This window comes from Nyctereutes procyonoides, unplaced genomic scaffold, assembly GCF_905146905.1.
Source record: "Nyctereutes procyonoides isolate TBG_1078 unplaced genomic scaffold, NYPRO_anot_genome, whole genome shotgun sequence".
NCBI lineage: Eukaryota > Metazoa > Chordata > Mammalia > Carnivora > Canidae > Nyctereutes > Nyctereutes procyonoides.
Window position 1 is genome coordinate 23,258,608 of NW_026575043.1, and position 144,179 is coordinate 23,402,786.

Below are 144,179 nucleotides of genomic sequence, written 5' to 3' on the forward strand. Positions count from 1 at the left end.
GGGGGAAGCACGAGAGACCCCCTCATACAGGCACAAGCCCTTCCCACCGGGGATGGGAGGAGCAAAATCTGCAATCCCAATTAACCCCAATGAAATTTTGTTTTCTATATTTAAATTGGCCACTTGATCTAAATCTTACCTTATGCAACGAGGGCGACAGTCACCCAGTGAAACTGGAGGTGGACTTTTACTGTTTGCTTCTGTAGGAAAAGGTGGGGGAAATAATCCTTTTTTTCTTTCAAAGTTCCGGCATTTGAAACTTGATCTTAACATTTCTCTTCCTAATTTTGGATCTTCTCTCCAGGTCCAAATTCTCACTGGTCATTTTCTTCAAAAGTCAAGTATGTGAATGAGGGATGAGAACTTTGTTTCCTTTTTTTTTTTTTTTTTTTTTTTTACAGTCAAGAGGAAGGCACGCTCAAAGCTCATGATTGTGTCTTAATTTACAAATCAGAGACGGAGGGAGATGAAAACCACACTCCAGACAGTAACTTAATCGGACTTACCACCAGGATGTTAAAAGTGAAGAGGCTGGAAGAAATGAACACATGTTACAACAGTAACAAACTGGAGAAAATGGCCTTTTTCCACTGCATGGAAAAGGTTGAGAAAGTGAAATGTTTTCTAGAAGAAAATTCTAGCGAACAGGATTCAAGATCCGGAAAGAATGAGGTAACTATGGGCTAATTTAGTCTTGTGAAAAGTATCAGTTCTACTTTATCTATTCTTACATGAATCAGTGAATGTAGCCACTTAGCGGACTCATCAAAGTCTATTTTTGTCACTTGTGTGAAGAATTAAGGAATGTGTCTTACAGATAAGACATTTTTCATTGTGTTTCACTGAGGATTACGTGTTGTAGACTATACAAGTGAGTTTGGTAAGAAATTGAGAGGCCTTTGAATATGCATCTCTACCAGCAGCCTGCTCCTCACTGTGGTTAGCGGCTTAGGCGTTATGAGAGGGAACTTCCAGAGACACATTTCTTGAGAAGGATCATTCAAAAGGATGGATTTGGGTGTAAAACTCAGAGAAGCACTATCAGGGGTACAGTCGCTCTGCAGAAGAAGCTTCTCATTTCCTCAAGACTTGGAGCTCCTCATAGTGTAGGTGACATAGCTGTTGACGGTGACGGTCAGATAGGGGATCCCTTATGCCTGGATCCTCATCTGTGCACCACGAGGCCCTGAGCCTGATTCTGGCTCCTTGATCTTTGGCAACTTACTAAACTCAGCCAAGAGGTGGCCTCATCAGAATAATGGGACGATGGCCGTTGAGGAAGTTAGGCGTGATAATGTATATAAAGGACTTAGCACAGATCTGTCACCATGGTAAGCTTTCGAGAAATGTCATCCAGCAATGGTCTCCCCTCCTCTCTTGACTTTGTCAATTCCCACTCTTGGGTCCAGGGAAGCGCGGCTCCCGGCCCAGGGTCGGCCCCGCAGACCTTATTCCAGCACATGCGACTGTTTCGAATGTCTGTCACCTTTCTCTAGACAGTGCTCTCCAAGGTCAACGCCTTGAATCCCTCGTCCTTGGATCTCAGTTGCTGTCCTGGTAGCTGGTGCAGAGGGGGTTCCCCCAAAGGTCTGTGGACCGGACAGAGCCGTACAAGTGAATTCTGCATCCTGGCTGCAGGCGAGGAATGAGTATTTTAAAAGATCAGAGTCTTTTAAAGTGAGTTTTCTCAGGCGGGATGGGGAAACATCTCTCTTTGTCCGACCACTGTTCTGGAAAGCACAGCTTGGAGAGGAAGGGCATTTCTAACGGGGCCAGGCCGATGCCCCTGGGCCGCTGAGTAATCCAGGGCCGAAGAGTCTCTGCAGCGTCAGGGAGTATGGAGTGATAGAACATGCCAGAGAGAAGAGGAGTTGGGATGAAACTTAGGTTTTTTGGGACCTCTACTCTCCCTATGAGTTGATATCTTGTCCAGGATACACCAGAAAGAAATTTCCACAGGCCAAATGGAAGTCACGTATGAAGGACTTCCTTCCTAGGGCTGTTACAATGCAAATGAATTAACAGAAGGATTCCTTTTTCTGTTCATTAATTTCTGTAGGACAGAGAAGACAACTTTGGGTAACTTTGAAATAACCAGCTCCTGGTAATGGTTTATACGGATTTGATGATTTTTCCAGTACTCTTTTTCTCTGGCTTCTGTGAGACAGTTTTTAAAAATTTACTTATTCATTCATTTAATATTTTATAAAGATTGTATTTGTTTATCTATGAGGGACCCAGAGAGAGAGGCAGAGACCCAGGCAGAGGGAGAAGCAGGCTCCCTGCGGGGAGCCCGATGCGGGACTCGATCCCGGGACCCCGGGGTCACGCCCTGAGTCGAAGGCAGCGCTAACCACTGAGCACCCCAGGGGCCCCTGTGATAAACTTTTCAGAAGTAGGAATTGTCTTTGAAGAATGAGGTGGTGCTAAGCTGGAGCAAAAACATTTTAGGAAGAAGCGTTTTTGTGATAAACTGCTCCAGAATATTAGAAATCAAATGATTCGGAAATTAAATATCTTAGATACTTTTGAGGACAAGAATGTTGCTCCTCAGAAAGCCGGAGAGAACATCCTCCGGGCGTAGTCTGAGGTCCTGCAGGTCACGTGGGTCTCCTGGCCTCGCTCCTGTGGTCGCTGATGTGTGGAAGACGGAAGGGAGTGCCTGGTAGCTCCATGTGTCCCATTCAGCTTCTTCTTGGGAAATGGCCAAAGGCCCAGAAGTGTCAGCAATAAATTTCCCTGTCTCTGTCGCTTGCCCTCTGGAGGACGGATGGGACCCAAAGGGGAGACACGGAGCTGTTCTTTCTGTGGCTGCCAGGTGCTGGAGGGCCCAGCTGGCCGGGTCAGTGGGTGCCGGGGTAGGCCACAGGCCTTGGCGGGGGAGAAGGGCATCCCAGCAGCGCGGGTGGCGGCAGGCACGCTCACAGAGCTAGACGGACGGGACGTGTCTCCGTCTTCTTCTGGGGCCACAGGGAGTCTGGACAATATTAGTCCTTTGTCTCCAGGGAAGCATATAAAAAAATACTAGCCGTGATGTGCCCTAAGTGGAGAAAACGCATTCTCCTTTCTCCTCCTTTTATCCCTTCTCTCTTTGAGAAGATTGGCATCGCTGATCACACTAGAAAACTTCACTGTGGTGCCTGGGAAATAGTTTACTCTGCATTTCAGATACTCTAGTGACGTGGAAGCTTTGTTTTGAAGCTTTGAAGAGTAATTTCTTTCTAGAAGAGTCTTTACCCCCTTGTCCAGGCTGGTAAAGCTCAGACTCTTTTTCTTTTCACGCTCTTAACTGGGTTTTCCTATGTCACTCGTTTTTCTTCCGTTAGGTTAATTTTAGCTTTCTTTCTTTTCCTCTATTTTTTGTTGAATTTGTTAAATGCCACACATTCCACTTTTCTCCTCTGTTTTGTTCACCTCATTTTTCTACTTCCCTTTTTATTCTGTTTCCTAATGACTTTTCTCATTTTATTATAGTCTAAAGGGTGTTCAAATCCCCTAAATCGTGTAGAGTTCTAAAGCTTTTTAGCAGATATGCCATAATAAAACGGCCTAAACCCACATATTATGGTGTTGAAATAGACTAAAACACAAGAAAATTAATCTGCTACATACAAGTGATGAGCTTACTAAGTACTCATAAACGATCAATGACTCTCATAGCTATAATTAGTATCATTTTTATATAATCAAATCCAGGTTTTCCTCTTTCTTTTCTTTTCTTTTTTTTTTAAGATTTTATTTATTTATTCACAACACACACACACACACAGAGAGAGAGAGAGAGGGGCAGAGACACAGGCAGAGGGAGAAGCAGGCTCCATGCAGGGAGCCCGACGTGGGACTCCATCCCAGGTCTCCAGGATCAGGCCCTGGGCTGAAGGCGGCGCTAAACCGCTGAGCCACCCGGGCTGCCTTTCTTCTTTCTTTTTTAAAAATATTTAATTTATTTATTCCTGAGAGACACACGGAGAGAGGCAGAGACTCAGGCAGAGGGAGAAGCAGGTTCCCCAATGTGGGACTCGATCCCGGGACCCCGGGGTCACGACCTGAGCTGAAGGCAGATGCTCAATCACTGAGCCACCTGAGCGTCCCCCAGGTTTTCTTCTTTAGTTAGTTCTCCATTACCTGTATAAATAGCCCCCTGCCACACTTCTCTTAGATACAATTTACTGTTTAACACACACACACACACACACACTTTATTTGTTTAATAAAAGACAGAAGGGCCAGACAAGTGAAGTTCTACTCTCCCATTTGGTTGTTTTTCCTCCCCTTTGCCCCCCTTCACTGATTATACACATACCTACTTTTTAATACCCAACCTCCTTGTCCTTTGGCTTCTCCCCACCTCCCTATAGGACCCTGGTACCTAACCCCCACCTGAAAGGCATGGTCCCAACCAGGGGGTAAGGCGGTGCTGTCAGGGGAGAAATAAGGGCGGCCCCGACAGAGGCAGAATGTTGAAATGCCTGCTACCAATGCTCCAAAGACCAAACAAAACAAAATATTTATCGGCAGGATGTGAATAGGATAGAGTGGGTTGGAGCAAAGCGCGGCTCTCCCTGTTTTGATGGCAGTTGGCGTGCCTAACGGCAGATGGCATTTCCTGACTGACCGCCGTGACATCGTACATCAGTGGTGCTCCTGGTGAGTTGCTTAGAGATCAAAATAACGTGGCCAGGGGGGCAGTTCTGCAATGTTTAAAGTTGCATTTCGCACCCCCCGTCTCCGCTCCTCACCCGTAGGGCAGGAAAGAGCTCCCTGGCAGCGGCCCCCCTCTGGGCAGATGCCCCTTTCAGTGGTGCTAATCGTCCTTGAACCGGGGACAAGCGCATCTGAGTTGGTGTCAGTTGTCACCAGCGAGTGTCCCTCTGGCCCTACACCTGTTTCGGATCCGTCACACAGGCCCTCGGAGTTTTCCTTTAAAGAGGCCGAGGATCTGTTGATCGTGGAGCTGGAAGCCCGCACCACAGGGGCCTGCAGGGGCCTGTGCCGCTCCTCGGCCGGAGCGAGTTGGGCATGTGCCAGGCCCTGTGCTGGGTTGGGGGGCGAGGGGCACGTCAGCCCAGCCTCTTGCACAGCCGCTCCTGGAGATCACGCTGGCCAGAGTGTGTCACGAGCACGTGCCCGGCCCTGTGCTAGGTGTGTGTGTTTGGGGGGGAACAAGGGGCACATCATCCCAGCCTGTTGCACAGCCGCTCCTGGAGATCGCACTGGCTGGAGTGTATCAGGAGCATGTGCCAGGCCCTGTGCTGGGTCGGGGGGCAAGGGGCACGTCAGCCCAGCCTCTTGTACAGCCGCTCCTGGAGATCACGCTGCCTGGAGCGTGTCAAGCATGTGCCAGGCCCTGTGCTGGGTCGGGGGGCGAGGGGCACGTCAGCCCAGCCTCTTCTCCAGCTGAGATCGCACTTGGCGCTCAGAAGAAAAGGCACCTGGCCCGCAGGTAGCATGTGCCCCGCCTCGCCTCCCTTCCTCCCCTGGCGTGTGTGCCAGTGCGGGATGGCCCGGAGGTCACAGGCAGGCTGCTGTCCCAGAGGACACGCAGGTAGTGACCTCGCTGTTAACTAGGACATCCTCTAGCTGTGCTAGTTCCCCTTGCACACTCGGTTTCCAGCAGGGAGCGGTGCCTGCCAAGGGGAGGAAGGCGCGGCCTCTTAACCGGTGCCCAAGACTCCCTGCCGAGGAGCGGGTGGCCCGAGGGACATGTGGCACATCTCAACATTCCAAACACTTGCCCCAACCTTCGGGGAACCCAAAGCAGCCCCTCCTGGTGCATGCGAAAGGCGGCCGTCCACTTCTGTCCTGGGGGCTGAACAATGTCAGCCTCTTTCCAACCCCTTCCTGCGTATACGACCTAATTATGAAGATGAAATGACACAAAAGCAAAACTTCCGTGTCCCCCACCCCCCATCACGTCTATGGCAAAGGCAGAATCCGAGGAGGGGCCGCCTCCCCCGGGGAGCCCTCCGGCCTGTGCACCCCTCCCCTGGAGCCCTTGCCGGCTCAGCCTTTCACGTGATGCCGCAGCTATTCCAGGAATGGAATTCGGTGGGGACGATAGTACAATTCCAAAGGAAGAGAAATAATGCAGATTCTCGGGATTTTAGCCCTTCCCAAGAGAGGGTGTTCATGTCTGGGTGAACAGCTCTCCCCACGGATTTCATTCTTTTCCCAATTAGCATAAGATACGTTATTTTCAAGGCGGTATAAAACCTTCTGGAAGGTGCTACAGACACCAGCCTGAATCACATGAAGGGGATTTACAGCCATGTGCTGTGCTTCAGCTTTGTTTTATGACCATCTCCTCCCCTCGAGGGGCTTTTAGGCTTTTCTCCCCCTCCTGGAGCCCCTCTCTTGAAATCTTAACACCACGGATATACCATGTACCTGTGTACATATTACAGGTGTATCTGTGCTTTATATATAAAAAGAATGCACTGTTTTCACTCCCCCCCAAAGAACTAATTTTACCTCCTTGGGGGGTGATATTACCCTTATTGAGAACGTGCGCATTTCTCTAGGGGAGCTGGGCAGCATATCCGTGTCCCCGTAAGCAGATGCCTGCTTTATGTTTACTCAACAAGAAACCACCAGCTCAGCAGCAGCATCCTGGTGGTGCTGGAGGACGGAGAGCTCCAGGCTTTCACAATGGCCCTGAGCCTTTCCCTGGGACCCTGACTCAGTAAGTTAAGTCCACGTTCACAGGAGTCGCCAGACCTTGGGGTGGTTTATTATCTGATCTATCTTAGTTGAGGACAAGGTAAAAGAGATGGGAGAAAGACGGATAGACAGGAACGGACTTTTTTTTTTTTAAAGTAAGATCATAAAACATTCTAATCTCTTTAGGTCTGACCTCATGTCACCATTAGGTTTGTGTTTTCAGACTTGGTCACTGTTGTCCGAGCATTACTCATTTTTGGCTGCTTAACCGATCTCCTAGGGGAAATGCCACTAGGGCTTTCATCTTCTATATGGAAAAGAATGAGTTATTCACTCAAGCTCTCAGAACGTAGCCCTCTAGTGTTTCCCAGAGACAAGGTCAACAAGATATATGGGCTAATTGGGAGTGTTGTGGGTATGTATTTCAAAAAGTCTTTGCAACTTTTTAACTGTTAAGAAAACGTCTCTTAAGTTAGATTTTGTATCCTATTACTTTTTTCCCCCATTGTTGATGGTTATTTAGAAATGTGGGCAATCTATTGTCTTAGAAATTCCTGCAAGTGCAGAAGTTTTAGGAACTGGCTTTTATAGGAGCATCAGAGAGTCCTAATTGTCATATTAATGTACTCTGTACCCATAGAACATAAAAATGTTGTGTTTGTAATACAGGCATAGGGATATCCATGGAACATAAAACAACTGAAAGATTTTCCCCAATACATTGGGTATAAATGTATATAAAATGCTTTACTTGCCCATGTAAAGTTCTGGGTGTCCTAGATCAAACACACAGATAAGTCATGTTGTTTGTGTCATTTCAGGTCCTCAGGGTAAGTAAAGTTTTACAATATGTGTTATAATATGAGAAAAATATCTCATTTTCTCTAGAAGTTAAAGCAATGTAGTAAAAAACATATAAATACTGCAAACAAGTCTGTTTTCCTAAGTAGGAAAATGCTTAGCATACTTGATAGCGAAACTCACCAACAACATTATAGTTGTAAAAAGCATATTGAGCTATTAGTGTTTCCCAGAGTTGTTCACATACCACCTTCATGGCTTTTGCTGTATCTGCATGCTGCTTTAACCTCTTTAACCTCTATCAATATTTTCACGTATCAAGTCATTTAAAATTTTTTTGCAAAAGCAACAATAGAGTGAAATCATGGTTTTGATATGCCTATTATAGATTTTTCAAATACACAGTAAATACACTTACATACATACATTTTAAAAATGTTTTATTCATTTACAACCTAAAATCACCCCAAATCCCTAACACTGAGGTGATCCCACTTCAGTCTCTGGACACGTAGACTCAGGAAGCTCTTTCAGGCTTTTTGCCTGTGCCACTTGATACTTTTAACTCTATTTCTCATTTTCTGCTCACTGTGTAGTGACAATAACAAAGACTGGGGAAGCTGATGATAAGCAGACAGCAGTGGAGAGAAGAGAAATCCAAAGTCTTCCCTCTAGATAGCAGATACACGGAAAATTGATAGTAGGTAAAGTCTATGCAGCTCTTCTTACGTGCCTGGACCCGTGTTCTCCACTTTGTTGCTCTTGAAGTCCCATCAGAAGGCAGAACTGAGACAAAAGCGCACGTTTAGACCGTTTGTTTTTGGAACTGACTTCAGCAAATAGAAGTGGTGGCCTGAGGAGAGTGAAATAGAGAAGGAAAGAGACCCAGCACCTCACATTGCTAAGCTGACTACTGTCAGGTAGGATGACCTCAGAGCTGTCCACCCCTAGGACTGGGGGGCAGATAACACTGATTCACTGGCTCATCCCCACTGGTCAAGAGCTATCCTATCGGGTGACTGACCCCCTGGCACTTTCAGTTGCATGTAGGTGATCACTGGTTCCCAAGGGCGTCCCACATGCTTGAACCTCATTTACACCTTTGACCTCAGGAAGAGTGTCCGATTTGCTAGTCCATTGATTATGTAGGAATGATATGTGCTCATTTGGATACACCTGCACACACCTGCAGTATAATCCACGGCTCGTGGCTTCATCCACTCAGGGGTTCTGATGAGCCCAGGTAATTGTGGCATTTCCATAATGAATGGGACACTAAAGACCTGTGCCCTAGGAAGGAGGCTGTGACTCAAAGATTAGGAACCTAGAGACATAGTTCTTAAGGGGCCTTTGGTGGTCAGCTCATTCCAATCCTTCTTTGAAGGGAAGACTCAAAGTCCAAGAGAGGTAAACTGGACTTGCCCAAGATTCATTACATGGAGGGACTGATCTTTCCTAAGGTCAGAATTACCCTTCCAGCCCTGTTTTCCATATTGCTCTTTGCATATTTTGTTTTATTAGTGCCAGCCCTTTTGGGCGAGCAGGTGGGCAGCACTTTGCATGATTGCTGTTAAGGTTCCCTGTTGGCCATTTCCCAGCAGGCACAGCACCGCACAGCAGGTATCCCAGGTTGGCTCCACCAGGAGCAGGGCAGCTTTTCAGGTCCTGCAGGTCTGCCTCAAAGGATGGCTGGCCAACAGCCAGGCCCACTGGCATCTTGCCGTGGCACCATCTCTTTCTAGGCAGGAGCATCCTGTCTTCTTAACTTTCCTGCGCCTCAGGCTCTCCCTTTATGAACAATTCCCCCAAGGCTTCAGCTCCGGAGCTGGGAATCTGAGCTGCAAGGAGCCCAGTAAGAAGGCTCAGACTGTGACAGAGCAGGTTTAATGCTCCCGTCAGTGGCCAGGTGTCAGAAAATTCTAAAGCAAGGCAACCACTAGGCTGGAATGAAGGGTGTGTGAGCCCAACCTCTGATTTGTCTATTAGACCTTTAGCTTCTAGTGTTGGCATCCCAAATATAAGCAGTGAAAAAAAAATTTAGATTTCTTTTTTCTGTTTTACTTTTTATATGGTTTGAGGCTTATCGGAACTAATTGGGGTGAGGGGTAAGTACAGAAATGAATTATAGAGACAAGATTTTAATTCATAACTGTATTTTTCCTGTGTCCTTGAGAATGACTTTAACTTCTATGCAATATAAATGCTTTTATAATAGCATTTCCCCATATCCAGTCATCCAACTCTTTTTTAAAAAAGATATATATATATATATATATATATATATATATTTTAGAGAGGGAAAGTGCGAGCAGAAGGAGGGGCAAAGGGAAAGGGAGAGAGAGAGAGACCTTAAGCAATCTCCCCACGGAGTGGGAAGCCCCATGCAGGGCTCTACTTCATGACCCCGAGTCATGACCTGAGCTGAAATCAAGTTGGATGCTGAACCGACGGAGCCCCCCAGGCACCCCCAGCCATATGATTCTACGTAGAGTTTTGCTCTGTGGAGTGTGAAGGGGTATCCGTGGAGTTTTTAAGCTGCAGAGTTCTGAGGAAGCATAATAATCAACCTCTGCGAGCATTGTTCTATCACTCTAGTCCAGAGCATCTGTCATTCTAGGGTCCCACTTGTAGCTTGGACATCTTTGTCTCTAGCATATATTTGGTTTAGAGGATGGTTTCTGATTCTGAAAGGGGTTTTGAGCTCCCTTGGACACTGGAGGATAAGAGGGGAGGAACTAGCAGGAGCTGAATATTTTATTTGGAGCTTCTAAGTCTTCTAGAATCTGCCGGAGGCCTTTGCACTCATATTCCTTCAGTTCTCCAGAAAGTATCACAAGTGTGGCCTCAGAAAGTGCTCATCACCCATCCCAGCTGAAACCTTAAGGAAGGTCCCAGCAGCCCTGGGTGTTTTCCCAAACTGCCGGAGGAAGAGAAGCAAGGGGATGGAACAGGCAAGGGGAACACTTGATGAACCTACCCTGTTCAGCACTGTCTTTCATCGGAACATCAGCCACTAGGCCAGCAGTTCTCAAAGTGAAATCCTTGGAACCCCTAGGGGAACACTAAGACTCTTTCAGAGGTCTGCAAGTCCAAAACTATTTTCATAGTAATTTAAATTCTTGGCCTTTACACTGCATTGACATTTGCACTGATGATAAACAGGCAATGGTGGGCAAAACTGCTAGCACCTCAGCACAAAATAAGGCATTATTGTGTCCTGGTAATCATTGCATTTTTCACCAGCAGACAGTTGAAACTTTTGTTCTGTGTTTTTTCTTTTTAAAAGATTTTATTTATTTATTCATGAGAGACACACAGAGAGAGGCAGAGACACAGGCAGAGGGAGAAGCAGGCTCCATGCAGGGAGCCTGATTTGGGACACCATCCCGGGTCCCCAGGATCACGCCCTGGGCCAAAGGTGGTGCTAAACCACTGAGCCCCCCCCACCGGCTGCCCTGTTCTGTTTTGTTTTTAAAAGAGCCAGTCTTCCTTAAAAAAATGTACTTGATGAAACAGGAATGTATATGTATTTAATCAGCTTGTATCAAAGTTATTTAGACAGTTGTGCTTACGTTCTATATTAATCTACTCAATAAAGAATTACTGAGTTTCTATAGCAGGAGGACACTGGGACTGTCCCGTAGTTGTCGCAGACTACGACTCTGGTTTGGAGGGTAGATACTTGAAACCCAGGGACACAAGCAGTTTCACGCATTGATGTTCACCGATGTGTCGAAAAGAGGCAGAGTCAGAAGAAACATGATTCTTCATTTAAGGGTAAACACAGAATATGCATTTAGGTTGCAAATGGCTCTTTTCTGTTGAGTCTGAGCTCCACGTACTAGAGATGTTTTATGTTAGGATCTCCCTTTAGGCCACTTGGCAATCTGTAGTTATTTAGAAATTCAAAAATGCATAATGACCTGTGTTAGGTCCCAATCTTCAGGAATAAGTATGTTGAATTAATATGACAACATAGGTAGGTTTCTACATTCTTAAGGCTGTGTTTGCACTTACCTGTTTAGGATTTAGGCTTTAACTTGGGTCTATTTATTTATTTATTTATTGAACAAGCCCGTGAGTGGCCCTCACTGTGTGCCAGACCCCATTCTAAGCAATTTCCAAATAAGAATTCATTTAAACCTTGTAGGCAGCACCCTGATTGGGTCCACGGATACTAGTGATTGCTTAGTGGGCCCCACGCACTACGTTAAGAACTTTTCATCCAGCATCTCAGTTAATCCTCAATGGTTCAATGACTTTGTATAATTATTACCTCCATTTTATAGATGTGTAAACTGAGGTTTAATGACATCAGGTAGTTGTTCAGTTATAGTCATATAACTGAAGACCATGATATCTCTTCTGGGGTTAGCTTGCCCAATCACTTGAAAAAAGAGAATGGAATTTATTTGAAGAAAATGGAGCTGTATTTTAATTTTTTTTGCATGAGATGGGAAATATTCGAAAGCAAATCATCCTTGATGAGTTTTCTAGGGACAGTCTTTTTTTTTTTTAAGATTTTATTTATTTATTCATGAGAGACAGAGAGAGAGAGAGAGAGAGGCAGAGACACAGGCAGAGGGAGATGCAGGCTCCATGCAGGGAGCCCGATGTGGGACATGATCCTGGGTCTCCAGGATCACGCCCTGGGCTGAAGGCAGGCGCTAAACTGCTGAGCCACCTAGGGGTCCCCTCTAGGGACAGTTTGTATTCTCTCCACATTATCTGAAATATAATTTACATTCGGTGATTGTTTCGCTTGTTTGTTCTATTGCTCTGTGCAAACCCAGCCAGAGTGGTTGGATAAAAAGTCGGGTTTCCTCTGCTCGACACAGGCTGGCTCTTCTCTGGAAGTTCGATGCGACAGTGTCCTCTAGTGGGGAGAGCCTGCAAGCATCACTGCGGCAGTGCGGGGAGGTCACAGATCCTGCTCATTGTAGGAACCGTGTCTTGGGGCTGCAGTCCGGCATCTGCACGTGTAGGTCCATGCAACAGCAGAAGCCAGGAGAGAATATCCTGGAGCTAAAGATCCTCTGCAACATATAGTAAGGCTGGAAAATGATAAGCTAAAGTAACTTCATTGTAATGATACAGCACACTGCACCCAAAATATATGTTAATTGGCTGTTAGGTTATTGATAAGGCTTCTGGTCAACAGTAGGCTATTGGTAACTAAGTTTTGGGGGAGCCAAAAGTCATACGTGGATTTTTGACTGTGTCAGCGGCCCCGATCCCACGTTGTTCAAGGGTCAACTGTATCTGATGTGGAGAAGGATTTAATAAGATGGGCTTGATAGAACATGAGAGAAGGGAGAGGGCATTTATTTTATCAGACACATATTATTCAATATGCCACAGAGCCAGGCAATGTGTGGCTCAGTCGAACCTGGCACAGCTACAGTGGGCAAAGATTTACCAACTCTCAAATTATAGCAAGTACCACCAGTGATATGACAAAAGAGGAAGGAGGCGCCACTGGTGTCCTGTCCGGGACCTTCATCTCTTGATATTTCGAATAGCGAATGACTACCCCCGACTTGTCTAGCTGTTGGATGCCACCGGAGAAGCTGTGTTCCCTACCTCTCAATTCTCCGACCCTGTTCCCCGAGAACCATCCCTGGTGCCAAGCTCAGGGGGCCACACACAGTTGACCAACAGGGCTGTATCTCCCGGTGAAGTTAAAGTTACTGGAGGATGGAGGGAAGAATGGGAAGTCATCAGACATAATCCTTGACTCCGAAAGATAATGACCTCTAATTGAATCTTATTGGTCTATTTCCAATTATTCTACTTTAATCTCTGGGTTTGCATGATCATATCATCCTAAGTGGGATGATTAATGCTATTCCCCAACATCAGATTGGAAATTCTCAATGCATGTTACAACATTAAAAGCTCTGAGAGGTCCCCCGTTAACACAGCACAGCCATTTCAACCAGGCCCATGGGAAACATTCAATAAATGAATGAAACATTATCTGAAACATTATTAGCATTCTCATCTCTCCTAAGAGCTTTCAAAATTCATCTGGCCACTGAACTCTTCTGTTTCCTGACTCGTATTCACATCTCAGGGTGCCATAGGATGTACCTTGGGGAATGCTGGTTTAGAGAGGATCCATTATTGACTCTGGTATCAAATTGACCCAGATTCAGATCCTCATGGGACCCCTTACCAGCTGTGTGACCTTAGTCATTTAACCTGAATGTCTGTCCCTGGTTCAGCATCATGGGTCAGAATGCCTACGTTGCAGAATAATTGAGAGGATTACATTAGCTCATCCATCTGTTAGCAAGTAGCTTGGTGCCTGGCACATTCAATATCTGCTCCCACTTCTTTATGTTCACCATGCCTTCCCTCATTCTTCCTCCTCTTCTCTACCTTTAGAAATCCTTCCTGTCCTTCAAGGTCAGATTCAAATCCCACCATAGTTGATTCTAATCTGACATCCCACCTCCTCCCCGCCCCCACCAAGCTTGCCTTGACTACATCATCCTTTACACCATTTAAATAACAGGTGTGTGGCAATTTTCGTGTCCTTTCTGGTAATAATTGTCTTATAGGTTGGGCCTTTGCTCCTAAAAAACTTGGGCTCCTTCCCTATGGGGATTATTCCCTAGATTTCTTCATTTCCTTCTTAGCAACTGGGTTATGCATGTCCATTTCCATTTGTGCTCTAGTTATCACCAACACATTTTAGGAACAATTTCATATTTTAAGCCTTAGATGCGAAGATGATTATTAATATATGTATGTCAAACACTTAAACGAAGTAGTGAGTAGAATTCCACATAGAAGAATATTTGGAATGATATTGGTGTTTGACATTTTCCCTGAAATTTCCGAGAGGATGTGCTTGAATGAAACGTTAATCATTTCGAGGCTGGCAGAGTCAATTTTGAGAGATCAGTGTGATCTGATATACTCCAGCATTCTTCATTTACTCCCAGATCAGAGTGTCTGCAAAAAGAGAATACCAAGTTCTGGGTGCTCTCTGCCTCCTTCTGAAGAAGAACGCAGTCTGCTTCCTCCTTCTTTCAAGTCAAAATCTGTCCATCCGCTTGTACTCTGAAATGGCTCTAATAAAGTTGAGTGAAAGTTGTTTATAATTATATCCAAGGGACATTGCATAGATTCTGAAGCCTTTTTGGAGTTAATTATCCAATAAAAAGTAAGCCAATTTGAACACAGTTTTTATTTATTTTTTGTTGCTTTTATATAGTGTAATCCTTAATGGTTGCTGTTTATGTGCGATGAAGATGGTCATTTGCCAAAAACCAGAATCTTACTGTTCAAAGCGTCTGTGACTTGTCAGCATCTCCTGGGAACTTGTTAAGAGATACAGACTCTTAGGTCCCAACCAGACCTACTAAAAAGGAATGCATTTTAATAAGGTCCCTGGATGATTCACATGCATGTTGAAGTCTGAGATGCACTAGAATATTCGTCACCTCCCACAATTGAAAAGTGAAGGGTTAATTGGTTTATTGCAAAAAATTGCTGAAAGAAAAATAAACATTTATTATTGCCCTTATGAGTATATGCTTACCTAAGTAATATATATGTGTTTTACACGCATACACATGCATGTCTATTCAGGACATATACGTGTATGTATGTATCCTCCAAGGGGTCTCTCCGGCTGCTTCTTGGGAACCAGGCAATATCCTTTCTTGAACATTTTATGAGAATATTTTCCTTGATAAAATAAATATGTCTAATAATAGTTCTTTCCATTAGATTTCCCAGGCAGACAAAATATGAAGCTTGCATTCTGGCCAGTGAGATTAGCTGGGTGAGAGAGCATGTGAAGTGCCAGGAATGGCCTGCTTTCTCTGCGAAGGTCACTCTGGTCCTCTCAGAGACGGGCGTGGACATCAAGTTCCTTGCCCGTTCGGGAGGTTGTCGCCCTCTGATGGGACTCTGCGTCATGGAAATCCCTTGGTCTGTTCTCGTCGGCAAAGCAACAGGCGGTTTAACTGAAAGCCACATACGTGCTGAGTAAAGACTCCTCTGTGAGAGTCTATCTGGCAACGGGTTAGTTTTGCAGGTGCTTTCTAGCACGTAGACGCGCGTCCTTGTGGTGTGGAGCAGCCGGACCCAGGGTGTTGCACCGTCGCTGGTTTTAGGATGGCTTTCGGTTCAGAGGCTCTCAGGGTCACGTGGGAAGATCATTGGTGTCTGGAGTTAGTGGGTCCATCTGGCCTTTGCCACTCACGGTAGATGCGTGACCTTGACTCTGAGCACGTTATGTAACTCTCTGATGATTTGTTTATCTGGGATGAGAGATGCTGTTCGAAGGCAGTAGTTCCCAAACTGTCTTGAGGATGAGAATCACCTGGGGGGCTTGGTGAACGTCCAGATCCCCATCCCTTCGGAAGCCCCGGAGGCGGTATCTCCATGAGGGGAGCTTGGGAATCTGTGTTTCTAATAACCCTCCGAGGGACTCTGATGAGAGGTGTGGTTAGCGCCACTCTGGGGAAGTGCTCCCTTGCCTTCTTCTAACCCTAAACTTGTTCGTATCAGCAGGTGCCGGTTGGCAACTAAGAAGGTGATGTTGTGACTATAAAAATACACTGAACTCCGGCCTGAGTACTCATCATCTCTACCTCTTACAGCTTAGTCTCGTGACCACTTGAGTTTCCTTCTCTACACAATAAGGTGATAATAATACACACATATTAGATGATTTTTGTTCTGAGTCGATCTGCCTACCTGTCAGCTGATTCTATAGAGCTTCTTGGCCTTCCTAGTGTTTGTTTGGTCTCTGGGGATTATGAATTCATGGAAAATTGTGGGAAACTATAGTTTTTACATACATATTTCCATGTCCACCGTTTACTCTTCAATCTTTGTATCAGTTGCATCAAGACTAAGACAAGTAATGTTTTGCAGGATTAAAAATTTGATTCTTTTGTACCCAGTGAGAGAAGAGAGAGGGCTGGCTTCTTCACAGTTGGGTAGAAGACCTAATAGGTAGTTAGGGTCACAAAAGAGGATTCATCCGGGGTGAAACCAACAGATCAAAAATAATCTGAAAAGAAGATAAAATACAGGGATGCCTGGGTGGCTCAGTGGTTGAGCGTCTGCCTTTTGCTCAGGGTGTGACCCCGGGGTCCTGGGATCGAGTCCCACATTGGGCTCCTTGCAGGGAGCCTGCTTCTCCCTCCGCCTGTGTCTCTGCCTCTCTTTCTGTGTCTCTCATGACTAAATAAATAAAATCTTAAAAAATGAAGATATAATACAAAGGTTTTAAGGAAGGGTTGAGTTGAGAACCATTTTGCATGATGTGCAAGCAGGTAGGAGGGCCTGTCCCTGTCTAAATAATTATAATAAAGTAAGCCTTCCTTGAATGTATTTGAGACACTGAATGAAATCCAACTCCCGTGTTCTTAGCCCTAAACACATCCACAAATAGATTGAGAGAGCAGTTGAGGACAGAGGGTCAAGGAAGGTTGTAAATGAAAGAATGTTCGGGAGGAACAGCCAAGGTCAGGTGGAGTGAAGCCCAGACCTTCGGTGTGAGGTTACTCTCGGTAGAAATGAAGCACCAGTGCAGTCCCTTTGGCCATTCTTGCAAAACCCTCTAGATTTTCAGTTTTATGGCATTAGCAATAAAGATTCCACTGACCTCCCAGAATGTTGATTCCACCCTGTCCTGAGACTCCAGCAGCTTTCAGGGTTCACTCCGCATGGCCTGGCACAGAACGGCACTCCTAGGGTCACTGCGGAGCCGGCCAATAAACTCTGTCAAGACCAGGGTCCAGCTCAGATGGGTTCTGGCTGTGTGTGTGGGCCCAGGTGGGAATCACTGTCACCAGAAATGCAAGGAGTTGTACTGTTCTGCTCAGGCCAACTGGAAAAGATTTATGAAATGCTTTCTGAGTGCCCCAGTACCTGCTAGGATATTCAGAGGAGGCCAAAGAAATGGGATTTACGGTGCCCATCGTGATTAGCTGATGGACTTATGTCAATTCCGATAGCTTGCTGAGTAGGTATTTGAAATATGGGGTTAATAATATTGCTCTCATGCTGGCTGCTGTGCAGGATACGTACAGAATGTGTGTAAAACACTTAGCACTCCGCCTGATACACAGTGAACACTCCATAAATGGGAGCTCACATTAACATTATTGTTACTGTTACCCTAGAGGCTTATCATTTAGTCGAGGTTGAAATGTCTGATTATATGAATGAGGAAGCAAACGGAGCTTGGGCAAATTCAAGCGTGGTCTTGGGGACTATGATTCTGCAAGCGCAGCCGGCAGGCCGGTCCGGGCCGACCTCCTGCAGGACGGGCTTGCAGAGGAGTGTTTGGGGCTTTCTCTGCTCCCGCTTAGATCTACGCAACGGGGTAGTCACCTGCAGGCCTGTGGTCAGATTGCCCGTCGACAGCCTGCCCACTGTGTAGGAGGGACCCTGCCATGGCCATCCATCCTTATGACCCCTGTCTCCTTGCTGCCGCCTTCTCTTCTTTACCAAGCCCCTTAAAACTCGAACTCTGGAGCCGAATTGCCAAGTCCTTCTGGAATAAACGATAAACCAGATAAAACAGGCCTGTGACACTGGATTCACAGTTTAGTGTCAATTCATTTCGCCAGTCCTCCCTGGGCACCCCAGTCGGTGTGTGTCGGGTGGGTGGGGAGGGGTGTGGATGGAGCTGTGAGTAAGAGAAACCGTCTCCCCTCTGCCCCCCCAAGCTCACAGAGGAGTCAGGCCACCGAAGAGGGTGCTAGGGTTCGGAGAAGCACAGAGGCCAGGGCGTCTCACTAACCTGGAGTAAGTCATCCACGCAGGTCTCTGGGAGCATGTGGAGCTCCAGGCTCCTCCGCAAGATGAGCAAGAAGGCAGGGCAGGGCAGTATACAGGAGGTGCTCAATAAAGGCATGTCTCCTAAGTGAACTCAAGAAGGAGGCACAGCAGAGGGAGATGGAGCAGGGCAGAGGGCCCCTCCAGACCTGCCTACCCCAGGTCTGGAGAGAGGGGACCCTTGGAGTCGGCCCCGGTGTGGAGACACCGAAGGGCAGCCTGTTTCCATCCATTTGACAGGTCTGATTTCCTGCTAATATTCCTACCATTATTTTGTCACCCCTAAAAGTTAATTCTGGCAGTTTCAGGGCTCATTCCTGGGACTTCTTAGAAATGAAATTATACTTGGTGCCATTTCCCTTCCTTCTGAAATTACTATTGCTATATTTTTAGTATGTTTTAGGGGAGTAAAAAGCATTACTTACCTCTAGTTTTCCATATAACCACTTCTGATGACTACCCCTTTTAAATACTTTTTTTTTTCCAGGCTATCCAGCCTGAATTAACTTTTCTTTAAGAAAAGGTCTTTCGTGGTTTATAAATTTTAATGCAAGATGCTAACTGCCAGGATATTTTTGGACCACAACCAGGGATTTAACCAGCCTCCCTTAACAGATGAAACGAGGCGAGCCTGTACTGCACCTGGACACAGTGGCTCTTTCATCGTTCACTTTCAAAGTCATGACACCTCCCGGTTTTAACTTCAGGACGTCAAGAATTTTCTTTTAAAACCTGTTTCCTGGAAATAGGTCTTTGCTGTGCTAGTGGATAATTTTTCACTTCATATTTTTTTAAGGTGCATAAATTCTATTTTTTTCCTCTTGCAAATAATAAAAAAAAAAACCCACCAGGGTATGGAGGGGCATAGTAAGAGTCTCCTCTGTATTAAATAGTACAGGCCATCCCTGTCCTGGATTTTTAAATATTTCATTAGCAACAAGGGATTCTTACACTGCCCTATTCATTCCCTGTTCCTCCTCAGACACTGGACTGATTATTTTGATTAAAAGTGCTGAGTAAGAGAATGTGGACTGAAAATTAGCCTCTTAAGCAAACGCCTGAGCCTTTAACCACGTGAGGACCTGCTCCTGTGGCTATTTGGAGTTCTTGATTGAATGTTGCAATGAAGGAAAACTGGGTTTTTGAGAATTCTATCCACGTCTCCTCATCCTTTCTCCCTCTGTGCTGGGCTGTTCTCCTGGAACTGAGGGTCACTTTGAGCCAGGAGGGGACTTTTGTGCAACATTTTGAGAAGAGTTCCTTCTAGAACGGGTTTGCAGGGACATTCTTCTGTGTGCGCTGCGGGCTGACGTTTTGGTCAGCCGACATCAGTTATGGGAGAAGAAAGAGGGGACACACCCCGTTGCCTCCTAGGAGAACAGCCACACGCTGAATGTGGATGTGGACGTCTTGCTGGAGCGTAGCACTTGTTCTTGGTCTGCTCTTCGTTCATTCTGGTTTAGCTGCTAAGAGCTCATTCTTAAGAATGTTAATCATGCATTTGCGAGAGCCTCGTGTATTTCCTGGGAAGGCAGTGCTTTAGGGAGCAGGAGAGCTAGCATTTGCCAAAGGTATCTCCATCTGGATGGAGGTAAAAAGCTGTCTTGAGCCCAGTGGTCCTGCTGGGAGAAATTGCTGGAGTAACCCTTCTGGGTTATGTAAATAAGAAAATCACAGAAACCACTGCCTCCAGGATAGGTTTCAACGGGTTCCTTTGTAGTGTGTCAAAAACTCCTCTCCCAGTGGTCTTGGTGGGTGAATGCTGAAAAATGCCCCTGAGGAGGAGCCTCCTAGAAAGAAACAAAATGAGACCTTCGCTTTTCTCCCCAAAGTTATGAAAACACATCTGATGAACTGAAGTGTACAGTCTGGAAAGTATCCAAGGAGGCCTAAAGAGAAACTCCCCTTGGGGGCTGGGGGGGCTGGCCCACTGCTGTAGGCAGGGGCTAGGGTAGGGTAGCCAAATAAAGTTCAGGACCCCCAGTGAAATTTGAAATTCAGATAAACAGCGCATCATTTTCTGTGTATGTTTATGTAATATATGAGACATACCCTAAAGTTACTCATTGCTTATCTGAAATTCAGATTTCTCTGCGCTTCCTGCAGTTTTATTTGCACCATAATGGGGTGTGGCCCTAAGTAAGGCTACACAGGACGCGGGGTGTGACTGTGGCAGTGAACCAAAGCCCTGGGCCCTCGGGACCCCAGGTGTGAATGCAGTTGGTGAATTGGAACAGAGGAGGGAGTGGGAGCACCCAGCACCCACGGCTCGACACAGGGACCAACAGTTGTCGTGCAGTGCACTGCGACAGCCCAGTGGAGAGGCAGCAACAGAAGGTGGAGTTGCAGAAGCCGGAGCCCGTGGGCACTGCGGACGAATGTTCTCCAGCTCTCCCTTGTTGGTGTTGGGTGCGGATGGGTGGAGGAAGCCAGAGAGTCTGCTGACTGTGGGGGGGTGGGGGCTTGACGAATTGATTTGAAGATCAAGAAATGTGATGTGAAGCCTGAGAAGGCTGCCAGTACAGAGGACTTCGGGTCACAGTGATAACCAGGACGGAGGAGAAAGCCCCCTCGGCCCCCAGCCTCAGCCCCCGCCCCCGGCCCCGGAGCCCCAGCCTGGCCAGGCATGATGAGAACGGGCCAGGCTAGTGGGGTTGGGGCAGTGAGGACAGTCACAGGTGGAAGGAAACGCGTTCTTGAGCAGGGCCCAGCCAGCACGTAGGTTAGATGGGAAGTGGCAAAAGGTAAGATGGAAAGGCAGGTGGGCCAAGGCACCTGCTATGAGAGCCTGACCCTCCCAGAGGCTGGGCATTATCACACTCTTCTCTTTAAGCTCTTTCTTCAAACATCACATGAGTGGGTACATGAGAGAAGTGGCCCCTCCGAAGGGGTGAGGCACCAACCTCCCGTTGTGCAGGAAACAGGAAGTTTGCACTGTGCCAGCTGCATCTTACCTGTGAAAAATACCTTCAAAGGAATAGTGCGAAGCAAAGGATGCTGCACCAGGATTGCCCCTGCTGTCTGACGCTTCCCTTACGGCAGGGGCTTTGCAGTGCCTGGGTCACCTTTACAAGTCGAGGTGCCAGCTCCGCTAATTACCACCCACGTGGCCTTGGAGTCAGTTGTTACTTCACTCTTCTGGGCCTTGGCTTGCTTGCATGTGGAATGGAAGAAAAATGAGCATTTACCGGGTTCAGGTGGCTTACATCAATCAGAGCGGTATTAGGCCGTTGTGAAATCCTCGGTAAAGCTCGCTAATAATAGGAATCATTATAAGACGCAGAAGACAAAAAAAGGTACAAACCAACCAGGTGACTTTTTTTTTTTTTTTAAATTTCGGAGCTCTGTTCCAGACCCATGAAATCAAAATTTCTGATCTTTATGTTTAAGTACAACCCCTAGTGATTCTTAGGTATTCTAAACTTGGCAACATTGCCTTCTGTTTTCTATGAAAGAATGCCTGTCCTTAGGCAGCTTCCCACTCACCTATGGGGTAGGTTGTATCCCTGAGACTCTGGAGGAGAAGGAGAGCTTTCTAGTGCCTTCCTGTCACCAGCTCTGGGGCAGCCTCTTCCCCTGGCATGCTCCTCACCCCTCTCGATTTTCATTTTACCCCCAAAACCTTGTGGGTCTTTCCCCGTGTCTTGCTCCTACCTTATGTCCAGACTCTTAGAGTAGTAGAATCCAAAGTTTTTGTGTCTGAGGCAGAACAGTGGATCTACTGTATTTAGTTTTAAATGATTGTAGCAATTGATTTTGATTTAGTTGACGGAGCCAGTTCTTTAAGATTAATAAAGATTGCCAAGGAGACCAGAAACAGCCAATTCTCCCAGCCCTTGGGGTTCCACCCAACTGCATCTATACTCTCTGAAATTACACAGTGGACTTTACTAGGGCCACATTGTAGGTAACAGTATCTGACACATATTTATAATTCCAAAGTATTATATACCACAAAATTGGTCTTTCCTGCTGTAAGGTAATAATCCAGTTTTAAGATAATTTACGTAGAAATTTGTTTCAGCTTGAGTTATCATTTGGTTAATTATATAGTAAAGAAAAGCCACGGATGCGAGAGCTACTTTGGTCTGGGGTTCCTCTGGGCCACTCCTACTTTTCACGATGCTTTCTCATCTGTTATAATGGCCTTACAACTCTGGGCAGGGCTTTTGTGTCTTCTAAGTTGGAATGAGTAATTTTCTCAATGGCTAGGAGAGTGCACCAAGGATGGAATTTATTTAAGCAGACACCTAACACTGAGATCTGGTTTCACGAAAACCACTCACCTACAGTCTCCAAACACTTCAAACTATTTCCTGGCAAATGGCTATGGCTTTGTGTGCCCAGAGCTCCTTCCTTCCTCTCACCTCCTACAACTTCTCTGCTTTTTATTACATCTGTCTGTAACTTGAAACATGGTACCTTTTTTTTTTTTTGGGCAATTCTATAGTTGCAGAGTCTCAGCACCATTTTTGGACTTGAACAAGCATTATGCATTTCCTAAATACATCGGAGATGTGGATTATTTCTTAGCCTTTTAAAAAATGCTTTAATGCCCCTCAACTCCGTGAGACATCTGATAGTATGTACAACGGAAAAGGAGTGAGCCAAGAGAAAACAGCCCAGCATCAATGGCCCCTACTTGCTCCTTGGTAAACGCAGTGTCAGGGTCTTGGAGAGGAGACCAGGAACGCTGACCTTGGTATATAAGAATGGACCTTCCAAACACTGAGTTCATTCCATGTTGGAACATGATCATGAAGTCGTGAGCTTGTAGAGCTGGACCACTATTTGTCAAGGAGGTTATAAATGGGGTTTGAATGAGACACATTCACATGCTTCACCAAACTGTAGGAGTCTTTGATTTTTTACTATATTGAAGCCTGACATGTGTTGAATTTTGATTTATATTCCCCTCGTATACACGAGGTTATTTTAAAAAGTGCTCTGCCGGTCAAGATTTAATTCAAAAGATGCTAACATTTTACTTAGCTACACAATATATTCTTACTTTTATTTTTTTATTTTATTTTTAAAATTATTTATTTATTTATGATAGTCACATACACACACAGAGAGAGAGAGAGAGAGGCAGAGACACAGGCAGAGGGAGAAGCAGGCTCCAGGCACCGGGAGCCCGACGTGTGATTCGATCCAGGGTCTCCAGGATTGCGCCCTGGGCCAAAGGCAGGCGCTAAACCACTGCGCCACGCAGGAATCCCCTATTCTTACTTTTATAAATAGTTTTAGTAAGCTTGAGTTGTTTGTGTCGTGAATTTTAACTTGAAAAATTATGCTTCTTAATAGAATAAGAGGATTCTCCATGAGGATTTCCCTGTCAGTCTTAATCATCATCAAGATATAAACTGAATTTTCATTTGTCAGCTGCTATGCTACACATACAGTGCTTAGAAATTTGGACAGACCAGATTGTGTTCTCTGGGTTCACCCTATCATGATGAAATGGATTCCCTCAAGATCTCCAGTAAATAATGAACTGTAGAGCAGGTTCAAATGCCTTGGATTATTTAGCAACTGGCCATAAAGGCCTAAAGGACGAATTTCTGTAGTGTGAGTTTACTTGACAAAAGAAAACAACACTTTTTTCTTTTCTCCATGTTTTCTGTTATGGCTCTTAGTGACCCTTCTCACTTCCGTTTCTTAACACAGGGCGACTAAGACCTTTAGATGCCTTTCTGCTTGGTTTCTTCTCAGCTGGTTGAAAGTCAGAGCACCCTTTCACAGCTCCTATAGATCTGAACCTCTGAGATTCCTGTTGTTTTCTCTTAACAAGCCCGTAACCCAGAGCAAACACCCCTGGACCCTCAGGAGCAGCAACATCAGAATGATGATGACCGAGCAGCCATAGGAATGTCCTTTACGTGTCTAGTTCACCAGTCCAGGTGCTAGATGAGAAGGAGAAACATCATTCTTGGCTATAGGGGGACTAAAGGAGGACAAGGTAATCTTTAAAATCAGAGAGCTAGTGTAAAGAATATCAGAAACAGTCAAAATAACTTTGTGTAGAAGAGCCCAGAAATAGCCAGGCTCCCCTGAGAGCTAGCAACCTAATGAAAGGTGTCGGTCTAGCCAGATCTGCCTGGAGCCAGAGTTGCCCACAGCCCAACCACTTCCACCTGAGCCCTTCGTGAGGATACAAAACTTTATGAGGTGTTTTGACTAAGCCATGAATGAAGAGGAAATATGGAGAAGTGATTTTAAATGAAAGAACAAATGCAGACCCTAGGGTGTCAGTGAGAAAGAAAACCTTAAGATAGCCTAGTGTGAGGGCAGTAACCCAGTGTTATTGAGAGATCTTTGCATCTTTTGTACTTTCAAATATTTGAATGCTGAATTTCTTGAGCAAATTTATTTCACTGCAAGCTTTAAAATACACTCTCTTGGATGCTTCATGGGGATGAGAAAGCTTACATTGAAAATCTGGTCATCTTAATGATTATCAGACATCCCGTAACTTATTTTTTTTAATTAGAGAAGTAACAGTATGAGAAGTTGGTGTATCATTGAAAAAATGTAAATTATTAAATGTAAAAGTGAATTATTAAGGTGATGTAACAGGGTCTTAGATTGTCATGCTTAAATTGCAACAGCTCACTCATAATTAAGATATTTTACATGTAAGATACATAAAGGATTTCTATATAAAATCTTCATATTTTTATATGATTTTTAAAATATTCATTACACAGTCACATAATGTAAAGAGTCATAAAGTTCTATAAAGTTTTTGGTGAAAAACAGCAGTCCCTACCCTTATACCTCATATCCCCCTCATCAGAGGTAAGCACGTTCATTCGTTTTAGCTGGTTTTTTTGTTATTTACCTTCATATGTCTAAATAACATGTATATGTTGTTTTTCCATTTCATATTTAGCCTTCTTTAATTGAATGCTGTGGAAAGAAAAAGTCTCTTTCATCTCCCACTTCCACCACACACATACACACACACACCCACATACACACACACACACACACACACACACCTTTTATGTCCTGCCTACTCCCTTCAGTTTCCCAACATACTTATACTTTTTCATTAAATAAATTTTCAGTATTTCAATAATTATGATTTTGAAAATTCCATTCATAGCTGAGAGCAATGTAGAGCTTCATTGTGTATTTTCATTTCTTGCTCAACCTTTTGTTTTCTCCAGAGTTATTGGTTGCCTTGATTTTAAAAATTTGTCTATTCAAGAAAAGTTTGTCATGAATTCAGAACCAAACTATTAATTGTCTAAATCTTTTCTACAAAACTTCAGATATATTAGATATCCTATCAATTTTATATTCTTGAAGGAATTTCTCCTGGAGACGTCTAATCAATCTGAACTTTATTTCATTCTACACTGGTTGCCCTCTAGGCCTGAAGCACAGTTGGTATCCTAGGATTTCTGTTCCCCATCAGTGTAGAGAAACCCTGTCTCCTATATTGTGTATCCTCTGGTGGATATCCTTTGTTTCTCTTTCTTGTTCTACTACTTTGTTTAGATAGGACCCATCTTCTAGTAGTTTCCCTGAGAAGTGATGGAGGGATGTAATTTTTTGAGATCTTATGTGTCTGAAATGAGTATTTTACATATGCACTTGGATAATGGTTTATCTAGTGTATAATTCTAGATTGGAAATAATTTCTTTTCAGGATTTGGAAGGCATTGTAACTTGTCTTCTAGTTTTCATGTTGCTTTGGAAAAGTCCAAATAAGTTCAGAATTTGGATCCTTTGTATGTGGCATATATTTTCCTCTCTAGCAGCTGTGAGAGACCCTTTATTTGTCCCTAAAATTTGGAAATTTCATAATGATAGAACTTGTACATGTATTTCATCCATTGTGCATGATATTTGCAGGGATCTTACATCTTTCAAGCTGGGAAACTTCCTTGGACAATCTTATATTCCCTTGTTATGGAGCTCCTATTATTTGAATGATGGATCTTCTAGTGTAGTCTTCTAAGTTTCTTATCTTTTCTCTTCATTTTTATTTTCTGTATCTGGTTTCTCTGCTTTCAATGAGACTTCTTTATTATGGAAGTTTTCTTTAAATTTTCTTATCTACTATTATAGCCTTAATTTCTAAGAACTCTTTTAAATTCTCTGAGTGTTTCTTTTTTCATGAATCTTGTTTTTGTTACATAGATTTAATACGTTCTCTTATTTCCCTGAGGATAGTGATGAGTTTTTTTTTTAATTTTTTTTATTTATTTATGATAGTCACAAAGAGAGAGAGAGAGAGAGAGAGAGAGAGAGAGAGAGAGAGAGAGAGGCAGAGACACAGGCAGAGGGAGAAGCAGGCTCCATGCACCCGGAGCCTGACGTGGGATTCGATCCCGGGTCTCCAGGATCGCGCCCTGGGCCAAAGGCAGGCGCCAAACCGCTGCGCCACCCAGGGATCCCAGTGATGAGTTTTTTAAAAAGTTGTCTTTTCTCCACATAAGCTCTGTTTCCTCCAATTGCTTTGTTGCGTTAATTTTAAATCTGTGTTTTTCATGTTAGGGTAGGGATCTGAAAATTTGTCTGTATATTAGAATCACCTAGGAAATCTGAAAAAAATTCCAAACTCTAGGCCACATGCCAGACCAAATTACACTACAATTTTCAGGAATAGGACTTAGAGAACAGTATATTTGAAGGTTTCCAGGTGATGTTATGGGGTTTTGTAGACAATTTAAGTTACTTCTCAATGTTTTCCTTTGTCCTCTTAAAATTCAGCTCTCTTGCATATGCCCAATTGATTACCACTTATCCATCTGCCTCCAGCTTCCAAAATTCCATACTGTTATCTCCTTTCTTGTTTTCTTTTTTCACTGTGCGTTTGTGTTCTTGTCATTTCACCAACCCCTTTACTAATATTTTAATGGGGTTTAAAGAAGGAGCAGAGTGTGGAGTTAGGAAAGAACACATTGAGGAGGTAAGTTCTGAACTGGAAAGGTCCTATCGATACATGTACAAATATATCAGCTGCGATTTCACTTCACTTAAATTGTTCAAAAAAGGGCTACTAGCTCAAAAAACAACCCAAATTTTCATTAAATATGAAAGCACTGGCATCATAGTCAGTTACACAGTAAAACCTCATGTAGTCAAATTTGCTAACATCTAATTAGTGATAATGGACTTGGTTAAAGTTCACCTTTGTTCTACTTGGCAGGAGAGGATTTGATTAAAAAAATTATTGTAAACAAGACTGTAGATTAGCAACCTAGGTAAGAGAGAAAATATTCAAGGGTATTATTAGAACTTATATGTCAAAAGACAAACTAGTTCTGATTACAAATGCTGCTTGTTGATGTGGATCTGATATGGCATGTACCTGAACCGTACTTTATTAGCTATTACTTTGTATTACAGAACTAAAAGAACTGGATGAAATTTGCACTTCTTTTTAAACAAATGTCATACTTTTTTTTATAGACTTCTCAGGTACCTGAACTTGGAATTGTTAAGAACTTGTTCTAATGAAAATAACAGAAAGACAAACTGTGAAATATAACATGTCATTTATAATTAATAAATCACTAAACACAGGCAAGAAATTCAAGGGCTATAAAATGCCATGCATTTTCACAGTCAATTAATACTAAATTATTTGGCACATTCGATTCTGTAGCCGGGTAGGAAAAATTACTATATTTAATTGCTTTCAAATTCACAATTTTTCCTGTGAAACTGTGGTCTTCTTTTCACACTCTCAAGAACTATTATAAAAGTTGGGGAAGTTGAGTCTCAGCCCTCCAGTTCACAGTAGTGTTGCTTGTTTTGTTTCTTTTTAATACTATCCATTAGCCTTTGCTTCCCATCCTCTATTTTTTTCTTTCCTTTCTTTCCTCCTTTCCTTCTGCCGAAAGGAAACTCACTTCTTTTCCTTCCTTCCTTCCTTCCTTCCTTCCTTCCTTCCTTCCTTCCTTCCTTCCTTCCTTCTTTCCTTCCTTCCTCCATCATTCCTCACTGATAAACATTCAATGTGCTAATCTTTATGCATAAAATTGACTGGAGTGTTTTCTGCCATGTGAATGGATGTGACTCAAGGATATATAACCCAAGATCTAGCTGCATTTCCTGCTCTTTGAAGAGTCTTCTTTGTGAAGAGTGCTGGCTTTCCCTAAGAAGCCCCAAGACTTTTGTTCAAAATTAGCTTCCCATTTTTCCCTACTCCTTGCTAGAATGATCTGTCTGCATTAGCAGTCCGAAGTGATGCCAGTGGAATGGTAGAAAGAGAATGCCATCATGAATCTAGAGAACTGGCCTTACAAAGTCATGTAAGGATCTAATGAGATTAGTGACTTCCAACCTTATTAATGGAAAAGAAAAAAAAGTTCAGAGACTCCCTTATAATAGCAGCTATACTTCTGTTATTTCCTGTTGAGAAAATACATGACTGAAAGCTATTTTTATTCAGCAATTCTTTCAAGCAAGTCTGAATCTTACTAACCACACTAGTATAAACAAACATTGGATCAACAGCCACACATTCAGTTCGTGCTATTATTTAGCCACGATATCACTTAGGAATTGTATGTAGCTTCTAGACAAAGAGTTCTAGCTATCATGGATTAAATATATAAAGACTTAGACCCTCATAATATAAACCAAGCCCAGAGGTGTTGGTTTATAGCCAAGGTTTCTGAAATTCTCTGGCCTTTTTTTCATGGTCCCAGGGTGTTGCTGGACCTCCTGCCACAACATCTGCTTTTCTTAAGCTTGAAGAAGGAAGGGCAATGGAAGGGCAAAAAAAGTTTTTTCTTGACAGCTTTTTATTCCTTTATGCGTATATCTCCATGGCTACCCCATTTGCAAAGGAGGTTGAAGACTGTAGCACATTATATAATAGCACAGGTGTCTGTTAGAAGGGAAGATGGGAGGAGGATGTTGGATCGCAGTCTATGACAGTCAGGCTAAAGACAATGCTGAGGCTGCATCTGGAATCTTGGGCAACAAGAGGTTCTCAGTGTATGGGATGGAGACCACAGGGTAAATGTCCAGGAAGTCTTCCATCTCTAACGCTCTCTGACACTCTGAGGCTGACATCTTGACATGCCGAGTTTAAGGCATTTCTCAGAGGAGGCAACAGATAGTGAAAAAAGCATGAATGTGGAATGAGAAGACGTGGATATGAACCCTAACCATTGGCCAGGAACTTGGGCAAATTACTTAACTTTTCAGATTAAACTGCTCAATTCTTCCTCTACAAGAAGGAAATCAGAATGTTTTCCCAGAGGCTCCTTGTGAGGATTGACCAAGACTTAGCACGGTTTCAAACACGTAGGTGCCCACTCAACGTGACTTTGAGTCAAGGAGTGCAAGGTCATGGTCTAAACTCGGATTTGGAGGCAACCAGGGGAATGTGACGTGCTGGACTCTGCCCTGAATCCCACTTAAAGGATGCTGAGGCCGGCGCGTCACAAGGCCGCACCCCAATACCAAACAGTGTGTCGCAAATTACTTGACCCCAGAAGCAGGTGTCAATTGGATTGCAGAGGTGTGAGGCCTGTTCCATCCTGCATGTCTGTGCTCTGGAGGTCTGTGTAGGTATCTGCTTTATATTTCAGGATTTTCATTTTTTATACTAGTTCATTTATAGATGTTTGATCAGGTGTGAACTTCTACCAAGAAGACTATAAAAAAGCAATTTAACAAGTGAGTCTGAAATGCCATATGAAGGGTCAGACTTTACACAAATTACGTACTGGACTTTAAAAATGAACAAAGTTGCTCTTTCTTTTTCATTTCCTTGAGACGCTCCTGGAAAGAAAGTTCAGGAGTTCGCACTGGGCTGCTGTTTCGGGCTGCTGTCCAGGCAGCCACATCTCCCTGCCCTTTCTCACACTGCTCTCGCTCCCTGAAATGTCCTTTCCCTTCTGTTCCCTGGCAAAAACCTACTCATCTTTTAGGGCCTGGCCCAAGAGCATCTGCACTTCAAGGCCTCTGATAGCCCAAGACCCAGGCAGAAGAAAGCCCTCTTTGCCCTATGCTGGTATGTTCCCTGTCTTACGTGTTTCCCATAATAACATTAGGAGTTCACTGAGCGCTTCCTAAGTGCCCGGCATTGTCCAAGTGCTTTACAAATGTTTATTCATTTAATGCTCATAAAAACTTGATGAGGTAGGAACTATCATCCTATTGCAGATGAAAATTGAGGCACAGAAAGGTTAAGTACCTTGCCCCAAATCACCCAGCTAGAAAATAGCCAACTCAGAATTTGAACCCAGGTTTTTAAACAATTGCAGCACGTCTGTGATGATTGTTTAATAATGTACTTAACCAATTTCCCTTACTAGATTATAGGGAATTTTCTGTCAGGGGCTTTGTTCGAAATTTTATCTTGAATGAATGAATGTGTATATACACATATTAGCCTAGGGTCGCAAATTGTACAGTAAACTCTAAAGTGGACAGAGATTACTATGTGGCCCAAATTCAAGCTTCTCTCTCCACAGTAAGCACTGTGAATCATTTCTTGTGATTTCTTTTAGAAGACTTTTTTTCTTTTAGAAGATTTTTAGCACATATCAGCATATATATAAAGGCTTTGCAAGATTTATCCCAATAGGATTCACACTTAAACACATTCTGTTCCTTGCTAGTATGTACAACCTATTTTCAGCTTAAAAAAGCAAAACAAAACAAAACCAAAGAAGAGATGATTCATGGTATTTTGATTATGATGCCTTGAAGACTCCATTGACTTAGTGTCCATAAAAATCGCTGTCACTTAAAATAGTTGATCATAGCACCAAATCCAATTTTTAAAATGTTCTAACCATGTGTTAGTAACATCAAATCCTTTGGGGAAGAGGAAAAGAAATAAGGAAAGAGCTTAACCAGTGCACTTATCAACAGTGCACACTCAGAATCTTTCATTTTTCTTATTCTTCTGCATTTACCAAGAAGTATTTACTGGAGTGTTTTTTATTTTTATTTTTTTTTAAGAAAAAGAGCTGGGGAATGGAGAGCTTTGAGCACAGTGTGAAGGTTCTAAAATTCATGGTGGCAGCAATCTTGGGAGCCTGGGTGGTGGGTGTGTATAACAAACCATGGGCTCCTGCCTAGAACAGAAAAGGTTCCATAAATCTTGGATTTTCCAAAGAACTTTCGTTTCCCACACTCTTTGAAGTTTCCAAAGAAACTTTTGTTTCTTCTACTGTGCAAACATTTCATCTCCTTCTCTGGCAGGGAAAACACTTTCATTTTCCATATGGTGCAAATATGTACCTCTTTCAGAAATGGACAGAGAACAAGAATTTCTGTAAGGGTGAACCAGAGAAGAACAACATATTTATTTGTGATTTTGATTCTCACCTATGGACTGGACCCTCAAAGAGGGACTAGCTCCTTCTTGAAAGTCAGCAGGAAGCTTTTGACCCAGATGCCCTTTAGGGATGCACTCCTTTTCCTCTTAGCAGAGAAAATCTTCTGTGCCCAGACCTTTAATATAGCCAGGAAACCTTAACATGGCCTTTTTCTCTGTCCACAATTGTCAGCTTAGCCTACTTTCTCTCCAGAAAGTTCCCAAAAAGCAAAATATGTATTAGCTTTCATGACTTAAAAAAATTATGGTAAAATATGACATAAAATAGAGCATCTTAACTATCTTTAAGTATGCAGCTCTGTGGCTTCTAAGTGCGTTCACGCTGTTGTACAACCATCACCATCATCCATCTCCAGAACTTTTTCATCTTTGTACCCATTGCACACTAACTACCCCTTCCCTCCTCCTCCTGTCCATGGTAACCACCCTTCTGTTTTCTGTTTCTATGAATTTGACTCTTCTAGGTATCTTGTGTATATGGAATCATACACTCTTTGTCCTTTAGTGATGGGCTTATTTCACTGAGCATCTTTTCAGGGTTCATGCGTATTGTGACCTGTGTCAGAACTTCCTTCCTTTTTAAGGCTGTATGTATGTACTACATTTTGTTTATCTAATGGATCCTTGAATTACTTCTACCTCTTGGCTATAATGAATATGCTGTGAACATGAATATATAAATATCTTTTTTAGTCTTGGCTTTTAATTATTTTGGTATATACCCAGAAATGGAATTGCTTATGTTTATTTTTTGAGAACCTGCTATATTATTTTCTACAGTAGCTATACCATTTTACATTCCCACCAACAGTGCCCAAGCATTCCAATTTCTCTGCATCCACCCCAACACTGTCTTTTGTATTTTTTTGTTTGTTTGTTTTTGTTCTTGTTTTTGATAGTAGCCATCCTGAGGGGTGGTATCTCATGGTAGTTTTGGCTTTTATTACTTTTCACTCAAAAAAGAAATCATTCTTCATTCTTGGTTCAGGTGGGAGTGGCCCTGACTTATTTGTGTTTTGAAGAGGAATAAAAAACGCAAAGTTCTCTACTGAATAGTAGCTCAGGGCACATTAGCCAGCCTATCCTTGGGCCTAAATATGGAACACGACCTTTAAATGGTACTGGCTGGGAAACTCTGCACCACCTGGCTGTGCTGGTCCTTAGTGACCTCCTCAGGGGATTCCTGACAGTTAAAGCTTGTCCTGACTCTTGGGGTGGGGAACTCCCCTTCTCTAACATAATAGCAGTGGCAGCTTTGTGCTCTTATGTAAAAGGGAGAGTGTTCTTCCAAGTGTCAGGGTCATGCATGGACACTCCTTCTATTTCAGCAGTGGTGACAGTCTAGATTAGAGACAACACAGAAACTTCTCCTCTGGCAGCAGAGAGAGGATTCGGAGCAAACACTGTGCAGACACTTGAAACTGCTTGTTTGAGTTCGTGCTTTTGTTGCTTTTCTTTTTCCAAAAACACTTGTAACGGTATCTTAGCCTCTCAGTAATCTTTGGATCCAGTAATCTAGTAGAAAGTAAGCCCATCTGGCAGAGAAAAACATGGTCTTTGAGATATTAAATGCCTTCCTCAGGAGGATGCAGTTGGTAAGCAGAAATAGGACTAGAACCCAGCACCTGGGCTGTAGACAAATAATCAATTTTGATGGCCATGATCCCACCTAGGAGCTAACTTCTCATGAATTTGAGTAGACTGCTTTCTTTGGGGCTTTTTATGACTTGAAGCAAGGTACTCTGCTGAGCAGTGGCAGACAGCTTGTATCGGGTCCTTTCGGCAGCGTATAGTCTTGGTGTTCAAGGAGGAGGAGTCTGACTCCCTGCAGACAGGCATACCTCAGGGAGGCCTCCTTCACCTCAGTGGGTATCACTTCGTACTCGTGAAACCCATAGAAATTTGGTTTGGCGAATTCTATTTTAATTATTTTAATTTAGAATTTAGAAACCACTGCTTATGACTTTCATTGTCATTAATATCAACTTCTCAATATGAACGTCAGACTAATGAATATTCTAGGTTTTTGTTGTTACTCCGCTTAGCACAAGTCAGAAATTGCTTGAAATTGTATATCAATGATGATGTTCTTTGAATAATTGGTGGCTTCCCACTGGATTTTAAATGGCCTGAAGCAGACACACAGGCCTGGGCAGAGCTCATCAGGCTATTTGCAAATATGCAAGCCACTGCATAAATGGTCCATCCTCTGGAATTTGCTAACTCGAGACCTACGTGTCAGAGAGAGCACATGGGTACTTATGAACACAGCAGGTGAACACCATTGATAGACAAAAGGGAACCAGCTGAGACTTATGGCTTCTCTCCACAGAGGTTATTCATCAGCTCAGGTGGCCCCTAATGAACATGAGCCCCAGAACATGATGAAGCTGTTGTTACTGAAAGAGTAGTATCAGCGGCTCGAGGGTTTTAGATTACGGTGAGTATTAGTGGGAACGTGATGATGGTTTCTTTAAATAAACCAGTTAACAGCAGTCCCTCTTCTGCTTTAAAACAAAAGATGAGAAAAACTTACTTCAAGTGACAGACTCTGATACATATTCTGAAACGTATTCCCCTGCATCACTTAAAACTTTTATTTTTATTATTTGTATTGGTACAGAAGCACCTTTTGTCAAGGGTACTATGATTGGAGGGAAGAGTGTTAGTTACTGTGAGAAACAAGTATCACTCGTATCTTGCTCTCGAGTGAAATCTTCAGAGCCCACGTTAAAATTACATACTTAAAATATACCTTATTTTTTTAACCAAATATACCCAACTTTAAGCATTACTGAAAAGTGTTTTCAATTAGTGGATAATGTGACATACTGAATGCTTGTCTCAGGTGCCACTTCAAACCATCCTTGCGCCTCATAGCGTCTCAGATAATACCACGTGTTGAAGCTTACTCATGCACGATCATGTTCATCCCACAGGGCTGATGCCCCATAGAATAACTCATGCAGAACAACCAGAAGATTTTCTTGTGTCAACTAAAACACTTTTTTGAAACCAAAAAGGGACTCTCCTACTCCTTGTATCTCATCTGTACTGAGCCACTTGCAAGAGAACTTAGTGAAAGATGGAAGTGACTGGTAGTTGAGGATATTTAGTACAGAGTCCCATCTGGGAGTGAAGGTGGGGTTTTGCTAACATATGCAAACACTAACAAAAATCTGTAGCTCGCATTCATCAAGAACATGTCATGCTAAACTCATCCCTTTTTCTCCTGGGCTAGCGGATGTGGGAATGCCGCGATTTAGATTAACTTCTGCAACTGGGTTTCTTGCCGTGTCTCGTGGGAAATTCAGAGGCATGTAAAATGGGTAACAGAAGAGCTGGCCGCAGTTGCAGGTAGTTAAATAACAATACTCAATATGTGTTAATGAACGGATCGATAGGAACCAAGAACCATGGTCTTCAGCATGGGTGCTGCTGCGGTGTGCGGGGAGGATGACGCTTGCTAGTCCAGACTCGTGTGCCGGGTTGTGTGCAGGGCTGGGCAGAGTGCAGCAAACTGGCCACAAGTCCAGCTTATCTGCCCCACCCAAGAAAACACACCTGGAGATGAGTTAGTGCAAGATGCAGTATTATGAAAATAAACGTAACGCTCAGATTTGGGAAATAAAAGGCTTACAGATTTCCATACCTTGGACATTATTAGGAACAAATTATTTGTGATACCAGCTGTGATACTCTGGTACTCTAAAATACTCAGCCCTTTGACCCTTGATCTCATCCTGTTCAACATTTTAAACACCAACTTTAAAAAATGCTGAAAAGTGTGCTTTGAATATCCTAAGGAACCATTGGCTTGGGAGAGAGATATGCTAACCACCAAAGCTGAAAGTAGCCGGCAGGCGTGAGGCATCATTTGGCACTGGGATTGGCTTTCGTGCCAGAAAACCTATAGATGAAGAAGCTTTAAACCAGTACTTAAAAGTTCATTCTTTAGAATGTACTTTTGAGAACTCTTTGTAAAGTCGTTTTCCTGTAAGTCTTGCTCTAAATGGACTTTTCTTATAAATAGAAATGTCAACACAACCAATCGCTATTTAGGTAAATATTTTTTTAAAAAAAATTATTTCCTATTTTAATGGAATATATAATTCAAGTATGGAAAATTTTATTTTGCCTCTGGACTGTTCTTTGAGGACAGGGATAGTATCTTCTTTATTTCTATTGTCAAATCCTAGCACGTCTGCAGCACACACTGATGAAGTTTGGAGAATGCAATCCTGCTTAACCAAATCAGAAAGAGGAGTCTTGAATTTGGCAACAGAATTCACTTTCCACTAAGATGAACTTTGCAAATTTGAGGGTAGCACCCTAGCAAGCTAACCCTAGGGCAATTGTTTCCAACCCTGACTGCACATTAGAATCAGGGTTGTCAGAGAAAATATAGAGAATATAGGTTGTCAGAGAAAATATACAAGGCATCAGTTAAAATAGAATTTCAGGTAAACAATGATTTTTTTTTCTTTTTTTTAAGTATAAGAATATTGTATGGGCCATAGTTATATCAGAAAAAGTATTTGTTTCTTTTATCTGAAATTTAAATTTAACTGGGCATCCATGCTTTCATTTGCTAAATTTGACAACCGTGAGCCTTGGGAAAATACCAAAGTGTGGGCCTCACTCAGAGTTTTGAATACAATCGATCTGGAATGAAGACACCAGGATTGGTATTGTGCAGAGACCCCCCGGGTGATTCTATCATGCAGCTAGGGTCAGAGGGTCAGAGCTAGGGTCAGAGGGTCACTGCCTTAAAATGCATGTTTTGACCTTGAACCTTGTTCCCCTGACTGTCAAGTGTAGGTTTTGCCTCCTTTCAAAGGTATCATATGCTTTAGCTTCCCAGAGGCCACCCTTAGTGAGCTGTGGATCCACGGGCTTAGTGTAAAGTAAGAACCTCTAGGCAGTCTTGACCTTTTTGTCATTCCTTAGACAAGAGAGATTTTACTTTAGGGATTTCTCCTTGTTGAAATATTTGGGAAATGAAATGTCTCTGGGCAGATACTGGGATCCCTTTGGTATCTCAAACCATTGCATGAAACTTAAGCTGATCCTCGCTTCAATATAGTTCACAAATGTGTAGCTCACTCCTGTTGGCTCCCTGAATTCTCATAATGAGCCTCCTACACCTGAGTTCCTCCACCAAAGTACCCCATCTCCCAAGGATGTGCCAGATACTAGGATCAGGCTCTGTTGGTCCCTGTTTAAATCTTTGGTTGTGTGTGCAAGAGTTGAGTCTAGACCTCACACCTGGGCTATTTCCTAGAGGCTGGAGCTGCATCCTTGGACCTGAACTCAGTACCCAGGGCCTTAATAACCATGGGCAGACTTTTCAAAAGGTAGAGCCTTCTTGATTGGAATTCAAAGCAATGTTTCTCTGGATTCCTATTTGTTCTGCTGTGTTCACTTGTTGGATTCCTGTTGCATTCATGTGCCCAAACACTGGATCTTGCCATAACCTTGGATTCTAAGGTGGGTGCACCTACTTCATGAACTATGCCCAATGGGAGGATGGGGAATTCTAGTGCAAGGCCCAGATCTGGCCCTGTCTTGTATTGTTGTCCATGCTTCACTGGAAAATCTATGAATAAGACAAGTATCATTACACTATTGAAAGAAATTGGAACAACAGGAAGGCAAACCAATGTCGGGTATAAAATGTTGAGCTTTGTTTTAGATATTCAGAGTTCAAAATTCTTATGGCATGTCCAGATGTTAAAATCTAGTGATCATTGGGATAAAGACAATTTTGAGATCATTCGTGTAGAATTTAGTTGAAAGGATTGGTGAATTCTCCAAAAGGAATAGATCTTAGCTCAGTGTTCATAGATGTCAAATATATTAGCAGATGAGAAGACTGGTAGAGTGCTGTGATGACCAAAGCAGGAAGAAATGTCACACAGCTATCAGTTTCTGATTATGTATGAATAATGAGTACGACTAATGGGATAAGGTCTAAGCCCAAGAAACTAAAGGATCTTCTAAGAGAAGAGGAACCATCAGAAATCTGATAGTTACATGGCTTACCAAGAGATGTTAAAGTTTTAAGATATTTTTAAAAGTGCCATATGAGAGTTGCTCATTTAGAAAGAAAACAGATAGTGTTTTCAAGGTTATGTGCTTCATAGGAAAATATGAGGTGTAGAAACCAGAGGTGTTAGAAACCAGAAGAAGGTGAACCCAGGCCTTCCTATAATATAGACTTGAGCACTGAGGGAATCCATGCAGGGAGGAAACCAGAACTTGTAGTTATCTGCTGGAGTTCAAAGTAACCAGCCAAAAGATTAAGTGGACTGGAACATATAGTCCTGGGTATAAACAAAACAACAACCCTGGTGAGAAGCTGAGAGCTGGAGTCCGTAAGTGTGACAGGAGAAGCCAATTTACCCCTGGGCTCCTTAAGGCTAATGAGACTAATGGCTTAAATCAAAGCAAATATACTTTTTGAGATTGGATAATTCCTTCTGTTTTGTTAGCAGAGGAAATGGAAAGGTGAGCTATGATTTTTTTCCACAGCCAAGATTTATGACAATGAAACCTACATTATATGGCAAGTTCACGAAGTTGAACTTTGATAAGTAGAGGTCAAATCTTTCATATCCTCTGAAAAATGATCCAAAAAACCATTGAAGGGGAATGTACCAAAATATAATGTTTAAAGGCAAATTTTTAAAAATGGAGTTTTGTCAAAGAATATCCATCATAAGCACATGCTTTTGTTATTTCTAAACACAAGTATATAAATATACTCACTGTCAACTTTTTCAGGTTTTAGTTTGGAGCTGGTGTCCTTTGGTTAGAACTTGAACTTAGGGAACTTATTTTAACCTTACTAGTTATTAAAATAAACATTATTTAAGTATTAGATTGTGATTAATTCTATCAAAATTCTTAATTATAAATTTTAACACAGATATTAGATCATCTGTGAAAGGTTTTGTACAGTCTGCAGACATTAATTTGGTCAAATCAGTATTGATGGGGCAATATTTAATAAAAATATAGATGATTATGAAATGTGTTTGAATGGTATGCTATTTCATTAAAAAATGTATCCATATTATATAATAAACTAGCCTTAGTTATTTAACCACTTGATAAAAAAACACAGATTTTAGGATTTTGAGTTGAGGATTTTTTGCAGCTGGAGTCTCCATTTTATAGAATGTGGATTTTCATAGGAGTTGGAATTCTCATCTGGTTAATTCTCTTTAAAATTCAAAAGAAAAACTGCATTTGACTTTGACATTTATTGTAACAATTTTTAGTGGAGAAAATTTTGAGGTGATTCTAATTATAAGTAGAATTCATAAAATGTACATAACACTATTATAACATCTACCTGGAACTTACTTATTTTTAAATAACACTACTTCTCTATTAGATAGGAAAAGTTGGTGCCAATATGAGTAATTTTGTGGGAGTGAAGAGAAAATGAACAACAGCAAAGTAATAGCATGTGAAGAACTATTCATGTTCAGAATTGACCGATATTGCTAGTAAGTAATATATTTGTGTAAATGTATTCCACCAGTAATGAGGTCAGTTTGAGAAATATATTGCTTATAACTGAATTAAATCAAAATGAAAAATTTTACAGTGATTGTTAAATGCCAAATTGAACTGATCTCATTAAATGTGAAATTCAAGTATATTTAGACTATTGCCTAAATTTTAATACATGAACATAATGAGATATGACCAGAATAGTTGGAAAAAGTTACTTCTATTTTTTTTTCTTTTAGTAGTTTCTTGTTTCACAGTTTAGATTTATTTTCTGGAATTTGATGAGATAGCTTGGCATGTGAGTATGAAGTATATAGTATGTTTCAGTAAATGGAGGAGGAGGAGTACACCATATATTGGTCTATACTGTCTTATACTAGTATTTTGCTTGTTACTTTGAAAGAAGTGCAGCTGCATGTAGTAAACACAGATGGAGCACACTTTTATTGAAGTTCCTAACTGGAAACAGACTTTAATCCTGTTCTTGGAATACCCACAATCAAACTTTCCATCAGTGATTATGCCTTTTTTTTTTTTTTTTTTTTTTTTTGCTGCAGAGACCAGCTAACTGTCACCTCATCACAGGCATGCATTTATTTGTTGTTCTCTGGGTGTAGTTTATCATAGTCTCCTGGAAGGTAGAAGAGCAAGTCTGCAATTGTTTTCTGCTTCCTATGGAAATACAAGGCATGCGTGATAATGCTTGTCTGTCCCCTCATACAGAGTTCCAAGTGGGGCTCTTCACAAGTCAAGGGAAGTCAGCCAGCCACTCCCAAATCTCAGGGGATGTCTAGCCCAAGGCTACAGATTCTCTTCAGATAGTTACTGCAGATGTTAATAGACTTTTCTTAATCCTATCCATCATGATGTCTTATTTGAGAAGGATTTTTTTTTTCCCTCCAAGCAAAAATAGTCACTTCAAAGCTTACTTGACCTGATTATGTACTTCCCACAATAGTAACCCAGGACCAAAACATATTTAAATGCTCATACTTATACCAATACATAACATAATCTATAGCTCTCTACTTCTTTTAAACATCATAGAAAACTGATATCTAATAACAAATGAAATGCTGAGAACTACGTGTACATCCAAAAACTGTATCGTGGTGGGCGGATTTTTAGTGAGAGGAAATGAAGATTGAGAGTGTAAGCCACAATGTCCTATTACATTTTTAAGGTTGAAGATGAGGGAAACATCACCAGTAATAGCAACAGCCTTCCCTCTAGCAGGTACATTTTATTTATTTATTTATAAAATATTTTATTTATTTATTCATGAGAGACACAGAGGGAGAGAGAGGCAGAGATATAGGCAGAGGGAGAAGCAGGCTCCATGGAAGGAGCCCGATGTGGGACTCGATCCCAGGATTCCGGGATCACGCCCTGAGGCGAAGCCAGACTCTTAACCACTGAGCCAGCCACCCAGGCATCCCCAGCAGGTACATTTTAAATGTTATTAAAATCTCCTATAATTAGATGAAACTGGGAAGAATCTCACTTCTCATCTCCAGTTGGACTGATTGGGCTGCATGCTGTCAGTCTTTTAAAAGAGAAAGGTAAGTGATTCAGCCAGCAAAATCTGGTTTATTTGGGAAGAGCAGAGGAATTCCAATTCGGGACAGGCAAACTATGCAAATGACAGGCAAGTCTAGAAAACGAAGGAGGAAAGGACATTTCTAAAAAAGGACACTTTCCTTTTATAGAGAAAAGGAGGAAGTTGGGAGGGGTTGTTTTGAGCAAAAGTTCACTGGAGAAAGAGGAGTTTGAAGTGGTGGCAGCTTCTTATTGGCTGCAGGCATTTGAAGTCTTGGTGGTGTTTCATTGGCTGCAGGTAAGGGCATCTTGATATCGCCAGGTATTGAAATCTTCCTTCCTCTTGCTGGATTTACAAGCTGCAACAAGCGTCACAAGCATGAGAACTCCCCCTTCATGGTCTCCGACTCCAGTTTTGAGTTCGGTTTCCTTAACACATTTTCATATTTCCCCCTTTTGATAAGATCTTTCTTCAAAAGCATTGCTGATCAAGAGTTGGAGCATCTATTCCTTATTGAAACATTTTTATTTCTTGGTGTCAGGAAGGACTTTTTCTGGGTGTCATGTCCCATGCTGGAGGGAAAGTGTACAGATTGGAAAACACTGAGGCCACATTTGGGTAACAAACAAGTGTGGGGACGGAGAGCTTCCAGGCATTTCCCACTAAAGTTTACATCTTATCAAGGTTGTAAGTGTTGGAGATCATCATGAAGCACTGAGTCAGCATCACCCTATTGGGTACGTTGTTTTTACAAAGGTTCAACAGGCAATAGGCAAAAAGCTTTAAAAATGTTTACACAAAATAAGATGAGGAGCAGAATGATGGCCCCATTGTGTATTAGAGTCCTAAATCAGCAGCCCAAACCAGCTAAGGAGATCAAAGGACCATAGATCATCAGGTGGAATTTTTTGTGGCCAATGCGCATCTTCCCTAATATCATGTAATTGGGTTTCTATTTCTCTGGAGGGATTTGTCCACGTGAATAGGTACAATTAGTTGCTTTGGGAGTTACGATGGGGAGAAGTCAAAGCAAGGCACAGGAGAACCTGGTTGTGGAGGTTTGACTCAGGGAGAACAATCTGGAGGGGTGCAAGTGTAACTAGGGGTCACATTGGAGACGAAGGGAAAATTGCATTTGGGAAGGCTAAAGGGTCACGTTTGTCACAGCTGGATCGGGGTTTCCAAGGACAGATCCAATAATCGGAAAGGCTTCCTTCTGAGATGGATTGGGAAATGCAAGTAACAGCATCGTTTCTCCAGGACCAAGAAGGAGAAAACAAGGTGAGAAAAAGCAGAAAGGAGAGAATAAACAGGCCTGATCCTGTCATATTGGGAAAGCTGTCTGCTTCAGGTACCAGAGATTTTTATTTTGAGATCACTTCCTGATCAGTTCCTTCAACTTGGTGTTTGAGGTCCAGTCAAGGTTTGAGGTTTCCTTTAGATGAGCCAGGAATCAACTCCTTGCAGAGTGGGGTGACACAAGGACTGGTTACTAATACTTGATAGGAGCCTTTCCAGCATGGTTGAGGAGAGTCTTTCTGGATATGTCCTTTCCAATAAGTGAAATTCCTAGTTTGACGTCTTTGTCTCCTGGGAGTGTGCTGTGAAAAGGTCGCTCTCCTAGAGTATGACTATTTTCAAGGGGTGTAATTAGACCTTTGCAACAGTAATGGATATCTCCTTTACTATATGCAGGTCAGAAGAGGGAGATGCTAGATGCTGAGACACCCAGTAATTTTCTCTAATGGTGAGAGTTTACAAGTTCTAAAGGGGATGGATCTGAGATTTAGAAGGGCCAATGGCAATGCTTTTGGTCAAGGTATTTGGAGGGTCTCCATAAATTTTTCCAATTGAGTTCAGTTCCTTTGACTAGCTTTGAAGACTAGGATGATAGTCTTCAAAGGATGAAGGATGAGGATGATAAACACAGTGAAAATGCTATCGAACTTGCTAAATGGCACAAATGTGCTAGAACATTTCACCAACAGAGTATGGGTTCTTCATTTGCTGTGTAGCTCAAGAAGAGTTCCCCGAGTAGGGATGGTTTTATTCCAGTAGGATTTTACCTACTGAAGAAAGATAGTAGCTTATCTACACGGAAAGGCTTTAGCCTAGTGGGAAAAACATACAAATCATTACCAAGACATATTTGATTCCATGAGGTAGGGGTCACTGATAAAATCCATTTGCCAAAATTCAAATGGCCCATTAGGCAATTTAAAGTGCCAGGAACAGTGTGGACAGGTTTCCCTGGATAGTATTTTAGGCAGGCAGGGAAAGCAGTGTAGGTACTTTTTGCAGTCTTGTTGCTGCTTCTCCGCCAGTATTGATTTATAAACATCATTTTATCTATAGACCAATGGTTTAACGCATGCACAGTGGTCAGTAGTGGGAGCTTTAGAATTTCTGGTAGGACCAGGTTTGTATTTGGTCCAAACCTGAGACTTCTTTTCTTATCATACTAAGAATCATTTGATTGCCAATATTGCTTTATTGTTGGATGTCCATAGTCAATTTCTCTAAATTATCATCTGGAAGTGAGTTCCTTTGGACCATGGCAAATCAGAGATTTGACTTCTAGACCCTGTGAGGGTAGCATTTTTGAATGGAAATTCAGTGAGATGATTTTCTTTAGCTTCCAGAGAGTCAAGGCTTATAATGCCCCAGGATTTTAATAATAACGAAAGCAGCAGGTAAGAGTATGGCATCCAATAATTCCTGACTGTAAGGGCTGCTTTTAATTTTATCTCCACTGGAAGTAAGGAAACCACATTGTTTCCATAACATTCCAAAACTGCGAGCCACTCCAAAGGTATATATACTGTCGGTGTAAATGTTGGCAGTTTCGCCTTTGGCTAGAATATGGGCCTGTATGTGCTTATAGCTCCTTGTTGAGCTGAAGTACCCAAGGGCAAGGGTGCCGCTTCAATTTATTTCATCGTTCACCTAAGAATTCTTATTGAACAATGAAAAGTCACTGTTATCCAAAAGAGTTTCCTTTAAGTTATTACGGAGGTCACAAGGGGATCTGTCATTATTAAGCAGTTGTGGGCAGTTTCATCAGTAGAGGAGGGGAGGAGAGTAGCAGGGCTAAGGTTATCATAACGAAAAAAGTGATAGAAAGGACAGTTCCCAGTAGAATTTCACAGGAAGTGAGATGGCTTATTGAGAGATACTAAGTATGATGAGAGGTAAGAGGAGCTGCGACAGTACAGAAGTGGGTAAAGGGGAGTCCAAGTAAATTTCCTCAGTCAAGGTTTTACCCCAAAAAGACAGTAACAGGTGGAGCTCTGAAGCATGTAAGGTATCCCCAGGCTGTGGCATCTAGTCGTTGCAGGATCCTATGGGTTGGTTGTAATCCTCATGATTTTGGTTGAGAATCCCAAGGGCATTCCCTTCTTTTTCATATGCAAAAAGGAAGAAAGGGAGCTGATAATTTGGATGTTCAAGGGCAAAGGGCTTTATTAAACTTCTTTTAATATTGGAAAGTCATGTCATCTGGATCTTCCTAGATGACGGGGACAGGTTTAATAGTCTTTAACAACATGTATAAAGGTTGGGGCTCTACAGAGAGGTTTGGGATACAGTCTGCCAATTCAAGAAAACCTCACAGTTGACATTAGGTTTGGGACTTTGGGAAGCTCAGGATGCCATGAAAACTGTCTGGATCCAAGTGCAGTCCTTGTTCTGAGATCAGATGTCCTAAATATTGAACTTGAGTTTGAACAAATTGTAATATTTCCTTAGAGGTGTTATATCCCTTTTTGGCTAGGAGTTTTAGCACATGGATGCTATCGTCTCGTGAGGAGGCTTGGAAAGGGGAGCAAAGTAGTAAGTCATCCACATGTTGTATTAAAGTGGAGCCTCCAGGGAATTTAGTATCATCTGGGTCAGCCTTTAATGTTTGTGAGCTTTCCATGAAACCCTGGCATTACTGTCTCTAGCATTGCTGTCCTTCCCAAGTAAAAGCAAGAAGATATTGACTCCTTTTATCTACTAGAATATTAAAGAAAATGCTACATAAATCAAGAAAAAAATTTGCTCTCAGTAGTGTTGAAAGTAAATAAAGTGTGAGGGTTGGGAACAATAGAATGGTGGGGGAAGACGATATTGTTTATGGCTTGGAAGTTCTGGACAAGCCACTATCTGTGGCCACTTGGTTTCTTCACAGGTAAAATAGGAGTGACACAAGGATTGGTACAGGGCATAATGGGGACCCTGGCCCTAAATATTTAATTTTGGCTTAATGCCTTGAACGGCTTCTTTACTTACAGGTGCTGATTAATTAAGGGGAGAGGTTCTGGGGGATCTTTTTGGGTCTTAATAGGAGGTGCATTGTGGATTCTGCTATTACTAGTTGAGGTTTTACCCATAAGGAGAGTAGTAGCTGATCCAGAGGGGTCAAATGATTACTATCCTTGGAATTAGCTCTAGGGGTCATCAGAGACACAGCAAATGAAAGATGTTGAGGGTCATGCAATTTATCTAGTTGGCTATTTTGGTTGATGCTGTGAAATTCTAGAATTATTTCACCTTTTCAGGAGAAAGAACTTCCAGCATGATGTTTTTCTAAGAAAATGGCCCAATATATTAATCAGAGTGGAGGAACTAAGGCGAAAAGGGTGGGTATGTCTTTTTTTTAAAGATTTTATTTACTTATTCATGAGAGACACAGAGAGAGGGGCAGAGACACAGGCAGAGGGAGAAGCAGGCTCCGTGCGGGGAGCCCGATGGGGGACTCGATCCTGAGACCCTGGGATCACGACCTGAGTCAAAGGCAGACGCTCAACCGCTGAGCCACCCAGATGTCCCAGTGGGTATATCTTAAAGGGCCTAAGCAAAAGGGTATCATTAGACATAGGCACCTGTTGAGGTTTATTAAAGACCTTCACTCTTTGTTTTCGTGCTCTGAGGCAGGGGCTCTTCAATGGTAGAAGGGTTGAGCACTAGAGTGTAGTTCTGGTGTCAGGACAGAGATCCGCTTCCAGTCTGGAGAGGGGTTTCTCTGAGTTCATTCCAAGTACAGAGAACAGTGGAGGAGAGTGTCCTTTTATAGAGGAGACGGGGGAGATTGGAAGGAATGATTCGGAACAAAATTTGGCGGGAAATGAGAGTTCATAGTTGTGGTGGCTTCTCATTGGCTGTAGGTGATGGAAGTGGAGGGGACCTCTATTTGGTTGCAGGTGAGGGCAGTTAGGGGGTTGAGAGGAAATCTCCCTTTTTCCTGCTGGCCTAAGCCAGCTGCAAGGAGTAGCATGTGCGCGACCACCCTCCCGGCATCGCTTCCCGCCTCTAACTGTGAGTTAGGTTTCCTTCGCCCGCTTCACAACGCTCTTTAAGGTCTCTCCGAATTCAAAATGGATTTTGTGATTTAGTAAGTTTTCTATTTCTTTGTCTTATTTTGAACCCTTAGAATATTGTGGGTGTTTTGTCGTGAGTTGTGTGGTTGGGAATTCAAAAGTTAGGTATCTAACCCCCTGGATTGTGAGGCAAACTCCTTCCATTATCTTCATTTCTTTCTAAAACCTAATTTAAATTTGTGATGCTAAATCTAAGGTGATTTTTCAGATTCCTTCCTGTTCTGTCGTGAGCCGACATGGGAAATAAATAGCTGATTTCCACAACAACAAAGGGCTACCTTTTGCTTTGTTTTGCCGTTGTTTATTGAAGTAGCAGTCTCTTGCCTTTGAGAATAAGAATGTTGCTCCTATCTGAGTCAGCAAATGAAGCTCCCTGTTTAAGCAGGAGGCAGGTGCACTGGCCTTTTCAAATTCACGGAATTTGAAAAGGAATCCAACTGGCATGTTTTACAAACCCATCCCCACATCACGGGTTGCTGCCTCTGAGCAGGGCTTGAGAAGACCGTAGAGGAGCTCGGAGACAACTCCCATCCCTCTCCCTTGTCCTGGTAGCAAGGGGCGAACAAGGAAACTTTGTTGATGGAAACCCCAGGAGAACTCCCTCAGTGGTGACAGGGCCTCACGTGGTTGAAGCAAAGCCCTCAGCTGCTGGGAAACGGAGACCGAAATAAATAGCACAAACCAAACAAACGCTACTTTTTTTCTGTGATCTGCCATAAAGATGCTTTTACTTAGGCTTTACTTAGGTAAATCATCACCACAAATAGGTGCCAACAGTGAAGACACTTGGAAAAGCACCCAAGCAGCAGTTTCTTGCCAGCATGGAAAGCTTCAGTGTGCTCTTTAACTGCGCCAAGCTTTAGTCTCGATTCTGTGGCATCACAGAACTCGAGAGCCGAAGAGACATTAGAGTAATTGATATGATGTGTTAATCACCATTAGAAATATTGTAAAGGGCTTCGGCAGTAAAATGCAAAGGCATTTATTTAGCACTTATTTTAATGTTGAGTTAGGCGCTAAACAAAGAAGTTCCATCAGACATGACAGAGGAAATAGGTACAGCTTGCTCTTGTCTTTGGGCAAAACTAAGTTCCAAAATCATAACAAAATGAAATGTGGCAATAACAGTATCTAACCTCTTCTCATTTCTATCCTCAAAAGTATCCATTAAGCATCTCTTGGAGCAGCTGGCCGGCTTGGTCAGTGAAGCATGTGACTCTTAGTCTCAGAGTTGGGAGTTTGAGTCCCAGGTTGGGTGCAGAGATTACGTAAAAATAATAAAATCTTTTTTAAAAATTTTATTTATTTATTTATTCATGATAGACAAAGAGAGAGAGAGAGAGAGACACAGGCAGAGGGAGAAGCAGGTTCCATGTTGGGAGCCTGATGCGGAACTCGATCCCAGGACTCCAGGGATAGCGCCCTGGGCCAAAGGCAAGCGCCAAACCGCTGAGCCACCCAGGGATCCCCAAATAATAAAATCTTTTAAAATAATATTCATTAAGTGTCTCTCTGTGCTGATGTGTTATGTGTTAAAAGAAGTTATGGTTGACGTAATAGATCTTAAATATATGCATCAATCAAATGAGTGTTTATAGCATATGTTCTGATTTTATTAGGGATGAGACATTTGTTGAGAAGGTGGTAAATGATAAATTGCCTCAATAACCCACACTGAGGGTGGAGTCTCAGATGTTAATTGTTGACACAAGCCTTAAAAATTCCTGCAAAGGTCTGAGAAGACCATGAGCTTTCTCCTCGAGGTTCAGGCCAACAAATTGCTCTACACAAAAGCGGGGATTTCTAGGTGCCAAAGGAGCCTGAGGGTGAGACAGCAAAGCCTGATACCAGGGAGGATATAATAAAGGGCATGCTACAGCACCCCTTCTGGAAATTTTATACAGCTGGTTGAGATGCTCAGTAAATATTGCCCGGCATCAGCCCCCACCCCTGCTTCCTAATCAATGGGTTTATCAATTAGTGTTTCTCTGCCATGCGCTGAGTGCGATGCTAGAGATATCAGGATATCTAGGTAAAGTCAAGCATGCCAACCCAATATGATACACTCATGATGGGTCATCAACAATAAGGATGGAGGGGGATCCCTGGGTGGCGCAGCGGTTTGGCGCCTGCCTTTGGCTCAGGGCGCGATCCTGGAGACCCGGGATCGAATCTCATATCGGGGTCCTGGTGCATGGAGCCTGCTTCTCCCTCTGCCTACGTCTCTGCCTCTCTCTCTCTCTCTCTCTCTGTGACTATCATAAATAAATAAATTAAAAAAAATTAAAAAAAAACAATAAGGATGGAGGAAAGACAGACTCTTCTTTGGTAGAAGGATGTGGGACTGGAGTGTTTCAAGGAAGAATTCACAACGGGAAACTTCATGAGGTAGGGCCTTGAAAAATGAGTAAGAATTTCATACATTTTCTGAAAGTATGATCCTTGGAAACAGAACCACTTCCAAAGCTTGTGAAAAATGTTCTTGGGCTCCAGCCCAGACCTACTGATTAAGAATCTCTGGGGCAGGAGATTTATAAACTTCAGACCACTGTCTCAAGGTCTAAGGTGGGCAAAGATATTGCTGATAGGAACTCTCCTACCTCCTCTTTACTCATCAGTCACTGCTCTTCCTGAGGGTCAAGGCACACTTTCCAATTCCTCTCATAATTAACTTTAAGGAGCAGCACAGATAGTATTAAAAGCTTTTATTCCAATATTAAAAATTACCCGGCCGTGAGCCTACTGTTGTGGCCAGGTGCACTCATATTATATTCACGTTCGCTGCTGCAGAACCGAACTTCATGGCTGGGGGTCCGCAGTCACTCACTTTTCAGAACAGACTGCACTGGAATGAGGACCTGGAGGCCCCTGCCATAGCAGAAATTAGCCCTCAAGCTATTGGATTTTATGCGGGCCCTGAGGGTGGTTAGGTCAGGAGTTGAGAGCGGGACTCTTGGAGGTCTCAGGACATCCACTATTTACCAACCAGAATGGAATTATTTTCCCATTTCCTATTTTAATAACTGGCATAGTACTGGGACTGTACCAGCTGAATATTCTCCTGTATGTCCATAATAAAACAAAAGAATGAGATAAAAACATGAGGACTTCAGTAAGGTGTTGGAATGTTCTCCAAAAATTGAGGGTTTAAGAATATCTTAGGAGTGAAAGTACAGACAACTAGAGGGTATCAGTGTATCTGTGTGCTAGAACAACTAGAGGGTATCTGTGTGCTTTGAAATTTTTATTTCATAAGAACTGGGCTAAATAAAATTACATGTTTCTCTTAAGGGGTCGACAGTCACCTTACAGCGACCAAGTTTCAGCACTTGTATTAATAATCCTAACTGTATTCTTCGCATTTGGGGACGGATCAGAATATGTTCCTGATTCTCTAGAGTTTACTGCTGGCACAGTTTCACTGAATCTTAGTTCAGGTGTTTGTAACAAAACACCACAGACCAGGTGGCTTACAGAGCAATTTCTTTCTCACAGTTCTGGAAGCTGGAGGTCTGAGATCAGGTGCCAGCGTGCTCTGGTTCTGATGGGAACCTTTCCCTGTCTGGCAGACAGTTGCATGATCGCTCTCTCCTCCCCTGGCAGGGAGGCAGGGGAAGGCCCTAGTCTCATCCTCTTCTAGTCAAGACACTAATTTCATCACAGGGACTCTACCCTCCTGACGTCACCTATACCTAATTACCAGTTTCAAGGCCCCACCTTCTGATACTATCATGTTGGAAGTTAGGATTTCACTATATGAATTTCGGCAGCACGTAAACATTCAGCCCGTAACAGAAACTTTACAACTTAATGTTGCTTTCCTCTGAGGCCTGAGTTTGGTAGAGACCCCAGAGGTTAGCGGAAACCTCTAGGCACATGATATCAAATCTCACCTACCCTTCTGAGTCCCTGCCAGGACTCCTTGGGTCCATGTCAACATTCTGGACATTCTTCAAAGCTCACTGATATTCTTCGCAGTTCTGGACTTCCCCTGGCCGCTGCCCTCAAGGCCAGCAGACACCCAGACCAGCTGAGCGTTTGTTGGCTCCTTCCTTCTTTCTCCACATCCTCCCTCTGAGCTTAACCAAGGGTGACAATGGCTCTTTGTGGATGGAGGCCAGGTTGAAATAAATACAAGTGGCCGTGACAAATATTTTGTGAAATATTTCTTTGCCCAAGTCACTGTGGATGTCATTTGGGTCAGGGCTTCCCATATTTTAATGTGCATGGGACTCACCTTGGGAATGGTTGACACGTAGATCCTGATTGGATGAGTGGAGGGAGGGGCCGAGAGTCTCTAGTAGCAAGCTCCCAGTGGCTGTTGTCCGTGGACCGAATTGAGTAGAAGGGACTGGACAAGTAGTCATGACTGATTCGTTTCTATCTACTGAGCGTGAATTATGTACTCCAAATTCGGAGACTTTTAAGAACTTTGCAGCTTCTCATTGCTTTTCAGAGATAGCTTTTGAAAGCTACTCTGTAGTGTGCCTGCAAAATTTGCTGTGCAGGGCAAGATAAGGAAAGGCAAACCTTAAGGAGGTTAAATATTTTGCTCAGTGAACCCAGGTTCAGATCTCCAAACTTCCCTACCAACCCGTGGGATCACACATCACCTCACCTGAGGAAACACGGAGCTCCCCAGGAGCCCCTGCCAGCAGACACCACTTCCAGGAGCCAGCCTGCGGGGAGGGCCTGCACCAAAATGCCGATTGCTTACTCGGAGGGGGAGACAGGAGATGGAGCGATAAAAGCAAACCTAAAATAAAAATTAAAAAGCACACTGAGAACACTATGTGAAATGAATGCTTGTAAAACTGTCTGCGGCAGGAAGAAATAGAAGAGTTTTATTAGGTGATGAAAAAACACTGTAAACTTCATGTGAAAACATTCCAAGGTTGGGTCTTGTGTAGTAGAAAAGAAGAATCTTACTAAGTAAGACTCATTTTAATCAAATGAACATCAGGGAGCTGTAATCCCATTTCTACTTGCGTTTGAAGCTGGTTATTCCTTGCTATCTCCCAGACACACACACACTGTTGCGCTTTCCCGGGGATCCTGCTGCACAGCCTTGGAAGGGCTCAGGTGCTTGCCTTTCTGGTGGTGAAGTCCCGAGAAGGCCGAGCACGACTATTTATGGCTTTCAGGGGTACTTCTGGATAAAGGGCTGTAAGTAATTCTATGTCCTGTGAAGTGGTGTTTCTCCACTTAACCCACGTCCTCCCTTCTGCTCACCTCCGTTTTGGTGGAGGAAAGAAATCACTTTCATACTAAACTCTGACCAGGAAGCGAGGAAGAGGATGTCAGGTGTGGTTGGAAATGCTGGCTTTTTTGCATTGGCCTGCTCTCCTCTGATGCCCCTGAGATCACTCCTGGAGGCGAGGTTTCTGTGGTCTCCGGGCCTGTCTACCTGAGACTCATTTCCACACATGGGCCTCTGGGTGGCCGGCGCGGAAGAGGCAGCGGTTCGCTGGATAATCCATCGGGAGAGGATCAAAGACCCTTGCTGGTGGGTGGGAGGAACTCGGGATTAGGAGAAACACCGCATCTCCAGTGCTATTACCATCATTCAAAACTGTGGCACAGCAGCCTGGGTGGTAAGAAGGAGTAGGGGGGAGAAAAAACAACAACAGCCCAGAATGAGGGGGGCTGGAGCAGACAGGGCCAGTGGCTGCCGGTCCTTGCGGTACAGTGGAGTCACTGGGGTGTGCATGTGTGTGGTGGTGGAGCTGGGGCTGGGGAGGGGATTGGAGAAAGAGTGTGCAGCCCCACCCACTCTTTAGGGGTGGGACCCATGTGTCATATATTTTCAAATGCGCCCCAGTTTTGACCTTGTTAGAGCAAAGGGGGGTTTGGGCCTAGAAGGTGAGAGATGGCATGTGTGGCAAACCAAAATCATGTGGGTAGTATGAGTGGGAAAAATGAGGAGTTATGAGTCAGAGGGCTCAGCATTTTCTGTGTTAAGATAGGAGCAGTGGGGGCATCTGGTGGCTCAGCGGTTGAGCGCCTGCCTTGAGACCAGGGCGTGACCCCAGGGTCCTGGGATCAAGTCCCGCATCGGGCTCCCCACATGGAGCCTGCTCCTCGCTCTGCCTGTGTCTCTGTGTCTCTCTCTGTGTCTCTCATGAATAAATAAATAAATAGTCTTTAAAAAAAAAGGGAGAGGTGATGATGAGAAGAAAATTAAAAAATATGAATCCATTTCTAAGATGTTTTGGGTAAGTTTATCCATCGGGCGTAAGATGAGGAAAAAACACAATCTATATATGATCAAAGTACCTGATGTGAATAAGTATTTAAGTGAAGATTCTTAACTTGTTCTAACTGGTTCTTCTAAAGTCGACAAAGGCAGCCTGGATAGAAGAATGGAGGCGAGCCAATGTTTTCTGACACCCGTAGCTTTCATCCACAGCCCGGCCTGCGAGACGGCAGGGCCGATACTAGGGTCCCCGTCCCTGACCCGCTGGGCCTCGTATACCGCCTCAGGACTGAGCAAATGGCCTGGGTGGTCTTGGCTGTAACAAGGAAGTTATTGGAACAAGGAAACCTGAAAATACATTTAAATTAAGGCAAGTCTGTGGCCAATAAGGAATAACCGGATACAGTGCATCTGACAAGTGGGGTTCCCCATCCAGTCTTCTCCTGCTAGACGAGACGGTTAAGTGTGTGCACACTCTTTCTTTAGTTAGTCCTGCTCAATATGTTTTAAAATCGAATAAAAGTCAAATTACCCATGTATCTTCCTAGGACAGATGGTCCCAGTAGACTTTCTTAAACCAGCCTTTGATTTCAGGTCCTCTGCTGGACATCTATGCTTGAGGAATTCTCTGTACTTGCTTTCTGAATGAAGCGCACTGTCCCTGTAATAGTAGACGCATCAAAAGACCTTAATTTTCCTGGCAGGATTATTTTCTCAGGTGACTGTTTGATTATCCTTGATGCTCTCAGCAGCACGGGGAGGGTCTGCTTACTGAGTTCTGAGGCCAAAGTTGACACTTTCCCTTCCTGGATTTGCTCAGTCGGATCCTGTCCTGCCTTGTTCCACACCAGTCCCCACGGACCATGAAACAGGTTATGCTTTGTGAACATTCTTTTTATCACCCAGGGACTTTAAGGAGTCTCCTCACTTAATGCAAGAATTTGCGTGTGCCCTGAAGATGAAAAGAAATAGATTTATTTTACAAATGATTTCTAAAATTATCTTCTATAGTCAAGCAAGGAGATGTAGTTTTGATATTCTGAAAATTCCTTTTTTCGTATTTCTTTTAGGCTCTATTTTTTTTCCCTCTCCCTCATGACAGCCTAATCAAAGTTTAGCAGAGTCATTATAAATTGTTGCAGCTATGTTTTTGGGTTTCTAGGCATTAGGTTAAAATGACCAGAAAGTGTTCATCTTGGCATCTCCACAAACCGTGATATGAAAAGCCTTCAGCTTGGGGCATGCGGTTAGTACAGTCGTGTTCCTTTGCGACATTAAGAAAACAGATTTCTGTAGGAACCATCATCCCCAAATGCAGGGCTGCAGATATCACTCACCATCAGTTAAGTGAGCATCAGGAACAGGGATGCATTTCAGACGATGCTGGGGCAGTCGGGCTTTTATTAAAAATGTCAGCATGAGAGCGCCGGTTCTGCAGGCACTTCTCTTTCCTTTACTGCACGTGGGTTCACCAAGCATATTCAGAACCTGACCCACCACCATGTGGTCCTGGGAAAACAAAGTGGAAGAGGAGGGTCCCTATCCCAGTGGGGGAAAAGGCATGTCAAGGGACCATACACTGCACTGTGGGCATCCAGAGGAGGCAGTAGCTGTTTTGCCTTTCTGTTCTTTTAAAGCTTAAATCTACCTTAAGATGGGTTTTTAAAGTTGATTTTTATTGAATCAAAATGAACCTGCTAATTAGAATGATTCTTCTCTAAAACAAGTAGTTCAAAAAAATCACAATGTAAGAAATGGTGTTACTTGGAAGAATAGTCTCCAAATTATTTTGATTTTGCATTGCTGTCAGTAAAATGTATTTAAGCAAATCCCAATATTTATTCAGAAATTATGTACATTGGGGATCCCTGGGTGGCGCAGCGGTTTGGCGCCTGCCTTTGGCCCAGGGCGCGATCCTGGAGACCCGGGATTGAATCCCACGTCGGGCTCCCGGTGCATGGAGCCTGCTTCTCCCTCTGCCTATGTCTCTGCCCCTCTCTCTCTCTCTCTGTGTGACTATCATAAATAAAATAAAAATTAAAAAAAAGAAATTATGTACATTGATAAGCAATACATGTATATTTCTTTTTATAAATAAATTTAGTATATTATAGATACTTATAAATTATATGTGTGTCCAATTTTATTCATAGGTGTTTTAAAACATATGTAAAATATAAACTTTAAAGGAATAGAAAACAAATAAAAATGAGTTCTAACATTTCCTTTATACAACCTGAAGACTACTTTGGACACACTCGGACACACTCCCCACTTGAGACACTGCTCTAGAAAACTGTACAGAGTGGAGACAGCAGAACTCTGTTTGAATACTTGGGCTTTTGGGACCCCTTTCTTCTGTACGCCATTCCGAATGCATCAATAGATTATTATAAAAGCAATGAGTAAATGGTTACAAAAAGAATCCATGTGCAAATATAGAAGTATTTATTAAGTCAAGGAGTAATGAGTGAGTTTGAATGAAACGAAGCTCTCGGGCTCATCTTGGTCACCAGTATGAATTTAGCAAAGGAACATAATCTGACATGATTTTTATCTGTTAACAGAGAGTGATAGTAATCCTTCCGGAAACATCTTGCTTTAACAGTCCTGTCATGTCCACTCTCATCAATTGAAAACATGTTCATTTTTGGACAAGATATATCTATGGGCTTGCACTTCCTATTTTAGCAACTTCTACAGATAATTTGGAAACACACAGTAAAAACTCTTCACACTGAGGTTGCTGTCCAGAAACAGGAAAGGAGAAAGACAGCTTCTGTTTCTTGGAAACTCAGTTCAGAGTTCCTCTAGATGTCAGTATTACATAGAGAAATGAAAATACAATAGCCTGTGGCAATGAATAAAGACCTCCTGACATTATTTAAGTGGTAAAACATATGTGATGCATTATTGATGAAGAAAAAAGTCTCATTTGGAAGCTGGTTTCTTATGTTCCTCAGAATTGACAGCTTCTCCTGTTGGTCAGCTCAGACTGCTCTACCCGAAGAATGTCAGCACAACTTGGGGACATTTGCCACTGACACCTAGATGACCTTAGAGGCAAATGCTCATCAATTTGGCACTTCATGGAGTACCAGATTCTCAGTTTTACCTATTTTGATGAACTGAAATTGATTGATACGTACCAGTTTTCATTTTTAAGGCCACCAATGTTCATGCTATCCAGAATGAATCCAGAAGCACCATGTCTATCCACCAGAAGTTTTCACTTCAAAAGAGAAACACTGAAAGACAAAATTATGCAACACCTTAAACACAACTTGTTAGACTCTTGTATTTGACTAATTTGAACTTATTTTCAAAATTGAATTTAATTATCTCTATCTCTTGCCTCTCTTCCATGTTAATGCTAATTGTTTGGTAAAATATTTATTGTTTCACTCTGCTGATTTGTTTCCATTTTATACCCTTCTCTCTTCATCTTTTTAAATTTATTTATTTATTTATTTATTTATTTATGATAGTCATACAGAGAGAGAGAGAGGCAGAGACATAGGCAGAGGGAGAAGCAGGCTCCATGCACCGGGAGCCTGACGTGGGATTCGATCCCGGGTCTCCAGGATCGCGCTCTGGGCCAAAGGCAGGCGCCAAACCGCTGCGCCACCCAGAGATCCCCCTTCTCTCTTCATCTTCTTGTGGTACTGGCTGTGTGATAGATAATCAATAAATACTAACCTCATACTTTGCCTATAATCAATTTTTTTTCCTGAGTGACAGTACAAGGTATTAGTTAAGAGCACAGAATGAAGTAGATGACTGATTAATAATCCTGGCCAAACCATTTCTGAATTGTTTAAACCTTAGAAATTACCTGATTTCATTATAAAATGTGGCTAATAGTATGTATCCCAAAGAATTGCTGTGAGGATCAACTCAGTTAATAATATGTTTAGAAATGTTCCTGGTATGTAGACAGTGCTTCGTGTATATTAGCCATCATCATCATTGACATCATCACCACCGCCATCATCATCATCATCACCACCATCATCACTATATCCTGGTCTCTGGGCCAAGTGCCAGAGATTCAAAGATGAATCAGTCTTTCTGCCTATTTAAGCAAGGCCTACAAGCTAGGGGAAAATTGACAGGAAAAACGTTTCAAGTGTTGCAAGTGATGCTGGGGTGGGCACACATGCTGAGTGCTGTGCACAGGGGAGCGAGCAACTGGCTTTGCCCGAGGAAGTTGAAGAACATTTGTCCTGCACTTTCACTTAAAAGAGGAAATTGCAGGGGCACCTGGGTGGCTCGGTCAGTTGAGTGTCTGCCTTGGGTTCAGGTCACGATCCCAGGGTCCTGGGACAGAGCCTCATGTTGGCTCCCTGCTCGGTGGGGAGCCTGCTTCTGCCTCTCCTGCTCCCCCTGCTTGTGCTCTCTTTCTCTCTCTTTCAAATAAATAAATAAAATCTTGAAAAAAAAAAAGAGGAAGTTACAACTCTGAGGCTGTAATCTCTAATTTTGGTTTTCCCCAGATTTACTAAACATACCTTTGTGTTTCAAAGTCTCTCTCTGAAAAATGGAAATGCTCTGAACCTATGGGACTGCCTCTGGGATTATTTAAAAGTACATTAGCAGTTTGTCTTGATGCCCTGAGCCACACTCACGTGGCGTTTCATGCTTAAAAGTCACCCTAAGGCAAATTTTGCTCTCTTTCCAAAGAAAAGAAGACTGATTCTTTGGACATCCATACAATTTCGTGCATTTATAATGCGTAACTTCAGAATTTGTGATAAGTTGGGTGGATTGGGCTAATGTTTATCTTTTATGTGGTATTTAAGAAAAGTTGGCTAAGCAAATTCAGAAAAGCCAGACTGTGAGAAGGATGTTTATCTGCCTAGGAAAAGGGCCATCTGTTCTAAGCCATGTGAAAACTCATTTGTAAAAGCTTACTTTAGGCTCTTACTTTCTGGTTTACAAAACCTATTCACATATATCCTCTCATTTTCATCTGATTTATATGTGAACCATATCAAGACAATATAAACAAAGGTCAGAGGTAACATAGATTATCAATATCCTTTAATCTAATCATGAAGATGGGCTTTCTTTTATAAACAATGCTAGAGTTTAATAGAATTTCTTTTAGAGTCATAAGTTCATTTGTTTTCAAATATTGTAGTCTATACAGTTTCATTAATTCAGACTGTCCTGCCCTCTAACTTACTATTAATTTTAGTGGGTTTTTTTTTCTTTCTGTTTTTGAATCATGAAATACAGTGGCTTTCAATCTGGGATGATTTTTACTCCCCAGGGGACATTTGTCAATGTCTGAAGTCATTTTTGGATATTACAACTCTGAGGGAAGATACCATCATCATCTGGTAGGTAGAGGACAGAGACGCTGCTAAACATTCTATGGTGCTCATGACATTTTCCACCACAAAGAATTATCCACCCCATGTATCAGTAGTGCTGAGGTTGAGAAACCCTGATGTAATTACTAAGTGACTTCAATTTTTCAATTGTGTATCCATAGGCTAAGGAGAAGACATGGTCACATCATGGCACGAAGGAAACAGCACCTGTCAAAGGCAAAAGGACATCCACTCTCACAGGTAACATCTTTAGGAGACTAGATATTTATGCCTAGAAAAAGCTCTGGTGTAAAAGTCCCGTTATGATTGTTCCTATTCAGAGGGAGTTACGTGTTCATAAAGCCATGTGTCGGGAGAAGTGCTGTGTGGATATCTTTATTTGATTGACTTTGGGTCCTACTAGTTACAAACTAGGAAATCTTTGGGAACCCAAATGTCAGCCAGTTGGTCACATTCACTTCTACTTTGCTTTTCAAAAGCTTATATCTTCTGATAAAGAGAAACCTGAATAGAAATGCCATGATAATGAAGTGGAAATTATACTGATCACATGCGTCCTCCATTAAAATATTTTGTGGCTTTTAGAGAGATCTTCCCAGAAGAACCAGCCCTCCTCTGAGAAAGAAAAAGTTAATAAACTCAACGAGAAAAATTCTGAGAAGACCAATGCCTCTCTAATTCAGAGAAGCTTTGCCACATTTCATACAGAAAGACCACAAGACGAGATACAAGATTTTGCTCTAAAAACTTCCATAGAGCCGAGAGGAAATGTAGACACAAGAGACATTTTGAGCACAGAGAGACTGAACAGACAAGAAGATAAGAGTCCTGGAGGTGATACACAAGCCACTGTGCATAAAAATGAATGTCTAGTGTTCAAAGGAGAGAAATATGGGCTTCATTCTAAAGAAGATACTAGCGAAAGCAAAGTTGAAATGAAAGAAGGACCAGCAAACGAAACAGTGTTGGACAAGAGTTCAAATAAAAAGCAGTGTGTTGATAAAACTAACAGGGATCAATCCTGTGGAAGGTAGGGTTTGAAGCATTACACACCTACAATTGATTTTTTTGGTAGATCTATGCATTGCAACTTAAGGCCATACCAAAAGGAGGGCTGAAGTGAATTTTTAAAGCAGCAATTTAGAAACCAGTTTCCCAGCTGGTGTGGGCCTGCTCTCTTGCCATTACTTTTTCTTCTTGCCCATGACATTCTCAGGCATTTTTACTGTTTTCTTCTACCAACTGGTCGACAAAGATAATGATTATTATCAATCAATATTTTTAAAAGATTAAGTAAAAAGTTCTTATTTTTAGCAATATAGAGCACATCCTTCCTAAGATCAAGCATTGAATAATAGGACCAGATTTATCTGTAAGTTAAGAGACTAATTTTGAAAAAGTTTGCCCATCTGATTATATGTGATTAGTTGGCTATTTTCCTAGAATATTGTGAGGGTTGAGTAAGAAGTAGATTATTTAAGGACTCTTCCTCAACTGCAAAGTTTCACATATAAATTCAGGTAATTATGTAGCCAATCACAATCAATTAATTACTCTATGTTGTGATGGGCCACAGACTCCATTTGGAACAGAATATCTACATATCTGTGTGTTTCTTAGGGAATTAAGATATAATTTTTATTTCATTTATTTTAATAATGTATTTGAAACCTGATCATGGAGAAGTCTAATGTTTTAAGAATTAAACATAAAGGGATCCCTGGGTGGCGCAGCGGTTTGGCGCCCATCTTTGGCCCAGGGCGTGATCCTGGAGACCCGGGATCGAATCCCACATCAGGCTCCCGGTGCATGGAGCCTGCTTCTCCCTCTGCCTGTGTCTCTGCCTCTCTCTCTCTCTCTCTCTGACTATCATAAATAAATAAAAATTAAAAAAAGAATTAAACATAAAGACTAATTTTATTAAGAAAGTCCATCGCTGCAAAGATGTGCTTAGTAAGGTAGGGAGCTGTTAAAAAACTGAAATTAGTTCAATTCATATGAACTAAATTTAAGGTTTACTCTTCCCGCTGGTAATATTCAGAGACATGACTGCTTCCTCTAGCATACTTTAATTTAGTAATCTCTCTCCTCTATAAGAAAAGGAAGTGAAACGAATGAAGACTGAATTAGCTAGGTATTCATAAAATGACTGCTTTTGTAAAGGGTCAGTGAAATAACTTGGAGTCGCAAAGGTCGACAGGAAGAGTCCTGGGAGTCCCACTTATCTGCACCTGTTCTTGTGCTGCGTTGTTTGATGGGGAAATCAGGCTTCTTTCTTTCTTTCTTTTTTTTTTTCTAAATCCCAAATGCTGAAACAGCCCAACTCTGTCATAAAGCTTCACCAGAACACCATGTTAAGGAAGCTTTATTTAGGTCTAAAACTTCTAACCATCTGAAGGCCAACTCCTTGAAACGCTGAGACCTGCAGCTGGATTTTATTTTCCAGGTGTATCAGCAATATAGAAGCCATTTCTGCATCACGAACCCCGGAAACCCCAGAAATAGCACCCATTTTCCAGAGTGCTGAGCAAGCGGAGCACACTGGCAGCAGCAAGAGGAGGGTGATGGACGAGTGCTTCACCAAAGAGGACAACAAAAAAAGCAGAATAGATGTAGCAAGTCCAGGTGAAGGACACGCATTTAGGACACAGGAAACCAGACAAGCCAGAGGAGGCTTCCAAGGCAAACCCCTGGAGTCCGCTGGAAGTAAGACCTCCAGGCAGCAAGATCTGGTGACCCCATTGGGTAGGAAATGCTTTTGTTTCAGGCTTTTAAAGCTTCTTAACCTTTTCCAGTAAGCATTTCCAACTAAATCTCCCTTAGCCTAACAGCCTGAAGGAGACATAATGCCACACTGATGCCATTTGTGTATGTAATTCAATCACCTTTATTTTTTCCTTTTTTGGTCTGAAGAAATGAATGCCACCAAGAGAATTCTTTCATGACTTCTTTAGTTTTCAGCATATTTATGGTGAGAGAGATGAATGTCTATATCAAATCAGATTTCTGGAGACTTCTATTATCTGAGTTCTTAAAAATATTAACACTTGGCAGAGTGCCTAGCACAAGATAAGTGCTCAAGAATTACATGTTGAATACATTTAAAGTTCCTAAAGCAAAGTTATTATCTACTCACCTCCCCTTGTACCCCTGTATGCATGTAAGAATCTGCATGCAGTAGATGCTTAAATATGGAATAAATGAGGAAATAAATAGACCCACAGAGAACAAACCATGGAAAAGTGAAAAGAATGGTGGAAGAACATTACTGAGTATGTGTTTTAGAGCCAATCGTGACATGGACTAGAGTTTAAACACTTAGACCGAAGGGTGGGAAGTGGGAGAAATTTGAGAGCTGTAGAATATGTACTTAGCCAGTTTTACTGGTTTCATTTCCAGCCAGGAAAAATTTATCTTTTTTTGTCTTAAATGTGTCTTAAATAAAAGCTAAAATATTTTGGAAATTAATATAGAATAATATCAAGCATTTCAATGACATGAAGAAACTCTATCTTTCTCTCTTCCCTTTAATTAAAATAATGGACCTTATCAGTGGTGCTTTTTTTAGAAAAAAAAGTGAACCAAGCAATTTCTCATCTTTGAACTTAAATGGTTTCAGGCTTGGGAGGATTATCTATATGGACTGTATTGGGTTTGGAGATTTTAAACTATTGTGACATTTCTAAAAGTTGTCCTAAAGATGGTGTAAACCATAGTTTCGTGGTCCTGACATTCTTTCTGAAAGATGGCAAGGTGTCACCTTCATGAATTACAGACCATAATATGAAATAAAAACATATATTCCCTGGATCGTTAGGAATAAAATAGATGGCGCATTTTATTTCATTCTGAGACCTAGTGCTGGTGCCAAAAAAAGAGGTCTGACTGCTTAACAAATGGCCTTTCTCTTCCTCTCACCATCTAGATGATGTCCCAGCTCCTCCTGCCCCATTTAATCACCGTATCGTGACAGCCAAACAAGCAGCCGTCAACAGTTTTTATACCGTGAGCAGAACGGAAATTTTAGGAGGGTAAGTCATGCTCAATTTTAATATGCTTTCAACAAAATAAGAGAGTTTTCAAAGAGACGGATTTTGAGGATTTCATAAATGTTTGCTGGTCTTGACCCGAGAACCAGAAACATCATAAACAAACATTTTAAGAGATTTTAACCATTTCTGAAAATCACCACTGATGTCAGAAAGGTTGATGTGGTGACAGTGACTAAAGTCCACATTTATTATCTGCTTTACTTCCCATGTTGTAATGTCTGAAATTGGGAGAAGCCCCAGTGAGTCACCAGTGAGAAGGTTTTGAAGCTGTCCAAAACTTGAAAACAGAGACACAAAATGTAGAAATGAGTGAACACTATGTATTTCTTGTGGCACGTATTAAATCTTTTATCTCATTGTTGTTGGTTTTACATTTATGTTGTTACTATATTAATTACTATTATCCATTTCGATTGTCTCCCTCACTGAATAATTTGACTTTTTTTGAAGGGCGTCTAAATGCAGACTCTCTCCCTGAAGAAGGAAGAGTGCAGTCCATCAGGGGCCAAGTGTATTACTGGGGGATATTCCTTCCTCTTTTACACCAGTCACGGTCCCCCTTTGAGATCTCCTAATGTAAAGGCGAAATTATAAAGTTTGCTACTGTCAGCATCTCTGTGTGAAATAGGAAAAGGAAGCAGAACATTTATACTGATATACACAAAATTTACTTACCAACAGGTGGAAAATATGCGTAGCTGCTAGAAACAGTACGTGTTTCTGCATTTGATCGTTGGGGGTGTGGTTGGTATTTATGAAATCCCTCTTCCTCTCCCTGCCCCATGTTTCTTTGGCCATGAGGAGCCACCTGGATGCTTTGCTCCTCAGCCTGCTGGTTATAGGGACTGTGAGGAAGGGCAGAGGCACAACCAGGAGCTCCGACACGTGAAGAGGTGCCATGGGAGTCTTCCCACGAGCTGCACCTAGTAGCTCACTCGAGTCTTCAGGGACCTCAGGGGCAAGCCAGCCACAGTTTGTTTGTAGAGTGTTATCTGTAGAAGGCACTTTGGGACAATTCCCAGGGCATGCTCGCTCTTCTTCTTCTTCTTTCTTTCTTTCTTTCTTTCTTTCTTTCTTTCTTTCTTTCTTTCTTCTTCTTTCTTTCTTCTTCTTTCTTTTCTCTTTCATTTTAGAAAAAGAGAGAGAGCAGAGGCAAGGGCAGAAGGAGAGAGAGAGAGAGAAGGGAAGCAGACTCCCCACTGAGCAGGGAGCCCGACGAGGGGCTCCATCTCAGGACTCTGAGATCATGACCTGAGCCGAAATGGAGAGTGAGACGCTTAACCCACTGAGCCACCCAGGTGCCCCCAGGGCATTTTCTTCATCCGCAGCCACGTGTGAGGTGCCTGGGGCTGTGTTCAAGTGCTCCAGGAGAGACTACACCTGGAAGGGTAGTTGGAATTACAGTCATCCCTTGGCTTGTGTTTACAGTAACATTCTCCAAGCCCCATCTGTCCTGCCTAGTGGAGTGGGCTGTGGTGGCAGTCACCACCCCGTCTCTGGCAGCTGCTGCCACCATCCTCACGTCTGCAGTCCTCCAAGATTGTGGTGGGCCTTTGGGTCACAGTGTCATTCAGGAAGCTTCCCCTCTGTCCCCCGCATGACAGCCACATTGCACAAGCAGGCACCTGCATTCTATTTTACTAAATCAGGAATCAAAGCAAGGAGTCAAATTTTAAGCTCGTTCATGAGTGTGCACTTCTATATGTGATTACATTTGTAAGAAGCTGTCCTATAAGGTAAATATAAATGTATATCCAATTTTAGGAGGGTAAAATCTCATGGGTGATTATGTGATATGTATTTTTATTATACGTATCTATATGTGATATTGTTATTACTTTATTTATATGCAGTTTCCAAAAATAATTTTACATGCCTGACCTATAGCCTGTACTGTTCATAGGCTCACAAAGCTCAGCCTATTACCTTCAAGTGGATTCAGAAAGATTTTGTTTTTTTTCTATAACAGAAGTTCCCACAGTTTAGGGTGCATATGAATCACCCAAGGAACGTCATGAAAATGCAGATTCTGGGACCTCACCTTGCATTTGTGCCTCAGCAGGTCTGGGGTAGGGCCAGGAAACCCCTCAGTGGATTCTGATGCCTGTGACTGATAGACCACACTTTGACATCGTTTTAGAAGTTTATTGGCTGCATTCACAGGTTAACCCAAAAAGAGAAATGCCCCGGGACAACCGCGTCTTCCACTTGGCTTCCCCTCACGCTGTGCCACATGCTCTTCTTTGGCAGGGGGCGCTTTGGCCAGGTTCACAAGTGTGAGGAGAAAGCAACAGGTCTGAAGCTGGCGGCCAAGATCATCAAGACCAGAGGCACAAAGGATAAGGTAAAAGCCGTGCAATGTGGATCTCTCCTTGCCATCATCTTCTCTTCACTAAAGCGTCTTTCCATCTTCTTAGGATGAAGTGAAGAACGAGATCAACATCATGAACCAGCTGGATCACGTGAACCTCATTCAGCTTTACGATGCCTTTGAGTCTAAGAATGACATTGTCCTGGTCATGGAGTAGTACGTGTTTTCCTCTGCCCCCATCCCCTCCCCTGCACAGCTGCGCGCACACATCTGGAGCGCCCCACGGCATCTGTGACTATGTGGCTGCCACTCTATCCTGCTTCAGAAATTGCTGGATCCCTGTTTGGTGCACCCCTGATTCTGATTGGCGTGTGTCAGACAACTGCATCAGTTTCAGAAGGAAAAGCACACAGGAAAACACATCTCCATGTGTGATATTACTGAGAAGAAGTAGAATGACAGCATAAGTGTAGCTTTGTATCTAAGCTACATGTCAAACAGCCAACCTAAATACTACTCGGGTTAACCTGAAGGGAAGTGGTTCTTGAACCACATTTTCTTTTCGACCTAATCATTAATACAAAGTTCACATCAAATTCTTAATAATTAGGGCTAAGAAACTTCCATTTAAATTCACTTTTATAAAAAATTAACATGTATCTAATAAGAGAGTAGTTCTAACTAACACTGAATCAGTGTTGTGCTTCAGTTCATTCTTTCCTCCACTTGGGGTTTTGTTGGTCATTGTGCAATAGGAATTTTGGGTAATAAAATGTCCAGCATCAGAAGCACATAGGAGCACGTTAACACTGAAAGTAGCCCGAGGAGACCCTGTTTGGCCTTTGCTTGGTGTTTGGGATTCCTCTCTCTACCTCCGTAGGGTCCTCTTTATCTTCCATATATGTCAGGAGATGGCAGATGTGGGTTCACTCCAGAGTGGCAGCCACTGGATGACAGGCACCCTGAGGCTGCCCAGTTGTGAAGTTGATGGTAATTAAAATAAGGGCCTTCAGCACAAGCATCATCTGGCGGAGATAGCGATGGGGCTGGAGAGGTCACTGTGTCCACACACCTGTTGGAAGAGTTAGGGGAGTTCGACCAGCCAGCTGCTTGCTCCAAGAAATAGCTGTGTTCCTGAAGGAGTCACACTCAGGGCTTCACGCCTCTTCTCTCTGCAGTGTGGATGGAGGGGAGCTGTTCGATCGCATCATCGATGACAACTACAATCTGACCGAGTTTGACACCATCCTGTTCATCAAGCAGATATGTGAGGGCATAAGACACATGCATCAGATGTACATTCTCCATTTGGATCTGAAGGTAGGGTGTGTTCTGTTTGGTATGAGACCCTTGCCACCTCCCCCTCCTATGGATCAGTTGGCCCTGTCCGGTACCCCATGCCAGCTTGGGAAATGTATGCTGTTATGAGGTACATATTTGGGAATTAATAAAAGCCTGGATTCTGATCGTCCTCTCCCCATCCCCAGCAATGTCACCCCCTAATATTTGCACACCTCCATCTTCAGGGACTGCTGTTCAGATTCTTCTAACTTGCCTGTGTTAAAGGAATCCACATTTAGGGAGATGCTTTCCCTAAAAGATTAGAAATAGAACTACCACCACCACCACTCCCACCATCACGGCATCCTTGTTGCATCCCTTTCATTTTTAGAATAAATAGGTGGGAGGATTTTAGCTAACTCAGAAGTCCCTAGTGGTAGCCAAATTTTCCAGCTCTCCAAGTATCCTTAGCAGTCTCAAAGTCTTTTAGGAGGTGCTGGACTTTAGGGATTTGTTTTTCTGTGGGCATGCTAGAGCACCAAGTAGAGACCTACAGCAGAATGGGATACAGGGCAGCCAGAAGGGTGGTGCTAACATGCTCAGGAGCCCAGAAGGGTGGTACGGGTGGGGCGAGCACCACTTTGGACATGGTAGAGGGCCTCTGGAATAGTGAAGAGCCAAACCACCTGCCTTTCTTCTCTTATGTAATGACTCCTCCCATTTGATCTCTCCCCCATTATGAAGTCCTAGAATTTGACTGTACATAGAACCAGTGATAGACCCAGGCTCAATAATTCTGATCAGCTCTAATATTGGGGCTAAGTATCATAAATTGCCCCTTCTTGTGTGGCACAATCATTTTCTCATTTCTCCGTTTGCACAGCATGACCGTGAGATAAAATATATATTCTACATAACATACCACCGACTGCGAGTCATCGGGGATTGTAGAGCTAAATAAATTTAACTTCCTTAAATGGGTTTCCACGGTTCTCTCTTCTTATAACTTAACTTGCCTCACTGTCCTGATTTATGGGCACTACCCCTCCCATTCACGGGGCAGGAGGAAGTGGTATATAAAAGACAGTCAGAGGTTGAAAATCATTAGCAAAGCCCTTGGCTTCGAACTGGGTTTGATACTGTGTATTGCCATGGAGCGTTTTCGCTGAGTGTATATATTCCGCAGATAGCCCTACAGGGATTTGACTGGCAACTAAAACTAGGACCTGACCTACCGTAAGTCAAATAGCTCTGTATGTGGCTTCATAGCATTGATTGAGGACTTGCAATGGGCAATTTTAGTTATGGCTTGTAGGCAAAGATAATAGTAAAGGCGACAGCTGGATGGGTCATTAAGGACCACTCATCCCTTGCAGAAAGCTCCATGGAAGGAAAATGGCCAAGAATATTAAGAGTGCTTGTCACCATGGAGGGGAGATTATAAGTGACTTAAAAATGAAAAATGGCCTCCTTTACATTTTTTTCTGTGTTTTGCAAATCTTAGTCAATGAATATGCTTTCATTTCATGGTTAAAATTTTTTTTTTGACTTTTTCAAGTGCCCTCAAAGCTGTGAACACATTTTTATGTCATAGTATCCTTTGACAATTGGACAGCTTTATACATGATTAATCAGTTATCTAAGCACAAAACCAAATGTTCTTACAGAGCATCCACTTGTTTATAAATAGCTTTTACTCATAGACATCAGTTTTAGAGATGTTTTAGAAAAGGGCTTCGAAAGACGTTATGCCAACCAAATGGACCCCTGAGTGTTGATAAGGAGACACTACATCATTTCTTTCAGGGCTTCTTAGTTTCTGATCTCATTTGAACCTCCTCTCTACCCGGACAGGTGGGGAGGGGCAGCTGTGACCCCACCTAAATGGGACGCGGGGTCCTGGGATTCAGCAACTCAACAAATGCACCCCAGCTCTTAGGGATGAATTGGGGCTAGAGCTTGAGAGTTCCAAGCAATTCTTCGAAAACTTGATTTCTCTTTTTTTATGGTTGACCTAGACTTTCAATCAAATTCCCTATTTCTCTCAGACCTCAGTTTTTCCGACCTAACAGACACAGGCACACCTGTAAGATGTTCTACAAACGCTGAGTTGCATTGCTCTACTGTCCACGCTTCTCCCTCTTCCACTTCCCCCAAGACTGTTGGCTTGATGGAGCCGAGCCTTACCTGAGTTAAACTCCAAGGGAACACTTAGTCAAGGGTTTGGGCACTGGAAACACACTCAGCGAAACTTTGGAATTGCTGAGCATGAAGAATGAACGAGGGGGATGTCTTCCCTTTACACAGGGAAGCCATAGCCTAAGCGCAAAGGGAAAATCTGGAGGTCACGAGTATCCACATTATATTGTGTACTCAGTGTGGCTGTTCAAATGAATCAGGCCATTTCTCCTGGAGCTCATAAATCCTCGGGAAAGATATTCCTCCAAGAAGGGGAAATTCATACTTAATAATTTTAGTGGGGTGGGGGGGCAGACGTCAAGTCCGAGACCGCCTCCACCGGTCCGTTTGGAAGGCCCTGAAGCAGCCTCCTTGTCTTTCTTCCCTCGGAGAGGCCTCTGCCTGAACTCACGCATTATGGTAAACTGGAGAACCAGAGAGAGGGACAGGCAGGGTAATGCAAGGTTGGCAGGGTACCCACAACCTCATCCACCACAAAATTAAAGGAGAAAATACCCACACAGACAAACCAGACCCAAAGTGAAAGGCCTGATATGTTTTTCCTGAGCATCGTTGTATTTTTAGTTGTGGTTCGAGGACAATTTGAGTGAATGATGGCTGTTTTCATTGCTAATGTGTCTCTTTCTCCTGGCAGCCTGAGAATATCCTGTGTGTGAATCGGGATGCTAAGCAAATAAAAATTATTGATTTTGGATTGGCCAGAAGGTATGTGTGTTTGGGCATAGGTATATGAACGGAGGCAGGGAGCAGGATGGTGCTTTCTTTGCAAAGATAAATCTGATACACCTCTTTGGCTTCAGACTCTCATTTAGAACTAACTTGACAAAAATTATATCCCGGCCTTACCTTGCTGACTTTGGAATTGGAATGTTTAGAGGCTTCTACAAGTGTATCCAATAAAACATCAGAAAACTTAAAATCTAATACAGTGAGGTTATGAAATTTGGAGACATTAGCTTAGAATTTGTAAGTTTGTCTTAGTCTTGTATATTTGTTCTGTTTGTAAAGAGAAGATTTACTTTAAAAAAAATGAAGAGTGTCAACAAGGTTGCTAAGTGTTCCGGTACATATAAGCTTCTTACGTGAACAGAGTTTATATGTGGGCCTCAGCACATATAATATTAGTGGAGAATTTGAAAGGATGCAAATTATTGCATTTCATTTACTCATTAATATGGGTATACTCAAGCCATCGACATGGCAAGGGTTGTGTCAGTTTTCCTTTCATTGTGTTCTGCAATTCAGTGTTTCTAGTTATTCTCACTGGCTTCCTCCACCACTGTTTCAGATTATTAAGGTTTTATAGTATGAATTGTGACTCTTAAACTCCTGACTCCTTCACAAGTTTTTAACTTGTGACTAAATACGCGATTTCCTCTAAAGCCTGTGTATTTAAAATTTCCTGTGTGGCTGAAGTTATTTCTGTCTTATAGGCTGCATCTTTGCAGTTTCTATGATTGTTGCTTTTTGACCGACCCTCTCCATCTCTCCACTTTGTCCCTTGAATTTCAGATACAAACCCAGAGAGAAGCTGAAGGTGAACTTTGGAACTCCAGAATTCCTTGCCCCTGAAGTCGTGAACTATGATTTTGTTTCCTTTCCCACTGACATGTGGAGTGTGGGCGTCATTGCCTATATGCTGTAAGCAGATCTCCAGTCTCTCTGACACTTGCAGATAGGAAAAATTGCCCAATGTAGGTCTTTTAAAAAATAAATAATGTCCTGCCATATTGAGTCACTTTCTAGGCTCTGTGAATCCTGTGGGTGAAAGACATCAATTCTTCCCCTTGCATCACCAGAAAAAGTAAATGTATGTCTACTTGTAATCCCTCTAACTCTTAGGACTCCACTTAATACCCTAAAAGTAATTAAAAAGCAACTTGCGTCCTATCTCCTAAATGACTACTGCTAGCCTTACTCCTCAAGGGTGACACGTTGGTGTTTGCCATCTGAATGTGGGGCAGACTTTAGCAGCGGTAAACGCTTTAAAAAGGAAGTTGTGCTATCCTTAGAGATTCATATTTCAGTGTGGCTGCTCACCCCAGAGCTGCAGGTGTTTAATTAGGGGCCGGGGTGGGGGAGTGCGGCATTTTCTTGATTGCAAAAATACATTGGAAAATTATGTTTAATTATCAGGTTATTCGCCTTCTCTCAGTTTTAAACGACAAACCAAGAAAAAGCAACCTATTTGTAAAGGGTTTGAAGCTATTTAAACAAGACTCACTCTGGATCCTGTGTCTTACAGGCTTAGTGGTTTGTCCCCCTTCCTGGGTGATAATGATGCTGAGACCCTGAACAACATCCTGGCCTGCAGGTGGGACTTAGAGGATGAAGAGTTTCAGGACATCTCGGAGGAGGCCAGGGAGTTTATCTCCAAGCTTCTGATTAAGGAGAAGAGGTAACCCAAGTTTGTTCTGGGCTCTGGAATAAGGAGAGAAATGGGGGAGCATAGGCTACCACAATTCCTGTAAATCATTCCCGAATTCCATTAGTGACATCTCCACTGTCCATGCAAAGTTGGAAGGCGTTTGATGCTCTTGACTTTGTTTACAGAGATCAGGGATTGGTTTGGTCATGAGACTTGAAAGGGGCTATAAAATCTTCCTTCCTTCTGCCTTTTGCAATAAGGCTCCAGCAATTAGGGCCTCTTGCTGGGCCTCAAAATGAAGGGTGTGGGATAAGTTATTTCCATAACCCCTTTCACATCTCTGAAGCACATATCCGTCTCTGTGTAGCTGGACACTTAACTATCATGTCACTTGAGAACCAACAGTGGGCCAGACTATGCCACATGCTTAAAAGGCCTGGCTTTTAATCCCCATCCATCTCCAGAAGGTGGGAATTATCATTACTATTTTATGGATGAGATTCTAAATAGTATGCCCAAGGTCATACGGCTGGTCAATGCAGAACTGAGAGTCGAACATGTCAACCTTCCCCTAAGGCTGCACATTTAACTCTTCCATATTACATGGCCTTCTACTTTCTTTCATTGTAAAACCACATTACTTCAAAATTCAGCAGACGGGGGCGCCTGGGTGGCTCAGTCTGTTCAGTGTCTGCCTTCAGCTCAGGGTTCTGGGATCAAGCCCTGCATCGGGCTCCCTTGCTCAGCGCAGAGTCTGCTTCTCCCTCTCCCTCTCCCCTGCCTGTGCCGTCTCTCTCAGATAAATAAATAAAATCTTAAAAAAAAATTTCAGCAGATGAAGAAGAATGACCTTGAAACATAGGGTGCTTACATTTTAGAATTACAGGCAGGGGCAAAAACATGGTTTCAGATGGTTTTATATCTAAAACATAAGAATGGTAAATACCATTTAGGATTTTCAATACTTGCTTCATTGTTTTATCATCTTTATGGTTTTTAAGTTATTAACAAACATGACCTTGAATAGATAGGAGGGTGTACTTGGAAGTTGGGGGTTAAAGAAGCAGCATGAGGCTAGAGCAATGCCTGACACAATGGAGGTGCTTTATCTACAATTGCCAAGAAATGTGTCTGGGGCATCGAGAACAGTTGTGTAAAGTCCAATCCCTGCCTTTAGGGAACCCATGATCTAGGAGAAGAGATAGATATTTATTAAAAATATATAATGCAATGCAGTTAATGCAGATAGAATTTATCGAAAAGGGTCAGTCAGGACTGGGTCCTAGGAGGTAAGGAGGACTTAGCCAGGCTGGGGGTGTCAGTCTGAGGAGGGGGCACTGCACAGACATGGGTTTGATCTTTAATGGGAAGTCACAACAGCTGATGTTACTATTATGATTATAATTTGCATGTCACTGAACACCAGGCAGTGAACAGATGGAAAAATGTCAATTCTATCAAATCTTTGGTGGGTGAGCTCTACATTTACTGAGAATCTATTTGACAAATAAACTTTTATGTGTTATGTGATTGAATTAAATGAGGAAACAGGGGCTGAGAGCAGTGAAGCAGTTGCAGAGCACAAGGCAGAGTCAGAACCATGCCTGTTGGCCTCCAGTGCCAGGCCCTGCCCTTTCCTTTGGTCTGGGCGACACCTTCAGAGGGGTAGTTACACATTTGGGCAGAGTGACACCTGCCTGAGTATTCAAATCAATAGTTGGCTGAAACTAAGGCCAACACCTGACACCACTCTCATAGAATGTATTTCTGGGTACAAAATAAACATGAAATTGCATTAAAAATTTAATTATTAGTACTATGTTATTGCTAACTTTTTAATAGTCAACTTTCAGAAGTTTGCATTACTATAGGGCAGAAATAATAATTTTTTGGCACTGTCAGCTATTGAAATGCTTCTAGGGGTCCAATACGGAACAAAATGGCACTTCCATCTGAGGTTGGTAGAGGTCACGAGTTTTTAAAAAAATTATACCTGCCTGTTTAAAATCTCACTAATGGTGATGTTGTCACCAAGTTCTTAAACCTTCCTTCATGGATTAAAGAGTTATTGTCTCTTCGAGTCTCATACTTAAATATTTGGTATCTGATGAAGCAATTTTACTGAAGCAATCTGCAAACTGAAATTCCATGACTGTTGGAAACTACTTTCTTGATACTGTTTCAGAAATAGATTCCAGATTGTTGTGCTCACTTAGAGTTTTTATTTTGAAAGGTTATTTGGTTTAATGTGATAAACGTTAGCACTCAAGATAAGTTTACAAAACTTGAAATTAGAATATTATATAATCTTTATAATTCTCCTGTTATTTTTTAAATTGTATAAACATTTGCTGGCTCAAAAGGATATAGTTCTTTTGTAAAGGTATCTAATGTACTCTCTCTCCATACTTATATTAACTCTTTATCTATTTAAGTCTTCAAAAAATTTTTTTAAAGATTTATTAATTTAATTTGAGAGAGAGAGAATGAGTGGGAGAAGCAGAGGGAGAGAGAAAGAGAATCCCAAACAGACTCTATGTTTGCGTGTTGCAGACCCTGATGTGGGGCTCGATCTCATGACCCTGAGATCATGACCTGTGCCAAAACCAAGAGTTGGGCGCTTAACCAACTGAGCCACCCAGACGCCCCCAGAATTTCTCAATTGAAAAGTTAGTGATACATATTATTCAAGCGTTTTAATATATAAATCACTTTTGTGATTATCAAGAATCATTGTAGCATTTTGCTCTTGCGATAGTAAGTAAACATTTATTTTCCCACTGATGGATAGAGGTTCAATTCATGAAGGTCAAACATTGCATGAAAGAAATGGTTACTTGTATTGGAAAGTAGATGTTCAGTTAGGAACAAGAATTTTGAATTACTTGCCTCACTTGTCTTACTGCTGTTGTTACCCCGACTTGATTTGGTGGTAACCCACAACCGTCCAGGATAGTTCTAGAAAAGATAGCATTGCCTGTGAATTTGACATTTGGCCATCTGGTCTCCTAAAGACAATGGCCAGAGCTGAGGTGAATGACAGATTCAGGCCTCCTTGATGTGTCTTTGCTAACAGCTTTCTGAATTTCCCTTTAGTTGGAGAATAAGTGCAAGCGAAGCGCTCAAGCATCCTTGGCTGTCAGACCACAAGCTCCACTCCAGACTCACCACACAGGTAACCAAGGCCTGTTGCTTTTCCTTTCCTTTCCTAGCTGACCTTAGACTTTTGATGATAAGAGACTAGAAGCTTCTTAGCCTCATACGGGGTCCTGTCTACTTCCATCTCCCACAGCCTTCAATCTTGTGCTAGTGCTAGTGTTGAATTGCTTAAAATGCTTTTTTTGTGTGGGTTTTTAAAAAATAAATGCTTCGTATGTTGTTTAGGAGATTTTATTTTCAGCATAACTATTTATTATATTATTCAATCATTGTACCCATTATAAAATAAATTACATCCCTGTACTATACACACACACACACACACACACACACACATTGTAGTCTAGGATACATAAACATACAACATTTTGGTGAACATAGGTTACCTTACATTCAGGATAAATATGCCTCCTTAAAACAGAACTCAGAATTTTTTTTAAAAGATTTTATTTTTTTTTTTTATTCACGAGAGACACACACACAGAGAGGCAGAGACACGGGCAGAGGGAGAAGCAGGCTCCATGCAGGGAGCCCGACGTGGAACTTGATCCCAGGACTCCAGGGTCACAACCTGAGCCGAAGGCAGATGCTCAACCACTGAGCCACTCAGGCGTCCCCAGAACTCAGAATTTTAACCGTTATGCTTACCTCCAGTCCAGTCTGGGCACCAAAAAACTGTAATACTCAGGTTGATCCAGATCATAATATAAATATATGTGAAGGACACTATTACCAAAGACTGAATGAAGATGCCCTGAGTACTTGTGGTTTTTTTTTTTAATTGTTTTTTTTTCAAGTTTCCATTTAAATTCAAGTTACTTAACATACAGCGTAATCTTAGCTTCGGGTGTAGGACTTAGTAGTTCATCACTTTCATGCAATACCCAGTGCTCAGCACAAGCACCCTCCTTCCTGCCCATCCCGCATCTAGCCCACCCCCGCCCGCCTCCCTGGATCAACCCTCAGTTTGTTGTCTATCGCTAAGAGTCTGTTTCCTGGTTTGCCTCCCTCTCTCTCTCTTTCTCTCTTTGTTTTCCCTTTTTTTCCTGAGTCCTTGTTGACAAAAATGAAGCCCACACTCTGTGTTAACTTTGTACAATAAAATCCCTAATCTACTTTTATTGTTTTAATTGCCACTTGTGCCTGGCAGCCCATCTGTCCCCTCGGCACAGATTCCTTTCCTAAGCTTCAGATCCGTACACCTCCTGTGTACCTGGCATCTCCATTTGGACCTCTGCAGTCCTAAACCGGACTGAACGCATCTTCCCCACCTCCCCTCGTCCCCCACCATCCTCCCAGAACAGCCCCCACTAAGCGGCCTAAACCAGGCACCCCCCCTAGCTTTGTTGTTTCCTCCCTCCCTTCAATCCTCCCATCTCATGTGTAAAGTATCTCCAAGTTCTGTACATTATTTTCCCTAATTACTTCTAGAATCTCTCTAACCTTCTCCATCCCCTTCGTTGTCCTGGCACATGACACCGCTCCTCTGAATTACTACAACAGCCTCCTCCAGACTTTCTCTACCCACCTCCGTATGAATTATCCAGATAATACAGAACCAAAGTGCAACATTTAAGTAACTCAACTAAACATTTAGGATGTTTAACTGGCCAAGAGGTATAGAGCGGCAGTAAGTAACCTCTGCCTTTGGGCCTCATTGGGAAAGGTCTGACTTGAGCATCAGTTAAGACGCCTGCCCTGGAGTCCTATGCATTTGATACACTTTCATTTCCTCTGTCTCTACTCCGCATCCTCCCTACTCCCCGGGGTTTTGGAATGGAGCTTTTTCACTGACCAACAAACCTTGGAATGACTATGCTTCAGGTACTCATTTTTTCCACATCCAGTTTTTATTGAAATTAACTTTACTTCTAAATTCAGCATCAGTACTAAGTTTTATTTGTGTCTGAATATACCTTTCCTTGATAATTGGTACTGATGTCAAGTAAAAATAGACTTTTTACCTAGTTGGTACCTCACCCAGACTACATAAACTGCTTATTAGGGTTACCAACCTATTTTGGGCCAATTTTCCACCAATGTATTTTTATCCAAGCTTATTGGTATCCAAATACACTTTGACGTGGTAGGACAATATGGAAACCACGGCAGATAAATAATGACATTATACAGTTTAAAAGGGCTTAAAATATTTTTTAAACCACATAACAACAACAAAAATCACCTTTTTGTTATTCCATCCAACTGTTGGTACCTGGAAGAAAAGATATTTCAGGAATGATGAGGATTTGAAAAAAATAAATTCCATTGTAGAAATCTAGTTAGTTATCATTAAAGTTATAATTGTATGGGACTAGGCCAGGCACTGTTCTAACTGCTTTACAAAAATTAATTTTTTTAATCCCCATACCAGTTTTCTGAAACGGGTACTGTTATTTTCCTCCTGTAGATGAGGAAACAGAGGACAGGGCTAAGTATTTGTACAGAATCCCACCAGGTGAAGGTGATGGAGCTAGCATCCCAGTGTAGACAGGCAGGCTCTGGAGTATGAGCAAAGCTTCGCCGCTCCGCTATCCTGCTGGATAATGGGCTTCTGGGCCAAGGGGACCTGATGATGTTTCCAGAGCTGTACTGTACTGTACAATTTATGTGTTGTATGTACTGTACAATTTTGGTGTTACTGAATGCCAGTATTCAGGCTTAATGTATTTTATTTTTAAAGCAAATATTAAGACTAGATTTTTCCTGAAGATTCATTTTTGGCATAATTTTGGTTCTGATACATCCCATAAAATCAGAATTTAAATTTATGTTCAAAATTTTAGTCGTATCCCCAGCTATTTACTATTTAAACCTAACTTCTGTTTTAAAGTCTTTCCTAGACTTTTACTTATCTCTTTTAATTATTTCATGCTTAAAAGCACTTAGCATTTCTTAACCACTAAGCCTGCCTATAATCAGTCAGTAAATTTAAGAAGGATTTTTTCCCCCAGGAGTTAAAGCCCTGTAGCTCTCTGCCTTCTGTATTATGTTCTTACATTTCCAACCGTCCATACATAACCCATCTTCCATCAGAAACAGCTCTCAGCGGGAGTGGAACAAAGCATTCCCAAATTGCCAATCTGTTAGAACTCATCAAGCACCTACTGCAGGCTTAATAAATGCTTTGGGCCTGGAGGAAGGAAAACTGAACAACTCTGACATTGTTTCTTTTCTGCCAGAACTAATAAGCCTCTACCTTTCCTTCCCATTTCCAGAATTATGACCTTAGTGCATGCCCTTTTTCCAATTTACTGAACTAATAAAATACCTTAGGATCTGATATTACACCTCTGCCCATCTCTTCTCTAATTCACCAAATCATTACTCCATTCATAACGACTCTGATCATAGTACTTCCTCACCAAAAATCCTTCAAGTGTTCCCCATCGTGCACACCGAACAAACACAGCCAGAGTCCCAGGCGTGCCCTGACATGCCCTGATTCCAGGTGTCTAATCCTGTCTCCGCTACTGCTTCCAGACCAGCCCAAATCCTAGCAAGTGCGTGAGACCTACTTTAAATCCCACCTCCCTTAAGATGGTCCTTTCCAATCCCCAAAGTGGAGGTGCTTTCTCCATCTTCTTGAACCTCTCCTGCGGCACTTAAATAACTCAAAAACTTTTGGAAGAAGCAAAAGTTGTATCTGATTCATCTTTGTCCTCACCTGATCTCAGTCTTGATTCTTGTGTTTTGTCAACATGAATGTCTGTGGAAGTGAGTTTTGGCAAAACACACGTATGTAAAAATGAGGTGTCATCAGATGCCAAGCTCTCTAACTCTGAGAGGAAAGTTAGTGATGATATAAGAAAGTGGGGGAATGCTTGAGCTGGATCCTAAAGGTGGGTCAATGTATCCGTCAGGGGGTCATGTACAATGTAGGCTTCTAGAACATTCTCTAAGAGCATTTTCTATTCAGTAGCAAGTTATTAACTCTTCAGGTGTTCTCATATCAGAAGTTAGGGATGAAATGATAAAAAAAAAAGTTCTAATCCTTTTCCACATGTCTTCTGATTTCCCCAGAGGAAGAAGAATTGCTGCTCGAATGCAAAGGACCTTGTGACCAAATAGTCCATGGAAGGCACCCATTTGAAAGGTTTGTCTTGGGTCTTTTCCTAAGGAGATGTTTGTGCAAGCCTTTAAAGATCAAGAAATAAGTTAAATGTGTGTTGCACTGACTATGTGGGATGCAGGGTGGTGTTTCCAGTGAGAGGGAGGGCCTTGATTTTAGACTGCTCTGTGTGCAATCTGGATCTGCCATTTTCTAGCAGAAAAACCTGTTTCCTGATGATTTGTGCGTTGGGGATAGTCTTACTTCCTACGCTCGTTGAGTGGCTCCACAAGATAATCCAAACTAAGCCTGGAGACCAGGGCCTGGACCATAGGAGGTACTCAATAATTAGCTCAGTTGGTGCCAATAATTGAACAGGACAGTTTATGGTAGTCCTCATAGTTGTGTGGGATCAGAGGAAGTATTCATTGTTTTTGTTTTTTTATTGATGGGAAACCAATCTCAGGGACTCACAGACTAAATAACTCCCTCAAAGCTATGCTGCTAATATCAGGTATCTCTGATTTTTAAAGCCCAAGCTTATTTTTCTTCCCTGAGCTGCCTCCTGGTATTGGCCCACTCTTGGACCTGGAGGAGCCACCGCTTCATACAAAGCCTCTACCCTGCTTAGAATTTTGTCAGAATTCTTAAGACAATAGTTCTACACATGAATACCTTTGATTGTATCAATAAACTGGCTTAATTTATGCCCTAAAGGAGAAGCCTAAGGCAGTGTATTTATTACAGAGGACTTTTAGAAATCCCAACATCTATGTCCCAATTGGGGGCTCATTTAACCTCCAGCAAGTCAGTTCTCTAATTTGGGGAAGTAAGTCCACAGCCATTGTTGCAACTTAATTTTAACAGATGTGTAAGACGTATGAGTCTATTGTTCTTGCTGCCCACTGGTCTTACTCTTTTATTCTGACTGGTATTTATTCTGGTCCCAAGGTTTTTGTTTGTCTGTTTGCCTGTATATTCTCGTAAGAATCTTGCCTTGAATCTCCTGTAGAATAAGATCAACCAGAAATATATCAATAGATCATAGCAAAAGTCACAGACCAGAGTTAGGCAAGTATTCAGCCTTTGGTGTACAGGTCACTTCTCTAGAAATCTATGAAACAGAAAGCCTTGGGTTTCCTACTTACCAAGACCATTCTCATGTGTCAGTGATAGCAAGGACACTGAAGCTTTGGAGAAAGTTGAGGAAGAAAGCTTTAGGTCTTGTGACAATGTGGAGAAGGAAAGGACTCTCCATGCTCCCCGGCCTGGGTCGTCGGGCTGGCTGAGGTGCAGCCTAGCCTTCACTGTGAGTGGTGGGCACCAGAGTCCATGGGCAGCTCTCCCTCCCAGTTTCATCCACAGTGACCACAAACCTCGAGGGTTCGCCACAAACTACATTCCCACCATGAGCACTGGAGTCACTTTGGAGGCCCAGGAGGAATGAATTCATTGGGTGACAGGAGGTCACATTGCAAGGCAGGCCTGTGGCCGGGGTCTGGCAGGAAAAGAGTGAGGAGGGAATGACAGTGGGAGGCGGTGGAGGAGTCCTTCCATGTCATGTTGGAGCCTTGAGCCCAACGCAATGGAGGATGGTGGCAGCCCAAACAGTGACAGTTATGCAGAGGACAAAGATACGGGAGCTGGTCACACTGGCGCGGTTAGACACCATTTTTGTTGCAATTGCTTGATGAGACCTTTCTGTGAGCATGGTCGGGCCTGTCTCCTGATGGTCACTTGGGCTGGCTGCCTTCCTCTCCTGGGTCCCTCCAGCTCCAGTTAGCCACAGAAATTCACCTTGGTTGCCCTGCAGGCCGGGGAAGAGTTGTTTTAGGCCCATGGGATGTGGGTCTTTCCTAGTTTACTTTTTCACTTTTTTTTTTCCAAATTAAAATGTAAGTTTAAGATATTAACTCTGAGAGTAGCCTCATTTGGGAAGAATTTCTTTTAAATCATTTTTTATAGTATTTCCTGCCAGGATAAGATGGGGTTTTTGGCAAGCTCTGTTATGAGTAAAACCAACTTTGTGATAATATTGATTTTTAAAATCTGGTGGTTGAAGATTATTCCTGCGGAAAAAAAAATGACTTCCAGGCCCTATGAATAAGGCAGGATCCACAATGTAAATTGAGGCATATAAATCTCCTACAATTTGTTAGAGGTTTTTTGATGCGCTGAGGAAACACTCTAAAAACCGACCTGGTGGCATTTCATTTTGTGCTTCTGTTGCATCTTTTGCCAACCTGTGAAATATGAATTTAGGCTTCCTCCTCAGATCCATGGGAGTGACGTAGGGCAGCAAGCCGGATGCGGGCCCATGCCACACGTGGTCCTAAAGCAAATAAAAACATTCCCATGCAAGATCTTCGGTGTCCATGTCACTTTGATGCGGGGTCAGGCGGACAGGATGGACGGTGCGGTGGGGAGCTCTCGGAGCTGGCCGTGCTTCCCATGAAACAAAGCGGCCTTGTCCTTCGATGTTGCAAATAGTGCAAAAATATCTTGCATAAACTTAAAAAAACACACACACACAAAACCCAACTCTGGTAAGCAGTGGAATCCTGCAAGGGGTTTCTCTTTTTTTTTTTTCCCTCCCTCTCTCACATGCACACATGCATTATAAAAAATGATGTGTGGTTTTCCTAAGGGGCACAACCAACTAATTACAATTTTAAAAGCCCTGCTGAATTAACAAGAGTCATATTTTGTTTGCTTTGCAGGAAAACTGCTGCGGTTGCTGCTGCTTTGGGAAGATTTTTGGAAAAATCAGCAGTTCTGATGCCTTGACCCCAATGATGACGGGTGGCTATGGGGGCGGGGGAGCCGCTGCACTTGAACTCCGAGCGCCTGCTTCAGGCCGATGCCTAGTGCCGTGTCCCAGGGATGCAGACAAGCCCTGGAACCCTTTCCTCACATCCCTACGCCCCGTGATAGTCCACATTTGGGAAGATGTTTCCCTGACATCTTGAGTTTCCAATGCTTTTGATTTTAGTCACTGGGATGAGGGACGCGTTATTCTTGCTCATCCTCAGCTACTAGAGCAATCGGACTGAAGATGTCTTTGAGGCATTTAAACCTGGAGGAGGATACATTTAGAGGCAGAAAACTGCTTTCGGATCTTAAACTATGCCTTTCAAAGGGGTGACCATATTGCCAGAAGAAAATTCTGTCTTTTGCACCCTTGAACACTTGGTTTCTCGGACTTCATTATTTTGATTAGGTCTGAAATCAGGTGAATCCAATTGATAAATAATTTGCTTTCTGGAACTCAAGCTGTTTTTGAGTCCCGAGGCAAGAGGCATCAGGCATCCTACCTTCCACTTATTCTGAACTTTTCTCCCAGTTCATCCGTTTCTTCCGAGCAGCGAGTCTACTTTCAAATGAGTGACGTGCACTTCACTGGCAGCCCCGCTCTCTTCTGATTGAACATTCACGCGCAAGAAGTGCACTAGTTTTCACGAGTGGAGCAAGAGGTGTCTGCTGACGGTTAGTCCTAGAATTACAACCTTTGGGACGATGGTAACAGTCCCGAGGGCTTGGCCCGAGCCGTGATGTCAACGAGCGATGGGTCATGAGCATCCTAAGGCAGGGCGGCCCTTCGCCTCCAGTGTTGAAATGGCTTTGGAAATAGCGCTCAGGTTTCTGGGTCAACTCCAACATTTTTGAAGACCAACCATCTCCCCTCTGCAGAGTCTCGCATGGCTCATTCAGAGAGAACATTCAGAAACCGGGAGGTGAGGAGGACACTCCTGCTTACCCCTTGGATATGAGGATGACTTCCAGTTGGAAGCTTCTTCTTGTTCCTGAGCTCATGTGCCATTTCATTACAGATTTCTAATAATGGAGATGAGTCCTACCGTATGTAGCACAGAAAGGCACAGGGCGTCTCAAGAGTGAAACATGTGTGTCCTTTCTTTATGAAGAAGGGGCCTTGCAAAGCCACACTAAACTCCTGTCACACCTCGAACACCACACTCACCATTCAGCTTCTTTAGCTTTCTTCCTATTTCCCGTTTCCAAATAACTCCTGTGTTGAGATTAACTGTAAGAATGTCTTTATTTTTGGCTGTAAATGACTCGAGGCTGGGACAGTCACAGTAGCAGTGACAGGTAAGGAGAATGCCTTCATGGCCGTATTAGAGAGGGCAGTTTTAATTGGCATGGCTTTTCTCCATTATTGCTCAGACCCGCCTAGTGGATCCTTCTGGCATGCCCGTGAAGAACTGTACGCGCAATGTTCTTATTCTCATGTGCAAGGTAAAGGGGAAGTAGAGACAGAAGAAAATGTGTAATTTAGTTCAGACCACATGCCAATTTAGTGGTCATGCTAGCTATAAAACTGACCCCTTTCTAGCTTTGCTCTTACATTATGATGCATTTCTTTTTTCCTTTGGCCTATGCATTTATCCAAGGTTGGTTTTCTCCTGTTCCTGTTATGTGACTATGCTTAAAATGTTTAATTTGGTTTCCTTAAAAAAAACACACATATAAAAACACACACACACACACACACACACACACACACACACACACACACAACAAAGCCCTGTGACTGAAGTGTTCTATTTCTGTGCTATCTTTAGCTGATGGTATTCATCGAGTCTGGAAAAATACAAGCCAGTGCATGCATTAATACTCAGACCGCAGAGAGCTGGCATTCACTCAAATGCTAAATAAGACGCAAGGGTCTGATTTGAAACCCCTCATGGAAGGGCGTTTTCTATCCTGCGGTGTGGAATCTCTACCAGATAGAGCAGGAGGTCTTTTGCATCAGCTCCCATTCTGACTCACGTTGGCAGAGAAACGTTTACCAGACCCCAACACACATGGGAGAGGCAGTTTAGGCCGATGAAGGAATGATAGCTTTGTCAGATTAATCCACTAATCACCCTGCAGTCAGTGGGTGTGATTTCTTTTTAAAACAGGTTTAGAAAGGAGACTCTACTTTCAAAACGGATCTCCTTTGAATTTGGAGTTAAATTTCCACATTTGGATGGGGAGGCATCCCTATGCCAGCAGGGCGCCTTTTATGTGAGAGCTGAGGATAGTTTGCATTGCAGAGTTGATTATTACAGTCTAGAGTTACAGCGAAATGGGAGCATTTCGGTCTCCTGCTCATCCTGTTCCCTCCCTCCACACCCATGTGGGGTTGCTCCAGCGAGGACTGCTAACTTGGTCGATTGCCACTCTGATGGGAAAGAGGGCTTTGCACAGCGGAGGAATCCAGCCAGATGCAAGCATGGACCAGAGAAGCCCAGTCTGGCTAGACGAGGGCTATTGTGATCAACTTTTCCAGGAAGTCATCAGGCCTGGATAGCCTGCATTGCTCCTCCACCCTCCTAATGGGCCTTATGGCTTCACATCGCTTGCATTAGGAGTAGCCTGTTCTTCAGAAAAAGGTGGAAATTCAGCACTGATGTGGCACGTCCCACTGCCTGCAGAGAGATAAACCCCACGAGGGAGTCAAGAAAAACCATGTCCCCATTTGTAATTTGTAAGATACCAACACTTCCCCAGAACCTGTTGCTATTTAGCAATCAGGGAGAAGAGAGCTCATGCCCCCGTCGGTGACATGGAAACGTCTGCAAAGGATTCTCACCTGAATTAACCTTGGGGAAAGATTTCTAGGTTGAAACTGGGTAATTCTCATGTTCGTTTTTAGTCTGCCTTGATATATTTTGCTTTCTTTCCTCGAAAATGTAAATAGGCATGCTGCTTTGCTGTGGCCTACTTTGACATGAATGTGTTTTGGAAGATGAGTGAATTACTACATTTTCAGCGTTGTTAAGGATATTAGCATAGCAAAACTTTTTCGTGTTTTAGAAATCAAAGTATGTATTTGATATTAGGGAAATGAGGGTCTTATTCTTTATTTCATTCCTTTCTTCTTCCTTCTGCTCCCACTACCCCTACTCTAGACATGAGGCAAATGGTGTCAGGATGCATACATGATACATGTGCTTGTTCAGTTTGGATGACAGGCCAGCCGAAGGAACCTCATTTGGGAAGTCCATCTGTGCGAGTGTGCCAAGAGGGTGAGGCAGGTGTCTGTTCCCTGGCATTTCAGCGTGGGTGCAGGCTGTGCCTTCACTGTGGCTCACTTCTCAACAGCCATGATGCTGCCTATTTTGCTTTTTTATTTATCTTTTTTATTTTTATTTTCATTTTTATTTTTTGCTTCTTTCTCTTTTTCTTCTGTTAGAATTAAAGTCCATCTTCTTATCCATCACAGTGCTCCCCTAAAGCCTTTTTGGGATAAAAATGGTATTTCCAAAAGGCAAATTGCTTGCTGTCCTAAAGGAAGCTTGAAGCTGGACTATTAGACTATTAGGTGCTTGCGTCCTGGACGAAGGCGCCCTCCTTGACTAGCATGAGGTCAACAGTTTCTCCCCATAGAAGTTCTACATATGTCTCGGAGCTCCATTTAGTCAGGTGTGCTTTCCATAAGTGATCTTTATGTGGGTAGTTTCACCTTCCATGAAGGCTTATAACTCAACAACCACTTATTCAAAAGAGCAGAAAACATCTAATACCTGAGTGTTCCTACCTTGAATTGTATGTGTTTTGTAGTTGTCCCAGCTGATAGATGTCAGTGAGTCCTTTTGATGAGGTTTAGGGGTGTAGGTAAGAAATAAAAATGGATTCATAATATGGTGATTGCATATGTCATGTATATTTTTTATTTCTGAACATAGTTTCATTCAGCTGTATTTCTTTGCCTTATGAAGATGTATAACAGTCACATATGTGTATTATACTGAAGAATAAACACTGGCCTTATTTATCCTTTGGTTAATGAGTTAAATTATTCAAAGAAGTGAACTTGGTAAATACAAACTTACAAACTCTGTCCTTTATGATAAGCTCTGATGTGTTAAAGTCCTGTGACATTTAGAATCCAATACCTTAAAAGCATGATGCCACACTACTTGTTTGGGACTCCAGAAGCAGTCGCGTACTGCGTGGCCTCAAGGTGGAAAAGCAACACTCCCGCTTGAAGACAATGGTGGTTGCAACGTAGCCCCACAGATTTAGGGTTTCTTTCCCTATTAATGGAAAATATTACTGAGATATATGTGAAGTATTTAAAATATTTAGTGCCAGAACAGTGCTTAGTAAATCATCAAAACAATTAGCAATTCAATCCCTTTACTGTGTCTTAATGAATATTATTCAGACAGGTGTCTGTAAGGTGTCGGCTTCAGAAAATCTGCTACTGAACTATTTCAGAATATGATGGCCCCCACATACAAAGCAATCCTGTCCCTTTCTTGGGAACTCCAGTTGTTTCCCACTTGGATCTCTAGGTGAGGCATTCTGACTTTTATTCTAAAGTGAGAAAACCTCATGGGTCATCTGTGATATTGTGATATTTTAAGAACCATATATTTGGTCTCATCCCTGGTTCCTGGCACAGAGCTCCTAAAACCCTTAGAATTTCCTGAGCGACAGGGGTGAGGGGGGTATCTTTCATTGTTCGAGATCAGTCCCTTCCAACCATACCTGAGTTTACGCCACTGAGGTGACCTTTGGAGGACAGGGTTGGTTGCCAGAAGAACCAACCGCGTGATTAGAGGCTTGGAACTTTCAGCCTCACCCCTCCACCTCTAGGGAGGGGAAAGGAGCCGGGGATTGAGTTAATCACCCATGGCCAGCGATTATATCTATCATGCCTACGTAATGGAACCTCTATAAAAACCCAACACAAAGAGATTTGAATAATTTCTGGGCTGGTGAACAAGAATACATCCATGTGCCAGGAGAGTGGCTTACCCCAAACTCCACAGAGAGAGAAGTTCCTGTGCTTAGGATGCTTCTAGACTTTGCCCTATGTACTTTCTCATCTGGCTGTTCATTTGTATCCTTTATGATGCCTTTTATAATGAAGTAGTAATAGTGAGCAAAGTTTTTCCCTGGATTCCATGAGCCTTGGTAGCAAATTATTGAGCCTTAGGAAGGAGTCATGGGAAGGCTCGATTTGCAGTTGCATCAGAAGCGCGGGTGACCTCGGGCTCCACTACTTGTGACTGGTGTCTGAAGTAGGGGTGGTCTTGTAGGACTGAGCTGTTAACCTGTGAGGTCTGTGCGAACTCCAAGCGGTTCATGCCAGAATCGTTTAATTTGAGGGGAAAATCCACACATTCAGTATCAGAAATGTTATGAGAAACAGTTTTCCTTTACCCTCCACTGTTGGCACAATATAGGTCCCAGTGGACAGCTCCACCCTTTTACAGAAATAAATCTTCAATGCCAGAGTTTCAGGGCCTGGGACTCAAGACACAGGAACCAACCATCTTCCCACCCTTCTCCTTGCTCTGTCCTGAAGTAAAGTGAATGGGGCGACAGAGGGAGGGCACCAAAACCCACTTCATCACTTGCTGTGACCACTCCTTGCTCTGAAAGGGGACACCAACCCCACCTCACGACCCACACCCATCAGGAAGATGCTCGTCCTTCAGTAACGTATTTCTACTGCTCCTCATATGGGCCTTCTCCAAGAGCTTGTAGTTTATGTTCCCCAGACGTGGCTGTGGGTACAAATAGGGTCTTAGAAAAGGTACTAATGTGTATTTAGCTAGCTCAGGGCCACAACTGCAGAGCTGAGGGCCTCTGGGCCCCCTCAAATATCACCCAGTTATTTTTAGAGATTTCCCAAGTATCCTTACAGGAGTTGAGGAGCCAGCGCATCAGGGAGAGTAGCTTCTCCTGGCAGGACACCACGTGAGGGCACTTCCCTCCTGCTGCTCCAGCCTACCCTGGCACAGGGCTGCCTCCCGGCTTCCCTCAAGAGGCCAGCACCCTAGGACGTATTTTCTGGAGGCACCATCACACTAACACTGCATGCACAACGTCATGGGAATGTGCACAGAGAACGCTCACTGCCCTGTCGGCCGCTTTCTTTGTGCTGGGACAGACCTAAGTCACCACAACTATTGGGGTCTTCTTGGGAGCAGTTAAAAGCTTCCAAGAGGTGGAGAGAAGTGAAGGCAGGAGCCTCCTCCCCCCGTGAGCCAACTGCTAGGTGCTTCCTCAGCCTTGCTCCTACCCAGGGAAGTCTGAGAATTCAAAGGCCCCCTTTCCTCTTGGCCCTCTCTCTCTTTGCCCATTTTAGTTCAAGCTGGTGGTGCACCTGGAGACATAAATCTTTTAAAGACTTTACAGGTTGCCTGTGAATTTTATTGGGATTGACTCTATTAGAAAAGACCACCCCAGAGATCTCTTTGAGATACACTCTTCTCTACCTTGGACTTCAGCCAAGCCTACTGAGGGACAATGCCCTCCAGCTTCTGGGAAGCCCTATTATTTGACCGAATGATTCCCTGATGTACTCTCTTGGATATTTCGGAGGTCTTCCCAAAGAATTTGAAACTCTTGGCTTCATGATTGGACCATGTTTTCTTCAGAGTGTCCTGGGTTTGATCTTTACCTGGTAGTCATCTCTTCTCTTTTCTTTTTCAAGATTTTATTTCTTTAGGTGATCTCTCCACCCAACATGGGGCTTGAACTCACAAACCTGAGGTCACGAGTCCCACAGTCCTCTGAGCCAGCCAGGTGCCCCAGCCATTTCTTAGTTGTATTAACATTCGTTGTCTGGAGAGGCTGCAATTCTCACTCCCTCTTTGTTCAGGAGTCCTTCCTTTAGTTTACCTCTTTTTTTCTCACATTCTATTACAAGCAGCAAGAAGAAACCAAGAAGTGCTTTCAACAGTATCTTGAAATCTTGGCCAGGTCACACAGGTCACTCAGCGTTTTCTACTTCCCTCACTCTATCAAGTGACCGTGTAGTGAAATTTCTGCCACTATATAACAAAGATCATTTCCCTCCAGTTTCAGATAACATTTTCTTCACTCTCCTCTTCAAACCATCACTCAAAACTGCCTCAAAGGTCATTAGGATTTCATGAAACACCTTCCGGGCTCTTCAAGCTTTCAAATTAACAATCTCCCCAGAGTCTTCCCGGCTTTTCCCCACAGCCTGTTTCCTCTCAGGTGTTTGTTATTCCTGCTCCATAGCATCTGAGGGCGCCCACACAATAGGCTTGCTTATAATTCTGCAGCTTCATACACCCTCTTCTCTCTGTCCGAAATGTCTGCCTCTAACGTTGACGACCTGATAAACACCCCCAATCCCACCATCCTTCCCCTTCCAGGGCAAAGTCCTTCTCACATCCTCTATGTTTCCCGTGGGGATTGTCACATTATTTTCCAACCTCTGCTTTTCTGGTCTGGCTTCCCTCCTCCGAAAGCTCCTTGAGTGTAGGACTTGAGTCTTATTTTTGGTATAATTATTCTTTTCTCACCAAGTTTCAACAGAGATACGCTTTGAGTTCATGAATCCTTATTTTGCTGGATTTGGGAGGAGAACATTTCAACAATATTAGCAAGACTTCTTGAATAAACTTAAAAATATTTATAATATTTTTCTTTTGGCTTAGACCCCTTTTTGTTTTCCTTCCATGTGTCATCAAGTGATTCATGGCAAAAGTATAGAATATTATGAATAAGTAAGAGCTTATTTTCCATGTGTATTCATAATATAAAAAATATTTCCTCCGTACATATGCTTAAAAATATGCCAACTTGAGAGAAAACAATTCAACAAGGATATTCATAATTCTTGCTAATTAATGTCTGAACTTTCCCCCCTCAATTACTTCACACACCTGTTCACTGTAAATTTCCTGAGTGATTTTTATACCATGTTAATGTTGCCCAGAACTTGGACACATACCTGAGGTTTTTCTGCATTTTAATTATTTTCTAATTAATTTTAATATTCGGAATAATTTCGAACTTACCCATATGTTTAATAAAATTGGACTTCACATTTTAAAAATTGTGAAGATTTCTCAAGGTTTCAAAAGACAATGAATGGTCTGCTTTTCATAAATACTTTAAAATACTTAAAAAAATTCTTTCACCAAAAAGCTTCGTATTTGTTGTATCTCTTATCATTCAAAGTTGGCAGCTTTTGTTGCACGAAGTGCCTCACATCTTTCTAAAGTAAAACATGGCTTTGCTCCTCTGCCAAGCCTACCTTCTAAGTTGCCTTTAGTCAGAGCCCATGGTTCTGGTCAGTTTTTTCTATAATAGCTTTCATTTTCCTTATGTCCCTCTCAGCAGTCTTTTTGCTCCAGCTTACAAATTTGGTTAATAATCAGATGTTTCCTAAAACATCAAATATTTAGTTAAGGTCCTTTACAATATTAAGACATTACTAGTTGCATAAAGAGGAACAAATTAGATAATAATTGTTTCTAATGTGGCAACCTACTGGACTTGTAATTTTCAAAATAATAGCCTTTAAAGTATAAGATAAGAGGAGATCTTGTTCATATTGGCAAAATGAGGTTTCTATTTTCTCATTGTAAGCTGTAAACAGTATTTACTGTTTAGCCTTTGTATGGTAGTTTATACAGCATATAACTTCATAGTCATTTTTATTAGTTATTGGTAGTTATTATGTGGTATTGGTATCCTACAGAGACAGCCAGGGAAATAAATACTAGGCTTAGACGTGTCCACACAGCACATGGACTTTCTGACTTTAAAAATAGTCTATCGTGTTTTGTAGGAGCATATATACACATATACACATATCATCAGACTTATGAGCAGATGCTCAATTGTCAAAACAATGCAAAAATCAAATTAAGATCAAACAGAAACTCACGTAGTCAATATAAACGTAACTTAGAAGACCAAACTCCTAGGCCGATATTTGCCTATTCACCATTTCCAGTTCCTCTTCGAAAAAAACAAAATGGGCAGATACAATGATAACCACCTGGAGATGGTGGGCTACATAAAGTAATGAGGCGCTGAGGATACTTACTTTAGAAACGTGCTAAACCGCACATTTAAGTGATTGTTGTACTCAAAACAGTCATCTTCTATAGCTATGCATTTATTCCAGTCTTTTTTTTTTTCTTTTACTTCATGTGTGTTTGGAATTCCTTTTCAGGAATTGCTCATTGTCCTGTTTGGAAAATGCTTCCATCAGATCAGTATCTTTCTTTAGACCAATAGTGGGATTGTTGACGCCCCCAACTCACTTTATTCACTGATGTGGCTCCAAATGACTTCTATTTTCAAATATTTTGTAAAACCTTTAAATGTAAATAATTGCTGGGCTCCTGGATGGTTCAGTTGGTTAAGTGTCTGCCTCCAGCTCAGGTCATGCTCCCAGGGTCCTGGGATCGAGCCCCACATTGGGCTCCCTGCTCAGAGGCTCCCTCACCCTGCTCATGCTCTCTCGCTCTCACTCTCTTGCTCTCGAATAAATAAATAATTTAAAAAATGAATTGCTATCATTGAAAATTAAAAACACCATAGTGGATACCCTAAAAATTATTCCTTAAAAGTTCTAAAATGGTTTTGAGATATGTTTGGTACAATTAAATAGGTATAACTCTCAACTCCATGATGGTGATCACACTCATCTCTAACGTAAATGTTAACAGGTATATCAATTGGGTATAAGCAACTGCTTTCCCTGCATCTCCTAAGTTTTGATACGTTGTGTCTTGATTTCAATCGTCTAAAAGTATTTTCTAATTTTATTTGTGATTTTTTTCTCGACTTACTGGTTATTTACGAGTGTGTTTCTTAATTTTCACGTATTTGTGAGGTTCCCAAATTTCCTTCCATTACTGATTTCTATCTTAATACCATTGTGATCAAAGAACATAATTTGTATAATTTAATTTCTTACAAATTTTAAGGCCTTGTTTTATGATTGAATCTATCTATGGTCTATCCTGGAGAAGGTTCTGTGTGCACTTGAAAAGAAAGTCTATTCTATTGTGGTTGGGTGTGAGGCGGAACAGAGACTGGACTGGGTCCCCTCAATTCTAACTGCAAAATCTAGCATTCTTTGGCTGTCTCCATAAAAAGAAAAGCTAAATGCCTCTTAAATAGTATATCTTGCAGGAATGCTGAAGCAGGAGGGACTTACTGGAAGGAGTGATTTGACCATGAAGACTGGAGAAGACAGGACCAAACCAGTCTGCGCCAAGGTGGACCTCAGCACTGACTTTTCACCAGCCTGTCCCCTTATTATATTACTAAAAATCACACCCAAGGGTGGAGATTAGCATGCCAATTAGACATGCGATACATGGAGAAGCATGACCTTTAAGTGCACAGGAGCCAAGAAATATCCACCTCTCCATGCTTACACGTCACCCTTTTCTCACCTGGGCCTCTTTAAAGCTCTCCCCCACCTCTCCTCGTGGGCCAGCCTGAAGGACTTTTCCTCTGTGTTCTCTCCCTCATGCTGGAGCATAAGCCCCAGTGAAGCCTTGCCTGGAACTCCTGTTTGTCAGTTCCCATTGTTTAGAGAGCCCAAGGGCCCAGTTCAGTAACAGGTGTTCTACACACGTTTGTTAGGTGTAGTTGGTTCACACATTCTCAATTCTTCTCTTTCCAAGTTGATCTCCTGCCTAGTTGTTCTATTCATTATTTAAAATGGGATATTGAGCTTTCCAACTGTTACAGTGAATTATCTATAATTAGTTCTTCTTTCAATTTTGTAAGTCTATGCTTCATGTCTTTTGGGGCTCCGTTGTTAGGCACATATGTCTATAATTTTTGATTTCCTGATGAATTGTTTCTTTTATCAAAAAGTGTCCTTCTTTGTTGCTAGTACCATTTTTGTCTTAAAGTCTGTATTACCTGATATTCGTATAACCACTGCAGTTATCTTTTGGTTATGGTTTACATGGTGTATCTTTTTCCATGCAAACTAACTTTGAGTCTAACACTTGTCACTTGTAGGTACCATGCAGTTAGACTGTGTCTTTTTTTTAAAAAAAAAAATCAATTCTGCCAATATCTACCTTTTAATTAGAATATTTAACCCAGTTGCATTTAATGTAATTAATTGATCAAGTAGGATTTATGTGTGTCATTTAGCTATTTGTTTTCTACATTTCATATCTTTTTGCCCCTCTATTCTTCAATCGTTCTTCTATTTTGTGTTAAACAGTATTTTCTAGTGTATCTTTTTAAATCTCTTGTTTTTTTTCACTATGTTTTCTGAATTATTTTCTTATAGATTTTCCTGGGGATTACAATTAGTGTAAAACAATCTATTGCATTAATACCAACTTGATTTAAACAGTATAAAAAACTTTGCTACAAAAGAGCTCTATTCTTATCTCCTCCTTTGTGGTCTTATCATCATTTAATTATATCTTCATATATTATCATCCCATCAACATAGTTTTAGAATTATTGCTCTATGCAGTATCTTTTAGATCAGAGAAACGATGCTATTATCTTTTCTAGATATACCTGTGTACCTCTACTGGTGCTCTTTCTCTCTTCATATGAATTTAAGTTACTATCTGTTGTCTTTTCATTTTAGTCTGAATGATTCATATTATTATTATTTAAACTATTTTATTGAGCTATTTACTTTATTGATGTATAAATGAATTGCCTTTATTTCTTGTAAGGAAGGTTGACTATCAATGCATTCTCTCAAATTTTGTTTATCTTAGAATTGCTTCTCCTTTATTTTTGAAGTATATGTTACTATATAGAGAATTCTTCACTGATAGTCTCTTTCCTTCAGCACTTGAATACACCATTCCACTGCTTCCTGCCCTCTATGGTTTCTGACCAGAAATCAACTGTTAACCTTATGACTTGTACATGATAAGTTGTTTTATCTTGCTATTGTCAAGGTTGTCTTTTGGCTGTTTAACTATGATGTTGCTAGATGTGGACCCCTTTTTAGTTTATTCTATCTGGAGTCTGTTGAGCATCTTGATGTTTTGCATCAAAATTGGGAAGCATTTGGTCATTATTCTTTCAAATATATCTCTCTCCTCCTCCCCACTTTTTTTTTTTGTCTTTCCTCTCCTTCTGGGCCTCCCACTGAGTATATGATGGCATTCTTGATGGTATCTCACAGATTTCTGAGGCTCTGCTCAGAATGAAGAAATTTTTTTTCATTCTTTTTTTTCCCTGTATCAGATTGGATAATTAAATGAATCTATTTTCACATTTGCTAGTTCTTTCTTCTACAAATTAAATCTGCTATTGAGTCCTTCCAATAAAATGTTCACTTCAGTTGTAACTTTTTAACCATAGAATAGCTAATTTTAAAAAATAATTTCCATCTCTATCAATATCTTGTATTTTGTTTAGAGAGATTAAAAGGGAGTGTGCAAGTGGGGGAGGGGGGCAAAGGGAGAGAATCTTAATCTGTGCTGAGTGTGGAGCTCAATCTCACAACCCTGAGATAATGGTCTGAGCTAAAATCAAGAGTAAATGCTTAACCTACTGAGCCATCCAGACGCCCCCTATCTATATCTCTTATTGATATTCTCTGTTTGGTGAGATATTGTTTTCATAGCTTCCTTTAACTCTTTAAACATGTTTTCCTTTAGTTCTTTGCATAAATTTGTAATAGCTGTTTAAAAGTATTTTTAATAAGTCCCCAAATTTGGCTTTTTCATGGATGATTTCTGCTGATTACTTTTGTTCCTTTCTACTTGCCATAGTTCTCCTTTTCTTTCAGTGTCTCATATTTTTTGTTGTTGTTGTTAAAAATTGGCCTTTTTAAATAATGTAGTTACTCTAGAGGTCAAATTCTTTTTTCCCTATGGTTTGCCATTGTTGCTTTTCTGTTGTTGTTGATGATGATGATCTTATTTAATCACGTTCTTGGACTAGTTTTGTAAAGTCTGTATTCCCTGCCATGAAGTGGCCACTGAAGTCTCTACTCAGTGTAAATTTAGTAACGAATTCATAATTAGACAGTGATTTTTATAACTGCTTTAAACATAAGTATTACACTTTTTTTTAAGTATTACACTTTTTGCTGAGGAACTGTCTCTAAGTATTGGGGCACTTCTTCAATGCAACAGCAGTTTAGAACTCTGCCTTAGCCTTCACCTTCTGCTTATGCAGGAACTCAAGGTCAGTCAGAAGTGATAGATTAGGGTGTTTTCAGTTCTTTCCTGGGCATGTACATAGCCCTGTACATGTGCATGGCTTTCTAAATCCCCTGAAATATGTCAGAGTTTTTCCAAACCCCCTATGAATACCTCATTCTCCAGATATTTTTTTTAAGTTTTTGGTCAGTCTTTAGTTTTTCCCAACTGATAATGCCAACTGAGGCAGCTAAGATGTTAAATAGTTGTCATTGGTCATTTTGACAATTGCCCTGGGGATAAAGATTCTCCCACTGAACAAGATCCAAGTCAGGTCACATAACAACAAGTCCTGAAAATGGGGATTTCTGAGGAAACTGCCAGACAGTTCTAACGCTGACAAAGCTCTCAGGATGAAACTTTTTGAGGAATTTTGAGGTGTATGTATGCAGCATACACCCTTCATGACTGCTAAGCTGCTGTTTTACAAGACTACTACAGAGCTGAGAAGGAGGGAATGAGAACAGGGCAAGTTAAAATGCTGCAAAACTAATTGTACTTATGATATTCAGCTACTCTTGAATAAATACTCCTCAGATTGCTGCAAGCCTTTGATTAGTTTCTAGAGTTCTAAAAAGTTGATTTGGACTTTTTTTTTGCCATTTTTAAAGTTGTTTTGTCTTGTTTTTTAATGAAGCAATGGATATTCAGAGGTCCTTACTCCACTGTTCTGGAACACCCCCATTTTGATGTTGTATCTTCAGATGTGATAAATCTGGTTGCTCCTCTTTCTTTCTCAGACTCTCTTACAGCCAGGGCATGACCCTGTGATCCAATCCTGATTAATAGAGAGGAATTATGCTTGAATAGTGTTTCTCAATCTACAGATCAAAAACTGCCAGGTGTTTTGGATTGTTTGTTTTAATTTTCAATCCATTTCAAACTGATTTTTTTGTGAGGTATGATGAAAAATTACTAACAAAATGAAATAGAAAAACAAGATATTAAAAATACAGGCCCTCACTTTTTAGTAAGGTGATGTAGATGTAAAATAGACTTTAATAAGTATAAACTGAATAAAAAGAAGACAGTTGCAAAAATCTATGCATATTCTTCATTGACAAGATGCATATAGCAATTTATATAGAAAATAGTTAATATATTCATAATTTTAGTAGCTTCATTGACATATAGTTGACATACAATAAGTTGCATAAACTTAAAGTGTACACTTTGATAAATGTATATATCTGTGAAACTATCACCACAATCAATATAATTAACATAGCCATCACTTCTCAAGATTTCCACATGCTTCTTTGTAAGACTGCTTTCCTTCCCCTTATTATCTCACTCTCATGTTCTAATATAAACATAAATCTGTTTTCTAACAGATCTAATGCTAATTCATTTGCATTTTTTAGAATTCCGTATAAACATGGTATATATTATCTTGTCTGGATCTTCTCATGCAACATAATTAGTTTGAGATTCATCCATGTTATATGAATAGTTCACTTATTTTTATTGTTGAGTACTAATCCAGTTTACGTACTCATCTGTTGATCACTTGGGTATCCAAAGTTTTCCTATTACAAACCAAGCTGCTGTGAGCATTCATGTACTGTACAAGTCTTTGAATAGACATTGCTTTGTTTCTTTTTCTGGCTGTGTGTATGTGTGTGTGTGTGTGTGTGTGTGTGTGTGTGTGTATCTGGGAGAAGAATGGTAGTATGGTAGATGACTGTTTAACTTATTAAGAGACTGCCAAACTGTTTTTCACATTAGTTGTGCTGTGTGACATTCTCCCCAGGTCCTCTACATCATTGCTGAAGCTTGGTATGGCTAACACTTTCAGTTTTAGCCATTCTAATTGATGTATAGTGGTATCTCACTGTGCCTTGATTTGAATTTCCTAATGGGCATTTAATTTGAGTATCTTTTTGTGTAATTAAGTTCCATCGTACATCTTTTGGTGAAGTATCTGATCAGATTTTTAAAAAATATTTTATTTATTTATGATAGTCACACACACACACAGAGAGAGAGAGAGAGAGAGAGAGAGAGGCAGAGACACAGGCAGAGGGAGAAGCAGGCTCCATGCACCGGGAGCCCGACGTGGGATTCGATCCCGGGTCTCCAGGATCGCGCCCTGGACCAAAGGCAGGCGCCAAACTGCTGCGCCACCCAGGGATCCCTGATCAGATTTTTTTGCCCCTTTTTATTAGGTTGTTTGTGTGTCTTATTATTGAGTTTTGTGAGTTCTTGATATATTTTGAATGCAGATCCTTTACCAGATACTCACTTTGCAAATATTTTTTTCTGGTCTATGACTTGATTTTCTATTCTCTTGATAGTGTCTTTCAAATGGCAGAAGTTTTCATTTTGTAATTGAATTCATCAATTTGTTCTTTTATAGATCATGTTTCTGATTTCATAGCTAAACTATCTTTGTCTAACCCAAAGTAATAAAGATTTACATTTTTTATATCCTGGACATTTTATTATTTTTTAAATCTGTCATTAGGTTCATAATGCTTTTGGGGTTAATTTTTGCATATGGTACAAGCGTAGAAAAAAGTTTGTTTGCCTGTGGATGTCCAATTGTTCTAGCACTATTTGTTGGAAAAAATCCTTTTGCTTTGAACTGACTTTATGCCTTTAAGGCAGTTGAATGTATATATATATATATATGTAGTTTGGACTCTATTTGTCTCATTGATCTATTTGTCTAACTTGAGGTCAAAACCACATTATTTTGATTACTGGAGTTTTATAATAAGTCCAGAAATTAGGTATTCTTTATCCTCTTTTTCCTTTTTCAAATTATTTTGGCTATTCTAGATTCTATACATTTCCACAAGAATTTTTGAATGAGTTTGTTAACTTCTACAAAGAATATCCACCTGGGGTTTAATTGAAATTTCACTGAACCTATAAATTAACTTGGAGAGAACTGACATTTAAAAAAAAAGATTTTACTTATTTATGCCTGAGAGACACAGAAAGAGAGGCAGAGACATAGGCAGAAGGAGAAGCAGGTTTCTGCAGGGAGCCCGATGCGGGACTCCATCCTGGACCCTGGGATCGCCCTGGGCCGAAGGCAGATGCTCAACCACTAAGCCACCCAGGCATCCCAGAGAGAACTGACATCTTAAAAATACTGAGGCTTCTAATACATGAACACAGAATATTTATGCATTTAATTAGATCTTTAATTTGTCTTATCAGTGTTTTGTAGTTTTCCGTGTTCAAGTTTTACTCTTTCTGTCAGATTTAGTCACTAAATGTTTCTTGAGGTTAAATGCATTTAAAATTTCAGTTTCTGATTGTTTATTGTTGCTGTAAAAATAAAATTGATTTTGCATATTAATCTTATATCGCAATCTTACTGATTCAATATTTCTAATGGATTTTTGTGTTTTCCATTGAATTTTCTGCATAAACAATCAGGTTGTCTGCGAATAAAGACAATTTTACTTCTTCTTTTCCAATCTGGATTTCTTTTATTTTTTTTCCCATATCTTATTGTACTGACTAAAAACTCAGTACAATATTGAATAGAAGTGGTGAGAGGCACCTGGGTGGCTCTGAGGAGCCACTGGGTGGCTCAGTGGTTGAGCATCTGCCTTTAGGTCAGGGGGGTCCTGGGATTGAGTCCCACATCAGGCTCTCCAGGGAAACTGTTTCTCTCTCTGCCTATGTCTCTGCCTCTCTCTCTGCATCTCTCATGAATAAATGAATAAAATCTTAAAAAAAAAAAAAGAAGTGGTGAGAGCAGACGACCTTGCATTTTTCCTGGTCTTAGGGGGGAAAAAAAAAGCATTCAACTTTTCAATGTTAAGTATAATGTTAGCTGTAAGCTCTTCATAGATACCCTTTATCAGGTCAAGAAAGTTTCTTTCTATTACTAGTTTTATGAGAGTTTTCATCAGGAATGGATATTGGAATTTGTCAAATACTTTCTTCTCATGTATTTATATGATCATATGACTTTTCATTTTTAGATTATTACTAGGTGAGTCACAATGATTCATTTTCAAATATTAAACCAAGAGTGGATTTCTAGAATAAACCCAACTTTGTCATAATTTATTATTTTTGCATATATTATTGGAATTAATTTGTTAAAATTTTGTTTATAATTTTTGCATCTGTGTTTATAAGAGGTATTATTCTTTAGTTTGTTTTAATGTCTTTTGGTTTCAAAGAAATTCTGGCCTCATAGAATAAACTGGGTAGTATTTCCTCATTTCAATTTTTTGGAAGAATGTGTGGAATACTCCTTAAATATTTGGTAGAATTAACAAGTGAAGCCATTTGGAGTTTTTTGGAGGTTTCTTTGTGAGATTTTTAACTTTGAATTAAATTCAATTCTTGTAACAGATATAGGACACAGTTTTTATCTCTTCTTGACCTAATGTTGGAACTTAATGTCTTTCAAAGAATTTGTCTATTTCAAATAGACAGTTTATTGATATACAGTTTATTGATTTACAGTTGTTCATAATATTCCCTATTGTTCTTTTAATATTGTTAGAATCTGTGATGATTCTACCTCTCTCATTTCTGATTTGTGTCTTGTTTCTTTTTTCCTGATCAGTCTGACTTGAGGCTTATCAATTTTTTTGCTCTTTTCAAAGAATCAGCTTTTATTTCATTGATTTTCTCTATTAATTTTCTGTTTTCTATCTCATCATTTTTTCTTATTATCTTCATTATTTTTTTTCCTTTTCTTTATTTTGGATTCAATTTGTTTTCCTGTCCCCTCAATTTCTTGAGAAGGAAGCTTAAGTCATTGATTTGAAATATTCCCTCTTTTCCCATATAGGACTTAGTGCTAATAATTTCCCTAAATACTGTTTTTGCCATAAACCCAAAGAAGTTTGTGATACAAATTGGAAGCTTCTCAGATTATGTCATAAAATAAAATATTCACTAGTCTCCTAATAACACTGTATATGGGATCCATTCTATGGGATATTCTTGTAGGCAAAACTTCACTAACTCCCTTATGGCTATACTCCCTCAGATATAACCCATGGAATATTAGTGTTACTAAATTTTATACTCTCACGTACCACCTTAAAATAAGGTTCCAGTGTGCTGCCCCAAGAAGCAGACTGGCCCCAAGACAGAGACAAATCAAGGAGATATTCAAGTACTGGTGCTTATTTGCATGAAAAAGTTATTTGGCATACCATGTTCATAGTTAATCATCATTAATTGAGTGGATATTTTATGCCTGGCACTGTGCTAAGAGATTTACGCTTATTACCTAATTTATTTTTTTAAAGATTGTATTTATTTATTTGAGATAGAGATAGAGAGAGAGAGAGAGAGAGAGAAAGAGAGAGAGAGAGAGAGAGAGAGAGAGAGAGAGAGAAGCATGAACAGAGGGGAGGGGCAGAAGGAGAGGAAGAAGCAGGCTCTCCACTGAGCAGGGAGCCAGACTTGGGGCTTGATCCCAGGACCCTGGGATCATGATCTGAGCTGAAGGCAGTCACTTAACTGACTGAACCCCCCAGGTGCCCCTCATTATCTAATTTAGTCTCCATAGTAGTCTGTGTGAAATGTTATGTCCTTCTATAATACCAATTTTCTATATAAGGAAATGAAGTCTTCTACAGCTAGGTAACTTGTTGAAGGTCATTTAGTGGCCAAGTGGGGGTTTACCTCCATGAAACAGTCAATCACATTGCCTCCAATGCCTGTTCACAGGCATGTCCTGACTACATGGTTATTAGTCTGGTGAGGATGACACTAAGTCATTGGATTAGGGGAGAAACAATGTAAAAGAGCCCATTTGAAAAAGTTTGAAATTCTCTCCCTTGTGGACAAATGCATCTCCTCTTTAGGGGTTATTAGGAGATGCTCCTTTGACACATATGATTGCAGCAATGGTAGCCATGGTCTTAAAGGCAGTCAGCACATGTGTGGCACTTTCGGTATAATAAAGAAACCCTCTTTATGCCTATGTTCACTGGTATTTCCTATTCTCTATGAATTCACATATATTTGCACACACACACGCACACACACACACAGAGCTTCCTTCATGATGCTTTGCAGCACCTGCCATGAAAGGACATAAATCTAAATGGAAGACATTTGGGATAACCTGATATCCCTAGCCTAAGAAGAAAGCTGATAATTATTCATTATAAACATGTCTTTGAGCTTGACTTCTTATATGCTTTTATGTATCATCTCTCTTTTAAAGTCAATCTGGCCATTCAAAATGAAAATGCTCCATTACATTTTTACTCTTTAGTCTAAAACTTTGTTCATATTTGTCAGCCATTCTGGAACTGTTTAAATTAGTGCAGTTTTTTTATTGAGTGTCAAATACACTCTGGGGGTAGGCTGGCCTCTCAGTTACCCGAAGTGTTTAGCCAGGTCCTGGAAATTTGTGATACAGGGAAACACCATTGCTAATAAAAGGTTTTGTTATTAAGAGCTTATCTGAAATCCCTTCTCTTGCCTTCTGATTTGCCATCTGTGAACTGGTTGGGGATTGGTTCTCCTCTTTTGGGAGGACAAGAGTTTTGTTCCAGGATGTGAGCATTTTGGAGAATTAGAGACATTTCCTCAAAGCTTCAGGGTGAAGTGACCTCCACAGAGGAGGTTGGGCACATTCAGCTGATATTTCAAAAATGGCAGAAACCCGCTGATCATCCCTTGTCTCCAAAGGAAAGTTCAAAAAACACAGATAATCCCCCAGGTCATTTGGCAGTTATCTGGTCTCCCGTAGAGCTCTTTTACACATGTGCTGTTCTGTCTACCTAACCCAGGAATCAGGCTAGGGTATCAGATTGTCTCCAATGCATCGTGTCTTCCATTCAGATCTGGAGCCTTCATTGCAAGTGCAAGGCACCAGGCAGGAAGTGAGCTCCCAGCTTGCCCTGGAGGAACTAGGTGCCATCAAAGTGAAACCATTAAACCTTGCCCACTTGTTTGTTTGTGCGATGGCTGAGTCTAAGTCTTAGGATGAGTGGTGCATGCTAACCATCTCCCCTCTCCAGTTCTTCCAGTCAGGGATACCCACACCATTTATTGGGTCACAGGATCAGAAGGCCAATGGCAGCTTGGGAACCTCTCCAAATTCACCTTCCCACTTCTGAGCAGCACTAAAGTGGAGCACAAAGCATCTCACAAGTGAACAGTCTGCCTCCCCCTTTTACTGTCTGTCATATACCCCTCAACTCACCTAAGCTCGGTGCAGCTGCAGTGGGTAGTTCCAAGTCAGTGCAAATGTGTGCTCCAGCGGGTCAGCTCCTTTTCAGCGGCAGGACTGTCCCTAAACCACAGAAAGCTGCTTTGTCTAGGTACAGACCTGGAGCAAGAACCCCTTGGGGACCCTTAACCTCTGGGAATTGAAAGTCAATGAGAAGTCCCCAACTTCCTGTCCTTGGGAGAGAGGATGCTGAGGCCCGTTCTTCACAGTCCCTCAGAATCCCCAGGGGACCTGAGCCCAGTTGCCCGCTGCGGCAGCCAGCCCAATAACCAGTCCTGACAGGCTTTTCTTCATTTCTGCTCTTCCTCTCTCCAGAGATTGCTCTCTCTACAAACTGCGTGCCTCCAAACTCATGTCTCAGGCTCTACTTTCAAAATAACTCAGACACCATCCCAAAGTCCTTAAGGTTGAGTCTACATGGGAACAGAGTGACCAATTGGTTAGGTCATAACCACTAATTCTCTGCTACTCGATAAAGTGGAAGGAAAGGTCAATTTATTTAAATAAACAATTGACTTGGTTATTTGAATAAATTGATGGCCTGTGTTTGGTTTTCACACATTGAGAGCCTGAATGCTGCTTCCCATGAATGTTTTTCCCTACTACATGTCCCTGCATGGGATTTGAGACCCTCCAGGATTCTTTCTTACACAGGACCTGCCCCTTTGGCACAGCCTGCACCATCTCCCTCTGTGCTGCTCCACCATCCCACGTAGAGGTCAGGGCTTCCTGAGAACAGTGAGGGGCATCTGGAAGCCCCTCTGCCATCAGTCTCTGTTCCCTGAGCTCAGTCCCAAAGGGCAGCACACTTTACTCCTGCACTTGTTTGGTTCTCCTACTGGAAACAGAAAGTTCTCACATTGGAATTGCCCTGTGGGCCAACAAAAGAAACAGTTGTCCCCTTAGAATTTGCAGCGGCGGTGGAGTTGAATGGAGGATGATCCTCAAACTTGGCCAACAGCCCCATAAGTGGGTGATGCTGGCCATGGCGGGAACCAGCACACACTTGCCTGCCTCAAGGATAGTGCTGTAAGGATAGTATTAAAATGGATGCTACGTGGGGAACTACATTTTTTTTTTTTAGCTTTAATGAGGCATTATTTACATACAATAAAATTCAGGCATTTTTAAAAAGATTTTATTTATTTATTCATGAGAAAGAGAGAGAGAGAGAGAGAGAGATTGGCAGAGACACAGGCAGAGGGAGAAGCAGGCTCCCTGCAGGGAGCCCAAAGTAGGACTTGATCCCAGGACTCCAGGATCACACTCTGGGCCAAAGGCAGGCGCTAAACCACTGAGCCACCCAGGGATCCCCCAAATTCAAGCATTTTAAGTGTACATGCTGTATACATTGTACACACTGTATAATGTGATGAACTTTGGTAATTTCATATAGTAATTTCATAACCACAATAAAGATACGGAACATTTCCATTACCCTAAAAATGTCCTTGTGTCTCCTTACACTTAATTCCCTCTCCTGATCTCAACCCCTGTCAACTACGGATACCTTTATGTCACTACAGTTTTGCCTTTTGTGCACTTTTGGATACACGGAATCAAGCAACATGGAAGTTTTTGTGAAGGAAGTCAACTTCCTTCACTTAGCGGAATGTTTCGAGCTCCCCAGTGCTCATATTTTGTTCCCTTCTATTGCTCAGTATTGCTTAATCTTATGGGTATTCTGGACTTCCTTTATTCACTTAGCCACTGAAGGGCATTCAAGTTGTTTCCAGGACTTTGTTATCTGAATAATGTTGCCATGAATGTTGGCATTGAGTCTTTGCGTGGCCATGTGATTCATCTCCTGGGGTAAATTCTCAGGCATGGGATTGCGGGGCCATATGTAAGTGCCACTCTGCCACATGGGATTCCAGACTGGTTGTACCATTTTGTATCCCCAGCCGTGGTATATAAGAGTTCTAGATGCTCCCCTCCTCACTAACACGTGGTGTGGTCAACCTGGTTTACCTCCGCTGTTCCAGCAGGAGGGTAATGCACCTCAGAGTGGTTTCCATTTGAATCTCCCTGATGAATAATAGTGTTGAACACCTTTGTATGTGCTATCGTCCAGGTATTATTGCTGCTAAACACCATGCTCAGATAGTCCTAGGGGATGCATCGAACCTAGGCAGGTGTTATTACCACTCATTTATATATGAAGATCTGAGGTCTCTAGTGGCGGCATGACTGATCTAAGTTCCTTCTGGCAGGGTTGGGAGCGAGGCTTCCTAGAACAGTGCGTTCTCCAGGCCCTGGGCTCTCGAGCGCTTGGGACAGCTGTTATCAAAGGGCCTCACAGATACATTAGTAATCAGAAGTTTCAACAGGCTGGCGGCACATTTTGACATTAATAAATTGTCATATGTTTTTGACATTAATAGCTGACAGCAACTCAACATTTGCCAAGTACTTTGTTCTTTTTAGCTGTTGCACCTCTAACCATTTCTACTAGATTTAATAAATGGCAATGTCACATGCTTAATTAGTAAGTGCTGAAAGTTACTTTGCTGTGAAGTAGGCCCCTCTACTAACTTGGCCCATTTGGGGTTTACAGGAGGGAACCCTTCCATTTATCTTCCCATGTTCTGGGGAACACGTAGTAAAGACCCCTTGTCACTCAGTTTTCCCTCCCCTGTTCCTGGATGCCACAAACACTTTCTACCCTGGTAGGGGTGGTCACTGAATTTAGGACATAGAGCCTGATGGGAGTAAATACCTAATATATGCCAGCTGGCAGAGATGCTAAAAAGGCGGTCTAGTGAAAGAAGAGTCCTTCGGGACTGAGCAAGGAGTGTTGGAGGAGGATGTTAACAGGGTGGGGTGTGTGTTTTACTCCCAGGAATACAAACCAAGACCTGAAGCTCTTGGGCTTCCCCAGCCAGCCACTGGGGGAAAACAGATAGAAGCCAGAGTTAGGAGAATGTTCCAGATCTCCTAGAAAAGGCAATAATTATGAGTGCTCTTGGAACCATGGTTCTAGAATTTTCTGGTTTTTTATTCTGTTATCTCCCTTGCTTGTTACTTCTATGACCTTGTCCCTTTTGTTCTTTTTATTTTTTTTTTACTTATGATAGTCACACACACACAGAGAGAGAGGCAGAGACATAGGCAGAGGGAGAAGCAGTCTCCATGCACCGGAAGCCCGACGTGGGATTCGATCCCGGGTCCCCAGGATCGCGCCCTGGGCCAAAGGCAGGCGCTAAACCGCTGCGCTACCCAGGGATCCCTCTTTTGCTCTTTTTAAAAGTGAAATTCTCTAAAGTCCAAAGGACTTACAAATTTATTTTTAGGAGAAGGGTAGGAAAAGGGCCCGGGGAGTTAGTAAAACTGAGGGAGATAGGTTTTTAAAAGGCAAAAGAACTCCCTAATTTTCTAAGATTTGAAGAAAGATGGAGATTCATAAAATAGTGCTTAGGCCTCACATGTGGGCAGGTGTGTGTGGGCATGTGTGCGTGCATGGTTGTGTGTGTGGTTGTGTGGGGTGGGTATATGTATTTGCATGTTTGTGTGGATGTGTGGAGGTGCATCCCCGCCTGTGTGTTAGGGTCCAGGGGAGGAGGGATCTACTGGAGTGCTCCAGCCAAGGGCATCGCTTTGGTTCTCTGTGACCATTTACTCTTTGGAGCAAGTTAATTAAATCCCTACCTTGAGAGTATTTTTAATGAGGATGGAGGAAGGAAGAATTTGGGTGAAAGGGAGTACACAAGCCTCCACTCGGTATCGCTGTCGGGTCTTTCTTTGCTGTGCTTTTCTTTCCTTGCCAACTGCCTAAAAAGTCACGATTCCGTCAGAGGTCAGCCGCTCGCTGCCCCAAATGGAAGAATCTTTGATCCATTATTTCCTTTTGAAATGTCTTGTTGCTGTAGTTCCCTCCTGCATGATCAGATCTGCTCCGAAGTGCTCGATGCCACCCATTTGCCAGGCAATGGTCATGCACCTCATGTGCTCATGCGGGTCGGCTAACTGCTGCCCCCCTGGGTTCCACCGTGATGACTCCCATCTCATCCAGTGTGTCTGGGGTGCAGCCCGGGCACTGGGCTCTTCAAAATCTCCCAGGAGATTCTCCTATGTAGTGAGGGTGGGGACTATTCACTGCCGGAAGGAATGGGATTGGTATTTTTTTTGTTTTTTAACTTGAGCGACTTGGTTTTTTCTACTGAATAACATTACTCAGTTTATTACTCAGGCGGTTTTTACTGAGTCCACTCTTATGGTTTACAGATGGGGAAGCTCTAACCACATCTGGAATTCCACACTGTCCGTAAGAAGACAGTTCCCATGCCTACAGGATCCTTGGTCCTGGAGTTCCCATTTACAGCCCCTTGGAAGGGGCCCGTGACTGAGGTTTGTATTTGCAACTCTTTGCATGAGTCAGGAGTTAAGACGGACTTTTCAGTGGGAAACTGAGTAAGGAAGATGAATGTCGAGATGTGAAAAAAGAGGTGATCCCTTCAGATTATTTTTATCTTGTTTTAGATATTGGAACACCAAAATAGGCTCAACACCAAGTTAGGCTTTCAAGAGAAGCCGAGCATGTGTTCCAACCACAGCAAGAGTCTGGGGTTATAATTCTCTGCTACCTACAATAAAGTTATTTCGAGTACAAATAAAAAGCTAGTGATAAAAGGGACCAGTTTAGAACAATTGTGCTATAGTCACCAACCGTCGCACAAGCAGTGCCCGAGGAAGTCAGATCATTGGCCATAAACAGGCTATATTTAGATGACTTTCCATCCCAACTCATTTCCAGACCTGGTCAGGGCCACAGCGGCTTCCCACTTGGTCATTTTTGTCTATCAGGGGCTTGTTCCCTTATAATCTGGGGTCCCTCCCTTTTCCCAGGCTCCCTTGGAAACCACCGTGTGGTTGCACATCAGCATAGAGCCCAGCCAACCAGGCGGCCACCGGACACCGGACCTCAAGACGAATGAGTTTAGTGTGTCTGGGCCGTGTGAGGTGGCCGTGAGGTCTAGTCTGGTGGCTGCTTGCCCTCCGGATGCCACCCAGGCGCTGGGTCACACGGGCTCCAAGATTCCTCAAGTTTTGGGTGTCCTCCCATTATCCCTCCACCAACTCTCAATGAACCATTACAGGCACTGGGGGAGGGGGAGCAGGAGAAACAGAGATTCCCCACAAGGGTAAGTTCCATCGTAAGGCTGTGCCGAGTAGATCTTGACTAACTACGTCCCTAAAGAACTTTCTTGTTTAAGAAATGAAAAGAAATCGCCTTCCTTTAAGACTCCCAGAGACTGTAATGATCACATTAACCCAAAGAAGGTAGCTCCACCGCTCCATGCCCCTCAGGAGGGCTTCTGTCAAAAAACCAGAAGAGAGGTGTTAGAGAGGGAGTAGGGAACTTGGAACCCTTGTACATGGCTGGTGGGAAAGGAAGATGGTGTATCTGTTACGGAAAATAAGTATGGTATTTCCTCAAAACATTAAATCGAGTATTACTATATGATCCAGCAACTCCACTTCCAGGTATATACCCCAAAGGATGGAAAGCAAGGACTCGATGAGATGCCAAGCCACGGCATCTTGAGTAGGCCATGCTCAGAGCAGCATCATTCACAACAGTCCAAAAGTGGAAGCATCCCAGGCATCCACTGGTGGATGAATGGATATATAAAATGTGGTGTATACATATATTTGGAATCATAATTATATGATTATAACATATATAATTATATTACATACCAGGCCTAAAAGGTAATTCTGGCACATGCCAGACAACGGATGAATCTCGAGGACACGATCTCACTGAAATAAGCCAGTCACAAAAGGACAAATACTGGATGATCCCCACTCACATGAAGTCTCTAGTCAAATCCAGAGACAGGACGTAGAGCGGTGGTCAACAGGGGCTGGGGGAGGTGGGAGTGAGGACTTACTGTTTAACGGGCACTGAGTTTCAGTTTTGCAAGATGAAAAGTATCCTGCGGTTGGATGGTGGTTGCGCAACGGTGTGAATGCACTTGATGCCATTGGGCTGTACACTTAAGAATGGTTAAGATGATAAACCTTATGTTGGTGTATTTGCCACAATCTTTAAGAAAAGGAAGCAGTGGAAGATGAGGTGTCAGGGTGGAGATCATTGACCTCTTCATCCGGGGACCCCTGCCAACTGTGCATATGCTTCATGGAGTCACTCCAAACCTCCAGTCATGGTCATCGATCTTTCTCTCCACACAGGTGGGGCCTCCGGTCAGCATCATCTAGCGCCCACGGTGGGACTAGCACCCAGTTCTCACAGCACAGCTTGGGCCTTTGCTTATTTCTCCTTATGTTTGTTTGGGTTTTAGTTTTTCTAACTGTGATACTTATTAGAAGTATCTAATTTCTAACTCTATTAGAAAACGATTACTTTCTCCAGACCAACATTTCTATTCATCAGGCACCCAAGCACCATAAAATAAATATGCAAGACTGCTTTCATGTTTCCTTGAAGTTTACATCCTTTTGGGTGGGGTAGATTCGATCCGCAATGTTCTGAGAGCTTCCAGCTTCGGAGCATCGTGTATAAATGTGAGTCCTTTGTTCTCTACTTTTACTGAAGGTAATGTCCCTTGGAAGAAGCTCAAAGTGCTTTATAAAAACTCCATCTTATTAATAATCTCTTTCCCACGTGATTACGGGGGTAGAATGAAAACACTAGGATCTTCCAGTTATGAAGAAATAGAGTCCAGGCTTCCAGATCACACAGCTAGAGGGTGAAATACCCAAAGGAGTATGCCTCCCTGGACCACAGTGCTCCAGGCCAGTTCCCAAGTGTGCTCCAACAGTTCCCTCCGTCTACACTGGAGATATTCACAGCAAGTGGCTGAAACTTCACTGAAATCCGCTGTTAAAGACAAACTCCATCAAACTTGGCTTACATGTTCAACTTCAAACACACCACCCTCAAGGGGTATGTGGATGGGTGAAGAAGCCAGCTTTCTGGCTGGGAGAGAACCTAAACTCTGAGCATGTTTGTGGCATCCAGAATATGCATAAATCAAACATGAAAACCAGCATTTTAACTTAAATACAAAAGAAGCACAGGCTTTCATTCCTCTCAGACACTGTCACAAGCACTTTTGGTCACTTGTAACCCTCAGGGGCAGGGATGGCAATGGCTTCAATATTCTGTTTATGAAAAAGCAACATCATCAAACACCCTAGAAGTCTGGACATCTTTGGGGAGCCCTGAACGACTCAGAAATTTGGCTCACTCTCTGGGGACAGGGGAAAAAAAAATCAAACTGTACAAAAATGAGAATATTATTTTTTTTCTCCTGTGCTTCCTTCTGCATTTGATGCTTCCTGGGGAATTCTTTTCATTGGCAGATCATGGATTGGTTTCTAGGGTGTTAGCAGGAGACTATCCCCATCCCCATCCCCCCATCCCCACCCCCATCCTCACTCCCACCCCATCCCCATCCCCACTCCATCCCCATCCCTACCCCATCCCCACCCCCATCCCCCATCCCCCCATCCCCACCCCCATCCCCACTCCCACCCCATCCCCATCCCCACCCCATCCTCACCCCCACCCCATCCCTACCCCATTCCCCCATCCCCATCTCCCCATCCCCACCCCCATCCCCACCCCCATCTCCACCCCATCCCCACTCCCACCCCACCCCCACTCCACCCCCACCCCCATCCCCATCCCCCGCGCGGCCCGTGCGGGCGGTGGCGCGGCCCGGCCACCAGGGGGCAGTGGCGTCATTCGCCAGCCCGCGCCCCGCCGCCCGCGCCCTGGGGCGGCCGGTCGCTGAGCCTGCGCGGCCTGGCGTGCGCTTCGTTATTGTTTTTTGATTTATAAAGCGCCGTTCCTGCGCCACCCCCCCCCCCCCGCCCCGCTCCAGGGAGAGCTCTCGGGAGCATTAACCAGCAGCCTGAGCAAGGTGGGCCGCAGGGAGGACGGCAGGTGGACACCTGCAGGGAGAGCTGTGGCCGCGGGGCTGGTGGCCCAGGCACCGCCAGGGTCGGGCCTGGGTCCCCGCCGGCAGCGGAGGCGGCTCAGTCCCAGGGGGGAGGGGCTCGTTCCCCTAAGAGGGCGACGGGGCAGCTCTGGACCCTGCGAGCCCAGGCCTGGGCCGCCCCACCTCCTGGTCTGCAAAGAAAGGGAGCCCGGGCAGGGCCTGGGGACGCCGGGGACGCCAGGCCGGAGTCAGGGCGGGCGGGGGCCTTCTTGTAAGGTCAGCAGGAGGAGAGATGAGGCTTGGGGCAGGCTTGGGGCACCCCTGGGGCACCTCAGGCGGGCCTGTTGGTAAGACACCAACCAAAAGCAATGACACAAATGACAGCCCCTGGAGTCCAGGGGAAAGGACGAGCCCCCGGGAGCTGGCAGGGCCTGTGACACCGGGCGGAGGGGCTCGGGGACTTCCTTCCAAGGCTCCTGGTTCACCTTAGAAGCCGGGTGGGCACCGCGTTCACCTCTGCTGGGGGTGGCGGGACCCGGGTCAGGCTGCGGGCTCCCTGGCCAAGGAGGCAATGCAGGGCTGGAAGGAAGCCCCAGGCCCTCCCACACCAGCTGGGCCGCTCCTGTGCTTTGCTGGCCTCCGAAGGAAGCCCAGATGCACACGCACCCACACACCGGGAGTGCGTGTCCCCGCAGAACCTCCCGAGGAAGTGGCCTCCGTCCCACAGGTGTTCCCGCCAGGTGAGAGGAGAGGACAGGCAGCCTGGGCGGCCAGGCCAGGCCCGTGTGCCTTTCTCCGGAGGGGAGCAGGTGCGGCCGCAGGGCAGTCAGGTGCTGGGCCCAGAGGCTGCCACTGCGGCCCCGGGGACAGGGAGGGGACCCTTCCCGAGCAGCCCTCAGCCCTAGAGGAAGGCCACAAGTCGTGCACGTTTGATTAAGGGAAGGGTCGAGGACAGAGAGGAAACAGGCCTCCCTGCACCGAGGGTACCTGAGTCTTTCTCTGTTCACTGGTATTTTTAAAACCAGCACCATCACTCTGCCTCGGCTAGAAGAATCCCTCTGCTAGAAAATCGCAAGAGCTGGGAAAAGTCTCCAGGCATGGCCGATGTCACCATAAGACAATGGCATGTGCGTTGCAGTGGTAAACAGGGAGCAGAGGATTGAAACACGGAGAGAAAGGCTGGGGCCCCCGGAGGCGGGAGCCGGGGAGCCGGGCGGCCAGGGCGGCCAGGTCTATCCGGGCTCGGCTGAGTCGAGAGGGAGGCGAGGACGACCTGGAAGGACTTGCGGGTGCAGTTAGGGATGAGCAGAGAGGGGTCGCCGGCCCCCCTGGGAAGTCCAACCCAGAGGCGGAAAAGGCAGACAAGCTGGCCAGGGGGGCTTGTCTCCAGCCAACCTGCCAACTCTGGGAAAAAGACGGGTTGCCACGAAGGGACAGCGGGGTGGAGACGGTGGAGGTGGAGGTCCCCGGCCCAGCCGAGCTCCTGGTCTCCGCTCTCCCTATGTCATCCCTCAACCGCGAGCCCCTGGCAGAGCCGGGCGTGCCCGCCTATTTTTTGTTGCACGCATCCGTGTAATCTTGGGGACGCCAAGCTCAAGTGGATATGGGCTTGAGTCACGGCTGCCTTTGGCTTGGGGCCGCTGTGGGCGGGGTGGCCGGGCCGGGCGGGGTCGCCCCGGTGGGGTCTGCAGCCCGGCTGTGGCTCCAGATATCTGCCCCGGGGCTGACTCTCAGCTTGGCCGGGACAGCTGAAATCTGAGTGGGTGGACACCGACATCATCCTCTGATTTCCACAGCTGTGCTTACCACGGTCCCCTCTCCTTCCTCCCCCGGCCAGTGTCTTGGAGGCGTTAGGAGGTGAGGGAGAAAGTTCCCTATCTCCAATTTTCCTGGGGGGAAAACTGTGAATGGAAAGAATGGTTGGTCTCCAAGAAAGTCAACATCTTCTATGACAAATGACTTGCCCCAACAAGTTGTTCTGGAGTGTTAACATTTTTAAAAAATTGTGCCACTTCCTGAGCCCTAGTCTAGATGTTTTACGTATCATAAGTGATCCACTTTAAGCTTCGGACAATCCTAGGAGGGAGCTACTATTATCCCCACCCTGCAGATGTAGAAACTGAGGCCTGTGGTAGTTTTATGGGACTCACTCAAGGTCCCAGCTGGCAGTGGTAGATTTGGGATTTGAAGTCAGGTCTCAGACTTGGAACCCTGGGTATCTCCTCTTTATTTCCACTATTTTGGTTGTTGTTGATGTTCTTATGGAAAATGGCTTTATAGGTTTTGTAAAATAAAGCGTGGAACGTCACCTCAAGGACTACCACGCAGGGATAACCAGAAACGGGTTAATGAGTATTCTTCAAGACATCTGTCTTCTGCTTTCATTTTAAGACAAGCTGGTCAATACCCAGGTTATTCCTACTTTGAAATTGGTCACAACACATTGAATTGAGTTGAAGTGGGTGGCTTTTGGTCTTCAGATTTTGTCTAACCGGGTGGGCCTCTGTTCTGTGTGGGAGGAAGTGCCTTTCTGACTGCAGAGTCTCTTCACCACCCCACCCCCGGTGTCTGCTATTCCACCCCTGTAAAGCCTTGGTTCTAATTTCCATGCCTCATCAGCTCTTCCTAAGATGGTCCCCCAATGCCCCCATGTCAACTTCATCATCTTCCAAATCAGGGACTATTATGCCCTTTGCCTCTAGGGTGCAGGACATGGTGGAGGAGACAGTGATGAGTGTACCCTGCATTCTTCCTTGATCTCCGAGGCCAGAGACTTTTGGGGAATTTCCTTCTAGTCAGTAGGACCACAGTAGGAGCTACCATTGAGACCTGACAAGCTCTCTGTGAAGGATTTTTAATACTCATGACAAATGCTGCAAGGCAATTCTATTAACCCATTTTCTGCCAGAAGAAATCAAGAAGTCAGTGAGTTGCTCAAGTGCACACAACTGATAAATGTCAGGATTTGAACCGAGGTCTTCCGAGCTTCAAAACCTGTGTGTGCTACATTTCACTGCTTCTGTAAGTCACATCTCTATCACATGTGAGATGTCTGGTGTGAGAGAAGTCTATAGAAAAATGCCAATTTGGGGCCAGGGAATATTAAGACCAAGCAAGGCTTGATGGGAACAAACACATGTGCACATACACACTTTGTATCAGCACACAGTCTATCCCCTTCTTTTTGAAAAGGGTCTAAATAAACCATCCTGTGCCCGCCAGAGCTCAAGCACGTGGCTGGACCACATCGGGTATCCAGCACCACCATAAAGCTGCTTTGTTCTTTGTCTAATTATAATATGCTTTCCTGAGTCAGATGAAGGGGATCAACTATTGGCTCTTAAGTGGCATTTTTGAAATCCCAGTGGAAGAGACCATAAATTTATTTTAATGCATATTTACTAATGGTTAAGAATCCTATAGGGAACAAACTGAGCCATAATAATTAATGGAACAACGGTGATAGAAGGATCCGGAAGTGCTGATGTTCAATGAGGTCAACGGCTAAATAAGGAGATTGATGTGTTGGTGGCTTGTATTATCCAGGAGAGCAGCTCGTGCTGCAGAAATGACCCCAAAGTCTGCTTTGTGCTTATCAAAATCCTGATCAGGCAACTTTTGGGTCTGCTGTCTTCCCAAAGGTGTGCAGGGACCCAGGCTTCCATCCTGTAGCTGCGCCCTCTGGAGCACGTGGCTTCCAAGATTACCAAGGCAAGGAAGAGAGGACCAGGGGGCAGGTGGGAAGCTTTTAAGGCCATATTCTACTGTCAAAATTAGAATCTCATGCCACCCCAAGAAGGATGAGAATTGATTAGTTGCCACTGTGCAAATCAGATCTAACCTTCATACTTTTCATGATATCTCTTTTCTCTCTTGGATATATCAACATATTTTTGGATGATAGTTCCAGGATTTTGGAAGCAGAATTATCTGTGATGGTGAGAACTTGTCATTGGATTTAGGGTCCACCCTAATCCATTTCAAATCTTTAACTCAATTATAGCTGCAAAGACTCTTTTTCCAAATAATGTCACATTGACAGGTTCTGGGTGGATGTCTGTTTCTCTGTGTGTGTGTGGGTGGTGGTGGTGGTGGTGCGTGATTCAACCCCCTACAAGCACTATCTAGAAAGAATAAATGTTAACATATTTTCATATGCCCCTGGTATTTTTTTTTATTAAAAAACTAAATGTTACTAATAAAATGGAAGTCTTCTTTAGGACCAAGAAGGTCCCATTTCTTCTCATGCTCTACCTTCCCTCATCCTCTCCCTCCACAGACCCAGAACCCTGAGCAATTTACTGTATATCATTCTAGATCACATTTTTATATTTTCATTACACTCATTTCTTCCGTAATAAAAGGATATTATAACTTTATTTTTTTTAAGTTTATGTAGGTGGCATCTTGTTGTATACATTGTTTAAGACTATTTTGTATATTCAACATTTTGTTTTCAAGAGCTGTTCCAGTGGAAAAGCATAAACATAATTATTCATTTTAATGAATATTTTAAATTCCATTTTATGAATATGGTGCTTTTAATTTGTTGCCTCCAATAATGTTGGGAATTTAAATTGTCTTTGAATTTTTTTCTTACAAACCAGTTAGTGGTAGGGTTCTTCAGAGAAACAGAACCAATAGGATGTGTGTGTGTGTGTGTGTGTGTGTGTGTGTGTGGTCTGTGTGTGCACATGTAAAGTAATTATCTATACTTATATGGATCTATACATATAGGAATATATCTCAATATATATATTGAGAAAGAGAGAGGGAATTATTTTAGGGAATCAACTCACATGATTATGGAGGCTGGCAAGTCCAAAGTTTGCAGAGTAGACCAGTAGGCTGAAGACCCTAGGAGGAACTGCAGCTCAAGTTCAAAAGCTGGCAGGATTCCTTCTTCTTTGGGAGAGGTCAGTCTTTTCTTTAAAACTTCATCTGATTGGTTGAGGCCCACTCACATTAGGGGCACAATCCTTATTATGGAGAGCAATCTGTTTTACTCAAAGTCTATTGATTTAAATGCTGGTCCCACCCCCAAAAATGTCTTCACAATGGATCACAAGATAAATGGGGGTCCTGGCTGGCATTTTATATCTATGAAATGGATTTGATTCTTTAAATAAAAATTATGATTGTTTTGGTACACAAACAATATGTGAGTACACACTCTGTGAAATATGCAAGATGATATGGAAGTACAAAGAGCGAAAGTCTATATGGCCATCCTTTAGAATGCAGCTATTGGAAGGATGAAACGGGGCACTCCACTTTCTTCACTGGCTTTTTCCTCATTATGAGGAGCTTGAACATTTCTTCAATTATTAGTGAGTAATTGAGGGTTGTTTTTTATTTTTTTTTGAAAATCACATAGATTAAGCCGGAGTCAGGTTCTTTCTCCAGACCCGAGGCAGCTTCTGTCCCCTTGCCTTAGAAGCAGATACGATTATAACAATTCTCTAAGGTCTCAGGTCCACGCATCCTTACAGCTGCTACTTCTTAACAGGATCGTTCACTTTCGGTAGCATCAAACGCAAATAAGCAATAGTCCTCTAGCTTTAAAAATCCATTTTCAGGAACCCACAAACATTTCATGAAACCTGAGGCATGTACGTAACCTACTTATAGGTATTGTTTTCCTCTCTGTCCTCTATGACCTCCATCTCCTCTATTATGCTCTGATTTGCTTAATTCAGGATTTCCCAACCTCAGCACTATTGATACTGGGGCTGGATAATTTTGTGCTATGGGAACTGTCCTGTGCATTGTCGGATGGTTAGCAGCTCCCCTGGATGTCAGTGACATCCCCTCCCCAGTTGTGATGACCCAAAATGTCTCCAGACCTTGCCAAATGTCCCCTGGGGGCAAAATCACCTACAGTTGAGAACCACTGATTTAACTGAAAAAACAAAATAAAATACCTATAGCAGAGTCTTTCAGAGAAAGTACTCACTCACCCACATTCACCTAGCAAATACTGAAGCAGAAAGGAAACAAGAGTTTGAAAATATCACCTCCCCACCCAATTTATCCTTTCTGGCATTGCCTGATTTCTGGTTGCTCTAAATTTTTAGGCTCTGGCCAAAGTTTATTTCTCTGTTTGCTATCTTTAGGAAGAAAAATTTCATAAGTAAAAAGGTATGGTCAAGACAAATTGAGAGCAACTATAGGAAGAATCTGTCTTTTATTTCTATGGCAGGAAATGATAATAACCTAAAAGGGAGGTTTGCTTAAATTTTTCTGTCTCCTTAATTGAATTTTCTCTTTTGCTTTCACAGTGGGGACCAGGCTTCCAGATGTTATTATTGTATTTTGCCTTTTGATGTGAGGGGAAGCTTCAGGCAACCAAGATTCACAAGAATAAGAGTCTTCCCTTATTTACAGGGCAGATCTATGCCAATCATACAATCCAAGGCAAAGTTAGGAATGTGAAAGAAACAAAAATGTTTTCCAAAGCACAGAAATGCGCGTGAAGTCCATTCACAGGATGTGCACATAGAAGTTACCTAGTGTGATTATTGGCTTTCCCTGCCATACATTAGGAAAGAAGGGAGATCACAGAGCGAGTGGCTGCTTGCACCCCGATGGAAGAAGACAGAACAAAAACAAACGTAATTAAAAATGCTATCTCAAGTCTTCACTATCTTAGCAGCTGGAGGTTGTCTAATATACAGGATAAACAGCCATCAACACTTCATCTGTCCCCATGAGTAATATCACAACCCAACGTAATGCTGGATTTTTATAATGACGTCAGAATCATCAAAGCAAGGTTGTTTGTGTTATGTTAAAAATAATCGTTTCTTATGGATGGTGGTGATGGTCCCACCGTCACCATTTAAATCCTATACACTTAAAAGTGAACTGCACTTAAAACAACTAGAATGACAAATTATATGTTGTGTATATTTTACCGCCATTTAAAAAAATCAGTTATTAAGAGGACTGGGAAGTTTGTGATATGTTTTGGATAAAGAAATGTAGCCCAAAATGGTTATGATTAAAAATGAAAATGTGCTGCTTAAAAGGATAAGCAAGAGCTAGCTTGATGATTCACTCATGAATAGTCTCTTTAATCAAAGAAGCTTGATATACATGATGTCACTGGAATAGTTTAAAAATAGCAAGCAGTCACACATTCTAATAGAGAGAATTGAATGTTGTGATTTTGGGGAACTGGCTTTTATTTTTAACTCTGACAATGAAATATGATTACAAATCTTGTGGTGTGATAATGGAGCTTAAAAAAAAAAAAAAAAAAACAACCTCCCATTCTATGGTTGGGCTCCTTCTACAGCCTGAGCCCAGCGTGGCTCCTCTGATGAGTGTTGGTTTAGGGCTTTCCACATGAGCATCTGGGGTTGATGGATGAATACATTTACTGTCTGCATTGATAACAACGAACAGATTCCTGGTGGCCAGCGCTGAGCACACAGAACCCTCCCGGGCCTCGGGGAGTAACTGCTTTTATTCAGAGACACCACCATTTAAAGTTAATCGTGGCCCTAATAGCCAGGGCATTAAGAGCTCACTCACACAAACTCTCACTGTCATGTTCCCAGGACCCCGCCAGGTACATTATAAGGAGCTTTGTCATGTCAGATGACAAGGGTGGACATCGCCTGCTTCCCGCGGCAATATATTTCACTTGACATTTCTGCTTTTTTGCATTAGGATGGGAGTCATTTGATCCCACGTTAAAATAGGAGGGCTCCAGATGACTGGCCAAGAGGTGGTGCTGTGTTGTTCTGTACCGACCACTGACCCTCCCTGAAACTGTTTTTATGGGACAGGCAACTTCAAATCTTTTTTTTGGGGGAAAATGAGATGCAATATTTGGATTGGAATTCATAACCTTTTTGTTTTGTTTTGTTTGTTTGTTTGGGTGTGTCTTGTATAGTGAAAACTCCAATGTTCTGCAATCGAGTCTTAAATAGATAACACTCGACAGGGGCCAGTGGATTCATTAAAAACTTCATTTCCATCACATGCAAACCTCAAAGCCTGTTTCTCTGTCAGGATAAGTGGTGTAACGAGCATAGCTAGAGGCATCCTCCACTCAATGGCTAAGTAGAGTTAGGACAAGAGTTTGAAAATATCAGCCATCAGTCCACCGGAGAGATTTGGGCAGCCAACTGGAATGGAATTCTCTGAGGAAAGAAAGGATTTTTTCTGAATCATTTCCTTAGGAGAGAAATAACCACACCAATTTTAGTCTCAAACTTTCTAAGTTATTTCTCAAAATCTTTGGAGACTTTTCAAACCAGTTCTGAAAGTTTTCATAAAGTCAAAATGGCTCTGAAATATCCTGTCCAAGTGCAGAGACTCTTGCTGAATGGATAGGGTGTGATGTGGTTTTCTGAGAGCTTGTTTGGATTTCAGGAAGTGAACAAGATAAGCTGAATGGCCTTTTCCTGCTCTGACGCTTAAAAAAAAAAAAAAAAAAAAAAGCCTTGCCCAAAGATGCTTGAAAGAAACCACTGACATTTCTTAACTTCAAAAGAGCAGAAAATCTAACTGGGAAGAAAGAGAGTCACAATTAGAGGCTCAGGATGTAGCAAAGACATATCAAACAGTAATGCAAATCGTGACGAATTTAGAATAAACACACAGCTCTTAAGGTTGCATTTTTATTTGCATTTTGTTTTGTTGGTTTTTATATGAACTTCCCTGTTAAAAAGACTGAACTAGGAACACACCTGTACAGTCTGAAACGCTTCCCTTTTCCTCCTATTTGCTTCTGTTCTTCGCAATTCACAATCGGGAACAGAAATAATCTTGGCAGCCAGGGGTATGCTGTTTGGAGACTGTTTCAGAGGAGTTCTATGTTGATGGAATAGCCTGGAGCTGAAATTTGTTTTTTGCTATTTGTTTCGATCGAACAAAAAGGCATCATGGTGTATCTTCATTGCATTTCTTCCTTCAGAATGAGTAGAATTTCCCGGGGAGGAGACAACCACAGCTGCCTCCTGGGTGTGAGTTTTCACCTGGAGAAAATGTGAGTACATCGTATTTAGCTCGTCACAGGGATCTAACTCCACCGCTGCCTTCGGACCCGCACCCCAGCCCTAAGCCACCTGGCAGAACCAGGGGAGCGGCGCTCAGCCTTTCTCTGGGGAGCAGGAAAGAGGAATCTGCCCTGGTCGGGCCTTGGACAGCCACCCGGGGATCCCAGATCCTCATTCAACAAGCCTCCTCGTGGCCCCCTGAGATGACAGGTGACCTGCTCCGACTGCATCACTGCCTGCCCTGGAGACCTGCCATCAGGCCCCTGGGGCTGAAGTCCAACTACGGGGGGGGGGGGACAGCTCCTAAGCCCTCGGAATCTCATTTCACATGTGCATCTAGGGGGGTGCGGTGCCCCCGTCTCGCGGCCCGCGGCTGGGAGCACTGAGGGGGTTTGGTGAGCCGGGGAAGTGTTGCACCTGCGGGCCTGGGTCCCACGGGGCCGCCTGGTGCTTCACAAGGTGGGGAGGTTGCATCGGCAGCCACGGGGCCTTGAGGCCCTCACTGTCTTTCAAGGAAGGGCCAGCTGGATCACAGAATGATCCTTTCTGGGAAAGTAACAATAAAGCCTAACTTTCACTTGTAACTTTATCCCACACAGGCCAGCAAAATGCGTAGCGTCCCATATTCCATCTCTCAGAAGAAACTCTCAGACTCCTGGGGACGAGTGCACTGCGTGACTTGACTTCATTCGTGAAGCTCTCATGTCCCTCCAAGTCCCCACAGCCCAGGTTTCCTTCGATTCTGCGAAGTCCTCTCTCCAGGGGCACAGCCAGAAGAGCAGGAGCTGTTTGACTTTGCAGGTGCCTGGCAGTCAGTGACATCACAGCGTGAAGCCTCTCCCCAGCAGGTGAGGCCGATGTAAAGGACCCAGTGGAACGCCCAGGCTCAGACATGCCAGCCTGCCTTTGCCTTTCCCACGAAAACGTTGCCCCTGAGGACCGGCCTCAAAGAGCTTCCAACTCTAGGGAAGGGGGTGGCTTCTGCTCCTCCAGAGCCAGATCCACGGGAGTTGTGGGGAGATGCAAGACGTCCAGCCGCTACTTTGATAGGTCTTTAAAAATTAAAGTGGCCTCAGCTCTAGAAGCTAAGAGCGATTTCCAGGAGATTAACAAGGAAAATTATCTTCCTTTTAAAACTAGCATGTTCATAATGGCAGGGGAGAATAAACATAAGATAGCAGTGAGTGCTTCTGTCCCGCGAGCCCGTGAGTTTCCCTTTATCTATTCAGGAACATTCTCTTCTCTTCTGGGAGCCTTTTGATCTTTTAGGGAGAAAAGAGCGTTTGATGGCATTGAACTGCTCAGCCGGGCAGCCCTCAGAAGGGGACTGTGTCCCAGGGCCTTTGAGTAGCTTTGGGGCTGTTCTCCTGTCTCAGATCCTTGCCTGCCTGATATCCAAGTTTCTCCTCCACCTCCACCGCAATTGCTGTTAGATCAATTCCGGAACATTCTATTCAGAAACCAGCCGTGGCCAAGTCACTTCCTGGCCCCTGAGAAGTCTGGAGGCCACCTCCCATCAGAGGAATATCAGAAGCAGCACATCCTGATGGCCTCCGCACCAGGCTCAGGAGCAGTTGGGTCTTCCCTTCCCGCCCACGGCAGTGAGCTCGGGCACCCCTCGGAGGTCAGGCTCCGCGGCCTCCTCCCAGGAGGGCGCACCCCCAGCCCTCGTTCAAGGAGGGACGAGCACCTGCTGGCCCCTGCGGCTGCTCTACCCCAACCTCACGGCACCCTATGGGTGGGGAGAGGGCTTGGGACGGGGCACGCTTTGCCTGGCCCCAATCACAAAGTAATTCTCTCGTTGCTGAAAACACTTTTCTGCTGAAATTCAGAAAGAGGTTATTTTGAAGTCACGCCAGTAAAAGCGCTGGAAACAGTGATGGGAGCTTGAGCTGGAAGCCGGGGACATACGCCCCATGCTGATTCTTCATCCCTCTTATTTATTTGCAGGATCTGAACTAATTTCTCAGCTGTAATCTACACCACCCACCACCTAGGAGCTTCCCAGAAACGTCCAGCAGGGGAGGGGGTGGGCGAGTAGCAACGCTCTGACTCTTGGCAGGGCCTGCCCAGCGGCCGACTCCATTTCCAGGCTGTTCTGGCTTCATAATTCACTTAGACGATCTCCTCGAAATAAGCAAAAAATATTGGCAGCAAACGGTTGAATGAAAAGGTCCCAGTTTTACGAGAGGACAGAATGAATGTGTTGCGGGATCGGCCCGCAGAGGGAGGGCGTGGGTGAGGGTGCTTGTGGCGGCCACAAGCACTGGCCTGGTCTTCACGTTTCCATATCTTCTTCATCCTGCATGGTTTTTTCATTAGTTTGTTCTTAAAAAAAAGTCATATTAGGAAATTTAAATGCACATTACCAAGTGACAGAAGCTGGTCTAAAAATACTACGTGCTGTACGATTGCACCTGTACGACCTCCTGGAAAAGGCACGACCGTGGAGGCAGTAAAAAGGGGAGTTTTTGCTTGGGACTAGAGGGGAGGGAGGGACGAGTACGCAGAACAGAGGGCAGCTTTAGGGCAGTGACACTACTCCGGATGACACTGCACTGGTAGATAGACGTCATCGTGCATTTGTCTAAACTTAAAGAAGGTACAACAGCAAGAGTGAGCCCTAAGGTAAGCCATGGATTTGGGGTGATGATGATGTGTCCATAGAATCATCCATTATGACGAGTGTACCCCTGGTGGGGATCTTGATCACCGGGACGTCTGTGCATGTGTAGGACAGGGGCGTTTAGGAAATCTCTGTACCCGCCTCTCAGTTTTGCCACGAAACTAAACTTGCTCTGAAAAGTGAAGCCTAGCAAAAATATATCACACTAAAATGTAATTTTTTTAAAATTAAAATGTTATTTATCTGGGAAGTTACTAGAACATGGGTGTAGAGTACCAGTTTTGCAAAATGAAAAGTGTTCTGGGGATGGATAGCAGTGATGGTTGCGCAGGTGCTTGCCACTGAACCATGTTCTTAAAAACGATTAAAAGGAAAATTTTATGTCATGTGTGTTGTACTACAGTTAAAAATGTTACCTGTCTCAATGACTGACGTTTCTGGTACCTGAGATGCTCCCCTTCGTCCTGGCTCCACTTTCCTGACTCTGAGAGCCTGAGGGCTGCTGGGTGCTGTGGGGGAGAACTAGCTATGTCCCTGGGATGACCTGCCCGCATTTGATGCAGTTGACAAACTGTTTTGTTTTCTTAAGAAAAAAACGTTTCTTAAATACCAAAATCTTGGCATAGAGATATTCCATCCATGTCAAATGTACAAGGGACCTGCTCTTTTAGACCGAGGCCAATGGAGTCATTCTCACTGGTTGGGCTCATCTTTTATTTTGTGTGGGTCAGAGATGGAGAATGAGAGTAAGTAAGACAGAAGGACGCAGACAAAACAGAAAGGTACAAAGGTGGCCGCGTGGGCCTTCTGTCGTGGAGCAATAGCACAAGCTGAGTGACTTGAGGTTACACACACTTACCATCTCACGGTGTGGGTGGATCAGAAGGCCAGCACCACCCGGCTGGCTTCTCTTCTCAGGTGAAAGCTTAAGTCAGGGTGTTGGCCTGTCTTGTTTCTCATCCGGACATTCTGTAGAAAAACCTGTTTCCAAGCTCATTCCCGCTGTTGGTAGAATTCAGTTTCTCTAGTTGTAGGGCCGAGGTCCCATTTCCCTCTAGCTGTCAGTGGGGGCCACTCTCAGCTCTCGATGGTCACTGCCCTCCTTGCTATGAGGCCCCTTCATCTTCAAGTCAGTGATGGCGCTTCAAATCCTTCTCATGCTTCAAATCTCTGATCTCTCCACCCAGACTCATGTGGTCTACCCACTGGATGAATCTATTAAGACCAACTGAGTTGGGAGCTTAATTACATCTGTAAAACCCCTTCATAGCAGTATCCAGATTAGTCTTTAACTGAATGACTAGGAGAAAGTGTCTGCACACCAGAAGACGGGACATTTGGGGCCATCTTGGAATTCTGCTCTGAGTGTGGCAGAAAGGTATTAGGTTTTTAAGGTGAATGTCTTTTCAAGTCTCTGCTCACTTCACACACAGTTAACATGCCTCTTATAATTTGCTAACTGTCGGGATCCCTGGAGCTACAATAACCATGCCCCCAAGAACAAGGAAAAGGGGAGCCCTTCTCTGTCCCTGGTCAGTTTGAACCTGGGCCAAGACCACCAGCATAAGTGATAATTGTGACAATTTTTAGGAGATCAGGTTGCCATGGACCCCATCCCCTCCTGTCATATTAGGCCCCCAACCCTTCCTCAGATGGAAATAATTTTTAGAACTTGAATAACTGCTCTAGTGGCAAAACCTTTACTAGCTAGTGACGCCTACCATTTGGCACCAATTTGGTCATATCCTCAAAGCATATAGTACATCTAAGTGACATTTGTGATTATTACTCTGTGACATAGGTCATTGGTGCATATCTTTCTAACAGCAATATTACAAAGAGAAAGAAAAGCATGTAGATTACCAAATTCATGATTTGGATTGGAAGCATTAAGTAAAGTTTATTTTTGTTACCCCCAAGGGTAAAGGCGATGCTAATAAGTGCACCTATGGTGGAATATTTTGCCCGCTTTATATAAGCAATAAAATGCTCTGAACGATTGAGGACCATTTGTAGGCAGTTCATGTACTAAATATAAACTTTTTACTTATCAAATAAAGTTTTTGCAGCTGCCTGACTGCCTATGTACCAGGAACTGGGGCTCATCCATGTTGAATGAGTAGTTCGCATGGATAAAATTGGCTGCTACCATTCAGAAAAAGGATAAGAAGAGGTTCCCTCTCCAAAAACAGGGCTTAGGGTATGATTTCTAGTGACTCTCACTGCATTGAGTCAATTGTAACAAAGGCAGGGAGCCACTGTTGGTGCAGAGCTCACTATTTGATGTGCATGACCTGGGCTTGGCTGAGCTGCGCTTGGTCTCATGTCAATCAATCTGTATGGCTGAGTCACCCCAGCGACTAACTTGTCCTGTAGCCCCAACCACTGAAATCCCAGCCCATTGGTGGTGGTTATCTGTTTACTTCCGGCTCCTACAACCTAGAGAAAGAAGGCTCCTTTTGGGCTGGGTCTTACTTCATACTGTCTATCTCGTGTCAAAATATTTGCCAGAATTCCTCCAACTGCTACGTAGAGCATCTGGCTATCTTGCCACCCTTTTGTGGCTGTCCTTCTTTTCCTCCTTCTTCTCCACCTTCTCTCTCTTTCTTCCTCTGTCCCCACCCCCTTCCTCTTTCCCTCTCCCCATTCTCCTCTTAAGAGTCCCTCAGCACATCTGTCATCTTTGAAATGAGCTCCATCTTGATCAGCACGTTCACTCTGCTTCCCACCAACCCTGTAATTTCATTATTTCTCTAGTCAATAGTATTTTCTCAGCCCCAGTTTGTCCTCACTTGTCATTTCTTCATGATGCTGAATTTTACTGGATGTTCCAAACTACTGCAAGGCTTTACCATTCTACTGGGTTTGTATATGGTTTAGAAAAGGAGCATAGCCGTCCTTTATGGTCTTTTCATTCCACTAAGCCTCTCTAACAGAATATTCCAAGAGTTTGGAAATAATGGGCTTCTCATATGGCCATGATAGAGTCCTGACTGGTTGTGGTTTTCTTGCTCCAGAACTATGCATGGAGGTCTAACATTCTTGACATATTAACGTTATAGGTTTCTCCTCTCTGGCATTTGTATTTTTCTCTTGTCCTCAGCTCTAGCTGAGGTGTCTATCAGTCTGGGTGTCTTCACTGCTTTGGAGGAGGCAATGCCAGATGAGAAGGAAAAATGGTCTAGGAATACATCTGGATTTCGTGCTCCAAGAAACATAAGTCATTAGAGAACAAAGGATTGGGAAGACACGCAAATGTGCTCTGGCCAAAGCAAGAAGGTAAGACTAGAAAAAAAGACTCCATGAGGCTGGGGGCACAGAAGGGAGGGCAATGAGCAGGCTTCCCAAGGGAGCCACCAGGGAAGTGGCACATGATCTACTAGAGTAGATTGGCATCTCACCAAGACTCCTGGGCCCTTGTTTTGACCGGAAGGACTAGAACTACTTACCAGTCCTGAAGGCCACAGGAAGTTTTTACAGACTTCCCAGCATTTTTCTGGGGAGGACTGACATTTGCTGTAGTATTTAAGGACTCAGTAAGAAATACTCTAATCCTACATCTAATGACAACTTTTGCTCAAAAATAATAATATTGCATTTTTATGAGACCGTAATTCAGAAGTTTCATTAATTTAAACCATCCTACCTGTTAATTATTTGGAAGCAATGAAATTTTCCTCTAGTTTTCTAGCAACTGAGTTTTCTGAACACATTGATGAACCTTTGTCTTGTACGTTGTGTCTGGGTTATGGCAGGGGTCCATAAATTTTATTTTAGACTTTTTACAAAGCATTCTGGGGAATCCACCTTGCTCAGATTTGTGAATGGAAGCCATTTTTTGCCATCTTCTAGAGTTATCATACTTGCTTAAGACATGAACCAATTTGCTATAGTCAATTAAAGATGGCCACAAACTCTTTGCCACCCCCGGTATTGAGAAGGGGAAACTATTTGGCCTTTCTTAGAAAATCAGCTTCCACTACGTTTTAGGGAAGTTTTGGTTATTATTATTATTAACAGATTTCACTTTTTAAGAGAAATTTTAGCTTTACTGAAAAATTGATCTGAGAAGACTCCTCACATACCTGCTACCTCCTGCACATAGTTTCTTTTATTATTTCCATCTTATTTTCACGTGCTACATTTGTTACATATCAATGGATCTGTACTGATGGATCAATATCAGTACATTATTATTATTAACAAAAGTCCCTAGTTTAGATTAGGATTCACCCTTGGAATAGCGTATTTTATGGGTTTTCATAAATGCATGATGTCTTGTCCATTGTTACATTATCATACAGAATAATTTTACTTTCTAAAAATCCTCTGTGCTCCACCTATTTATCTTTCCCACCCCCCATCCTTCTACCCTGGGCAAATATCTCTACGGTTTTCCCTTTTCCAGAGCAGCATATAGGTGGGATCATACATAGGTGGGTGTGGGGGCAGTACTTTTATGCAGCAACAGCTAATCAAAACACTTGACATATCAGGAAAATTAGCATGTCAATCACCTAGGTGACTAAATGGATTCTACTCACACCATTCTGTTAACTGAGGCAAATTAACTGCAACCCATAAGAAGAGGATTATTTCCTTAACGTTTCCTTGGTATTGGTTTTATTTATTTATGATAGTCACAGAGAGAGAGAGAGGCAGAGACACAGGCAGAGAGAGAAGCAGGCTCCATGCACCGGGAGCCCGACGTGGGACTCGATCCCGGGTCTCCAGGATCGCGCCCTGGGCCAAAGGCAGGCGTTAAACCGCTGCGCCACCCAGGGATCCCTGGTATTGGTTTTAACGTGACACTTGAGGCATGGCACATTTATCTGGAGACAGATTTCAAAACAGCAAATTGTTCCAAAGTAGAAAAATTCAACTTAATGTCCATCACTGCTTTTAACATTCTGATCATGTCTAGTATTACCTGCACTTTCTCAAAACTCACAACAACCATGTTTCAAGGAAGAAAAATAAGGAGGCCTGGAGAAGTTGCATATCAAGAGTCACATGTTCAACAGGTGGCAAAGGCAGGACTTGAACACAGCTTGGTCTGTTTCCAGAATCTATGTGCTTGACCCCTTAGTCTCTTATTGAATATGTATAGAAAATATTATCTTGCATACCCATGAGTAGAGCTGAGGAATTCACCGAGCCTGCAAAGATCTTCTGTATGTAAAGTTACTCTGGAAATTCTGTCTTATGTCTTGTCTTGGATTTCTAACATATGTTTCCACCCATTGATTGGTCCATCTGCTCTCAGCTTTCCCTATCTGGTGCATTTCTGCTGCATGAATACACAATGATGTGTAAGAACTGGAAAGAACAAAACATGAGAAAGTCCCCAAAGGGACCCATTTCCTCAGGATGTTGTTTCTATTCAGAAATGCTGGGGCCCTGATATAGGCTCCCTAAATGCTAACACTCCCGAGTTAAGCACAGGAAGATGCTCTTAAAAGTTCTACCGCCCTCAGAATTAGTCATGTCCTTCAGAAGGACTTGTTCAACTGAGATTTTTTTTTTTTACCACTTCCTGCCTTAAGCCAAACTCAGAGGATTTAATGTCTTCATTTATCCATAAACATGCCATGAGACCCTCTATATGCCAGACCCTGAAGGTTGTAGAAGTAAACAAATAAGCACAATACAGAGGCACGAGAGCTGCAGAGGAGGTCAATATGGGTCCGATGGTGGCTCAAAGAAGAGACTAATTCTGTCTACAGGTCAGGGAAGGCAGTGGCCAGGAGGCATTGTTTGAGCTGAAATTCAACAAGCGTTGTAGAGATGCCTTAACACAGGGATGGAGCATATGCAAGAGCATGGAGACTCAGCAAGGTGGCTAACAGTGCACCGTCAGGAGAGTCTGGCACCTACGATTTGAGGAAAAGAACAAAGGTATGGGATTGGACAGGTAGTGGCTTGGGAGTAGGGTCTTGGGTATGATGGCCCATGTGCTGAAGACTATCATAGCATTTCAGAGACATGGAGACTTTAAGGAGGGGAGGGGTGACATATTTGCATTTTGAGAAAAATTGTTTTGTGGAGGAATGCTAGCAGAGGGACCAGACCAGAGACAAGGTAAGCAATTAGGTTATGGGGGGACGGGAATGACTAGGGCCTGGGTCCAGGGGGTGACAGTGAGATAGAGAGGGGAAGATAGAATTCATATAAATTAAGACAGAAACTTGAGGAAGCAAAGTATTTGCGTATTTAAAGCATTTACTTACATCCAGAATTTTTTCAAAATGAAATAAAAAATATATTTTTCTTGACTCCAATTCTTGTCCTTGATATCATCATTAAACCCTTAAATGGTATATTGTTCATACTACTACTTTTTCTTGACTACACACACACACACACACACACACAAGTGCTATTTCCCCTACAGATGCGGGAAGCTCAGAAGTCTTGAAACACAAAAATTTAGCTTTTATTTTATTTTACATTCATATAATTTATTTCAAAAACAAAACAGTTCACTCATTTCTCCTATCCCCAAACCTCTGCCTCTAGAAACCATCAATTTGTTGTGTGTTTCTGCAAGCTCAATTAAAAAAAATTTTTTTAGATTCTATGTATGAGTGAAATCATGCTATCTTTCTGTTTGACTTATTTCACTTAGCATAACACCCTAGATATCCACCCATGTTGTCTCAAATGACAAACTTTCATTCATTTTTATAACTGAGTAATATTCCATCGTATATCTATACCACAAATTCTTTATCCTTTCATCTATCAGTGAATATATAGGTTGTTTCTATGTCTTGGTTATTGCAAATAGTGTTGCAATGAACATGGGAATGCACATATGTTTTTGAATTAGTGTTCTTGTTTTCTTCAGATAAGTACTCAGAAATGGGATACTGGATTATATGGTAGTTCTATTTTTGATTTTTTGAGGAAAGACAATACTGTTTCCCATAGTGGCTGCACCAATTTACATTCCCACTAATAGTGCACAAGGATTCCCTTTCTTCCACATCCTCACTAACACTTTATTATTCTAGTTTTTTTGATAGTAGCCATTCGAACAGGTATAAAGTAATATCTCATTGTGGTTTTGGTTTGTATTTCCCTGGTAATTAATGATGCTAAGCATCTTTTCATGTGCTTTTTGGCCTTTTGTATACCTTCTTCAGAAAAATGTCCATTCAAATCTTCTTCCTATTTTTAATTGGATTCTATTATTGTTATTGAGTAGTATGAGTTCTTTATATATTTTGGATATTAGCCCCTGATCAGATATATGGTTTGCAAATATTTTCTCCCATTCAGTAAGTTGCCTTTTCATTTTGTTGACAGTTTCCTTTGCTGGGCAGAAACTAAAAAGCTTAATGTAGTCCCACTTGTTTGTTTTTGCTTTTGTTTTTGGTGTCAGATTCAAAAAATCATCATCACCGCCTATGTCAAAAAGCTTACTACCTACATTGCCTTCTAGGAGTTTTATGGTTTCATGTCTTACATTCAAATGCTCAATCCATTTTTAATTAATTTTGGTGTATGTAAGATAGCAGTCCAGTTTCATCCTATTGCTTGTGGGTGTTCAATTTCCCCAACATCATTCATTGGAGAGATTGTTTTTTCCTATTGTCTATTCTTGCCCCCTTTGTTGCAGATTAATTAGCCATATATGTATGGGTTTAATTATATGGGCTCTGTATTCTGTTACATTGATCTATATGTCTGTTTTTATGCCAATATCATACTGCTTTAATTACTATGTCTTTGCAAAATAGTTTGAAATCAGGAAGTGTGATGCCTCCAGCTTTGGTCATGCAGGATTCTTTATGATTCCATACATATTTTAGGATTTATTGTTCAATCTTTGTGAAAAATGCTGTTGGAATTTTGACAGGGATTGCATTTAATCTGTGTATTCCTTTGGACGGTATAGATATTTTACAATAATAATTCTTCCAATGCATGATCACAGACTATCTTTCTATTTGTTTGTGTTTTCTTCAACTTCTTTCATTAATTTCTTGTAGTTTCCAATATACAAGTGTTTCAGCTCTTTTATTCATAGCTATTTTATCCATTTTGATGCAACTGTATATGGGATTTGTATCTTAATTTCTCTTTCTGATAGCTTGTTATTAATGTATAGAAACCAAACAGATTGCTGAATACTAATTTTGTATCCAGAAACTTTGCTGAACTCAATTAGTAGATCTAACAGGGTTTTTTTTTTTTAATGGAATCTTTAGTATTTTCTGTATATAGTATCCCATCATCAACCAATAGTGACAGCTTTACTTTCTTCTTTACAATTTGGATGGCTTTCATTTCTTTTTCTGACTAATTGCTCTGGGTAGAACTTCCATCACTATGTTGAATAAAGTGGCAAAAGTGGGCATCCTTGCTTTGTTTCTAACCTTAGAAGAAAAACTTTAAGATTTTCACCATTGAGTACAATGTTAGCTATGGGATTGTCATATATGGCCTTTATTACGTGGAGGTACATTACCTCCATACTCACTTTGTTAAAATTTTTTTTATCATAAATGGATGTTGCAAATGCTTTTCTGCATCTGTTGAGATGAACATTTGCTTTTATCGTACATTATATTAATGTGGTATAGACTGCCTGCAGATGTTGAACCATCCTTGCATGCCTGGGATAAATCTCACTTGTTCATAGCGTATGGTCCTTTGGATGTGTTGTTGAATTTATTTTGCTTAAATTTTGTCAAGGATTTTTTATCTATGCTCATTTTGGCTGTTGACCTGTAATTTTCTTCTCTTGTGGCATCCTTGTCTGGTTTTGATATCAGGGTAATGCTGGCCTTGCAAAATGAATTTGGAATAGTTCCTTCCTCTTATAGAAAGAACTTATCAAAACTTGTAGAATAGTTTTTAGAAGAGCTTGAGAATGATTGGGATTAATTCTTCTTTGAATATTTGGTAGAGTTTATCAGTGAAGCCGTCTAGTCCTGGACTTTTTTGTTGGGAAGTTTGCAATTAAGGATTCAATCTCCTTACTAGTAATTGGTCTGTTCAGATTTTCTGTTTCATCTTGATTAAATCTTAATAAGCTGCATATTCCTAGGTGGTTTATCCATTTCTTGTAGGTTGTCCAATTTGTTAACACATAATTATTGATAGTGGTCTCTTATGATCCTCTGTATTTCTATGGTCTCAGTTAACACTGACTCATTTATGATTTCATTTATTTAAGTTCTCTCTTTTTTTTGTCATGATGAGTCTAGCTAAAGACTTGCAATTTATTTATTTTTTCAAAGAATCAGCTCATTTTCATTGATCTTTTTATTTTTTTATTTTTTATTTTTATTTTTTAGTTTCTGTGTCATTTATTTCTGTTCTAAGCTTTGTTATTTCCTTCTTTCTATTAACTTTGGGTTTTGTTTGTTCTTTTTCTAGTACTTTGAGGTGTTAATTTGAGACTTTATTGTTTTTTGAGATCAGCATTTATTGCTATGAACTACCCTTTAGAACTGCTTTTTCTGTATCCCATAGTTTTTGGTATGTTACATTTCCATTTTTATCTGTCTTAAGGTATTTTTAAATTTCTTCTTTGACTTATTAATTATTCAGTAGTATGTTGTTTAATCTCCACATATTTGTGAATTTTCTAATTTTCTCACATAACTAATTTTTAGTTTTATACTACTGTGATCAGAAAAGATGCTTGATATGATTACAATCCTTTTAAATTTATTAAAGCTTGCTCTGTGGCTTAATATATGGTCTATCTTGGAGAATATTCTATGTGCACTTGAGATGAATGTGTGTTCTGTTGCTTTTGGATGGAATATTCTGCATACATCTGTTCTGTACATATCACATTTTTCAGTTCAGTTATTGTATTCTTCACCTCTGTGAGTTCTATTTGGTGCTTTCTTATATTTCCATCTCTTTGTTGAAATTCTCACTGTGTCTATTCATTTTTCTCCCCAGTTTGGTGAACATCTTTATGACCTTTATTTTGAACTCTATCAGGTGAATGACTTCCCTCTTTCATTAAAGTTTTTTCTGAAAAAAAAAATAAATTTTTTTTCTGAGGCTTTCTCTTGTCTTTTTATTTGGAACATATTCTTTTGTTTCTTCATTTTGTTTGACTCTGTGTATTGGTTTCTGTACAGTTGATAAACAACCACCTCCCCCAGTCTTGAAGGAGTGGCCTTGTGTTGGAGTTGAAACTTGGTGTTCAACCCTGCCTCATCTGCTGGCTATCTCTCAAATCTCTGTGCTTGTTAAGCAGACTATTATATTTTCAATAGCTCCCAGTAGTTGAGGATGTGCCAAGATCTATCATTGTCCCTAAGGGAAGATTCTCAGTGCCTAGATTCAAGCTGACTGGATGACAGATTCTCAGGCATTGGCTTTAAAAGATGCAAATATATACAGTCTTTTGGGACTACAAGCATAAGCCCTGTTGACCACCAAAGTCAGGTAATCAGGAAGTTCCCCTCAGTGGCACTTGTAGAAATTGGGACTCCTGGAAAGTGAATAAGCTTTTATCTGAGTGATACCAGTGAGGTGAAGCAGTGTAGAGGGATAGCAGCAAGATGGCAACCATAGCCTTTGTTTTTTGAGAGCAGCATCACAGGGCAAAAGTGTGTGCCAAACCTGAAGGCTGCTCTTCAAGTCAAAGGTCCAGGACAAAGAGGCCTCTTTCACTGAAATATTGGGAACTGTGCCCCACTACACTATGTGTGCAGTGTCCTGGGGGTGGTAACCTGCCAAGAACCATCTCTCTGATTGCCACAGTCCGTGGTACCCAGAAATGCAAGAACCCTAGCCCCCAGAGTTAGGCAATCAAGGGACAGTCCCTGGGTAGTGGGCACATATGAAGCTTCAGACACAAAAACCAAAATGCCAGGCACATAAACCAAGGCACAGACACAGGCCCCAGACACAAAAACCAGGGCACCAGGCACATATGAAGCTTCCCTTAAGGAGACACTGGCATTCAAGGGTCCAACAGAGGGAGGTTCCAAAGATAGTACCTGCCCTCTGAGGTCTCTGAAAAAAAATTATAGTCAGCCCCAAGATGTGTGCCTAATCAGAAGCCTAGTCTTTGACTCATAGTCAAGATGATCAACTAATGGTCATCCTTCACAGAAAGATTGAGCTTTTGGACCTATTGACTTTTGCTGGGAGTGGTAGCTATTTAAGAACTCTTTTTCTGTTGGTTTACTGTCCTATGAGATCTATAAGCATAAACTCCACTGGCCCCTATGGCCAGGCAATGTAGAGGTGTACCCTGGCAGCGGATGGAAAAATTCGTGCCAGACAGGGGTGTGAACTCTTTCTGGGTGACACCAATTATTATAGTCCTATGGGATCAAGAGTACATGCTCACCTGTCCTCCAAGGCGAGGAGATCAAAAGGAATCCCATAGGTGGCAGTCCCCCAAATCAGGGCACCACACATGTGTGAAATCTCTCCTCCAGGAGTGCTCTGAAGCACAGGAAGGGCAGAATGCAAAGATGGCAACCACCATCTTCTGTCCCTGGAGAGTATTCCAGCAGACCCCTAGATGTGTGTGTTGAATTAGATGCCTGCCCCTCAGGCAAACACTTGAATATAAACAGGTATGCTTTCTTCACTTAAGTCTGGGTAGCATTGGCTACCTCTCTGCTGGGCCCTGGGGCAGGCAAGTTGGACTATGCAAACCCTTTAAAAGCAGATTCTCAGACCTCTAGAGACACAAGCCAGATGTTTTGGAAGCTTGTCTCCTAAGTGTATGTTCCCAAAGTTGGGATGCCTGGTGTAGAGAGTCTGAACCCCTCAATTCTCAGGGAGAAGTTGTATTCCAAGTTTCCTCCTCATTATGAGATACCATGCCAATGGTGGGACTTCTGGCAAATTAATGAGATTTTGTCCCAGCCTCTCTTATCCACTTCAAGGTGATTTTCTTCTCGTTTATTTAGTCCTACTTAACCAGCCTTTTAACTGTTTGTTTTTTAAAGAAGATTTTGTTTTCACATATAGTTGTGATTCAGTGTGTCCTTAGGAGAAGGTGAGTAGAAGATAATCATACATCTTAAATTTACCTTTTAAAATGAAGAATTTCCTCCCACTGAGCTCAGCACCCAGGATGGATTGATGTGAGTTACTGGTTCCAGGCATGCTCAGGCTTTGCCACTAATTTGAGGATGATCCCAGTCAGTCACCTGAGTTCTCTGGGCCCCACTTTCTCCATTCAGGAAAATGATAAAGTTAGGATGGATGACCATTAAATCTCTTCCAGTTCTTGAACTGAATGCTAATTTCATCAAATTTACTGACCTACATACTAACTACCCTTGAGAATCAGTTGTTTTCCTAATTTGTGGAGAGAATTTTCTATGTGATACAAGCCTTTACCTAACTCAGCTGGGCTCTATCAGAGTAAAGCCAACTTCTATGTCCCAGGAATCCCAACTAACAAATGGGAAACACGGGTATCATTAAATTTCTGAAAAGCTCAAGGGCACGTTTGATCCATGAAAAATCTGTCCTCTATCGCTTAGTGTATGGAGAGCAGTAGCTAATGTGTTTCCATTTTTTTCTTTAGTAAGAATGCTATTTTAACATTAATTGACAAACAGGGAGCTATATGAAATATATGCAAGCAGCTCTGAATGATTCTGGCTTTTCAGAGAATATTTTAAACAACAGAAGGGCTTTAATGTAATTATTAGTACAACAGGGTAGATAGAGTCTTACTTTAAAAATTTTATTTATTGTTTTAAGTCCCATTGGACTTTAGGTATTATTAACCATTATCCCACGAAAAAATATTTTTTGTAGGCACCTTGAAACCTCAAAGTTCTGATGTCCATGCTCAATCACCTCATTAATGGAAAGAGAAGAACTTCTATTATAATAAAGGGCTTTCTATGAGCACCATGTAATATGAAAAATACTGGTTTATTATGGGGCTTGAGGAGGTTGAGTCTGCATCTAATTGGAAAATGTCTTTAGCAATGGTACAATCATGGTCTTGCAGTTGGCTTTGGCTATTTTCAAGTAGAAATTTTGTATTGTCAGAGTAAATTTGATTAATTATAGAAACAAACTAAAATAGCTGCAAAATTCTCTCTTCAGATTAAGAATTTTAGTTATATTTTCAAAATATTTTGTAAATAGTATTTCCAGGATTGATGTATTAATAACATATTAATAGTACTTTTTAAGTATTAATGAGACCAAAAAAAAAAAAGAAAGAATGAGGAACTAGAATATTGCAATAGATATCTTGGCAACACTTATTTCTTTCTTTCTTTTTAATTTGATGTATTATTGTGTTTTTAGAGAGTAATCTTAAGTGTTTTGTGAAAAGCTCAGGTTCCCAAAACCTTAAAATAGTCTGATAATGTTCAGCATCACTAGCCTTTCCAATGGTCTTTGTAAACCATTTCATCTCTTATTTCTACCTTTATTTGCTGGAAATGGGATCATAAGTAAATCTCATCTAGTCAGGGGCTGTCTGGTTTACCATTTGTTGTTGGCAAAAGAATGGCCCCCAAAGATGTCCATGTCTGAATTCCTGAAACCTGTGCAGATTTTACTTTACACAGTAAAAGGGATTTTATGGGCATACTTTAGTTAAGGCTCTTGAGATGGAGAGATTATCCTGGATTATCTGTGTGAACTCAGTGTAATCCCAAAGGTCCCTATAAGGGAGATAGGGCAGTAGAGTCAGAGAGGAGAGGTAATGGTGAAAGCAGAGGTTGGGATAACAGATGTGAGTGAGAAAGACTCAACCTGCGCTGTTGGCATTGAAGATGGGAGGAGAGAATCATGAGCCAAAGAATGCAGGTGAAAAACAGACGCTGGAAAAACAGTGAAGCAGATTCTCCCAAAGCCTCCAGAAGGAACACCATCTTCTTGACACTTTGATTGTAGCTCAGTGAAACCCGTTTTAGACTTCTGTAACGTAACAACCTTGAGCTGTTTTAAGTCACCAAACTTGTGGTAATCTATTATGACGCAACAGGAAATGGATTCACCATTGCACTGTTGGCACAAGCCTAGCATTTAGAATAAAATGTATGCTCAGTGTTTATCAAAAGAATATGTGATCCCGAACAAAAATAATATCTAACATCCATTTAGCACATAGCATGAATTTTACATAAATTATGTCATTCAAGTCCCTATGTGATAGGTGTTACTCTCATTTAAAGGTAAGGGGATTAAGATAAAAGCAGGGAAATAACTCACCCAGGTTCACACAGCACAAAGTTACCCAAGCAGGGTAAACAGAGCAGAAATGAGCGCAGGTTCTAGAACCAGATGACCTAGGATCTGTTTGGCTGTGGACAAGGTGTTATGCCTTTTTCTCATCTGTAAAATGGATTAATAATAACCTTGCCTGTCAGAGGTTATTGTTAAGAGTTAAATGAACTAGTACAAATAAAAGTCATAGAACTGAACTTGGGATGCAATCAATACTTTATAAATGTTAGCTGTGATCGTTCTAGCCAGTCTGACACCAAAGATGAAGTCTGTAAAGAAAGAGTTGCAAATGCAAGATGAGGAGACAAGTGAAATTTGTATGTTCTAAAGTATAGCAGAAATGCAATTTGTAACTATCCTTCTCCTTAATCAATCACTACTACCATTGCACACTAGTAAGTGGCCTAGGAACTAGACCCTCATGATCAGGAAAACGCAAATTTGTATTTACTGAATTTATAAAATTCAGTTCAAAAACTGAGGATGTACTTATGCGACTTGGGGAAGAGGAGAGAGCAGGTCTCAAGCTCACTGATAAGCTTGTTTGTGGGAGGGTTCGTTTTTTGAATAGACTCCTATTTACCAGCAACACTTCAGAAACAAAGCGAAATCAGAGTTGGAGCCTGGCATCCCCTCGTCCCCATGGCCACCTGTGGTCCATGTGAGGTCAGTGGACTGAGAACAGGGATAGCCTGGGGCCACTTAAGAATTTCAGCAGATTGGAGACTCTCCCCAGGAGGAAGTATGAAGACACTGACAGTGATCATTCTGTTTGTGGCCAGAGGCTGCAACAAAGCCTTTGGGATTTGTTGGGACCAGACCTGTTTCCACATAAAACTTCCCAAGAGAAAATTGCTAGTATTTTTCATTTGGAAGACTTGTTATGATAATTCACAAATATTTGCAAAACTCTAGGTGAGAAGCCTATACCTTTGTAGTCTTATGTCTGGCATCTGTTTGGTGGAATCTGTGGGAAGGAAAGCACAAGGGTGGATGTCTCACAGATGATGGAAAGAACCCAAGGAAAGATGGATGCCATAGTTAAAAAATAATAATAAAACAGTCAAGTACTAAATTTATTTTTCAATCTCAGAATTAAAACTAAAACATCCATCTCTTTAAGCTTGTTTTTTTTAGAAAACATATTTTAGACAATGTATTTGCTCTGCACAAAGTGTTGCAAAAGTTTTGGCAAGCAAGAAACCATTGTTAGGAGCTACGGTACACGAAGAACATTTAAACCATACTACCATTCTTCCGATATTTTAATGTCAGTGTTTTTCTTTCAATCCTCCAACATGTTGTAATCATATTAGGAGTTGAACATACAAGATCTCTTGGGGGCCAAGACAGGAGGGTGGGTAGTGAAATGTGGTGAATGGAAGGGATGAAAAGCATCCTTTGCACTGAGAACCATCACAGCAGCTCTAGATTGGACTTATGGAATTATCCTACCTACTCTTCTCAAAAATGTAATGAAACTTTTCATCAATCTTTCTGATACACATTATAAGACAATAAAGTGTGAGGACCTAATAATGTATGATGTAGTGATTACAGCTGAAACACTGGAATATATGATTGAATTTTGCTAACAGAGTAGAATGTAAATGTTGTCACCAAAAAAACACAAAAAGGTAAATATGTGAAGCGATGAAAATGTTAATTCAATGGAGGGGTCCTTTCAAAAAGTATACGTATATCAAATCATCACATTGTAATTTTAAATGTCTCACAATTTTGTCAATTATACTTCAATAAAGGGATATTTTAAAAAAGGAATTCACGGACTATTTTGCTCTACTAAGGCACACCTTCTTCCCTTAGCGTCATTCCTTCATGGTACCTGGTGATACAGATTCCCTTTTAGATGGAATGTGGGTGTTTTTTTCTTCCCAACATCCTCAGCAGATAACATCTTCCTCACGTCCATCATCCCTCCAAGAGGAATTCCTGTAGCCTTTCTGTTCCTTGAAGTGTTTTCTCTGGCAGATGACCCCTCCTCATCTATAGTCTTGATTCTCATCACATTCTCTTCCTCAGTTTTGTGGAGAAGTCTATCTATTCCATCATTAAAAGTACTAAAAATCTACATTTAACCCCATTGTCCCTTCCAACAACTGTCTCATATCCCCAAAACCTTCTTTTTAACAAAAAGTTTGTTTTTAACAAAACTTTTTTCTAACTTTTCTAGCCTGTGCTACAAGAAAACGGTCCTTGATTAACTTTGCACATCAGATATGTATTTGGTCTATGATTATTCCTTACTTACTTTTCTCTCTGGTCTAACGTGATTTGGGGCATGCATCCTGCCTGTTCAACTGACTGTTGGAGCTTTTTTGAGGACAGAATTATATTGTCTCTGTTGCCCAGATTTTCTAATGCTGTGCTACGTAAAATAAATAAACCAAACATTATATTGACAACTCACAGGATGCAATCTACTCCACTCACTACTGATGCCCAGCATGCAGCGCTGTGGATGCACATGGTACACACTTGCTGAATAAATGAATTACTAGAAATATGGCTACCATGGGAGCACATGAAAAGAGAGCACATAAAAATTATACAGTTGCGTGGTAGGCTTTGGGTTCTAAATTGATCCATACATAATGCCAAAATAATAATCTTATTTAATCAAAAATTTAGCTAAGTAAATAAAATAGCGTTGAATTATAATCCAAAGTATAAAATAAATATCCATGAACCCATACTGATATAAACAAAAGATTGAGTACATAAATAAATGGGAGAAAAAAAACACAAATCTTCAGGCACAAAATTCCAAATAATTTATGTGGATGTTATGTCCTCAAGGAAGTAGAGCAGAACCTCTCACCATTCCAGTGCGTATGTGCATAGAGGCTTCCCTCCAAAGAGGACGGTGTGGATGTGGGGGAGGAAGGTGGATATAGAGCAATCTTGAGGTGGAGAAACCCGACAAACACTACCTTAGCCAGGTGATCAAAGTCAGTATCGGTAGTGATGAGTCAGGCTGATAGTATGTACGCTTGGTACAATGGAATGAGAATGGCCCTTTACCTCTGTGGTCCTCTTCCTCCAAACCATAATTCCAGTCTAATCATGAGAAAGGAAAAAAAAAAGTCAGACAAATCCCAATGGAGGGGTAGTCTACAAAATACTTGACCAGTACTCCTCAAGTCTGTCAAGGCCATCAAAAACAAGTCTGAGAAACTATCACAGCCAAGAGAAGCCGAAGGAGACATGAGGACAAAATGTAATGTGGTATCCTGGATAGCATCCTGGAAAAGAAAAAGGACCTTAGGTAAAAACTAAGAAAATCTGAAAAAAAGTATGGAATTCAGTTAATAATGTATCAACAGTGATTCACCAATTATAACAAGTGTACCAGATTAATATAAGGTTAATAATATGAGAAACTGGATGTGGGGTATATAGGAATACTCTGTACCATCTTTATAATTTTTTTGTACATCTACAACTTTCTTATTAAAAGGTGATTTCTTTCAGGGTGCCTGGATGGTTTAGGTGGTTCAGTGACTGACTCTTGATTTCAGCTCAGGTCATGATCTTGAGGTTGTGGGATCGAGCCCAGCTATGGGCTCTGTGCTCAGTGGGGAGTCAGCTTGGGATTATCTCTTTCCCTATGTACCCCACCACCCCCCTCCCCCATGCCACACTCACTCTCTAAATAAATAAATAAATAAATAAATAAATAAATAAATAAATACATACATACATACATAAATACATAGATTTTTTAAAAGTGATTTCTGTTTTAAGAAAAATCAGCTAAGCATCCAATGTCAAAATCTGATTTTCTTTGAGTTTATTGAGTCGATCAGACATTTTGGTGTCTTGGCTATTCGTGATCATAGAAACGTTTCTAAAATCAGAGATAATATCATATATATATAATATATATATATTATATATATATATATTCACACACTCAATGAAGGTTTGTGAGAAGTCCCAGTTTCCCTCTAAAAGCAGAGAAAGAGCCCCAGGAGTTGGTAATACCAACATCGAGGCAGCATTGGCCAGGCGAACCTGCTGTTAGCACACTCAGTAGTGGCTGCAGACACAGACAGCGGCCAGGAGCCCTCAAAACCAGAGTTTTCCAATAGCTCTGATCATTTGATTATGCCCAGGCAGATTTTATTGCTTATCAAATGAGTTCATCTTTTCTCAAAAAAAAAAAAAAGAAAGAAAAGAAAAGAAGAGAAAAAAACATGTAAGAAGGCACAATAAGTGGGCAGGGGGGATGGGGTGCTTGGGTGACGGGCACTGAGGGGGGTACTTGATGGGATGAGCACTGGGTGTTATACTATATGTTGGCAAATCGAACTTCAAATAAAATAAAATAAAAAAAAAAGAAGGCTCAACGAGAAAGGAACAGCTCCACCCAAAGCCGGCTGTCAGCTGCAGGCTGCCAGGGTGGGTGTTCAGGAATAGAGGTGGAGAGCGCTAATGCCCAGCATCCCCTGGGGTTTTGTGTGTTCATTTTTCTCATTTTCAAAAGATTAGCCTGAGTACGGTGGACTTTATTGAAATGAATTTCCTATATATCTCATGAAATTCTAGGTGGATGAAATTCTGTATGGTTTTAGAAAGTCAATCAAAAGTAAAGTATAATAAAACCCATTTAATTTATTTCTTCTTACTTTTGGCCAAAAAATTTTCAATACATTTATTTATTTTTTTGAATAGATATTACGTTCACATGATTGAACATTTAAAAATCACAAAAGGGTAGGCACTGGTTTCCTAGGGCTACAGTAATAACGTACCCGCAAGCCAGTTGGCTTAAAACAACAGATTCCATTTCCAAGTCAGGTCATGTTCACAGGTACCACGGGTGCAGACGTCAGCATGCTCTGTGGGGAGCACAGGCCAACCTATAACTGAGTGTATGGGGAGGGTTCCCTAATCCTTGCAAGGCACCTACATTTCTTACATATATTTTTGGAGACATTTTACATATTATTAAGAACAGACAAAAACCCAGTAGTTACCAGACACCGGCTATCTCTGCTCTCTGTCCTTGCCAACATCCTCATCACTATCTCCGACTACACGTATACCTGGCTTCCAGTATTCACAGGAGATGATGCACGGTAGTCCCTAGAGTTTTCCCCACATCATAATATGTTGTGGAGACTGCTTAATACTGAGATACAGAGTCCTCATTTTTTAAAAAAGATTTTATTTATTTGACAGAGAGAGAGACGACAGCAGGGTGAGCTGCAGGCAGAGGCAGAGGGAGAAGCAGTCTCCCTGTTCCCAATACAGGACTCGATCCCAGGACCCTAAGATCATGACCTGAGCTGAAGGCAGATGCTTCACCCACTGAGCCACCCAGGCACCCCGATTCCTCATTTTTATAGCTATATAATATTCCGCTGCAGAGTTATAATGTAAATTATTTAATTAGCCCCCTATTGATTGAAAGATTATTTCTAAACTTTTGCTATTGTAGTCAATGCTGCAATGAGTAACTGTGTACGTATTTCATTTCTCCCTTAAGTGAATACATTTATAGAATAAATTCTTAGAAAAGTAACTTAGGATCAAAGAGCATACGCATTTATACTTTTAGTAAATATTGCCAAAATCTCCCATAGAAGTTGAAAACAATCTATATCCCCATCAGCTTTTTAAAAATGACTTTTCCCCCAATTCCCTGGCAACCATAGTGTTAGCCTTTTTCTTTCTTTCTTTCTTTCTTTCTTTCTTTCTTTCTTTCTTTCTTTCTTTCTTCTTTCTTTCTTTCTTTCTTTCTTTCTTTCTTTCTTTCTTTCTTTCTTTCTTTTTTAATGATCTGGGAGTTGGAGAATGGAAGTTTATGTGTAATTTTTCTGATTACAGGTACGGTTGAGCATCTTCTCATATATTTACACGTCTGTGATCTTTTCTGTCAAGTGTCCTCTTCCCTATTTTCTACCGGGCAGTTGGCCTTGTTTGTGAAACTGTGGGAGCTATTTAGGTGTTCAGCATATTTGTGGATGAATCACAGATATTTTTCCCATTTCTTATCTCATGAAGGCTACTTCAACATGGAATTTGGATGTATTGTCTGTTGCCTTTGTCCTGGATCCATTTAAGTTCTTTGCTTTTTAAACTAGAAGTAGTTAGTAATTTAACACCTTTTTGTCTCCCAGAGTGAATTTGGAGGACAACAGTGAGACGTACACGTGCTCTCAGCCAAAAGGCCAAAAAATGATCCCAGTACATGGAGACATAAATGCAGATATGATTTTGATTTTTTTAAAGTCAATGACTAAGTAGGCTTATTTTTGCATTTTGTAGAGGCTTTAGGGAATGCTACAGTCTCATCTATCAACTCTAAAAAAATAAATTGTTTGGCCCTCCAAAAATCTATTTTTATCATGCTGGCAGGATCTAAAATTTGTTGACCTCACAGTCTTGGTAAAAACAAATCCTATATCCTTCGTGGATATAATTTTCACAGAATCTTTTGTATCTTGTTTTTGGATTTAATAAAGTTTTGCTAAAAGATATAGGTAAGTGCTCTTTGGGGGCTTACATTAGCACCTGGCAGCTGGCTTTCCGTCTCATGAGACAGTTGGTGGTGCAGGACCATCAGCTGTGGCAGCTGCTGTCAGTGGGCGCCTGGCTGGGGCACAGGGAAGGGTGGCACTGCTGGGGACTGACCCCCAGAAGGAGGGCTGGGAAGGGGCAGCTTGGTCAGTCTGCACCCCCAGCTGGGCCTGGCCGGGTGTAGGCCCTGCAGAGCAGCCCAGGAGTGGGGGCCTAGAGCTGGGGTCTAGGAGCCGGGGTTCAGGAGCAGGGGCCTAGAGCTGGGGCCCAGGAGCCGGGGTTCAGGAGCCAGGGCCCTGAGCTGGGGCCCAGAAGCCGGGGTTCAGGAGCCAGGGCCCTGAGCTGGGGCCCTGAGCTGAGGTCCAGGAGCTGGGGCCTTAGAGCTGGGGCCCAGGAGCTGGGGTTCAGGAGCTGGGGCCCAGAGCTGGGGCCCAGGAGCTGGAGTTCAGGAGCCGGGGCCTAGAGCTGGGGCCCAGAGCCGGGGCCCAGGAGCCGGGGCAGCACACCCAGTCCTGGCACCTGGGCCTGTGGCTGCTCAGAGCCCTCAGAGATGTCAGCAGATGGGGATTAGCCCTCCTCTCGGTCCTGCGTGCCTTCAATTAGCCAAATGAAAGCAAACCCATGGCTTTGGAACCAGAAAGGGCTGGAGACAAGTGACGCAGGTTTCACCGAGATGAAAGCGTGGAGCCCAGAAGCCTAATTAAAAGCAACTGAGAAACCAGCATTCGATACAGAGTTTACTCACCTGAAAAAATAAACGGAGAGCTGCAGTGAGCTGGGGGGGGGGGGGGCGGGGGCTGTGGGAAAGGGGCCGCGGGCCCGGGGGTCACCAGGAGGCCTGGCGGCCGTGGTCTCGCTGTGCCTTCCTGGAGGCCCGGAGGCCGGGAGGTCGGCCAGAGGCCGGGTGGGCCGTGGGCTCCCTGGGGATGTGCGGCAGGCACCCCAGACACCGCTTGGGCGCCCAGATGCTTCAGCCTCCCCCTTCCCTCCCCTGCGGCCTCTGCACAGCTGCCCCACGGCCTCCCTTCTGGGCCTCGGCCAGCCGTGCTGGGCGCAGGAGCTTGATGGGGCAGCCAGCCCTCCCGCAGCGAGGGGAGGATTCTCTTGGTCTGGAGAGAAATCAAGGCCCAAGGTCAGCCAAGAAACAAGTGACCCCTCTTTGGCACACGGCACGTCTCTAGCCTACAAATCGGCTCCCCGAGGGCAGCGCCCGCAGCATTAAGCAGCTTCGCTGAGACCCCGAAGTGCAAGTGCCAGGGGGTCCAAGATTTTATTTGAAGGCGAGAGGAAGACTTGACCTCATTTTCTTGGCTCCTAAGTGCTGGGGTTGATGTTCTTTATTCTTCTCCTTCCCAAGTGTGGTACCCCCCACCCTGGGTAGGGGCGGGGGGCAGGATGCGGAAAGATGTACGTGGTGTCTCCCAACAAATGCAGTGGTTTGCTCACCGCAAAGGACTGGGAATGACAGTGCTGCTTTGGGGATGGTCCGTCCAGGAGCAGGGTCCCCGCTTTCTCCTCCGTGGGGCCACAGCCAGCTCCTCTTTACTTCACCCTTTGTCAGCTGCCACCCGACTCAGCCAGACTCTCAGCACCGACACCAGCTGCTGCTTCCCAGAGCCCAGCGGATCTCGAAGGACCTTCCAGCAAGAGTGTCACCGCCGTCATCCCTGAAACACTTGGAAACCCCAAATGCCTCGCACGCTGCTGGCTATTGCAAGGACGATTTGCAACAAGTACTGAAGATGTGACCTTGTCTGTAAGGGACCATGTTTATGTAAATACAGGAACATTCGCCACTGTTCCCAGAGAACTGTTCTTTTTTCTTTTTTTCTTTTTTCCCCCTGATAGAGAGACTCCCCCTCTCTCCTCTCTTCCCTGCCCCTTTTCCCATCTTGAAAGCTCTCTGCCTGAAGTGAAGGGCCAGCATTTAAAGGTTGTCACCTTCTGTTCAGTACAACACTGAGGCTACTTGTGCCATCAAAGGATTTTTTTTTCTTTCGTGGTTTATTCAGGGGACCTCACGGGCAAAGATTTAATCAACCATATTTTTTGGTGCAGTCTGTACAAGCCTCCTCTCTTGCTTTATTTTTCCCCTTTATCTCTGATTTCTTGGCTTTTTGTCCCACTCCTCCTTTATATAGTTGTGTTCGTTTTATAAAATATATTGGGCTGTTTTGTTGGTATATGTACTTTAACTTACATAAACAACATTGTGGTGTAAATTGCATTAAAAAAAAAGATTTTATTTTTTATTTATGAGAGACACAGAGAGAGGCAGAGACCCAGGCAGAGCGAGAAGCAGGCTCCGTGTGGGGAGCCCACGCGGACTCATCAGAGACCCTGGGATCAAGACCTGAGCCAAAGGCAGATGCTCAACCGCTGAGCCACCCAGGGGTCCCTAAATTGTATTCTTTTACTACTCTCCCCACACAACACTTTTTTTTTCGTTTTTTTTTCTTTTTTAGATTTTTATTTATTTATGATAGGCACACAGTGAGAGAGAGAGAGGCAGAGACACAGGCAGAGGGAGAAGCAGGCTCCATGCACCGGGAGCCCGACGTGGGATTCGATCCCGTGTCTCCAGGATCGCACCCCGGGCCAAAGGCAGGCGCCAAACCACTGCGCCACCCAGGGATCCCCCCACACAACACTTTTAAGGGCTCTCCACATTGCTGTAAGTTCGTCTCCTTACTTCCAGTGGTTTCACATATTGTCACAAAGGCAGGCCATATAAGTTTCTGACACTGCTCATCTGGGCAAACTGAGATAGAGAAGATGAAAAAAAAAATCAGAACTATTTGTCCTGATAGGGCAGTTACATAAAGTAGCAGATAAGAGGAGGGTAATTGCTGTCCTTGAATAAATTACCTTGCCTCTCCATGGGAGGTAAGATAATGTGCGTAGGTCCCTCTGCCACATACCTCTGTGGTTCCCTGGGACTTCCTTTTGTAGGTCATGCTACAGTCGTGATGTGGTTATGGGAGATGATGGGTCAGTATCTGAGAGGTCCTGGTACACAGGACTATGTCTGCTTGTTTGCAGCTATATCCCCAATGCCTGCCCCACGTCTGCGAAATAAGAAAAGTTCAATAAATATTTAGTGGATGAATGCAGGAATAAATGGGTAAATTAATAATAATGACTATATAACAATAAAAAGCATGGGCCTGGGAGTTAGTGTACCACAGTGGAGCAAACCTCTCTGAGTCTATTACCTTTCCTGGCAAGCGGATTCCAGAGTTGTCAGGCTGATGATGTAGTATGATAAGGACGGATGAACTTCAACAATACGGGGCACTTAGTAGGATCTCGATAAATGGAGCTATTATTCCATCCAATTCTTTAGGGGTTAAGTATTAGGCATGGTTATGGCAGCATTTGGGAGCAGCAGGGGTTATAGGCATTCAGGGGATCGCAGGGATTAGGATGGTTTCTTTCTTGCACTTGCATTTGCATGCAAATGTACTTAATGCAAATAGTAGCTAAAAGCGATGAATGTAAAAGCTCTCAGTAAATGGCCAGAAAAGGAATTCACCTCAAGACACCACGGCTTGCACATGTGGGACCATGCGTTAGGCCCCATCTCAGCAGCACTGGTCACTTCATACCAGGGTGACAAATGCAACATCGATGTTTAGAGAAACAACCATAAGTATCCATCTTGGGGGCAGGAACCCAGAAGAAGGGGCATATTCAGATTCACCAAATACTCTATTGCTCAAAAGCCAACTTTCTCCTTTTGACTTGTCAATGGACTGGTCATATCCCAGATGTTACACAAAA

At 42.5% G+C, this 144,179-nt stretch overlaps 1 protein-coding gene across 1 annotated transcript; it reads left to right on the top strand.

Moving 5' to 3' along the window:
• The first annotated feature begins 401 nt into the window (after positions 1–401).
• MYLK4 (myosin light chain kinase family member 4) lies at positions 402–79,986 on the top strand. The gene is made up of 12 exons (XM_055322976.1): positions 402–672; positions 57,718–57,796; positions 61,482–61,587; positions 63,859–63,952; positions 64,026–64,135; positions 65,098–65,239; positions 68,034–68,104; positions 68,912–69,040; positions 69,645–69,797; positions 72,864–72,942; positions 76,950–77,022; positions 79,698–79,986. Exons 1-11 carry the CDS (start codon positions 514–516, stop codon positions 76,995–76,997), a joined length of 1,170 nt encoding a protein of 389 aa, XP_055178951.1. The 5' UTR covers positions 402–513; the 3' UTR covers positions 76,998–77,022; positions 79,698–79,986.
• The last annotated feature ends 64,193 nt before the right edge of the window (positions 79,987–144,179 follow it).

Bases quoted from the DNA above. Each gene is read 5' to 3' on its own strand.
- MYLK4 (XM_055322976.1), top strand. From the start codon at position 514: ATGTTAAAAGTGAAGAGGCTGGAAGAAATGAACACATGTTACAACAGT. The intron at 63,953-64,025 runs GTAAAAGCCGTG...CCATCTTCTTAG, and splicing joins CCAGAGGCACAAAGGATAAG to GATGAAGTGAAGAACGAGAT. The intron at 69,798-72,863 runs GTAACCCAAGTT...ATTTCCCTTTAG, and splicing joins CTTCTGATTAAGGAGAAGAG to TTGGAGAATAAGTGCAAGCG.